This window comes from Nymphalis io, chromosome 15, assembly GCF_905147045.1.
Source record: "Nymphalis io chromosome 15, ilAglIoxx1.1, whole genome shotgun sequence".
Classification (NCBI taxonomy): domain Eukaryota; kingdom Metazoa; phylum Arthropoda; class Insecta; order Lepidoptera; family Nymphalidae; genus Nymphalis; species Nymphalis io.
This window is the reverse complement of record NC_065902.1, coordinates 5,721,701-5,865,879: the sequence shown is the minus strand read 5'-3', so window position 1 is coordinate 5,865,879 and position 144,179 is coordinate 5,721,701. Positions and strand designations below refer to the sequence as shown.

General features: G+C 31.9%; 1 protein-coding gene across 4 annotated transcripts; it reads right to left on the bottom strand.

The window, feature by feature from the left end:
• Positions 1 to 24,369: 24,369 nt before the first annotated feature.
• Positions 24,370 to 136,201, bottom strand: LOC126774005 (uncharacterized). 4 transcript variants are annotated; one of them, XR_007669782.1, is made up of 6 exons: positions 135,771 to 136,201; positions 58,381 to 58,414; positions 28,313 to 29,709; positions 27,748 to 27,868; positions 27,092 to 27,146; positions 24,370 to 26,959 (listed from the first exon to the last, which is right to left on the bottom strand). XR_007669782.1 is itself a non-coding variant. In XM_050495291.1 (4 exons), the coding sequence occupies exons 2-4, from the start codon at positions 29,679 to 29,681 to the stop codon at positions 26,908 to 26,910; spliced, it is 1,476 nt and encodes a 491-aa protein (XP_050351248.1). In that variant the 5' UTR covers positions 29,682 to 29,709; positions 36,489 to 36,666; the 3' UTR covers positions 24,370 to 26,907. The 4 variants fall into 4 exon arrangements, 2 of the variants coding, with proteins under 2 accessions (XP_050351248.1, XP_050351249.1); XR_007669781.1 differs by lacking the exons at positions 58,381 to 58,414; positions 135,771 to 136,201 and adding an exon at positions 36,489 to 36,666; XM_050495291.1 differs by lacking the exons at positions 27,748 to 27,868; positions 58,381 to 58,414; positions 135,771 to 136,201 and adding an exon at positions 36,489 to 36,666.
• Positions 136,202 to 144,179: the final 7,978 nt, after the last annotated feature.

The window sequence follows — 144,179 nt, the reverse complement described above, 5'->3', positions numbered from 1 at the left end:
CTTACCTGACAACTATCACAAATCACAACTATACGACAGGCGTGGGTATGACTTTTATTAATTAGTTGCTACGAATCTATTATTCAATTACAATCTGATCTTATTAAAATTTTACGAATTTTAATCGTAATAGAATCGATTCTATATATATAAAAGTTTTCTTATTACGTTCAGGATAGAAACACTTTTGGAAAAAAAATAAACTTTTGGCCCTTTTGTCTTACATTTCATCATATATATATATTTTTTAATTGGGGTTACAAATAATTTGGTGGTCATACTTGTTCAACTTTGTCTCGAAAATAATTTTATGACAAACAGAAAAAAATATAATACAAGTAATGAAAAATATTTCATACAAAAAATGACATCATAATTTTTTTTTCGCACTGTTCGTGAGATATTTGCAAAAAAGCCTTTTTTAAAAGATGGCGGCTAATGCTTGTTCGTCGAAGGACGAAAATTTAAATTAACGCTTGTTTTTGTCGAGCAGCTCTCAGTTGCTGCTATTTTTTAGATCTATACACTTCATATTCTATTTCATATCATAAAAGACTGACAGTCTAACCTAGATTTTTACAACCTAAGCCCCTTTAGCATTTTGTCGTCATTAAGGGCATTGTTTCATTATTCCTATTGTATTATTCAATAGTTATAGATAATGATACTCAAATCTATTTGTTTTTTACGGGCTCTTTTACTATTTTTAATCGCTAAATTACATTCTCATTAAACCATTGACAGTCTTTATTCAAACAAACAAAGCTTTTGTTTCGTTGGATAATATTTTTTAATAAAAATCAGAAAGCAATATACTTAAAGCAAAATATTTCTGCCTGTGGGTTTATATGGATATTTATTATTCAGAAGTTACAGTGGATTTTAATAAAAATAAACCAAATGATGATGATGATGATGCCCTCCTGACAGATGTCGGCCACGGCGGTCAATCTCAAGAGAGATTAGCCAACTACACAGGACATTCTATAGTGTATACTCACTCTCGTAATCCGATGGGACGGCAATCCTACACGATTGGAAAGAGCTTAGGCGAAGGATCATCAGCTTTACGTACTTTCCGAGGCACGGCAGTGTATCCACTTCCAACTCCCAGATGCCGTGTTGCTATTAAGAATTTTTGACAAAAAACCCAATAACTTTTTATTGGCCTGACCTCGGGTTGGACCTCGGGTTGGTGGCCTCATATCTAGCAACTAGACAAGCGAGCCAGTCTTATGTACCGTTTTATAAATTGTGTTGTGGGCTAAAAATTAAATACAGTTTTATATATAAACACAAGCATATTAAAGATTATTATAAAATTGCTTGATAGTATTTTCATTTTAAATCGATACATTTATAACCTTTATCATTTTTCTTTATTTAATAAAACTTGAAAAGATATAATTAAATGTAGGAAATTAATTTAACAAAATATATTCGTTTTACCTATATTTGAGAGTTGCGTAACACATTTTAACAGTCAGTTCGTAATTGACTTGAAATTTAATTAACTTGTATAAAGTTCGTTTGCGAACTGTTATTTTGATTATATTAAAAAAATAGCGCTTGGAAATTTCAGTGCTTTGTTCTACTTCGTTAAAAAGCAATATAAGGAAATTGTAATGTCTCTCGTTAGGGCAATCGCAATATTGATTTCCTTAACCATAATTAAATTTTATGAAAGAAAAAACACAAAACTTTATTGAACATTAAAATATTTTTTTTTAATTTAACTTCAATACCTGTGATGTTGAAATCATACAACATACGTGAATGTTACTCGATCCAGGCATTCAATTATTGGCTTTACGTTCTTTTTTATACTGTCAATTTTTTTTTAATTAAATTTTGAACACAAAATATTTCACTATTGTCGATTTTGTTGGTTAAGTCAGTCTTTACAAACCTTTATATAACTTCACCTCTTCATATTATTTCAAGCAGGTAAAATATTATTATTTTTATTTCAATCAGGTAAAAACATTAACATTTATATTTCATAGTTATTTTATGCAGTAATGTCCTTTAGAAAGATACCTGGCCCTTTGGGGGAAAACTGGGTTATGTGGAATTCTTACCTAGTGGTTTTACACTGCGATGGCACAGATCGGAGAGGCTGCGGGACCTATTGGATATAACGCACTCTTTGTGTAAGGCAGCGCGAAACCATCCTGGCTGCTACTCTTCTCAGGACCATCGGAAATAAGTCAGGTGAGGCTCCCACCTCACGGTCCCAACGTTACGCCCTGTCTTTGTAAGAAAGGGATCAGCACCATTTTCACACCGCTGTCTCCGACTACCCATGATCGTGGTCTCACATAAAGAGGTTACTAGCCTTTACGCTGATTCCGAACGGAGTATTGCGGAAACGATTGCTCGCAGGTGAGGTCCTGTCCAACCTCGTGGGCCAGAAACTGCGTCTTCACATTCCAAGCGGGGCACACTTTTAGCGTATGCTTGGCGGTATCCTAGTAGGCACCAGAGTGGTTACATATAGTCGTAATCAAAATCCGATCCGAACCGATCCTTGCGGAGACGGTCATGCCACGTTGCTAGAACTCACTAGTATTCCGCCGCTTCAACGAGCGGTCTGCTGATAGTACCTCGGGATCATATCCGATAGAACGTATAAAAACGAAAAGAGGACTAGGATTGTTGCCACCTCGTAGGATCTGGTAAAAGATAGTTTCAACCAGATTAAGAGGAAATCTCCATCCTTTTGGTGCTTGTGACAGTACAATTAACGACACTAGATCTATAAATACTATAATAATTATAATTTAATTCGTTTTAGTACGTGGATAATATAAAGGCTTCTATTTAAAAAGTTGTCTTAGTAGTTGTATCTGCGTTTTCTTATAAATTATAATTATAATAATATCCTGGGACATTTTTCACACACGGCCATCTGCTCCCAAATTAAGCTTGTACAGAACTTGTACTGTGGAAAACAGACAACTGATATACTACATATACTATTTTTCTTTTGTAAATACATACTATACTATAGATGATTACACCCAGACTCAGGACAAACAGACATGTTCATGCACACAAATATCTGCCCTGAGTGAGAATCGAACCCACAACCTTCGGCGTGAAAGGCAAGCATCCACCAACCACTCCAACCGGCTCGCCACAATTACGTCAAGGTTTCTTTTATTATATTGCACTGTATCGTGTATGTGTGTACGTTATCACTAACTAAGCTTCATTAGGTTATTACAATAATAAAGTGTTTACGAGAATGGTTTTGATTTATAATATGGACATAAGTATTTACGCAGCCAGTCTTAGAGAAAATTGCCTGTCTTAACGCGTTTGTGGTGAACGCTGATAAAACTATCACAAATATGTCAAAATTGTATATCAAAGTATTAGAGATGTGAAAATATACAAAGAAAAATAACATAAACCACATCAGTAGAATGGTTCATACTGTGGATTGGCATTGTATGATATAAGTTGGCAAATTGGCGTATCTTGATTTTAACTTATGAAACTATGCAAGTTGTAGAGCTTATATAACAAAAAATATATTCTTAAGATTCATGGAGGACTTAGCTTAGCGGTTAGGTTATGTCAATTTTAAACGAAAATTACTAGTCACTCAATTTTCATGTGCTTAATTTGTATTTATAATTTATCATACTCCGTTGTGAAGGAGAACATCATGATGAAAGCTTCACGTGCCTGACGAAAATCTGTCATAAGTGTACCCACAAACCCGCATTGAATCAGCATGGCGGAATAAGTTCAAACCTTCTCAAAAGTGGGACATTTGCAGGCTCTTCGTATATTTTTACTCTCAGTATCTATCGTACAAAATTTGCATTGAAATTAAATATTATATTTGTTTTACTAAAAAAATATTTTAGGATTAAAAGTAAACATAACTATGTACGCTTAAATTAAATGTGGTCTACATGACGCTTAGATGTACTATTTGGAATGATAAAAAAAATATTGATAAATTTTACAGACATAAATTAATTAATCAAGCTCTAATAATTATCTAGGTCGAATTGACGTCGCTTTGATCATTATTAGATTACAAGAAAGCTCAATAAATTCATTTCACGTGACAAAATATACTTATACCAAAATAAATAATGTCATTCGGCTTATTTATGGTAACCGTACGAAAAGTCCAATCAAATAAGTAAATTACGACTTTATTAGATAACATTTAGTTTTAATATCACGCAAATAGTTACGTTATCTAATAATACTTATAAAAAAACTTTTTCGTTTACAAGCGTACTTCATCGTTTCATTATTATTTGGCCTTGAGTCCTCCGTAACAATTGGATGAAAGAGGCATCTTGAGTGGAATGCCTTTCGGGCGTCCTTTGGATTTGGCTTTGAGAGCGCGACACTCAACAAATATCAAAGTGTGTTACATGGCTTGAATATTGAAAATCTTGGCAACTTTTCCATATGTAAGTATTAGAAGTACCTCATGTGAAATGGGTTTTTGATACCGCTGATCAAAACTGGCCTTTCAAAGGGGTGATCCCTTATTTGACTTTTTTCGTAATTAGAGTAAATAGAATCGTATGTAGCAGTGTTAGGGTTGTTTGAATTGAATATAATATTATATAATATAATAATTTCGTAGCCAAAGTTAGGCTAAGTGTCGGAAAATGAGGTGCGACATTTGGGACGAGAAGTGTCTGGCGATACAGGCCAACGCTTGACCTAATTTTTGGAGCCCACTCGGCCACTTTAATACTAAAGAACCTAATTTTACTGTAGTCACCAGGAAATATAAACTTTGTTATATAATAGAAAAAACACTTACCCTAATTTTATTTTACTGAATTTGTGCTACTATTTTTCTAGTAAAAAATAGTAACGGTAATAAATTCTAAGGAGTGGACATCATGTTTAATTGGATTTCTTACTTATATTCAGCAATTTAGACTGAATTTATAATATAATTATCATAAATAATGTGTGTATAATAATTCGATACTAAATTGAAATGACATATTTAAGTAAAAATAAAATAAGTACAGAAACACAACACTCTTATAGTTTCGTTTAGCTTTAAGTAAATCATTATATTGTTAATATCAAATATGAAGAACATTAATTTTCTTTTATCATTCATCATTATACCATTATTTTATACAAAGTAATATACAGAATACAAAACAAAGTACATTATTTAGTAAAAAAGATGATATTAAGAATATGAAGGTTATTTCATCTATCGTATAATTTATTGGAAACCACTTTCTTTGTGATTTTTCAACGAGTATTAGTATTCGTAGGTCCTAGAAAATGCTGCAAGATCCAATATCGGGAGAGGTGTGAAGTAAATACACATGCTTTCCTGATGTTATTCGTTCCGTTAGCGGAGTGCAGACATCAGATATTGAGATCTCTTGCACTTACTTTTAGATCTGGAAAGTGCATTGAAGTATTGAACGGATTTTTAAGGTGTTGTTGTTGGTTTGAATTGATTTATATTGTTGCTTAAATTATACTGTCAGATATCATAATAAATATACCTAAAATAATAATAATAAAACAATTCGTTTTTGAAGTTTAAGCAAGTGTTTTTGGATCTATATATAAATACTAAAAAAACATGATGAAAATTTTGAAATGAAAATTTAATTATTAATGAATAGAAATGATAAAAAGATTCTCGTCATCCTAAGATCATAAATATAACATCTGTTGCCTTTCTAAAAAAACACTAAAGACATTAAATCGAAAAAATAATAATTCAAGTTCCTATTTTGAAATTAAAAAGAAGTGTAGATTAGTAAATATTTTCATTCAATAATTTTATCAAAATAATATAATAAAATTTATATATATTTTAACACGTAAGGAAAAATTAACATTCTCTAGCTTTTACAAGCTGATTATTACTGTAGCGAAAGTTCCATTTATAATGGCCTGATGTACCTAACACGAAGTGAAATTCCTCCCAATTCAGTCGTCACGAAACAATTTTCATTAGGGTACATTACGTGACTGCATTATTAAAAAGGCGAATGACATCCCCGCTCCCTTCGAGGACGAAACTTTTGCATTATAACCTATAAGATTGCGTATTCATGCAGCTCCCTGTTGTAAACTTTTAAAATTATTATTTTCGAATTGTTCACTTTTACCGCATTATTAATGTTTTAATAATTCATGAATATCTCGAGTCAAAAGGCAGGCAAGAATGTGGATCAGCCAACGTAGTCACTGTTCACAGAGATTGATATTACAACTCTGTAATGATTCTGTTGACAACGATCTTTGGTCTTATTTTTACTAATTACTCCCTCGTTTAAGAAACTCAATGATACAAAGTACTGTTGTATGACGTCGACTAATAAGAAAGTGAGTAGTACCTCTCAAGATTCTTCTATACTTTTTCTAAAATACGATTTTATCGATTGACAGATTATTTTATGAAAACTAAACTAACTAAATGTAATAGATTATCTTAAATTGTGCACAGTTAATGATCGAACATGGACACAATATGGGAGCTACATAAATAAAGTACCGAAATTATTCACATTTAAAGATAAATTATATTTATAAGAAGTTAATTTTAATTACAAGAAGTAGTACTAACAGCCTGTGAATTGAGCTTATTCATTGCAGGTTGGTGTAAATACATGTGGCAAAATTTCAGTTAAATTAAACACATGCAAGTATCCTCACGATGTTTTCACCACCGAATACAAAAGATAGCTGGTTCTTCCTAACTGACTGATGTCAGTCCAGATACGGGCCTCGGGGTTGCCCCCTTTACTGGGGCTATTCCTCACCGACAGGTTATCCTGTCGTGTCTTTAATTTTTGGCCCGAGGGGTCAGGGTCTCAATGACGCAGTGGTTGTACTTACCGAACAAATACAAATTAAGCACATAAAAATTCGGTGGTGCTTGCCGGTGTTTGAGGCCGCTATCATCGCAATTCACGCGTTCTAAAACCAACCCATATCAGGTATGGTGGAATAAACATTACAGTTTCTCATCAAAGGCAGAGGAGGCCTTAGCCCAGATGTGGAACATTTACTTTACTTTTCCTTTATTTTCATACTAATATTTTATTGAAGTTTTGTTTATTCATGTTTCCAGATACCCTAAAAAATATTATCAATCTCATTTACTTTCATGTTTACATGAACATGGCTGTTTCGTGTATTTTAATTGATTACGTAGGTATTTTGTAAATTACGTCAAAATTCAACTGCAGTAGAAAATTTTACGAGAAGAGACAATTGTTATTTTACGCATCAAAGGTTTACCGCCGGTAAAATAATAACAAATGTAACACGACTATAATGGAATGAGGATTCATAGATGTACCAGTTTTGAAAGTTAGATACAATCAGTATAATATCCTTGTATTAAAAAACGTGAATTAGTTCTTGAAGTCATTAATAAATAGAAGTAGGTGTACATATTAAAATTATTAATTTATAATATCTACGAATGTAACCAAACCAACGTCAAAATAATATCTAAAACAAAAATATATAATATAGATATAAATGAAATTTTACTTAAAATAATTATATAATTTTTATAAATTTATTTATAATTGCTCAAATAGCAGTCTCTGAATTAATAATCACGTCTGCTTAACAAACATTGACATAATTGCGACTCTCCCGCGGGATAAATGTTAGATTACTTCACAATTCTCACATTTACCCTATCTTGTTTGCTTCGGAGGGTTTTCGAGCAGGTTATCAAAGTTCAACCCTTGTAAATGGCGTGATAGCATTCAACAAATTACTAAATGGTACACTCCCCAGAGATTGCAATTCTATATTTTCAAATTAACACTAAATTTAAATTTATTTTGGTTAAATTATTACAAATATTTGTTTATTATTATCGAATAAGTTATGTGTTTGTTTGTATTTTTCAATTAAATTAGCAAAAATAAAAGTACGTAAAATATTTATGTATATAATACATTAACATTTCATAATCATATGAAGTACAAATTCAAAAGTTAGTTTATAGGTAGTCAAAATATTTAATTTCCATAGTAAAATTTGGACTTTTTACTTTCCTTTATAAAGATGAATGAACATGAATTAATAAATAAAATAAATCGATACACATAAATTTTAAATTGATGTTAAATACGTAAATTATATTTACCTAAAAGAAAAAAATAATTGCTTCATTCAACTTGCTGATCGAAATAGAAATCGAATTGATTTTTTCAAGTCGCATTTATATTCGGTACATTAAATTTGTTTAGAGTGATAAGATGTTTCAAAGACATTTTATAATATTAATATTAGAGGACATACAATATTATTAATGTAATGTCCTCCAGACCGATTTCGGCCACGGCGGCTAATCTCAAGAGGGATAAGCCAACTCTACGCGGGAGATATTATAGTGCACAAGCGTGGGCGCAAACACAGGTGCACTCTGTAATCCTTAACTCTCATAATCCGATGGGATGGCAATCCGACACGACCGGAAAGAGTTCAGGCGCAGGACGGCAGTAACGTGCTTTCCACGGCACGGGAGTGAACACTTCCAACTTCCAGACTCCGGGCTGCTAGTGAGAATTTTCTGATAGAAAAATCTAATAACTTTTTATTGGCTTGACCTGGGAATTGAACCCACGACCTCCGGGTCTGCCACCTTACATCAAGCCACTAGACCAACGAGGCAGACATACAATATTAGAGTACATAAGAAGTGTTTACCACTGTTTGCAACGCCAATGCGCGTGATGACTTAATGTTTTGACTTTCTCTACTTTATGACTTTATCTTTAATTATACTAGTTGGGAGAGTACCCTTCATATCAGAACAAAATTTTTTTAATCGTTTTTTCGAATTCGAAGATAGTTTACCAAATGAGTCTTCCGATGATAAGTAATCAAATTCATTTAGGATGAAGTGTAAACAATCTTTGCATTGCAACATCAAAACGCTGTAAACCATGGAATTCGATATCTTCCTTATGGATGTAAGTAATATAGAAACAAGGGATATAATTTAGGGTTTATTTACCCTTAAAACGAAAATATAACAATACAAAGTGTCGTCATTAACCTGCTATGAATAGCCCTTTCGATAAAAATTGGTATAATATAATTATTGAACCTGCAATTTTAAGTGGAAATATTTTATTATTAATAAACGTTTCGAACTACCTCGAATTGGCACTGCAGTTGTTATCAAACTTTATCAACGGTACTTTAAAAAAGCTTACTCTCATCACGTATTCGTAGAGAAATGTAAAATTTAAGTGTCGCTTCCCATCGGTTCTACATCGGGTTGGTATTTGACTTGGCACAAAGCCAGCAATATCTCCAAGCGGACGAACTAGGCATCGAACTTTTACAGCCTAGATATTTTTCGTATACACATTTTGTATTATTTTTATACGAATGGTTTGCAACTCGATTGGTTGTGTATCTTTTACATATAACTTTTACTTATTATGTGAATGGGTGATCGTAATTTATTTTTTATAGTGATTTATTATTATATAATATTTATAAATGTAACGTACTAGCAGTAACATAAATATGAAATAAATTCAAGTTAGTATTTAAAATAATTAACCTATTAAAACAAATAAAATTTATCACACTAGATTATATTATCACTTCATCTGAAGCTCAATTGGTGGATTGGAATTATTAGTTTTAATTTCAGGTTCAAGTAAGCAGCCAAAAAATTGACAGTCGATAAATTTCACTATGAATATCGCAATGAAAAATTAGTTAAACTACTTAATTAGATGATTTTTTTAAATAGTATTTTGTAATTAAACGTTTTTTTTAATAAGTTATTTATATTAGTACAACAATACAATTAATATTTCTTTTTAATTTTTACTAAAGTCGCATCATATAACCCTTAGCACACTATATCTTATCCTAGCCTACTTATTTATTTTTGCATTCATTAGTCTTTATAAGAATTAGTTATTATTTGTGTAAACAATTCGGGCAAAACTAAATAAATGAAAATGTGTCTTGATTGTAGCTGAGCTTTCGCAGATACAGTTTAATTGATAAATTGGTTAACACATAATCGACAAGGTACTTGGTTTGATGTTTTAAGCATGGAAATTATATTAAAAGACATTTTATAATCATTGTTAAAATAGTATCTACTAAAAATATTTTCAATTTGAATGAATTGATAAGCTGAATATTTATAGAAAAAATATATTTTACTAGCACGCCAATACAAAACTATATAAAAGTATATTTATCTGAAATATACCTATTATAGTATTGAGAAATTTTCATTAGAGCTATTTGAACGGGTAAAAATCCTGCCCTAAATCATTTTCATAAAAAAATATTGATTTATATACCATGGAAGCTCTGACGAAGAAAATATATATGACCCAGCCAGCCATGAATCAATCCTCTTAAATATCTGTACATTAGTGAAAACAATGAAAATCCTTATAGTAGTTTCTGTGCTTTGCGTGACCAAACGTACACACATATATACGCGTACATTTTAATTTATAATGATAAATACTCATATTTACAAATGATTATATTTACTTATATAAACATAACTGTAAAAATTTAGTCTTTTTAAACATTTTTTTCTTTTTTATATTAGTTATCTCATTTTACAGTAGCTAGTGTGTTAATTGTAACAGTAGAAAAGTGAGGTATTTATTCAAATAAAAATTGAAGCGTAATATCAGTATTATTTAACATTGATGCGAATAATTCTCAAATATGTAAATATACACTAAACTATGTGAATTTTGAAATTTAATTGTGGTCATGTTCCAAATAGTCATGACCATGATCATTATTTCAGAACATTTAGTATTTAATTTCAAACCTTGTAAAACAATTATCAATGCAAATTGCAAATGTGAAAATTCATTGTTTCAAATATTGTTCATCTGTCTTATTATTTGGGCAGTTAGTATATTGTGTATAGCGGTTTGGTCGTGGATTGAGATGTAGTTGAAAATCTTTATTTCCATAGTGCCTTTACAAAGCACGTACAATGTAAATACATTAATGAAATATTTAATATTAATATGGGTTAAAATTAAATTAAACATATATTGGTTCATCATCATCATCAACCTGTTCTCGTCTGCTGGACATAAGTCTTTAATGTCACATCGCTTATCTCGATCTTCAGCTCTCAATTATTTCCATCAACTGCCAGCCACTTAGCATATATGATCACTCCCGTTATATACGTAGCTCGAGCCAGACGATGTTGGCATTCTACCGTACATATATATAATGTAATTGTTGATACATACATTTTAATTTGACTTTTACGTCATACGTCAATTATAATATTTTTTTATATGAAATTGAACAGATTAATAGTTTCGTATGAGTATTTAATTAACTATTTCAAATGATACTATTGCTGCAATTGTTCTTAAATTTCAAATAATTATTTACAATTAATTTCATTCATTTCAGTGGCTTAGAAGCTAATGCTAATCGCATTCACGAATAACATTTTTTTTAAATATTTTGATGGTCATATTATTTACAAAACGAAGTAATGAAAACTCCATAAAATTTTACAACAATCACTATTTACAATAAATGGTCGCTACTGTCTTATGAACGAATTATATATAAATATGTATATCTCATAACGAGTAGATATGTTGTTGGCTCTTGGAACTATTCGTATTGTAAAGTTACTTCGCAGTACAGTAAAGCCGTTATGTCGACAAAAAAGACGTATTTCATGTTTTTTATGCCAATTGTTAGTATATTTTAATAACTTTTCCTACTTTTATTTATATTTTCTAATCAACTTGGTCACCCACTCATTAAATATTTTACTAAATAGCAATATTTAGTATTGTTGTGTTCTGGTTTGAAGGTAGAGTAAGTCAGCTTAACTACAGGCAATGTCTGCATATTACATCTTAATTCCCAAGGTTGGTGGTGCAGATGTAAGAAATGTTTAATATTTTTAAAGCGCTAATGTATATGGGCGGTGGCGACCACTTAACATCAGATGGCCCATTTGCCCGTCCATCGACCTATAACATACAAAGCTGATACTATAATCAGATTTATTTGTTTTGTCAATATGAACATCGTCTGAGATTTACGAAACAAATTTATTCTTATAATGCGAGTATGTACTTTGATTAATCAAATTTTATTTGACTTCCATAACGTGTTTTTAATATTCTTACAACCATGTTGCAAATATTTAATATATTTGTACACAATGTATAATTAAGAGAGTATCAAGCCGCCTTTTTACTATATTGTGGATATATATATATATATATATATTATCTCTATATATATATATATATATATATATATATATATATATATATATAGAGATAATAAATTTAAGCGGGTATACGACGTCACTTATTAGAATAGCAACACCACCACCACCACCACCACACAACGTGATGTATGTCATGTAGGTTGGTCGGTTATCAGCGTCAAGTGTGAAAAATATAAGACGGGTGCCTATTTCATACGTAGCTGACTGATGGAAATATAAAATATAAAGTAGTATGTGTGTAGTAGCGCGTGTGATCATTTTATCGAGCGACCTCCTTGGTCTCTTGGTCTCTTGCTCTCTGGACAGCACCAGCGCCGGACGTGCGCACTGACTGATTTAATAAAATCAACATATTGGACGGCAATGGCAATGGCAATATATACATACATATATATAACGAAATATATATATACATATATATATATATATATATATATATATATATATATAACGAAAGTCTTCGTAAAACAGTGGGAATGATTTTGAACATGATGAGTATTTTTGGTGTGTTTAAGTGGGTTTGGATAGTTTAGATTGGACCTGGTATGTGACGCTGCGATCAAGGAAATAAAATCGCTTTTCACTCGTATAAAGTCGAAACTTGCAGCTATTTCATAATATACTTTTTTCTCTACTCACAAATCTAACACTAATAAAATCATTATCGTGTAAATACAAAACTTCAATCTTACATTCAAACATTTTGTATAAGCAGACATTCATTATTAAAACATCATATAATTGAATGTAACACTCAATTTCGCTTTGTTATTACAGTAAACATTCTCTTTGGCGCTATCTCATTACGTATACCTAATTAGAATAACTAATGTGGTACGGTTTTGGACATAATATATTTTGCGATAATTTAACGAATTCATTTGTTTTAAAATTCAATCGCATTTACGGTAAGCTGGTTTTACTTTATTTACAATTAAATCGCAATGAATTACTAAAATAGTTTGCAAGGAACAAAGTGTTTATATTTAGGTATGAGTATGTTAATTTAATATATTAATAAATTTATTCTGTATTATTGCCTCTTTGGTCTAGTGGATAGATATAAGGTCGCAGACCCCGAGGTTCTGGGTTCAAATCGCAGGTCGGTCAATAAAAAGTTATTGGATTTTTCTGTCGAAAATTGTCGTAACTGTGATTCTGTCGTAACTGTATTGCTTTTATAACTTACCTTGTTGAAATTAATAAAAGAATTCTTCTTCATGTATAAAATTAAATAATAAAAAGAAAATCGAGCCAAACACGTAGACAATAGAATAATGCGTCTGAAAATTCTAAGAAATATGTGATCATTTAATCAGAATGTTATATTAAAAAATATAATACTCAATCATATTTTATTAAATTTTCAGTCTTTTCTTACAAGGTTAGTTTCTTTTGATATAACCTGCGAAGACTTTTTCATAACACGTTGAGTCATATACGTTATTCACTTTTTTATATTTGACCTTTTTGTTTCAATATTTGACCAAATTAAAATAGTATATGTTTTTAAATTTATAAGCTGACGAGTAAGCTACTTCACATTTTTGTAAGATAAACTTTGTATTTTTAATTATCGAACAAACGAAATTGCATATGAGTTATTACGTGTTCAATTAAATTGAGTTCAACATTCTAATTAAAATTTAATGCCATAATTTAACCGGATAATATACTAAAATAATTATAATTGCACTAAAACTAAATAGCTAGCAATGAAAGGGACCAAATACTTTATTTACCGAAATACTAAACGGGAACTGTGGGTTGGCGACAACTTTGTTCTGCGGTACAATTAAATTTCACATGTACCCACGACAACGTATAAGCGGATGCATTTGTGACGCTTACTGTAATAATAATAAAGACCTTAATTGTATACACGAATAATTGGAATACCACACCGTATTTAGAAGGACTTTCAACATCACTGTAATAGTCGTTTCGTGAAAGCAATTGATGCAGAGTCACACACGAAATTATAAATTCAAATTAACCGTAAGCTTTAATTAGTATATATGTGAAGTGATTTGATAGTTAATGTAATTTTACATATTGTTTCGTAATTAAAATTAAATATTTGATAAAAAAATATATTAATTTCAAGCAAACTAAATTAATATGTATTGGCGTTTTCGTTTTGTGTAGTGTTTCAATATTATTATTATTATTTATTATGGACAGGTGAGTAGGGCACCTGATGGTGGTACATGATCATGTGAAGTGGAATTGGCATAAACCGTTAAAACTGAACCATAAAAATTGTTTAACGGTGTATTAGTGAAATACTTATTTCTCTCTGTGAATGTCCCACCGCTGGGCTAAGGCCTCTTCTCCCTTTTTGAGTAGAAGATTTTGGAGCTTTTTCCACCACGCTGCTCCAATGCGGGTTGGTGGAATATACATGTAGCAGAATTTCAGTGAAATTAGACACATGCAGGTTTCCTCACGATGTTTTCCTTCACCGTCAAGCCCTAGATGAATTATAATCACAAATTAAGCACATGAAAATTCAGTGGTGCTTGCCCGGGTTTGAACCCACGATCACCGGTAAAGATTCACGCGTTCTTACCACTGGGCCATCTCGGTTTTTTTGCTCTCTCTGTCGTCATTGAATTGACATTTAAGAGAAGAGAACAGCATTGTCTAACTAATCACCTTTGAAGCAAGATTAATAAGTGAAACCGTAAGTTATTTAGTTTCTTTCACAGATACCTACTTCCTCACCTTAATGCCGAAATAATACACTAAACACAAGCCGTAATTGCTTGCAGTAAGGATTTGTAACTTACGATTGTTTTAAAACTTCTTATTAATATAAGATAATTTTTTGTTTTATATGTTTTCATGTACTTTGTTCCAAGTCAAATCGTCATGAATCTAGACGTCAAGCAACAATTTTCATTAACGCACGTTACGTGACTGCACTATTAAGGGGAATCGTAAGGGCAGTCCTCCTTCGTAGAAGTAAAACCATGCAATGCGATAATTCTTACGTCTCTTTTTTGTAATATAAGTAAACATTGGCATTGTAAGAAATATTGACTATCGCTTATATACTGTTATGTCCCTTTTGCCTATATATACACTGGCTTACTCGCCCTTGAATAAGACAATATTGTTGTTATGTGGTAGAATATCTAACGAGCGAGTGGTAACTAACCCAGGGGGGCTTGCACAAAACCCTATCACCAAGTAAAATAAAATATTAAATATCTACAATAGCCATGTTATTTTACATATATTCCACAGTAAACGTAAATATTCAATGAACAAATGTAGTATGAGTTTAATAATAAAAGAAACAATCATATTTTATATCGATATTTGCTGCCGGTTCTGACTACGTATGTGAAATATTGTGTATAAATATTTTACCCGAAATATTTTTCAACCCAATGGGTTAATCACTCATGTGTTGTGAATTAAAAAGATATTAAATTTAAAATTGAGAGATTTCATAAATACTTTATTTTAAGGCTTAAAATTAAGGATATATTAAGGATTTTTTATTCATACGCGATGTCGACAGGTAACTATAGCTATGAACCAACCATCCATAAATACAATAAATAAAACTATAAAATTCGGTCAATCTGTTCTGGAATACAATCAGAAATTACAAAAACACACCAAAACTTTAAACACAAACATTACTTAATAAAAATTAACGGATTTTCCAGCCTTGTGAAATAGCACAAATAATGATGTTAAGAAAGAAAAATACGCTGCACTAGACTTGCTGCATAGCGCTTTGTTGGTGCTGAAAGGCGAGCCTAAAAGCCAGCCGTAGTTCGGGCGCAAAACTTTTCCATTATGTTCTACAAGATTGCGTATACATGCAGTTGCCTTTCGAACTACGCTTTTGGAAATATGATTTCGTATACCGTCATTTTCGTGTTCCAAATTCTTCAACGTTCGTACGAGGCCAAGTTGTTTTAGTATTTTATCGTTATCGTGGTTAAACGGACTAAGAATACTATTTACAAGCATGTGTCTTGTGTATTGATTAAGAGCATTCATTTGGAATAACATGACTTAGGTTATTTTTTCTTAACAAGACTTTGTATATCTATCTTCTATATTTAAATAGGCAAAGACAAGTTCAGTTCAGTAACTTCTTCTCGCCTGTTGTCAACCGATCATGATGATGATGAAACAAGACTTTTAATTATATTTGTGATGCGGAATGTTTATCTATTTTAAGTCACTTGAACATAAAAAATATGATTTAGGGAATTAAAATATTCATGAACGTACCTCACTCGTGTTATCTTTTTCATATTTAATGATAGCTTTCATCATTTCATTATCCAGCATACAAGATATCCTTTAAAAGGCAGAATATGTTTTGGAATAATCCTAGTTTATTTTCAATCTATTCCTACTTGTGACAATCTTTTAATCCTGAGATTAAAGATCGCCTAATCAGACAGTGGTACGATCTGTAGTAACAAAACTGCAGGTGTGGCTGTGTTACATGAACACAATAAAAAGGAATATATAACTTGTAAGGTATATATTATAAATCACTAAATTGTTATTGTTATTTAATGTCTTATGTAATATAATTAGAAACATTTTAAAAGTACTATACATATTTAGCAATCGCCATTTAATTAAATTATTTGTTTTAATTTGTATTGAAAATAATTAAACGAAATACGCTTTTATACTGCATTGATAAAGGTGTTTAGTATATTTCTTAATATTAATGGCTAATAAAGAAACGCAAATTAAATATACATAAAATATAACTTTTCAAATAAAAAGCTAAGTAAACAAAAAAGGTTTTTTTACTCATTAAGGACAAACAGCAAAAAATCCGAAAAGGTAATATATTATCAAAGACAAAATGTAATCAGTAAAAAAAACAGCGCTCATCTCATTTTAATCCGACCGGTAATAATTCTTATATTTTATTAGTAAAACCCGGGATAGCTCGTAGATAGTGAAAAAGATAACATTTTCTTTTATGAAAATCCATTACATGGTAGCATTTATAATTAGAAAGAGCTTGTTTTGGCTTGATTATGTAGATAGATTCGTTACGAGATCGCATAAGAGTAAACCTTGAATAGAATGGAGTTTCTCAACAAAAACAATCGCTCGGGGCGTTTATTGTTACAAGCCCATTCATTATACAGTTATCTTCATAATATTAATTTTGTTCTGTTCTTGGACAAGCTCGAAGCGGCTTATGTTAATGGCGACGGTATCGTTGTGTGTGAAATTAATAACATCATTTGGATATTTTCGTCATATTATTTTGAGATTATTCGTTGTTATTTAAATGGTATTCCTTTCGATGGATATTAAATTAACAATAACATTTTGCCTTAAAATTGGTAATTTATTTCAAAACATGTAATATATGTTTTTAAAAAAGGAGGTTTAATTTTTATGTTTATTGTTTACTTACATTTTAAATGTTATCTTATCAACTTATTTTTTTAAAATAAACTTTAAACATAAAGTTATATCAATACTTAGTTTAAGATTAAGTATGTTTTCTAAAAAATATAAATATAAGAAGGTATTTTCTATTTGTAATTGTATCTTAACTGACTATTGTGTCGATGTAAATTTTTGAGATATTTTTTTTCTTTCGCTTAGTTATTAAGAGTTTAAAGCAAGTTTGTTTTATTTTTACTTATTTATTTTTTCTCGATAAAAAACATCCCCATATGTCGCATTCTTTAAATTTATATGTATTTGTTACTTACATCAGTCGCTGCGCGCTGTTTACGCTCTTGAGACGACGGCACTAAGAAAAAGTGACAACGCTTTGTGTTATTTATCATATTATACTTTTTTTTTTTTTTCGCTGGAAAAACGTGTTTACGTATTTCCCCCACCTGAGGTGGGGGGGGGGTGTGGGACTCGCCGGCACTGAAGGCGCCGGAATACCCACTAAAAAACCGCTGGTACCCACTCCGTCTTGTCGAAGGGGCGTCACGGGATCTCTTGCGCATCCTACCGTGACGCACCGACGGTTGGCCCGCTCAAGCGGGCCTCCATTCTCGGGGTACGGAGTGCCCCCCTAACCCCAGCGGCACTTACGGTGGGGGAAGAAGGTGAGCATAGCGTCGGCGCCTCCTCCCGGGTCTTCTTCGGCGGAGCGAATCAGCGGCGGCTGACCTCGCCTCTCGCTCTCGCTCCGCGACCTCCTTCTGCAACATAACACTCTCGCAAAAAGAGATCATCTCCATCCAACACCTCTCGCTGCCAAGCATAGCGTTAATCACGCTCGGCAGTGAGATGTCTCCGCCAACAATCGCCGCTAGGGTATGCCTCTGGGGCCCTCACGCAGCACACTCCGTCAAAGTGTGATGTGCCGTGTCCAGTGGCGCACCACACTCATGGCAGGAGGGTGATATCTCCCGCCTCGCTATCCCGTGCAGGTACTTACCGAAGCAGCCGTGTCCGGTAAGCACCTGCGTCAGTCTAAACGTAAGTGTGCCGCTCCTTCTTGTTACCCAGCGATTCAAGTGGGGGCAGATCGCCTCCACTGTCGCCAGGTCTGCTGATGGGGATCCCAGATCCTCCTCCCATCTGCGAATGAGAGCTTGTTGGGCTACAGACCTGATTCACCCACCTCCGCTGATTCTAGACGGTCGCCATTCGCCCTGACTTCCACCCAAAACCGATGTACTTCCGCGAGTACCTCGGCCTGGAGTTCCCAGGGCGGATCACTTGCGAGAAGTGTCGACGCCGTCCACGACACCGTACGATAACCTCGTACCGCTCTCACCACTATAACTCTCTGCGGTCTCCTCAGAAGAGCTCTATTACGAGCGGTGAGAGCGTCTACCCATATGGATGCACCATATAGCGCCATGGAGCGCAGTACACCGGCGTATAATCGCCGGCATGGTGATTCCGGCCCTCCCACATTAGGTAGGAGGCGGCCTAAGGCGGTTGCGGCATTAATGAGTTTCGGGTTCAATTGGACAAAGTGCTGCCTGAAGCTCCATCTTCCGTCCAGGATCAGACCCAGATACCTCATCTGGGCCTTCACCTTTATCACTGTCCCTTGGACTGTGATACACGCTCCACGAAGGGGACTCCGACGTGGACCGTAGAATAAGAGGACCTCCGTTTTAGAGATAGAGACCTTCAAGCCTAACATTTCTATCCGGTGCATCGTGAATCATATTATACTTAAAAGGGTCTTATTCTTCAGAATATTTTATGAAAAAGAAAAAAATATGACATATACTGTCGGTTATAGATAGTAAAAGCATAAAAATGAAAGCACGTACCAAGAGGGTGTCAATGTAAGGTTTACTACACTGATTATTGTGAGATGGCTTTATGGGTTACAGTTTTGTTATAGAAGTATTCACCATCGTTACGTTGATATAAAATGAAAGAATTTGATGAAATAGTATTTTACTTGTTTTATTAATGCATCAAAACAAGTTAGTGTGAATGATTAAATTAATTTTATTTATTTTGAAGTGATAAAAATAGTACTACTAGGCGTTTTTTAGTGGCTTAAAAACATACGGTTTCACTTAAAATATTGTTCATTATATGTTTATTAATATACTTAATTTTCTCTGAATCTGTTATAATTGATTAATTGACATTCGACAGAAGTTAAAACACGTCAATGTTTAACTAATTACTCACTAAGTGATATTTATGTGGAACTGCTACATAACAGTAACTAACTTTTTAATATGCTGCATACTAAACACAATTAGACCACTTTATCCACGACCGTAACCTGAGTGCCAACAATCCCCCAAACTATCTATTAAGTTACTCTTTATATTGGGTTCGAATTACAAATAAGAAAGATCGCTAACAATATATATTAATTATAAGAAAAACAAGCGCCGATGAAGTGCCGATGAAGTGATTATGGCTGATACGAGGCGGCAGAATCAGTAACTATTATATTTCTACTATTTAAAACTATATGGGATATTTGACCACAAGACTTTAAATTTGATGACGCTTAAAAATTTTTTTTTTCTTTTTTGTTTATATTTGCCGGGAGGGCCAATGACTCTACTCCACCTGATGGTAAGTGGTAGTAGAGTCCAAACGCGACGACGGCCAGTACAGACGGAAAAAACGTTCTGCACTAGCCGCCTTCGCCTTGCCGGCCCGCAAGATGCCTCTTCACAAATATATATCAATAAGCTTTATTTATTTTAATAAGTCAATATAATTCTTCAAACCGGAACACAACGATAGTAAATATTGTTATTTGGCTATAGAATATCTGTAGATGGTACTCTACCCAGACGAGCTTACTTTGTGCAAGCAAGGGTAGTAGACCCTACCATCAAGTGACTTCTGTGAACCTCAGTTTCTTTTAGATTTTGATATATTAATTATTGTATTTAGTTTAGTTTTATTATATTAAGTTTCTTTTAGATTTTAATATATTATTAAAAAATGTTATTCATCGTTACTACTACAATTACTTTGTTACAAATTAATGATATCGCTTTACTGTTCTGTTTATTTTTATACGTAAAGAACAAATAGCTCTCTAGTCTTAAAATTCTGAATCCAGTTCAGCATTTATAAAGACCATGAAGGTATATGACAACATACATTATCTTATTGGACATAAGCGTTTTTAAGTCCATTTAAAAAAATGGAGGCAAGTATTCATGTTTGTTAATCCACTTCCAAGAGAATGAGGTCACCAATATAGAATAGATACAAATTTATAGAATACTAACCAGAAGTCATTGATTAGCTTAAATTCTACAGATGAAAAATGATTACACAAAAATACGAAATAAAGTTATATATTATAATTTGCGTAAATCAATCGCCGATATCGCAATCCTTAATATGCTTATAGGTAAACCATCATTTGTCACAAACATCAAAGCTTTGCCCGCTGGTCGCATGTTTTGCCGACGGATGAGGAATTTCAAATTATTCATAGATACAGGTAAAATCAGCGGCCATTGTTTTTGACGATTGATTCGCTATATCGTTGATTGTTGATTAGTGTTTGCGATTTACATTAAACACTCAACATAGTACATAATTCAGATTTGACAAATTTTAATTAACGCATGTCAATAAAATAAGAGAAGGGTAGTCTTTTTGTATGTAATAATAAGAATATCAAAACAAAATTATAATGAATCTTAACACTAAATTAAATAATTATTAAAAAAACGGGACCAACCGTTATCACAAACATTAATAAATTCATTATAATCTGCACTATTATTATTAGAAGATCGCAGTAGCAATGACTGAGAAAACTAGATCGTTGAAATCATTAATGGACATTTTAATTCGTATACAGTATAAATTAGTATTTGTAATTAATTGAAAAAAAAACAATTAATTTTAAAAATTAAAAAACCTGCATTGGTTAGGTAAAAATCGGTTTCATACAGCCCCGTAGTGTACAGAAACAACGTGGTGGAATAAAAAAGAAGAGAAACAATTTTGTTACAAGCACATTTCATTGCGATGTTTGCCTTTGTATCGAGGATGAAATTTATTATAAATACAAGCATATCAAAAGTTTGAAGCGGATTTGAACTCAGGCAAGATTCCCAGTTTTAAGGTAATTTAAAAAAAAATCTCGGTTCTCTTATCGTATAAAAGGAATGTTACAAATTACAATTCATGCATTGTAAATTGGTATTAATCAGGTTTAACGGAAACAGCCTGTCTTGGATACGAGTTCCAGATTAAACGATCCCTATTGAAGGAATTTCCTTTGTGAATGTGAGTGATAATAAGCTTTAGGCAACAGAAAATGATATATATTATATTTACATTAATCCTTGTTAAACTCTTATAATTGTCATTGTAATTTTAAATGTTTTCAATTGCATATAAGTTTGTACTTGGTTGTAGGGCTTTGTATAAGTACCACTTACTCATCACAATTTTCTACAAAGCAACATTACTTAATATTATTTATTGTCTTCCGCTTAAAGTTATATTCTCTATAAACTTTTCCTATAAATAAATTATCTAAATCTATCTATTTTTTTTATTAAGTGCTTAACTTCCACGCGTTCAACCTTTTTCATCCTTCCTACTTTTATAATACAAATATAGATTTCTTTAATTAATAAGTATCTATAAGTTACATGTCTAACTAGGTTAATAATTATTTTAATATAATAATATAATATATATGATACAAATAAAGGAAGCCAATTTGAGAGCTCAATATAAGATATGTACGAAAATATTCCTTTTTTTCTTGTTTGTATATAAGCAGCTGTTCACCGAAGTTGGGCCTGAATGAGATTTTTTTTATCGGCAATTAAACAATTAACCCATTTAGATGTACAAAGACCATTCTGAGCCTCCCTTCGCGAGGGAGAAATTTTATACTCATTCAAGGCATTGTGATATTTTTTGGAACGCTTTCAACCAAGGAGATGTAAGGTTGGTGATGAAATCAAAATTTTTGAAATTGAATAAATTTCAATCATATATATTTTTAATGTGTTAACTAATAAGTACACAAAATTAAATTTAAAAGCAATATTAACATGTCAACATATCAAGATCATTGATATATCAATCTGATTACTTTTAGTCAACTTCAAATGAAGGAGGTTTTCAATTTTGTTGTATTTTGACTTGTAGGTAGGTTAAGCGATTTATTTAGTCTTTATTAAAAAAAGCTCTCCGAAGGTGATTTTTATTTTGATATCAGGATGGTTGTTTCCTTTTAAAGACGCTGTTTTATATGAGTATACATTTAAATTTTTTATTACATTTAATATAAAAACTGTAATACATATTTACAACTTAATATAGTAAATAAAATACATTTTTACAGAAATAATACCAAGTTTTTTATGTTGACATCTAATTTTTTCGTAATAGTTATATTTTAAATATACTTTTAGTAAAGCTGAATTTGGTTATTTTATAGATTTTAAAGACAAAATTATGCGTTGCCTACGAATCGAAAAAGGCAAGTGACGGAATAGAGGGTGCACCTGTGATTGCTCACTGGTTATGTAAAATCAAAGAGAAAATAGGTTAGGAGAAAATCATAAAAGCGTAACTTTTACTTTTTTTTACTAAAAACAAATTTATATTAATGTTATACTTTTATGTATATCTCTAAAGAGAATTAGGTTGCTAGTTAATCCTTTTGCTGAAGAAGCCGCGAGCCTAACAAGTTTTCATTCATTTGTAGATTCCTTTATAAATAAAGCTTGTGAAAATACTGTTTACTTTTTAAGCAGTTTATTGTGATAATATGATAAGATGAGTTTTCCATTCTCCTTAAGACTTCATCTAAGGTTTCCATGAAACGTAGTAAGAGACGTTGACTAGCATCTGATAAAATATATGTCATAAAATGAGAGACTTGTTCGATAGATATAATTTGTGATAATATTGAATAATAGTTTTTATTAAGGATTACTTACCATTTTAAAGTATATTATAGATCATCCAACGGGCATTTGATAGCAGCTTCAACCTCCTTTAGATTGTACGTCACGAACACTCGGCTTCCGTTTTATTTGATAAATGAATATTCAACTTTGGTCCATCATAACCTACTTATTGAATGAGCTATTGTGTGAGATGGTTACATAAATTGTTGACTTTCTATTTTTTTATTAAAAACTAAATTTAGTTTACTATTAAGTATTATTCAATATAAATAATTATATGACTTTATTATAGAAATATTACCGTGTACAAATTAAAAGCTTTACTATCATATTTTATGTATAAGACGTTCTTTATAAAAGTATATACTTTATATACCGATACTTTAGACAACATTAAAAAAAGTTAAATACTGCTTCCTTATATTTTATCGAAAAAAAGAACTAAAGAGTGAATTGTAAATAATTGAACCAGTGATTAATATTTCAGATTATCAACATTAAATTATTATATAACGACGTGTGTTTAAGCTGCACGTGTCACGTTCTTCGTCCCTACTAGTTAGATAACTTACTAGCGGTTTAATCTACTTTAATTTGCCCGGAAATGTTTATATATTTCAATTTTAACTTTAAGGGAACTTTAGGGAGGGATTTTTTATGACTTACCCGTACGAAGTCGGGACGAGCAACTAGTTAAGTACAAGGCAGAATAATTAAACACAATGACATTTTAAAGTTTATTTAATAAAAATCTCTTTTGACTTGAACACGATCACTAAATTACAGACAGTTAAAGAAATAGTGTAACATTGATTATTTAAGATAAATCAGTCGAGTTGATTACGACAAACATATGAAATAATACCTCGCTGATTAAGAACAGTGTTTTAATACATAGTAATATTTACAGTAATTTAAAAGGTCCGTGACAAATTACAAATATTAAGATATTTGGACGCTGTATTTTATTTCATTTTATTTTATAATTTTATATATTTTATTTATACCAATCTTCAAGATAGACGATACTTTTGTATTATCACTTATTTCATAAAATGGCCTTTCACATTTATATATTTTTTATTGACATTTGCAAATTATATGCCAGTTGGATTAATAACGTCCTATCTCAAGACACTTCTCAAAAATATCTTATACAACAACGAGTACTTTCGAGTTTCAAGGATGGATTAAGAATCATTTATTTATCTCTTTTCAATAACAGTGCATTTTTACTTTCTGAGAAATTCTCTATTTCTTTAATGTACAAATAAAATTCCGTATATAATATTTTGAATGGATGTCAGTTTTAAATTCGTTTTGTAAGAATAAAGCGTCTAAAGATAAAATATCATTAATTTTAGTAAATGTAAAAAAGATAATCAATAAAGTTAGTTCATTTTAACTTGTCAGTGCTTCTTTTGATAAAAAAATTACAATTCGTTTTTTTTTTTAATTTTCTTTATTAAAACGAATAATTGCAAAATTGTTTTTTTTTCCTCCAAATTAGATTTATATTAATATTTATGACCGGGTTGGTTCGATATAGGCTTTTTGTAACACGGCGTTTACGTGAGTCGATTATCTAAATCGAAAGTGACTTGCTAACGGACCATAGGATTTTTAAAGTTGAATCAATAAATATTCAGTCGATAAAAAATTTACATTTTTAAACTTTCGTATATTGCAAAACCTATATTCATCTTAATGTAAAATTAAAAATTTAAAAAATATAATATTTTTTCGAGTTATGATTTTTTTGAAAAACAAATGTTTGTCATCAAAAATCGAATTAAGTGAACTCGTAATAAGACAAAATCCTTTTTTATGAGGATAGACTATGATTCCAAACGAAAATGAAACTTCTTTGGGATGGTATCCGTTTAGAATTACGCCGTACATGCAATATTAGTCTCATAATATTTTACATACTCGCTTAAGACTGAATATTATTAATATACCTAACGGTTAAATTGTTAAGAAGAAAACTTTGACATTGAACAGAATATAACATAGATTTAAACAAATAATTACACGTATGTAATATTCTTAAACAATAATTATTTATTCTTTTGAAAATTTCACTAAAAGTTTATCAACGATTATATAAAAATGTTGTCCGACAAGTTAGATAGTTTTATTTTGATTATAGTCACACCCATATAACTATTACAAGGCTGGCAGTTATTAATTTTTTCTTAATACGCATCTGTAACCTACATATTTCGCATATAAATATCTAACACAATTGCGACACATCGTATTTTACGTTTTATATACAAGTAAATATGATGTGATTGAGTGCACCATGTTTATTATTATTTACATATTTTACAATTACATTCTAACAATTATTAACAGTCATTACACGAAAATAACGGTCTCGATTAAGAAAACATTTTACAAAAAGAAATATTTATACAAAGAAAATATTGGACCTTGATTTACATACATATATTTATAATGACAACGACAAAACTAAAACTGTGTCTAAAATGAAATAAATTAAATATAAAACTGACACTAACAATTATTGTTTTTAAGAGCATTGATGAGTTGAAAAAAATGCTATTGGGTTATAATACATGTATAAAATCGGATTAAATCGTGTCAGCCTTTTGGTACCTAATATCTACTAAAAATTGATAAGTAACAACAACGTAGTATGTTTCTATGAAACTGTTATCTTAACAATACAAAATATTTATTAGGCTCATCTATCACTTTAACGTATACGCCTCTTTTTCTATTAGTCATTGATTGCTTTATTTACAACAATTTTACAGTACAAAAATTAAAGTGAAGCCGAAGCAGCGTGTCTTATAGACTCACTGGCAGATCGTGGTCCAAAGGTACCACTAATCGCAACATCATTTGGAATGTTGGTGTTGATATAAATATTCTCTTGGCAATGAACAACTCGTCAACCCGTCCGAAATTGAAACTTGTGGAGAGCAACCCATTTTATTTAAAGTTTTAAATGCAATTGATTTAACGAACGATAGAATTCTTGAAAAATAACGAGTGCTGATGCCATATGTGCTGGTGGAAGTTAAACAAGCTCATCATGACAACCTCAAACAACGAAGGTATAGAATCGTGAATTCTCACTTCGCCCGTAGTTAATTTAGAGTTATGTAATACTACATGTAATACTTGTATACTTCAAGTAACTTTCTTGTTCGCTTTCATTGTTGCTCTTTAGTACTTATAAGTCCTTCGCAGGAATTCGAGGCGGGAATTGCAAGGGGGTTCCGCCCCTCAGCTCTGTGCTAGGGAATCCAACGGCACCACCAGTTTTCCGTTGGAGTAACTGAAACAAAATAAGAATTGAATGACACGTTAGAATTGCATAAGTAGTGTATTCATAAAATGATTCAAATATTCGCATGCATTACTTTTTTTAATGAAATGTCAGCATTTTTTTTTAAATTAAATATATAACCTGTATGGTATAGTAGCCGTTCTGGATTTAGCTCTGCTTGGCCTACATGCTTCATCTGTAACCAACATATTTTAAATGAAACACTTAAATATCGATTGTATTCATTTTGTTATCGATCGATATAAACGATACGACAGAATTGTCATAAATGCTAATCTAATAAAGTTTCGTTTCTTCGTAGCATCGACAAGTTTAATTAAGTGGAAGCGCATGCTATTGTCTCGGTTCTTGCGGAACAATACTTATCTTAAGTCGAAGTTAGCAAAAGTAATATCTGCGATACCTTAATGAGAGAACTTTGTATCGACTTTATTAATCGTTTCTGACCAAGCCACATCGCTGCTCGTTACCGACTAACTTGGAGCTTTAGATGTATTTTTATAGATATTCAAACAAGAAAGTTTAAAAATTAGATGTCATAGAAAATGAGGTGCCATAACTTATGAGGAAGAAAAAAAAAGAAAATAAAACATAACAAAACAAAAAAAAAAAAAGAATGGACGCGCTTTTAATTATTGTTAATGTTTTCAAAATAAAAAATAAAAAAAAAATTCTCCTATTTTAATTCGGTATCTAAAATTTATTGTATGATAAGTCCAATACTCAAAATGATTTTGTACTAACGAATTATCTGACGTTACTGTTTTAGCCCTTACCATAATAGCGGCTAACATCGTTGTGAGAGGCACGCATCGCATTTGACGGGCTCGGCACGCCGCTTGCCCTGAGTACCTTGCGAGCCGGACTTACGTCGGAAAGTGTACCTAACGAGCAGACCTGCAATGAAATGCCGCACCGTTAACAAAACAAACAAACGAAAACAACAAACACCTAGCGCGTCCATTTAGAAAGTGCCTATGGCGGACGAAATGTAGACTCTATTATAAAATTTGACTTTCCTTTGCGTTTATACATGTATTTTTATAAAAAAAAATAACGCTTTCGTGATCATTTGTAAAATAATGAATATTTCCGAGTTGGTAAAATTATTTTTTCATTGTGTATTTTTGAGCTAAATTCAGATTTTTTTGCTTTCAATGAGTCCGCGATTGTGTTTTATTTATTTTCAAAATATGTAAATTAATGTAATAAAATGTAAAAAATAAAAAAAAAAAAAACAAAAGAAGGAACAAAAAAAGGCTGACTAAATTATAGTTCAAAATAAAAGGTACAATATAAATATGAGATGAAACTGGAGAAATTAAAAAAAAAATAGCTCACCTGTTAAGCCAGCTTTGTTTATACTATTGGAGCTCGAAAACCCAGATATTTTCCTCCAAGCTTTTTTATTCCAAAAGCCACTGGATTTTGCATCTCCACAACTAGAGCTTCTTGGCGACGGACCATCTCGAGGACAGCGCAAATTACATTCATCTGCACCTAAAATTCGCACACCAGCACCTCGCGTTCCATAAGCTACGGCAGGTAGATGTGGTACTGAACCTGTAGGTTTTCTTCTTAAGCTACCAACATAGCTTGCTCCACTACTGCTTCCACTAAAACCACTGTCCAAATCGGGAGGATTACAGCTAGCAGGAGATAATAACTCATCTGTGGGACCAACTCTTAATAATTCTTCTATATTATCACGGTCCTCAGCCACTTCAGAGTCAGGTGATTCACACTCTGGCATTAACATCGCTTCTACACTAAGATTCAATTCTCCCAAAATTCGTTTATGTCTTGACTCTACTCTACGCACTTCTTCTTCAACAACGCTCCTATCAAGTGAAACTAGAGATTGCCGAGGTCCATATCGATGTTTGGGGCATGTTCTAGAACCATCTGTTATTTCCTCGTAAATGTTTTCTTCAGTGCCATATCTCGTTACAAAATTGTGTCGAGCAGATCGGTCCCGCGGGACTCCACCTCGTCCGCGCAGACGGTTTGCTTTCCTTGACGAAGAAGGCATTGATAAATGATGGTCGTAATAAGCATAGGAGTAATCGACGGGTTCAAACCGCTCCATTGTAGCTGCAATATTACTTCGATTCCATGATTGTGGTGGCTGGTCCCTCGAGAGATTTACTGCAGCAAGCCTTGCAGGTAATATTTCATCAAGATCACGGGCACAACGTTCATCAAGTGATTGTGCCTCATCTCCATCCTCTCGTCTATGTTTTCGATGTGGGCGACGTGATGTTTGTGAACGAGAATGCCCTCTATCACAATCAGAATCATCGTGGTTGTAATCTGGAGTATGACTACAATTTAATTCAGATCTATGTTTACTGCAATCGATCGTGTGATGAAAGTTGTGCCTTAGACTGTAATTAGAATTTCCTTCGTAATCTGATCGATCGTAACACGGACTATCGTCGGCGTTGCTCGAATGTGGATGAGGGCAATCGGCAGCGATGCCTGACTCTGATGAGGGATAATCGTGTACCTCGGCTGTTGTAAGAACACGATCGTCTGGTCGTGCTGGCTCGGATGCTGCATGACGATGATGGGGTCGAGGTCGACCGGTCTCGCGACAGCTTGCAAAGGCCCTCTGTAGAGAAGGCTGGTGAGGGTATCGTCCACACCGTGAGTCGAACACCGCCTCCCCAGATTCGTCGGGGCTTGGCGGCGCACTTCGTGATTCCATGGCTCATCCTCTAATCGCCATATATTATCTGTAACAAAAAAAAAAATATAAAATATTTTATTTCAAACACATCGAATAATGTACTTTTAATAAAATATCTCAGCTCAGTAGACGGGTGCCGGAGGGCAATGAATCCGAAATTACATGGTATGTGATAAGGGTAGGGTAAGTGACGATCAACACAGACGCCGACGTCGATATATCATCATCAGTCGCCGCGTAATAAAATCGGGTCTCACACCGTTTGTATTGTTATGCAGGCATGTGATATAAATAAAAGAATTATAATTTTTAAATATCTCATTAACGAAGCAATATGTTTATGTAATAAGAAAACTAAAATAAAAATAACAAAATATGATATAAATATCAGTAATTGTTACTGCCACATAAAAATGGAACACGTATTCAAACGAGGCAAAAAGTAATAAATCCATTTTTATCATAACGAAATTCCACATCAGAATTTTATTGCGATTTCGCTTGAAGTTATTGCACGCATTCCAGACCAATTTATTACGATAACGATAATAAGTGTCCGTGAACTAGACAGTGTCGGGGGAGTTGGGGTCTGCCCTATATCGTTTCTATGGTTACGGGGCGGTTATTTCCCGCGGTATCAGCTCACATCCTCCGATAGTCCTTGCATCTAAATCATCATCAACGTTGGGAAACGCCTCGTAAAGGGCCCGTTGACCGTCCGGCAACAATAATTTGTTATGCTATTCCGTCCCCAAAGATTGCTATTCCCGATTGTGTATTAAGACCTCCTTTCAACACAATTCATGTTCTTTATAAGTATGGGGAAATCGTTAATGGTGGCGTCAGCTTAATACCTCCTGTTTGTTTTTCGTCCCCGCGCGGATCAAGCCGCAGCCAATTCCATTAATTTCTCTTTACAGTCTTTTTGTGTGACGCAAAGAAATGTTTGTACATAATTATTTTACATTCTTGGAATTGAAATAATTTCGTTACACGTTAAATGTATTTTATATACCTTTTTAAATAATACGAGTTTATATAAAATAATATTGCTAAATGAATCGCGTCTATTTAAAAGAGATCACTTTGTCATATATCGTTAACATTTACTAGTACAGTAGACTAGCAAGTATATAATATAATATAAGATAGACGAAAAATCATATTCATTAAAAACTATTCTTATACGTAAAATCATTTCTATTCCGATTTATAAAAACATTAAGTAAAATAATATAACATTTATACAACTCACTTTAATAGTCGGATGCTTAAAAATATTTACATTGAAAAGCTTCTTGCTCGCCCGAGACGTGCTTAAGATTCCCCTTTTAATAAAAATAATATGCAAAAATACCTTAGTAAAAAGCTTAGTAAAATTTATACTACACATTATTCGAATCGTGATATCAGCACATTTATTCCCCTCGGCACCCTCGCCTTACGTGTCAGCCAGGAGGGTAAAAAATCATGCAACACTGCCTTTGGTGGCATAATTGCAATCAATTCCGTGTTATTTAACGTTTATTACGAAAATTCTCAACATATTATTTAAGAACTTTTGCTACTATCTGAATGGGTAGGGGAGAAAATTAAGTTTATTTCTTATATAAGATTATAATGAGAGATATCTAAAAAACGTTATTAAAATATTGCTTCTCCACTACATTCTAATTAGGGGTTTACCTAAAACGATCAGCTTTAATTCGACTAATCTTCGAGTATTCTTTATAATTCGTATAATAATTAAATGTTTTTTCCCTGAAACTATAAAATAAAGTATTGTAAAAACTATTAAAAAGCAGTGACAGAATTAGACACATCTATTCAATGATAGTATTAAAGCACGTACAAATTATGCATGTGGGTTCAAAGTTGTTATTACAAGTAAACAATATTAAATGTTCTCATTTAAAAATGAATCCAAGATTCTTATATAAGAAGTAACGGACGTCCAGAAAGATTGAGAAAGAAGATTGTCCTGTGGCATTGTAGGTACAAACAATTTAGACGATGCAGCGACTTCGTAACATTGGTTTATTGGCACCTTGAACCCAATGGACTAACACACAGTTAGCGTCTAAAGTTTGAATTTTACTGTACATATATATATCACAAGAACATGTCCTTTTTCCTCTTTATTCTATAATAAATATATATATTTTAATTAGTGACTGGATTACCTTTTTCATTTGTAATTTTACATAACTTTTTTTACGTAAGAGGGGGCAAACGGACTCATATGATGGAAAGCGACTACCACCACCCATGGACACCTGCAACACCGGAGGGCTTACAGGTAAAAATAAAATGTTTACCATCAATTTTAGAACTAACTAGTTTATTTTAATTAAAGTAGCCACAGATATTAAACCGTAAATCAAAATTAAACAAACAAATTAAAAGGCACACAGTGATTCATTTTAATTAGAACAATATAATAACCGTTTTAATTTGTTACTCGTATTTTAGTACCACAAGTGATTCAAATATTCCGCTATTATTATAATATCATCATCCATCATAGCGATAAGATAATAAGTGTTTTTTCTATGCACTCCGCGTTTGCGTTCGTTAGGAATAATAGTTTTTGTGGTGCACATGTGCTCTACAAATATTTTTATGGAATTTAATATAAATGTTCGAGAATGCGAGATGGGACGTATAATTTTATTAGTGTAAGCTGCAAAGTTTTTATAGGAGAATATTATATGTCATGTCACTGAAATAAATACCTGTTTTAATGCAAATATATTGGGAATAAAAAAAAATAATCAATTTTAACTTTGAATGAATAAATTGATATCTAAAATAATCTATGGTATCTATTATGTAATGTTGAAAAAAATGAACTTTTCATGTCGGCCAAGTTGTTATCAGATCTTTGTAAGTACAATAAAAATTGATATATAAGTAATTAAGTCGAACAGAGTTGTATTATAAATAAAAAAATATATATTTATGAGAAACTTACAAAAGATACCTAGCGGTGATGTTGGCAAGTCGCGTGGAAAATGTCAATATAAGGTTTGTTTTTTCGTGACTGTTTCATGAATGATTTATGTAGTAAAAAATTAACAATGAACTATTCGATATAAACTGAGATGGCCCAGTGGTTAGAGCGCGTGAATATTAACCGATGAAGCGGGTTCGAATCCAAGTAAGCAGCACTGAATTTTCATGAAAGCACATGAAAATTTGTATTTATAATTCATATTGTGCTCGGCAATGAAGAAAAACTTCATGAGGAAACCTAAATGTGTCTAATTTCACTGAAATTCTGCTACATGTTTATCCACGCATTGATGCGTGGTGGAATATTTCACAAACTTTCATAGACTGTTACTTTTACTTATTCTATTGTATGATTAAATACTACTTGGCTACACAAACTGACGATATTTTAAATTATTAAGTGTAGTTCACTTACCAAACTAATAAACTATTATCGACAAACGTTACGAAGAAACAGTTAATTTAGCACTAAAATCTATTTTAGGGCTGCACACCAGAAAACCATTAAGCGGTCTTTGTGGAGATGATCGTGTTTTACTGCTGAGAGAATTGTTAATAAAATGTGCGAATATATACCAGAATCGCTTTCGTTGTATAATGTATAACTAGAACTTGTATCGATAATAATCGCTGTTCCTAACTTATATCAGAACAGCTAATATGTGTCCTGCTTGTGTATGTATGTATTTATCATATGATACACATATAATACTATGATTTTTAACAATAAGTTGTTTTCATACATAAGTCGAAAATATATTTATCTATACGAATATACTGAAAATATACAACTTTCAATAGACTAGTATGAATTTTTTGAAAATAATTTATGTATCTTTTATAACAGACCATTATTATCCATAAGTTCTTACTTTATACGAAATCTAATATAAATTTCGGAAGTAACTTAGAATAATTAATTTATATTAAATAATTTTTGTTTTAAATAAAAAAGGATTTCACGACGTATAGAAATATGAGTTATGGTTTATGCAATAAAATGTTGGCAATTCTATTGGTAATACTGGTTTCTCAGCTTCTGCTCAATTTTCTTTAGGATTTAGTTATAAGGCAAAGCAGGTACGATGGAAATTCGAGTGTTCAAGTAGCTGAGCATTTTGTACGGCTTAGTAATACTACAGATCGAACAAGAGGTTTGGAGAACTTTGGAGTGTACTGCTTTAGGAGTAAACTACAGAACTTTATATAAACCTTGTGTTTGAATATACACAATATACCGCTATGCTTAGAATGCTTGGTGCGCTTAGCAATGAGCATTAATGCCTTTATATGCTTTTATTTTTATAGTTTTAAGCCATAAGCAGAGTCCTTAGTTATAGTTAGTTAGTATTTTATAGTAATATTAGCTATATGAACAGTATTTGTTGATTTTTGTGCAGAATATAATTATAATAATTTCATTGCATGGAATATATCTGTAGACAGAAGCAAGTAACCACTGAACTGAACTTTTTTAGACAATAAATTGGGAATTGACGGTAACTTTAAATTTAATTTAATCTTGTAATATATATTAAATGATTTTTATGATTTTTATAAATCTACTATTATATGTAATGATAATATTTATGAGATTGTGAAGATAGTACTTTTTTTTATAGAATAATAAGGTGGACGAGCATATGGGCCACCTGATGGTAAGTGGTCACCAAACGTCCTTAGACATTGGCATTGTAAGAAATGTCAACCATCGCTTACATAGCCAATGCGCCACCAACCTTGGGAACTAAAATTTTATGTCCCTGTTGCCTGTAATTACACTGGCTCACTTATCCTTCTAACCGGAACATAACAATATCAAGTATTGCTGTTTTGCGGTAGAATATCTGATGAGTGGTACCTACCCAGACGAGCTTGCACAAAGCTCTACCACCAGTAAATAGTATATGAATAATTACTTTATAAATAGAAAATAAGATACAAATTCCATTTAATTAAATAGTTAATTTACAAACAAAATGTTTAACTCATAATTTTTGCCATATTTTTGGTGCGGTTCTGCGAAACAAAAACATTGTATTTATTTCCGTTAATAAAATGCACTATATAGTTTCTTTACACAGAAATCGTACTGTTATCAGTACGGTTACTTTTTTTTTAAATAATAATAATAATGTCCTGGGACATTATTCACACACGGCCATGTGATTCCAAACTAAGCAGAGCTTGTACTATAGAAACCAGACAACTGATATACTACATATCCTACTTTTATTTTGTATATACATACTTATATAGATAATTACACCCAAACTCAGGACAAACAGACATGTTCATGCACACGAATGTCTGTCCTGGATAGGAATCGAGCCCACTACCTTCGGCGTGAAAGGCAAGTATCTACCAACCACGCCAACCACGTAGTACTATATTAATGTATAAATTTACCAAGATATATGTTTAAAAGAATAAGCAACAAATAGGTGTACAAAATTGTGTAAATTTTTTGGTCATTCAACACGTACGTAGCGTAAAATTAAATTTTTAATATATTCATTGTGATGTATGTGTTATTTATATACGAAACATTTTAAAAAATCGTTTTAGAAAATAAATATGCTATGTGAAGGCTCTTATTTAAATGATAACATAAAACGAAAATGGCCAGACAGATAAGGGATATTATAAAATCATTCTTTCCTTTTACAGCTAAGGTCCTCCTCGTCTAGATTTCACGTCGGCACTAAACCCAACTTTAGCACAAATAGACATTATCATTTTATCAATGTGCCTTGTGAAAGATAAAATGTAGGTTTTCTCAATTTACGGCCGCTACAAAAATTTGTACGTTAATAATAAATGTAAAAGATAATAATGAATATTTGTAATGCCTGTTTTCAGATATACTATTTCAAAACTAATAAGAGTGAATATGATAATAGGCCAGAGAGAGCAGGATTACCTATAAATTCATTTCGAAACGAAAATTTCTTAAGTAACATATTCAAAAAAAAACCTTTATAGAATATTTTTAGCCTTTTTTTGTTTATTAAAATTCAAGGTAAATATGTCTGATAATTTGTTTGATTTGATTTTTTGAGATAAGTAACAAGTTCAGCTTTATTCAGCAACAAAGTAACATAAAATTTACTTAATTTTAAAATATAAACATATTTTTCGGAAATAATAGCAGCCGATGAGAACATAAGCATCTTGTTATTTCACCTAAATGTAACCAATAAAACGCTACTAAAATAGAGGGTATTTCTAAGTGAAAATTTGCCAAGGAAACGGCCCGGCGAATTGGCTACCAGCCTATAAAATGTAATGTCACATTCATTTGCAATTCAAGAGTCCTCAGCCTGTATTATGCCTAATAAAATTTACATATTTAAATTAAACAGCGAAATAACAAGAGACTGAAGCCATCGCGGGTTTAGATTACTCGGAGTACGCATTTCGTTTGTAAAGATCAAATATAAATTTTCAATCAAAAACCTATTAAAAAGTTAATACGTACGTTAAATATTATTTTATTACAAAATAATAAGATAATTTTTATTATACGCTTGAGCGATTCCGTTAAAGTACCTAATATATAAATTATGTTATCTAGTGTGTAACACACGAAGTTTTTATCATTTTGTTTAAATTAAATCCATATACATACATACGTTTAAAAAAATAAGCTGAAATTTAAGATAAAAATATATACAATTATATAAGCTTGCATGCATAGACGAACTTATCACTAATAGCATTCTTATACAGACAACTTACAAAGAAGACAAATATAATATTGTCGGCTATGATACCAATACGTATATTTAAGGTTTAGGTACGCCTTACCAGTTAAATAACGTCCGTGAAATCCCTTAGTTGCAGTTATCTCGTATATATCACAAATGGGTATGGATAGTCCTTAAGTGAAAATAAATTCATACGACTGAGCATATGAGCCGAATTAAAAGATGATTAAAATCAAATACGATATGTATGCTCATGATACGGACACGTTTAATGAGATATAAATCAGTAATACAGTAGTGCTTATAAGTATCAAAAGATAAATGTGAATATCGTCCGGGCTCAGTCGACCTTTAACATTAATCAATCCATTATATGATAATGCTTGATAATGCTGAGTGCCTATCATGCAATTGACATATTTAAATGAACTATCATTTGCGGTAAGCGATTAATTTGATTATATATTTTATTTCTTTAACTACTAGTTTCCGCCTTCGTGTGACGGGTTGGCTATGTGTTAGGTGAACAATATCCTTTTCTGACAACGTGAATACAAAATTTAACAATATTTAAAGCGTAACAAAGAAACAAATATACAAAATTATTTTCGCATTTATAATATCAGTTTGGCTAAAAGTAGAAGTTAATTGAATATAACGTTGATTTAGTGGTTTGTTTATAAGGCTTATAATAAATCTCGAGGTAGCTATCTCGAGGTAGTCGAGGTTTTATTCCCGAGCCGAAAAAAAAAATTAAGTGAAGTGTTCTGTCAAGTAATTATAAATAAGAAGGAAAAGAAAGTGAGCATCTTGTCTTATTTCGTTAACCATTTGTCCAAGACTGTTACTTCGGGCATAATTAAATACACAAAAAGTATTTAAGCAGAAATAGGTAAAATAAATGCCTGTAGTATATTAAGTAATAAATAACTCTGTTTATGAATTCATCGAAATGACCCAAAGGTTTGAACACGTATACCTTATCCTATAATTGCGGATATAAATCGAGCAAGCACCACAGAACTTTTACGTGCTTAATTTGTGTTTATAATTCATCTGGTACTCGGCGGCGCAGGAAAACATCACGAGAAAAATTGCATGTGTCGGATGAAAATCTGACACATATGTATCCACCAAGCTACATTAGAGCGGCGTGATGGAATTAATTCAGTACCTTATCCTCAAAAAGTAGCAAGCCTTAGTCCAGCAGTGGGACACTTATAGGTTGTTACTTTAATTTTTATTATTGTTTTATAGTGTAACATCAAGTATACATATAAAATTATTATTAATCATGTAATTATTATATATACATGAAAGATTTAAAGTTATATTTTCATTACTGCAGCAGAGTATAAGTGTTAATTATAAATTGTATTCATGCGTTAATTACAATACATATAGCGCTTTGTGTTTATTAATAACGAAAGTCGATATTTGATTTCATTTTATCAAATCAGGGCTTTTGAAAATAAGCTTATTATATTATATAAACCTTCAGTTTGAATTAATCAAAATAGGCAGCACAGCGCAGGACGTATTATAACACTCAAGTGTGTGCGCAAACTTGTATGCACTCTCTATTCCCTTACTTTCATAATCCGATAGGACGGCGATTCGACACGACCGGTAAGAGTTTTAACAATCAACGCCTTTACGTGTTTTCCGAGGCACGGAATACATACTTCCAAATCTAGACTCCAGGCAGCTGCTGACAAACGAAATAACTTTTCATCGCCCCACCTGGGGTTTAAACTCATGACTCGGGTTTCTGCGGATTTATATCTTGCCACGAGACTAACGAGGTAGTCTATTGTATTTATAGGATGGGGAATCTATAATATATAATAATCTGGGCAAGTAAAATGAACTAGGGACAGTGTTTTAACTTATACAATGCAGGAACACAGTTACTACCAATGTTCGCTCTCATTAAACTTCCGAATATATTGGTTTTGTAAATATATATAAGTTTATATTTCTTAACAATTTATAACAAAAAATATTTCGTTTTCAGTAGGCTAACTGTCTGTTTTCTCTAGTTTTATTTAAAAAATGTCTATTTTTATATTGTACACCTGTTGAAGGTGTATAATGTAAAATTAGACATTTTTTAAATAAAATAAATTATATAACATTGTGAAAATAATGATCTTTGAAACACAATGACTCATCTCATTTTTATTACATAAACCCTAACAAAAATAACGTTAAGTTGCAAAATTAAATATAACCTTCTTCCATTTAATGGTTTAATGTAAGCACGCTTTTCAAATTTAATCAGCTAATGCATCCGTGATCCTGTGGTTTACACTGGAGGTTTACGTACGATATCTTGACATCGGTACCGATTATCTGAAAATACTACATAGAAGGTATATGGGTATATCTTTAGAAAATGAGTTTCTTAATGTAATGTATCGCAATCTATTTACTTTAAAGACGATAAAATATTTTAAAATCGAAGAAATTAGAGACAATATGCTTGTTCAATGACTAGTAATTTATTGTTTTTATTTTTTAATTTACAACAAGAAGTAAGACAGCCAAATTAGCTCAATGATGATCACAGGTCATATATACGCCAAGAAATATCGGTGCTTTTATAAGAAAACATAACGATAGAATTAAGTAGTAATGTTTAGCGGTAGAATATATGATGAATGAGTCGTGTTACGTGATACAAGACAAGACCCGGTAATCATCCTGTCAGCGATATTATATAAAGTATTTCGTAGACGATAAGTTATCTTAGCAACCCGTTGTTGTTAAATAGGCTTCATTTCAATTGAATTAGAAAATATCGTAGGGTCTTTATTCCATGCGATAATCGAATCAGACAATCGTATGTATATTTCCTGACTCAAAGACTGTTAAGTGGGGTCGGCCATTATGCGGAATCGGGAGTGCTCGGTGACATACGATTTCACATTACATGGGTTTTACAAGTCACCTGTGTTAATGAATCCATTCGGTTGAATAGTTTTTTGTGAACAAAAATTCCCTTTACATTAAAGTTTGAAAATTCTATTTGTAACTATCAAATGTCTTATTATGCGTTAGTAATGCTTGTAATTCGAATTATTTTCTTAAGACGAAAAATCTTTTTTTTAAATGAAAATCACCAATTTTTATTTTGAGTCAATTTATAGAAAAGTATCATCACTGTGTGCTATAAGTATGCATCAAATATTAGCTATAAGATAATAATATTTAAATTACTTTGTTAGTATACTCAGAGTAATAAAGTTACTATAAAAACATTATTTTTGAAAATAAGTATGTTCATACCGCAGCTGTCCCTAAAATAGTAGCAATTCTAACAACGTAGGTTATATGTAATGAAATTATGGCTCCCGAAGGGCTTCCCTCCCCATGGGCTGCGAAGTTAAGGGAAAATCAGGTCAGCTTTGTCATTTATTGTAAAGGTATAAGAGACTTATGACGAATAGGAATTCGTAACATACCCTTCTCAGAAATTATGCAAGCGAAACCTTTATATTATACATATGATAATAAACTGAATCTACTTAAGATAATTTTCTAACTTTGAGGATATCAAGTTTATTGCTCTATTAAACGCTTTTATATAACATGAATATGTTAAGTAATATTGTATATCTATAAAAGAAAATATTATATACAAAGGCTAGAGTATTCGTTAAATGTGTAGCCTAAACAGCTGTGTGGTTTTATGTTGCTATTCAGTTAGAAGTAAAAACAATGCAATAAATGGTTAGGCTTTTATATATATACATCCAAATATATATAACTTTTTTTTAAATATTTTTAATACAATATATGCAGGATGAAATTACAATATATATGATATATATGATGAATAATATATATGATAAAAAACTGAAATTAGTATTCTATTCAATTCTAATTATTTATTTTTTTATATTTACTAGTTAATGTTATGTACATTGTTTTTATGCACAATGATTACATTTAACTGTAATGAATAAATTCATCTAATATGATATCTAAAACAGCATATTTTGAATTTCTTGGTGGTATAATATAAATTTCAAGTAAGCTAATATCAGTTCAGAAACTAATTCTTAAAGTGAAACTTTAAAAATGTCTAAAAACATTTTCTTCGAACAAATCGTTCTTTTTCAAAAACTTAACTCATATTGTTAAATGAATTGTCACTGCTTACAGTCACATTAAATGTTGAAATTAGTTAAAAATTCAAACCGTCAACAAATTTCATTGACTATTATAATTATGCTTGAATTACAAGCTGAATGGAGAAACTTAATTTAAACTTTTAACCAAGTTTTTGTAATGTTCGTAGTAAAACTGTTTGAATACCTGAGTGATTGACTAATTACGAAATTTGTTACTTCAAAATTCGGTGTATTTTAGTCACGTATATATTTGGTTGATCATACAAATGAGTTTAGTTTAGTTTTATTAAATACTAAATACCAGTCTCGATATCGCACGAGTAAGAGATCAATTTATATTAGGCATTAGCTTTAGGTAGCTCATGATAGTTTTTAAACTATGAGATATAAACGCTTGAACATGCGAAGAAAGGTATGTTGCAAAGGTGGAAGGTAGTCTTATATATACCTAAGCAAGGATGTTAGTAGGTATATATATTTAATATAAATAGACTGACACCGTTAGACCGTTTACCATGAAACTTGACAAATTTATGCAATCTCTTTTGGAGAAGGTGTTTTCATGCGTTTCTTCCACGTGTTTTTATTGGTCCGACCCCGGAGCTTAACAAATTATCACACAATATGCAACATTATTAACTACTAGAGCAACGAGCCTGTTAGTCTTTATAATAAAGATATGATTGAATTTTTATTCTGTTTACGTCATTATGAACATCACGTGACCACGATTGTTAGTAGCATGACTACCGAACAGTAGCCTTGTTTGATTAATAAAGTCCTTTTTATGTAAATACCCAACGTTCTATATTAAAATAACCTTTCATATGGATATAATAATAACATTTCACATAGATGTATAGTAATTTAAGTTTCTTATAATATCCTGGTACAGATTTATTTGAGATGAATATGATAATATACCAAGAAGGCAGTTAAGTACGGATGTGAATGACTTTAAGCCACGCCAGAAGAAAATATAAAAATACTGTATGAGGGGTGACATCTGGAAGAATGGAGTTACTGAGGCTAGAGACGAATAGAAAAGAGAAACAATGATGATGAAAAAACCTTTTTATATGTTATACTAAAGTTGATAATTTTAAGTCAATATTTTTAAAACATTTTTCCCTTGACCTCAATATTCATAACTTAATTAAGAAAAATACGTTATAAAAACTCGGTCCCATTACAGATTTAATTAAATATCAAGACTTAACCAAAAATCTATATAGTTAGCAATAATAATAATATTAAAAATATAAAATTAAACAAATCAAATAGACTCAGCAACACAAACAATAACGTATATGTAAACGTTAGTTTGAAATGTAAACCATGACTGAGCTGATCCATTACCGTAACACGCCACAAGCGAGCAAGTCACCAAACTAATGATCGTGGTTAGTTTTTCTTGAAATAAGTAGGTACGTTTATTCGCTTCTCCTCGTTAAGCAAGTACCGAAATGAATTTGCAGATTATTTCGTGAAAGACAAGCCTACAGTGACTATTATGTTTCCGAAAACAAAACAATCACTAACCCATATTATATTCTGACGAGGACTTTAAATAGATTTCATATAGATACGTTTTTACTTTGCTCTTAAAGTAGAATAAACAACAAGTTAAAATTATACGGAATAATTACGAATGTTAGTGTAATATATTCAACATTACAGCAGACAAAATATTTAAAATATCAGATCTGAGTCTGTAGCCGTCTGAGATATCGCTACGGAATTATGCATCGAATATTAACGCGCAACAGAGATTATTTTATTGTGTATTTGCATCTAAAAATTTTCAACTGTAATGCAACACAATTTCAAAGCGGCAAAGTTGAAATATTCATACTGTATCCATTAACTTTCATTTCATGTTAAGCTGGTACGCTATTGCATATAAACAAATCAAGACCCATATTATGCATCATATTTTGTTTAAAATTCTCTTATACTTTTGCACAGAACTAACGTTCTTTCAAAGTAGTTTAAAATACACTTCAATGACAACGAATATAAAAACTTCTTAGATTCTCAGCAATAAAATAAAACTTCGAAAACATTTGTTTAACATTAACTGTTGTTAGTGATTTTAAAGTAGAAGACAAATATGCTATGTAACACGCCATCGTTGAGTAAAATATTGTTTTTGTAGCTTGTAGGACAATCTTATTAAATTATTGCTTTAGTTGCGGTTATTACTAATGGGGTTTGGAAGTGGGTGCATCAATCATATTCTCCTCTACTTTATGTCAACATCAAATTTTGATACAGCGTGATTGATTGCCGCTTTACGCTTAACGTATTGAAACCCAGAGTAGTGTTACGACGAACTCAAACTGTCTTCGAGAAACCGTGACCGTTGAATAAAATTGATTAGATATATATACATTATTACCATATAAATCAACGTTCGTAAGTCGTAGACTTTGCTTTACGGTGTAAAAATAAAAAGGAACAGAGGTCTCCCGTCAGCATTCCCAGCGGCTAAGGCGACGACACAAAACGAAGAAATAAGATTTCCTCCACGAGTAGAAATACTTAAGACAGAACGGTTCAAGAATTGCACATTGTTAGCAGTTTGTATACATAATTGTTAAAACTTTTCCATGAATTTCAAAGAAGTGTAAGTATAGTTCAAAAATGCTTATTTCCTTTCTTTTATAAATTCGTTCTATTTTCATGGAAAACTCTTTTACACTCTTCATAATCAATATTAATATAGAACGTCTAATGTGTAAAAACAATTTCATTTAAAAATGAAAATGCAAGAATATTCTCAGTTAAAAAAATATCTAGGAAGTTTAACAATACAGTCAATTAGATGTATGACAACTTGCACGACCGACGCAGACCGCGCGCGTCGCGCTTGTCCGGAAAAATGTACCTCTCATGAAATTTAATGTGAAAATAACTTGAAACGACGCCAAAACCACGCCTGAATTATTTATGTGGCACTATTTTAATGGCGTACTCCTTCGTTCATTACAGTAAAAGTGTTTCTTAATTTTGTATGCTAACTCAGTATTCCAATCTACTGTCGTACGCTGCCATTAAAATGAAGTATGGAGCATGACTCAGGGATATTTTGCGGAGAAAAATTCGGAATGCGAAAATTTAAGAACCTTAACGATTTACTCGTATTTTAATATATTTTAAAAGTTATACTTCTTTTTTATGTTTGAAAACCTGATATATGTCTTCTAATTAAAAACTGCGATAATTTTCACTAAAATCAAGTTCTTTATATTAAATCATAACAATAACTCACAATATCCTTCAAGCTAACAAGTTTATTTTCGCTTCAATCATGATATACAGCAGTACAATAAGCTGATAATTCTGGTTGTAAGTAACAATAGATGTAAGAGTAGGCTGAGATAGTTCTAGCAGTCTGCGTAGGCAAATTTGCGCCATTGGCATAAATCAATCGCCTACGCCAGGGGTCTGCTCTTGCGCAGGCGACTGCTCCTATAAACTTACCATCGATTCCCAATATATGTAAATATTAAAAAAATATTACTATAATTTCGAGTCAGCTAAAATATTCAATAAATATATATAATAAAATATCATTAACGCACACTTACATTACATAATAAATCTGTACTTACTGCACTCATATTATAATATGTAATATATTCGTATGTGTGCGTTAATAATTTGGTAACATAACACAGGAAGTAACATGATAACAAGATAAATATTTATAAACGTAACTTGATTATTCCTATGAAAATAACTGTTATTTGTTATAGACCCATCAAAACAACATCGGCATTGTTCATTTCGCGAGAAACGGCAGCGATTCCTCATTCAAAATAAATACTTGCTTAATAAATTCAGTTCCTAGAGATATCGCCAAGTCAATGGCAAACAGTGGGACGAAAATGTTATGTAAACACCAGGAGTATCTGAGCTCCTGGCCTCGGGTCGTCCTACTGAATAAATAACGCCACAGCGAAAGCAAACTCAAACAAAAGTAAATTTATTCACCAAATACGACGATTAATACACGATCTCAGGACAGATTTATATTTCTCGAGGCTATACGCATTGTTAGGATCCATTGTTTGTGAACGATTTTCGTTTTGTCGAGACTCACAAGTTACTTCGAACGCAGATCGTGTCTATGCTATATACATCCATGTTAAATTAAATATGAATGTGAAACCAGTACTTTATATATAAAACAAACTATTTATTTTAAAGTAATGAATAAAATAAATAAATGTAATAAATAATAAGGATAATTAGTCTTTTATAAAAGTACACTTAGTATTATTATAAAAAATATTATCTTTATTATAATCTGTTTTAAGTAGTATAAAAAAGTGTTTTCCAAAAATATAAATATTTTTGAAAATGCATGTTGTGGACTTCTTGATGCGTCACTAGAGACTCATACAGTCGCACTTTATGTAAAGTTTATATGTGTTTTTATTATTAAATGTGTACGTGTAATGACGGCTGATGGTCCTTATTAAATAAATATATTATTTTTATCAAAATAAAATCATGTAAAATTTTCAGTATAACCGTTTTGGTAGAACTGGTTTATTTGGTTGCGAGATTTGGCCTACACATACTAATTGGTTAAATAAGCAAATTTAAAAAAAACTCATAAAAAAAGCCAAGGCTTAATTAAAAAGCTAAATTGAATCATAATTAACATTTTTACTACATTTTATCAATAAAAAGCTCAACTCGTTATTCAATATGACGAAAAAATCAATTACTGTTATTTTCATCAACGTTAGTTGTTAAATAAAATAATACTCCAAAAAAATTAAGAGTTATTGGAATTAGAAAACAATTACACAGTTCTTTCAACGAGATTGCAAAATAGATAATTACTATAAGACGAAATTGTAATGAAATATTAAAAAAGATGACTTAAAATGTATGAATATGATTCAAGCTAAAAATAAAATAATTTAATATTCTGTTCTGTAAGCGTGGGTGAGGTTTCATTGAAGCCCTTCAGAATAATATGGGTTCTTACGTCGATTAAAATCTATATTGAAAAAAATATTAATGAGAAATATAAAACATATTTTATTAATTTTGTAACCTTGTTTTATAATATATAACTAGTTGCCCGTACTAGCTTCGCACGAGTCTACATAATAAACATTTTAATTTAAAGGACACAATATTGAGCCTCGACCTTCGATGGCGTACGCAGAACACCTCACCTAAGTTTTATCACAATCGAATGAATAGTTTAGGATCACATAAGGAATAAACACACAAATATCAAGTTATATTTATTGAAATACGCTAAAGTATTCCGTTCTGTATTACAATTGTCTGTTTTGATTGATTTTATTTAACAGTAGAAGTGTATATTGTGATATATTTCATATCTCTTTTGTCAAATAACAATTGCTACGGGTTAATTTAATTTTTATAATTATGATTTTGATAAATTTATTATTTGTCATTTTGTCCTCTCCTTGTCCTTTTTAAACCTAATTTCTAATTAATTGGTAAGTTTATCCATTGCATCTGCACGAGGCGTATGTATTAATCACTTATTGGAAACATTTATTGGTAATTTGTTAATATTTACTATTTATGAAATTTATTATGTACTTTTTGTTTTCATAAAAATGTGAATAGCCGGTAAATCTCCGTAAAGGCTACAATCTCTTATTGGGAAGGTTTAAAGCATATTCAATTGCTCTAATTTAGGTCTTTTCACGATATTTTTTAACTACCAGAAACAATATGAATTATAGGCACAAATTAAAAATTACGCATTTGGAAACTCAATGATTCTCGCCTGTATTTAAATCCACGACCTTCAGCTAAGAAACACTTGTTGTATAAAAGGCCAAAAAATAAAATTTGTAATATATTCATTTTAAATCTTTTTTTTTTAAGTGAAAACACTGTGGTTACATAACTGCCATTCAAAAGTGGCTAAATATCGTCTCTTTTCCCGTTTCCCATTTCCTTTTGTTTTGATTTCAGCTTCAAAGGCCGACCGACGGGCACATTTCACGAATATGCATTCCCTTGTATTGATAATATGTCACACAAAGGGAATGTTTCTACTGTTTCCCACGATTTAAGGCCAAGTGATTAAGCTATATTTCATAGAATTTTGGCTTTAAATTTTGTTCGTGGATTTTAAACCCTATTATAATTACAACGGGTAATTTTAACATTTGTTTTTTAATTTATATCACACTAATATACGAGTGAATCTGCGTGCGGAAATAATTTTAATCAAATCTATTTAATATTCATTTGAAATAAGTTGAAACAACTCAAACAACTAATTTAATAAAACATTGAAAACAATTCATTATGATTCAGGCGCTTTTGAAAAAATAGACGCCGTGTTGCTGTCATAAAGGAAAATCAGCTTTCAACGGAAATTGAAGTTCCGAAGCCCGGGGCGCGGGCGCAGACCGGAAGTGCCCCCATTAACTTCGCTTCTAACGCTGCAATTATAGCAATTACGCGTAATGTCACGATTAGATATTTATGAATTGAATATAAATTCCGTTCACAAGGAATTGAAATTGTTTAACCTAAAAATAGCAATATTGTTTAAAGCAATATTCTAATCTAACTATAGTTATAAATGTAAAAGTAAGTTTTGTTTTTGTTTGTTTATTACGCTTTCACGTACTAATTACTTAACCTATCATTAAGAAATATTGCATACACGTTGTCAAAGGTACAGAAAAGGAAATATATCTACACTGTCCCTCTCCTACGCGGGCGAAATCTAGTCGTTATATAAAGAAACTTTTGCTTTCCTTAGTATATTTATTTAATCCACTGATTAAAATAAGTATATCGTAGTTATAAATTACTGACACAGCAAGTCAATAACACTATCAAACTATATAGTATATTGTTATTGAATATATATTTCTATTACGCTATATAAGTTAAAGAAATTGAACTTTAGTTGAAGGTATTTAGTTGAAGGTTTAGGTAAAGGGATGATGAAAAGTTATAAGCAAAGCTCATTGAACAAGGCCCAGTAGATAGAATGTGTTGATCTCAACTGATGATCGCGGGTTCAAGCGGAACCATTTGCTTGAATGTGCTTAATTCAGAAAATTATTGTAAGGTACAGGATGTACTAAATTTTGCCACATGTGCCAAATTTCCTTTAATATTTTCGTAGAATAGGTTTTTCACCAATGGAACTTTAACACAGTGTTGCTATGCTTGCTACTAATTAATATATTTCTGTTTTTTTAATAAAGTTTATTAAATTTCTTTCCGTTATTATTTTAAATGATTGTACTAGCTCAATTGTAAAAATATATAAACCTTTGTTTATCTTAATTTACCAAGCAGCTCCAAAACACAGTTTATGAAAAATATTGCCAGTTTGTACGCAAAGAGAACACGCGGTTGCCATTTAATTAAAAATCGACATCATGATATCTTATATAAACACGGCATGATTTGTGGCCTTGATGATACAAATACCCAAGATAAAAAATACTACCTATCTACATCCTATACTACACAAGCAAAGCTGATGATAAATGGGCATAAGCTCGTTCGTTATAAAACTTTAAAGTTCGTGATAAACGAAATTAAGTGTACAATACGCTTATAAGCTTGAAGTAGGTTAAGTATATTAAATAACACGGGCGAATGCGTTAGTAATAAGCGGATTAGAAACAGAAAACATTGCGTTAGAGACTAAAATAAATAGACTCATTCATTAGCTTCATATAAAAATTAGATAAATATTATTTCAGTACTAAATGTATATAATGTTAAAATATAATAATACAAGAATTGAATTTATAAAACTGCTAAAAAACTACTGCTTGATATTTAAACTGTGTGTCGTTGATAAAAATAAAATCAATAATTTTAACTACATAAAAATTAAAACGGCTACTTTTATTACTAATTTATCCTTAATTTAAAAATAGGACGTCTGAAACATCCTATTTTTAAATTAAGAATAATTCACATACAAATAGCTCTGTTATGCTATTATAATTCCTGAGCTTAATAGGTTTCTACCAAATAAAAAAAATACGATCAATTAGAATGTCCCAAAATTAGCGCACGAAAGGGGAGCGCGAGTGAGCACGTGACCGCATTCATTGGACATTCCTAAAGAAATGTCCTAAAAATTTTTTTTCTGATTGAATATATGCTGTTAGCTCTACTGGCCTTTACAGCGTCACCGGGTATTGTGGCGAGTACTAAACTCCGCCTTGAAATTTGAGCCGTCTCGGGCTCAGTATGACGTCCATCCTGAGGATGTCTCCTACGAGATCGCACCTCGGCTCAGGACGTAGTGGGTGGAGTGAATGAAGCTGATCTCGCTTGGCGTTTTATATAAGCGTATAGGATTTTTTTTTTATTATACATCTGTAAAAATCTGTCAGATAATCAAATGAACCACATTGATTAAGCCAGTACAAGTGGTAACTACCACCCTAATACATCAATATTATAAAACAATTATAACTATGTTATCTAAATTACTACTATTTCCCTTTCTTGTAACTATGCTGGTTGAGATAACCACTTATATGACTTGCCCTTCATAACCGAAAACGAAACAGAAACCTCCCTTTAGCAGAATATCTGCTAAGGATACCTACAAAGACAAGCTTGTATAAAAGCAGTAAATATTATGCCATATTTAAACCAGTAAATGTCACATTTTTCATGTATGTCTATCTTTTTATTTGCATAACGAATGTAAGTAATCATAAAATTATTAAATCACATTTCACAGTGTCTTTTTTAATTACTTCATATTTTAATCGGTCCTACTTAAATAACTGCGTCTATGTATTTATTTATTTGATTGTACACTCACTTAGACTATATATATATAAAAGCCGGCAAGAAACTTAGTAGTTACTTATTTATACTAATTATCTACAATGCATGAATTACTAGCTATCTATCTCAATATAGCTGGGATAAGAAGATAATTAAAATTAAGATACAGCTCTAGATATTTTAAAATTTATGAGATATAAACAAATGTCATCATAATATTATAATCGAATCAAGCTATAAGTCCGATGGTTATAAATATTTATATATCTTAGACTGATCTTATTCTTAATGCACTTATTCAAACATTTTAAGCTAAATTGCGAATTGAAATTAAAGGGTATTTTTTATTTACGGGTTTAGCTTAAAATTTATATGATAATTATTTTAATGAAGATTGATGTTGTGTGACAAATAAAATGAACTATAATTTTGTATCGCTCATTTTATATGTATTTATTATTATAATATTACATTTGTAGTTTTTTTTTTATAGAATGGAAAGGCGGACGAGCATATGGGCCACTTGATGGTAAGTGGTCAACAACGCCCATAGACATTGGCATTGTCAGAAATGTTACTGGCTTACTCACCCTTCAAGCTGGAACACAACAATACTAAGTACTGCTGTTTTACGGTAGAGTATCAATCGGATAAACGTCAATTAACAAATACTAATAACCGAGATGGTGAATCCTAACCGATGATCGTTCAAACCCGGGCAAGCACCATTGAATTTTCATGTGCTTAATTTGTGTTTATAATTCATCTCGTGCTTGACGGTGAAGGAAAAAATCGTAAGGAAACCTGCATTTGTCTAATTTCATTGAAATTCCGCCACATTCCTACCGACTGGAATAAACTCCAAACCTTCGCCTCAAAAGGGAGAGGAGGCCTTAGCCCAGCAGTGGGACATTAACAGGCTGTTACTGTTACAACAAATACACACAAATATTATATAAAGTTTTTGTGCATCTAATACAATGCATTTGCAGCGTTCATTTTGAATTTGGATTATTACGAATTAATACGAATATTAAAAGAATATTTAATCGACAGTTTTTATCCTTAAATAGTATTGATTAATATCGTCATAATTCGTTTTGTAAAAAAACAAAACAAAGACTAAGTCAAGAATAATCACTAGTTAAATTCTTCGAAAGTTAATTGATGATGTTATTCCACGTAAATACTATTTAGAATTACGCCCCTATTACAGCTGGGTTTATGTCCGTACGTTTATTTATTTATACAAACGCGGCTACTGAGCCGGTTTCAATGAAAAACGTATTTTAATCAGGCTTAACACAATAATAAACATTTTCACACAAAAACAATTATTACATCCTTTAAGGGAGAATGTTGATGTAAGAGTTGGAATAAATATATAGATAGCAGATGAGACAAATGGTATGGTTTTTCAATTCGATAGCGTTCCGAATTTTGAAAAAAAGCTACTAGCTCTCTAAATAATATAAACATATTTATAATAATCGCATTTATTACAAGCAAAAAAATTATTTTAAATTATCGCCTCAAGGCGAAACTACTACGCAACTCATTAAAAATAATAAATCTTTCAATGCTCAAAGTTGACGGTTAAAGAAAAAATCCTCGTCGACATTTTATAAAAATAGCATATTTTCTATGTTTAAATATTATGAAAAACACCCGTCAAGTTTGCTGTTGATTTCTTAGCTTCTGAATTATTCGAGTGAAGTCAAAATTAAATGCTAGTTAACATTTTCCGAGTCGACTTCACGCTTGGTTTATCAAAACAGATTTAGGCCGGAGTTGACGGGCTTCCTGAGACTTCCCGCAACACTAAACCGTTACCGCCGTACGTCCAATGTATTGACTTGAGAAACAGTATAAATTATTTTCAATATTTATTTTAAGAAAAGAGCGGCAAGATTGTAATCAGATATAAATATAGAGATTAATCATGCCTGTATGAAGCAGATATACGTTACGTTTGTTATATTATTATATGTATAATAGTTTTCCAACGTTTTATAAAAAATTTGCTAAGAATAGAATTCAGTGTCACAGTGAGTTTGCAATTTTATTACTTAAAAAAAGTAATTGACGGAACATTCGATTTTCCAGTAATTTAGCCTGTTTCTAAAGAAATTGAGTTGAGTTAGTTACAGAGCAAGAAGTCAGTTGGATCGATTTAAAGCGTTTTAAATCACAATAGATTCAGCAAATTGCTTTGTCAGCTCTAGGAAAATTGCAGACGAAGTTTAAAAGTTACAAGGTGTAGATAGAAATAATCTGTGTCACATTGTATAGGAAAAAAATTGTCTCATTACTCGCTCTCATTGTAAGATCAACAGAGAATCACAAAATCAAAAAAACACGACGAATTTGATAGACAAATGTAAAAAACGGTATCATGCGATTCTGATATATCTATATTAGATATTATATATACGGCCTTGTTGCGGTTAACTACACAAACCACCACACTATTTATTACACATAAACACGCCATGAGGTCGTGACGTGGCACGTCGCGATATCGCGTATCAATCAATCAATCAACAGCCAATCGTTGTCCACTGCTGAACATAGGCCTCTCCCAAGGTGCGCCAAAGCTCCCTGTCCTCCGCCTTCCGCATCCAGTTGGTGCCCGCCACCTTCTTAAGGTCGTCGGTCCACCTGGCTGGAGGGCGCCCTACGCTGCGCTTGCCGATTCGCGGTCTCCACTCTAGGACTCGTCTGCTCCAACGGCCATCGGTCCTACGACATACGTGACCAGCCCACTGCCACTTCAGCCTGCTAATTTTGCAAGCTATGTCGGTGACTCCGGTTCTTTTCCGGATAATCTCATTTCTGATCTTATCCTTCAAAGATACTCCGAGCATAGCTCGCTCCATAGCACGCTGAGCGACTTTGAATTTGTGGACTAGTCCCGCAGTTAGTGTCCACGTTTCGGCACCGAATGTCATGGCAGGTAAGACGCATTGGTTGAAGACTTTCGTCTTCAAACATTGCGGTATAGACGACTTGAGGACTTGACGAAGGTTGCCAAATGCTGCCCATCCCAAGCGAATTCTTCGATCGGCTTCCTTCTCGAAGTTGTTCCTACCGACTTGTATTATCTGTCCTAGGTAGGTATATTCACTAACAACTTCGAGAGGTTTCCCCTCGACGTATATCGGTCCCGGCACGACATGCCTATTGAACATGACCTTGGTCTTGTCCAAGTTCATACCGAGACCGACACACCGGGAAGACTCGCCTAGGCTACGCAGCATTTCGGTGAGTTGTTCCAGCGACTCTGCTATGATGACGATATCGTCGGCAAATCGAAGGTGTGAGATGTACTCGCCGTTTACATTGACTCCATACCTAGTCCAATCCAGCGTTTTGAAAACGTCTTCCAACGCGTTGGTGAACAGTTTCGGGGATATTACATCCCCCTGTCTCACCCCTCTGCACAGTTGGATCGCCTTCGTCTTACAGTCCTGGATGTGGACAGTCATTGTAGCGGCGTTGTACAGACATCTCAGTACCTCGATATATCTCCAATCGATATGACATCTCTGCAATGAGTCGAGCACTGCCCAGGTTTCGATGGAGTCGAAGGCTTTCTCGTAGTCCACAAATGCCATACACAGCGGCTGATTGTACTCTTCGGTCTTCTGCACAATCTGCCGAACAGTATGGATGTGGTCCACGGTGCTGTAGCCTGATCGAAAGCCGGCTTGCTCTGGGGGCTGGAACTCGTCAAGTCGTCTGGCGAGACGGTTCGTGACGACTCTTGAGAACAGCTTATACACGTGACTCAGGAGGGAGATTGGTCTGTAGTTTTTCAAGAGGGTTTTATCACCTTTCTTGAAAAACAGTACCACCTCACTCCCGCTCCACGTTTCCGGGGTCTTGCCATGTTGGATGACGGAATTAAAGAGGCTTGCTAGCTCTTTCAGGACCGGAGTCCCGCCTGCCTTAAGCAACTCTGTTGTGATTCCGTCATCTCCCGGAGCTTTGTTGTTTTTAAGCTGTTCTAGAGCCGCCCTAATCTCTCCTTGGTCAACGACCGGGAGCTCCTCGGAGTAATGGCGCATAAGAGGGGCGCGCTGGTCATCAATACTGATTCCCACGGGTTTATCCGATCTTGAAGAGAACAACTGCCCATAAAACCTCTCTACTTCTCCGATAATCTCAGGCCTAGAGGTAACGACCCCACCATTTTCAGTTTTAAGTTTTGTCAGACGCGGCCTCCCAAGCTTGCGAGCGAACACTTTCGATCCCCGATTTTGCTCAATCGCAGCCTTGATGGCACGGGTATTGGAGCGTCGGAGATCGCGTCGCGTCAGCGTTTTTATTGTTCGGTTTAAGGCCTTATCTGACAAAAACGATGGTAGTTCTCGTCGTTTTCTCATGAGCTCGAGTGTCTCAGCAGAGAGTTTTGGTGCGTTGTCTCTTCTCTGTGGCGGAAAACACTTGCGGGATGTGTTTTGCAGTATTTTGACCAGCGTGTCGGTTCTCTCATCAATGCTGCTTATGGTTTCCAACGCGGTGAATTGATTTTGAAGTTCCATTTGGAACTTTTCGGAGCCTTGAGCAGCTTGGAGCATGGTAGGTCGGAGAGTAGACCTCATCATTCTCGATCTTTCGGCTTTTAAGTTGATATTTAGAGTGCCTCGAACCAAGCGGTGATCACTTCCGGTATTAAACCTGTTGATAACTGAAACATCTCTAAATATGTGCCTTTTATTCGAAATGATAAAGTCTATCTCGTTCCTTGTCACGTTATCGGGGCTTCGCCAGGTCCACCTCCTCTGAGGCTTCTTTTGAAAGAAAGAATTCATCAAAAAAAGCCCCTGCGCTTCGAGAAAGTTTACCAGCATTTGCCCCCTGTGATTTCTGCAGCCCAAGCCGTAAGGTCCGACTTTCGATTCACCGCTATCTTGTACTCCCACTTTAGCATTAAAGTCTCCCATAACAACATTGTAGTGGGCCCTCGAGGTGTCGTTGAGGGCCTTTGCGATGTCCTCGTACATCGCTTCGACCACATCATCAGAGTATGTCGAAGTTGGCGCATATACCTGTACAACCTTCAGGGAGTACCTGTCGGAAAGTTTTAGGACAAGGTACGCTACCCGATTCGACACACTACTGATTTCCACAATGCTGCTAATGAGATCCTTTTTGACAAGAAAACCGACACCACCCTGGGAGAGGTTATCACCTTCGCAGAAGTAGAGTAAGTTACCAGACTCAAGAGTTATCGTGTCCTCCCCCTGTCTTCGGACTTCAGATAACCCCAGTATATGCCAGTTTATATGACTTAACTCTACTTCTAATTCGGCGAGGTGATGGTCCAGCCTCATCGAGCGTCCATTATACGTTGCCATTTTCAGTCGTTTTATACGGTAGCCAGCCGTGAACCGGTGATTCTTAGCACCCCCTGCCCTGCCGATACCGCGACCGCTACCTTGGTCGGGCCTAGCGGGCTTGCCGGTAACTGGGGGCCTTTTTTTTGGGCGCATCTGCCATTAAGGGAGGGGTTTGCCCATACTCGCCGCGCTGGGCAGGCGTGTTGGCGAGCGCAGTAGGGGGTAAGATGTTTATGGGAGGGGGGACGCTGCTGCCCATCCCCCCTTTTCCCCGTCCCTCAGTCGCCTCTTACGACACCCACGGGATGAGATTGGGGGAGTACTATTCTAAGCCGGTACTCCACGGAACGATATCGCGTAACGATGTGACATTGTGTCGTAGGAATTAACAATGAAAAAATTCACGTCACGACAACACAACGTGCTTCTATATGGAAGCTCCTATTCTATTGGCAAATATCAGTACTTTGTTTAATTGTGTTACAGTTATTTGGTAAGTGAGCTAGTGAACAGACAAAAGGATCTTAGATCCTGTAGTTGGCAGCGTAATGACGATGTAAGGAGTAGTTTTACTTTTTGCAGTGCCAGTGATCACTTACTCTATAATGATAATACTCTAGAATGATAGTTTTCTGTCTGTGTACACCCTTAAGTCGAAGTACGGAGTGATTTAGGTATAAAGAAAGAGGATTATTCAGTAATCTCGACTGGCGATGTTGAGACACGCGTCCGTGGCTCCGAGGCCACATTAAACCCACATTAGCTCGCCATCGATTGCCATTTGCGACATTTTTATCTAATCTAAGTTATCTTCTAGTTTTGTTGCGATGTTATTTTTAAGGGCATGTCAATTTGTTCGATGACGTTTTTAAATTTTGTCTAAATTTAAAAAGGATATTTTCCAATGAATGTTCGAAAATGACTTGTGTAATTTTAACGTTATTTTTCAATTTTATTTTTATTTTTCAAAACAACGCTCATATGTATCTATACTAATGAAGAAGGAAACGTTTTTTCTTGTAATACCTAAATGAGGAATCTACTAAATCAATATACACTGGCCGCCAAAAAAATCGACCCACCCGTATTTTTTTACTTACAAAGTTGTTATCTTAACTATGCGACGACCTAGGTGGATTGTTTTACTTATGGGACATACATTTAACATTTTATTACCCACTTGATATTGATTTGGAGGAGTTGTAAGTGTTATTGAGGATATTTGGAATATTTTTAAAGTATTGATAAGAAAACGTTACTTTGTGCACAAAGTGCATGGTTAGTTTATTTCCAGTTCTTAACGCGGAGTCATCTCGGTTCGATGTTTATTATTGATTAAGTGTATGAAACTTTGTTGAAACAATAATTTTAATAAGTTTAAACATAAAAAATGGATACTACTGAAGCAAAAGCTGCTCAAGTCGTAGCTCTTATTCATGAGGGGTTAAGTCAGCGAAATGTGGCTAGAACACTTAAATTAAGTCGTTCAGCGGTGCGAAGAGTGTACAAACTCTACTTGGAGACTGGGGAGTATCGCCGGAGACCAGGATCTGGCAGGGGGCGTGTCACGAACCCGACCGATGACCGTTTTATTGGTTTGACGTCTTTAAGAAACCGACATCTTTCGGCTGTTGACGTTCAAGGTAGACTCCGAGAAAGTCGTGGAGTGTCTGTGAGTGAAAATACTGTAAGAAGAAGACTTCGAGAGCAAAACTTAACCCCTCACAAGCCAGTAACAGGACCAAAACTCACAGCATCCCATCGACAAGCAAGACTACAATTTGCTAGGCAGCACGTCGATTGGACACTGGACCAATGGGAGACAGTATTGTTCAGTGATGAAAGCCGAATGTCTAGTAGGCTCTGATGGACGACGTAACGTCATGCGAAGGCCAGGAGAACGCTACTCTCAGTGTTGCATTCGAGAAACAGTCCGATTTGGTGGAGGCTCTACAATGTTTTGGGGAGGTATTTCTTTGACGGGACGCACAGAGCTGGTTTTTTTCCGTAATCGTGCTGTTAATGCTGAAACTTACATAACGGACATTCTGGAGCCTCATGTGATGCCTTAAGCTGGATATATTGGGGATAATTTCCAACTTATGCACGACAACGCACGACCTCACGTCGCTAGAATTGTTAAAGACTATCTCAGGGAAGTCGAAATTCCAGTTATGCAGTGGCCAGCCAATAGTCCGGACTTAAACCCGATAGAGCACCTCTGGGACCAGCTAAAACTTACGGTTCGAGCACGAAATCTAATTCCAGAAACCCTGAATCAACTGGAAGCTGCCCTAACTGAAGAATGGCAACGGACCCCACAGGAAGACATTAAAAAGCTAATCAGGTCACTTAATAGGCGTATGCAGGCAGTGATTAGGTCAAGAGGAGGAAACACTCCCTATTAAAGTAAGATTTAGGCACCCAAATTTAAAAACAAACGGCATAATCGTTTTGTACACAAAAAAATAAAATTGCGTAAAATTTTGTGTTTTCGTGTTTTGTCACATATTTACCTAAAAACCTATTTTTTGCGCACTATTTCTGTTTTTGTACAATCCTACAATTGCATTTTTTCATTATCAATCTTAAAAATATAAATATGTGGTAGTTTAAAACCATACGATAGCTTTTTTACAAAAAATGTAGGTGGGTCGATTTTTTTGGAGGCCAGTGTAATATTATAAAACTTTTAGAGGAAGATGCAGCTGGTTTCGGAAAAGGTTTTAGTATATAATATTACCATACAGGAATCTGCGCTTTGTAGTTTTACGCGCTTTAAATTTAGATTATTAATGTGACAAGCGTGAAATTTATGTTTTTGTATTCAAATTTAAAAAAAACAGCAATTATGAAAACAATACGTGCACGTGACGTGGATAAAATTGCGCATTAGCTGTATCCAATATTTAACACTATAACAGATTTGGGGCACACTTGACGGGCATCGAGCATAGTCTAAACACAAAGCTATGAAAGCGGCTTAGTAGTGAAAGCGGATTAGAGCATAATCTGCAACGGAGCGGTTGACATACGCCTCAGGCGAACTGCCTTCCTTGTTTCCCAGTAAACGTATAAATCGGACAAGATCCGACAGCCTAGACTAGACTAACCACTTCCGACTGTACCGAGTATTCCGTACTCGTTTCATACCATGAATTTATATGGGAGTGAAGATATCGTTCTATACAAGTTTTAATTCTAAGCTTAGTAATCTCGTGTATTCTAGAAAATAATAAAGGAGAAATGTACCCGGTACAATATTATGAGGATTGCGTTCTAAAAATATTTTATGAAATACATAATTAGAAAATAATGCTAGCAATCCATTATAATATTTACTTTAAAATAATGTTTATGTAATTTATAATAAAATTAATTTTCTTTAGGCTCTTATACTTTCAAACGTCATTTTTCAAAAACCCACTTAAAAAGTAGCTACTACTCAGTATAGGTAAGAAACTCGGTAGTTATATTTTTCCACCAATAAAACATAATATGTACGAGTTAGTAATTAAACTCATTAAGTTTTTATCATCCACGTAATTATTTATCAGTATTTTAAATATAAATTCAAAATACTATTTAAAATGTTCGATGTTAAACATAATCAATTAAAATATTATAAATAAAACATCTAAAAGAAGCAATTAATGTAATGACACAATACAAAACACTTAGCTTTATTAGGAAGTAAATAAATTCAACTTACCTTATGACATGTTTAATCCGTAGAATGGTGTCAACTGGAACAAGGAGAAATCGTTAATAGTAACTTGACCAGCGGTCACAGCAATTGATAATAGGACGGATAATAGAACGCACCCACATGCCCATATTGACTCACAATAAATGTCATATATTTCTTAATAGAGGAGTGTAACCGTCTCAATTGAAGTGACCGTTAAGACAGGTTTGTGTCAAACGAATCGAAGTGGTCATCACCTGCTGCGAACACACGATTGTTGGGGTCTTTATAAGCAATTTCCTGCAGCGCTGTTTGTAATATTACTGTAATAGAGATAGCACTGTATGTTCTTTATTATGAATAGATGCTGCTGCTATACGGTCGTATAATATTAGTAGTTAAAGCTACAATGTTTAAATGTGTTTGTTTTGTGTGTTGTTGTGATTTGCATTGATTTGAAATAATTTTGAAAACTTAAAAAAATCTTATATATAATATTAGTTGGATACGTTAACTTAAATTACGTTTTAATAATATCTAAATGAAAGTTATGCGAACGATTAGTTGGTTACTGTACTTAATATATATATATATATATATATATATATATATATATATATATATATATATATATATATATATATATATATATATTCAATGTACCGTATGTATGTATGTATTCAAAGAAATATTCAAATATTGACTGTGAATATTTATTTTTATTATTTATCGAAAAATAGTCGAATTGTTAGAAATTCAAGGTTTTTTTTATAGAATAGGAAGGCGGACTAGCATATGGGCCACATGTTGGTAATTGTTCACCGACGCCCATAGACATTGGCATTGTAAGAAATGTTAACTGTCGCTTACATCACCAATGCGCAAGGTTGGTGACCTTGGGAACTAAGATGTTATGGGCCTTGTGCCTATAAATACACTGGCTCACTCACCCTTCAAACCGGAACACAACAATAATAAGTACTGCTGTTGATAGTAGAATATCTGATGAGTAGGTGGTACCTACCTTACACAAAGCTCTACCACTAGTACAGTTACAAAACATTGAATGTTTTATAAAATTTAAAAGTATGAGATAAAGTATATAAATATATACTCGAGACGTACGAGTATATATTTATATATAGACAACACTGGACGCATATAAAAAAGGGAAACATCTAACGTAACCCATAATGAATTTTACATAATAACGGCATTTCCATTCCTCAGTTGAAATGTCATGACATTTTAATCATACTGGTTTCTTTAATATAAAAAGATCCATACAAAATGTCCGACAAACGAAGTGCTACTACAGTTTTTTATCATTTATCACAATCAGGATACATATTGTTTTTCTTATATATGATTTTCAATACTATATTGTGGCTTTATTGACAAATGCAGTTTTGAGGATGATAATGAAACAATTCTGTATCTCCTTCTTTCAAATATCAAATCAGTGATGACAGAAAGAGACAGTTCAATGTTTAACCAGACACCTGCTGATTAACGTTTATAAGTAGGCACTACAAGTACAAATGAGTTTTTATTTAAGCTTAATTTGCATCTATAAATGTATCGTTTTGGTAAAGGGATACATCGTGACCAAATCGGTTTATATTTGATAAAACTCAGCTATACAAAATGTATTCTTTTTAAAAGAGGATTAGGCATTTAGATATTAAGAAACTGTTACCGTAGTTTTTCTTTTCATAGTTTAATGTTCTCTTTGAATATATTGAAAACATAACTCTTATTTATTGTTGACTTACAATATGTAGAAGGCTTTTGATAATTGAACAAGTTACGTTTATTTAGTTACAATATTTTTACATTTAATTTTAATAAAAATTAATAGTTTTATTGTTATAAAGATAATTTGCCAAATGTTTTATTTATAAATCAAAATTTCAATAAACAGATCTCAGTACACATGTTGATTGATTTATTTCACGACCAAGGAAAACATGCTTAAATTTATTGTTCATTTGTTACGTCATTAACAACATGTAAATGTCCAAACAGCTGAACATTTTCACAGTTAAAGGGAATTCGGTTTTGAAATGAAAAAGAAGCTATGCCTGTTCAGATTTTAACATACAACCTTCATTATGAACTAAGTTTTACAGAGGTAAAAGTACAAGTAATAGTGAGTAAGGGCTGAGCCTACTCTTCTTTTGTTGAACACGTTTGGAGCTAATTCAATCACGCTGCTTCAATATGGGTTGATGAATACATATTGCAGAATATATTTTTTTCTTCACCGCCGAGCATGAGATGATTGTAAAAACAATTTTTAAGCCGTATATTTCGATTAGATATTTACATACTTTACTAGCCACTGTATCTTGAATAATTTCAAATAAATGTTTATTCTAAGAATTATTATTGATGATAAATTTACAACTAAAAAAACGTCATTATAATATTTCTTTAGAATTCAATTAAAATAAATAGCCGAGGTGGCCTAGTGGTTAGAACGCACGAATCTTAACCGATGATCGAGGGTTCAAACCTGGGCAAGCACCACTGAATTTTCATATGCTTAATTTGTGTTTATAATTCATCTCGTACTTGACGGTGAAGGAAAACATAGTGAGGAAACCTGCATGTGTCTAATTTCATTTAAATTCTGCCACATGTGTATTCTACCAACCCGTATTAAAGCAGCGTGCTGGAATAAGCTCCAAACCTTCTCTTCAAAAGGGAGAGGAGGCCTTAGCCCAGCAGTGGGTCATTAACAGGCTGTTACTGTACTGTACATTTAAAATAACGAATTCGTCTATTACACGTATTATTATTGTATAAATTAGAAAGTAGCTTCCGACACTTCAATATATTTTAGAGAGTACTTTCTTATACAAGTGTTATTTGCTTTGATTTCATATTTATGCAAGATATATTTATTCATTTACATACACTTTTATAAAACCAAATAATAGATCGAACAAAAGTGTGAACCGTAGATTATCACAGGTTTGTTTAAATCTATGTAAATTTGTTGCCAAGTATGTGTTCTATGTCTATTTACCATACCCCGAAAACCACGATACTGTTCTAATTTCTAAAAACATGGACTTATTGTTACAATTTTTATCTAAAATGCTATTAAAAATTGCATAATTAGTTTATTATCATTCGCTTTATGAAGTTGAAAGTTGGCATAATTATTTTTATTACATTTACATTTTTATTACTTTAAGCTAAGAAATATGGATGAAAGCACATTTATTTAAAAAAATCGAAACAAGGGCTTCATAATGAACTCGCAGATTCGCCTTAGTAATTTTTTTTGGTGAATACTATATAATTTTAATTTTACTGCGAAGCAAACCATTTCATGACACATATATATACATATAAATATGTGTCATGAAATGGTTTTTATACATCGCCAAAATTATATGCTACTTTTATTCAGGCTGTATCCATGTTTTGTTTTTTTTTTTCTCTTTGTGGTGGTACAATAAAGTATGAGTATAAAGTAAGTTTGTGTATCATGACGTTAACATATTATTATATAGCATTACAATTTTGTTTCATACATGCACGGAATCGATAGTAACATTATATTTTAATTATTTAATTCTATATTCAATCTTTTACTACACAACAATATATATATATATATATATATATATATATATATATATATATATATATATAAGAGCCAGTAAGTGTGATCTTATATTTTGTGGCTTATTGACATTTATAAGCGGAGGTGACCACTTAACACCAACCAACTATTTAATAATTCAATCGATTATAAATATAAATTATTTTCTATGTATTAATAGTATGTTTACAAAGATTACCTGCTTTAAGCGTTTCTTAAATTAAACTTGTTTAATGGTATTTCTTAAAGTTTATCGCGTGTTCAAGTTTGAACCTCTTCAAGTTGTAGTAAATTCATTAAGCAATTTAAAATGCTAATGGCCTGTCGTCTGTGAAGTAGGAAGCAGATGAATAATGAAGCATGTGATACGAATCAGGTATTTCATATCGATTCAACGGAGGTGTTACAGGGGTTTTCGAACAGCACTTCTACGCGTAGACTACTATAAATTAGTCGAAGTTCATATTCGAAATGTCATGACTTCAAGTGGTGTTAGTCGATGTTTAGTATTAAGCAGGATGCTGGGAGAAGTATATTCGTGCTAAATTATGACATCATTTTTTTTTATTATTACAGGCGAGAATTTTTACTATAACTGCTTACTTATGTTTTGTCACATAATGTTACCAAAGGATAAATTTATATTTATATATATTTTTAAGCATCACTATTAATACCTTTTACTGTTATTATATTTCATATTATTCGTATGGTTTTTTTTTTAATTTAATTATTGGGTATATTATGATGTCACCGTTTTTAAAAAATTAAATAAAAATGAAAACATACAATTTAGTCTGCTACAGTTGTAACAAAATTAAGTAGAACATAGCTTTTATTTCTTTTCAAGACGTAAAAAATTATCTGCTAACAGTAAATAGCTTAAAATGTATAAACATGACTGACTAAGACAGTCAGTTTTGATGTCATAATTCTTCCATCAACGTTGAGGTTGACCACAGATTAAAATATAATAATATAATCGATTGTGGTGGGCAGCTTAAAGCCTCAGCTCACGATACAAGCTATCAGACCAATGGATTACAATAGCGTCGGCACTAGATAAAGGCTCTTTTTTTCATTTAAGCCACTTGATAAGAGACCCTTTTATATTCAAAAAGGTTTATTCCTGACACAACTTTTTGCTTTTAAATTGTCAATTTCTAACTTCATCTTAAAATTTTAGTTTGAGTCTAGTTTTTAAATCAAATAAAATTCCAAAATCTATATCTATACATTTTCTAAGTAACATAGAAATAATTCAGAAAAGAATTGTTGTTGTTTCTCACGGAGACGCAAATACTCAGTCCTGCCGATACCAGCTACCTTAATTATCCCGGCTACACGCTTGAAGAATCCTTCAAAGCGAAAGCCGGAGTATGCTTGTTCGTCAGGACGGATGTTTGCTGTCACCGACTGCGCTGCTTGGAGGACCCCTCCTTCTCCATGTTGGTGGTACGTGTGGACCTGGTTCGTCAGAGTCGAGTCTACGTGTGCCTCTACAGATCCCACAATGGTGACTTGGAGACAAGCTGATTATTTGACCATCTTAGTCGGGTGGCAGATGCTGCGCAAGAGCAATTTCCTAACGCGGAATTGGTGTTTTTAGGGGATTTTAATGCTCACCACGAATCATGGTTGAAATCCCTCAAAACTGACCATGCTGGAAGGAATGCTCATGCTTTTGCTCTCATACATGACTTGACCCAACTGGTTGATCAGCCCACCAGGATCCCAGACATTGATGGGCAAGCACCTTCTCTACTGGACCTTCTGCTGACTTCTCACCCGGTGGAATATCAGGTTGTGGTTCAGGCTCCTCTTGGCTCTTCGGATCACAGCCTTATATCTACCAGAGTGCCACAGGCCAAGCTGCCGCCACTAGCGGTATGCAAACGTCGCGTTTGGCACTATAAGTCGGTGGATCGGGACGGTATGCGCGATTACTATGCGTCGGTCCCTTGGAAGGAACGTTGCTTCAGTGGGAATGACCCGACAGCTAGTGCCGCTGCTGTTGCTGACGAGATCATGTTGGGAATGGAATACTACATTCCTAGCTCAGATCTCGTCAGTAGGAGTACGCGTAACCGTTGGTTCACTTGTGAATGTGCCGATGCTGTATCATCTAAGCAGGTGGCATATCGCAAGTGGATCAACGGCTGCATTAGCGGGGCATCTAACATTGACTCACTGAAAGCAAACTATAATAAAAATTCCAAGTCCTGTAGAAAGGCATACACGAGAGCGGATGCACAGCGCATTGTACAGATTGGTCATGACCTTGTTTCGCATCCTAGGGGCTCCCGTAGCTTCTGGCGTCTGACCAAGTCTGTGCAAAACAATTTCTGCCAACCTTTGCTGCCACCGCTCAGAAATCCGGACGGATCGCTAGCTCACAGTCCGCAAGAGCAAGCTGATCTCCTGGCTAAACTCTTTGCCGACAATTCCGTCATCGATGATTGTAGTGCGCTGCCACCTACAATACCTTCATGTGGCCATACGATGCCTGACATTAAAATCAGGCAACGTGATGTGCGTGCGGAGCTGCAATCACTTGATGTACGGAAAGCTAGCGGTCCCGATGGAATACCAGCCATAGTGCTGAAGAAGTGCGCAGCGGAGCTGTCTCCTGTGTTAACGCGCCTGTTCCAACTTTCTCTCTCTTCGGGATGTGTGCCGGAGGCTTGGAAGAAGAAAGCTAGTTGTTGAAGAGCTAATGTGCAAGCGGTTCCCAAAAAAGGGGATCAGTCTGACCCGGCAAATTATCGGCCAATAGCTATCACCTCAGTACTTTGTAAGGTGATGGAACGGATTTTAAACAACCAACTGATCCATTACCTAGAAGATCACTGTTTAATTAATGATCGTCAGTACGGGTTTCGACCAAAACGGTCCACAGGTGATCTTCTAGCGTACGTAACACACCTCTGGGGTGAAGCTATCGACAAGCATGGAGAATTGTTGACTGTCAGCCTCGATATCTCCAAGGCTTTCGACAGGATCTGACACAGAAGCTTTCTCTCCAAGCTGCCGGCATATGGTCTGCCTGCTCAGCTATGAACCTGGATTGCCAGCTTCCTACACAAGCGTAGCCTTCGTGTTTTAGTTGATGGTTGCGCTTCACAATTCTATGTAGTGAATGCTGGGGTCCCCCAGGGATCTGTGCTATCTCCCACACTCTTTCTTTTGCATATCAATGATATGCTCTCTCTTGGGAACATACATTACTATGCAGACGATAGTACAGTGCATGGTGGATACCACGGACGCGCAGTGGCTGGGCGGGCGGAAATTGAGGAGAGGCGGAAGGATCTTGTCATTGAACTCGATAGGACGTTAGAGCTCATCGCAAAATGGGGCTCTGATCATCTTGTTGAGTTTAATGCCAAGAAAACACAGGTATGCGCTCTCACGGCGAAAAAGTCAACATTTTCCCCTCTTCCCTCCCTCTGTGGTACTCCGCTGGTGATGCAAAGCAAAATCGCCATGCTGGGGATTGACGTTCGCTGCGACCTTAGTCCAAGGGATTACATCGAGGCTGTTATAAAAACAGCTTCACGGAAACTCGGAGTTCTGAACAAGGTGCGGCGCTTTTTCACGCCACAACAACTGTGCCTGCTGTACAAAACACAGGTACGTACACGGTACCTTTGGGATGGCTCCGCTAAGTACCTACTTGAGGCCTTGGACCGGTTGCAGCGACGTGCCGTACGCATTATTGGCGACGTAAAGGTCACAAACACCCTTGAACCTTTACAATTGCATCGTGAGATAGCAGCACTGAGCGCTTTCTATCGACTGTATCACGGCGAGTGCTCTGAGGAATTATTCTCTCTAATTCCTGCTTCCCCCTTCCTTCTTAAGTCCACGCGAGCTGGTTCTCGATGTCACCGCCTAACTGTGACATCAATTCCATCGCGAACAAAGAAATTTGGCAACTCCTTTCTTTGTCGCACTTCCGAAAAATGGAATTCCTTACCAGCTCACGTGTTCCCCTCCTCTTACAACCCGGGTTCCTTCAAACGAGGCGTGAAGAGGCATCTTGCGGGCCGGCAAGGCGAAGGCGGCTAGTGCAGAAAGCTTTTTCCCGTCTGTACTGGCCGTCGTCGCGTTTGGACTCTACTACCACTTACCATCAGGTGGAGTAGAGTCATTTGCCCTCCCGGCGAATATATAAAAAAAAAATGCAGATACATTTCTGTGAGAGAACATACCATTATCGCTTTGCTAAAATTATCTGACATTTCATCTCTACGTACTCAACGCATCTGCATTGTCAGATCTATAAATCTTTGTTAGAAAAATATAGATTGGATTAAAAATCTTATACGTTAGAATTAACATTTTAGTCTTTACCATTTCAATATATATAAATCACACAATCCGTAATATAAAGTTAGTATAAAAATTATTATATTTTTTGTGTATCAATTGTTAAAAGGATAGATGCCTAATCGTAAGTTAAATCCTAAGTCCACCCACAATATACTAGATTTAAACACTAATAAATCGCTCTTGCGTAGGTAGATAGAATTAAGTAAATTTATTTTTATATTGTGATATTATCTTTGATTTAATAAGCCGTATATTTTTACGTTAATGCTTTGTGAATAAATACATGAAATATAAGGAGAACTTCACAGTAAAATCTGGGACAGTATAGAATAAACTTTTTGAAGATTAAGCTGCGCCCACGCTAGACGGACTTTAATCGCTCATTTCGATTACGTTTATATAGATGAATACGCGTAGTGTTATCATACCATTACTTCTAAATGGAATTAGCCATTGAGATTTACCATGTACCGTGTAGCTTTGCTAAGCGACTGTCATGTGTCAACTTGTTATTCGTGAGCTAAGTCGTAATCGATTACTGTGAGACCTTGTTACTATCGTTATATTTCATTTATGAGATCAAAGAAACGATCAAGGACAGATTGAAAATTGTTGACGGCCATGATAGATTTTTTCATAAAAAAATAACTTTGTGAATCTGAACGTCGTATAATTAAAAATGTCTGAAATAATGAAAGTGAAACATCTGACGTAGATAAGATGTTAAAATATTAATGATCACGATCAGAGTAATCATAGTTATTTATAACAACGAGATTGGTGTTCGGGTATGAGTAAGTAAGTTCATTTTAGATTGAATGTAATTGTACGTTCCCATTTATCTTAAACAGGGCAAACGTCAGTGCCAGCGGAGTACAAAGGGCTACATGTGAATGTAGCTCGAGGGCGCACACAATAGATCCTAACAATGTCTTCGAAAATTTGGCTTTTTTACTACAGTAATGGATGGTCTATTACTCTTTGAGTCAGTTCATTGTCAAATATTTCATCCATGTCAGACCAATTTATATAATATGTATTTTACGCCTAGAACTTACACAATATTTTATGCGCCAGCCTTTAGTATGACCACAAATTGTTAAATAAATGTCGTTTCGTTGCGGTTTTGTAGCGCAAACTTTAATAGATTGTATTGTATTTGTTCTATTTTTTTAAAGTAATATTAAGTATTTAAAAAGTATAACCTTGTGATAAGGTTATTTTATTTTCATAATTTAAAATATCTAAATAACCATAAAATAGTCTCCGACAAAATTGAATGAATACATAATAATATAGAAATTATTAATTTTACAATTAAAATCCATTATTTAATAAACAACAAACGACGTATCATTAAACCACTATCCAATACATATAAAAAAAAACACTATGAACAATTAGCCAGTTCTTATCGCACCGGACTTAAGTAGATTAGAGTAAAATAACATAAAAGGACGATAAATATCCGTTGAATGATTGCGGCCTTTTTATAATTTATCGCATTTAAAACTTACTTTGTAAATGATTGCACTTAAAAGTTATACATTCTTATTTATAATATCATATAAATTTCTAGTCTGCCGGAAATTAAGCATCGATGTATATATGTTTCTTCGACGAAAATCACATAAGAAATTATCACAAATCGAGTACTTTAAACTCATAATGCATGACCGGATTATAGCCCGGAAGTTTTGCTAAAGAGAGATGCTCTTTTAAATTTTACTAAAAAATAAGAATAACGAACGTTTAAAAGTTAAATTTGTTGAATTTCTTGCCGATTCTCTCGGTGGAATTTACATTCTGAATCGTTAGTTACCTTTAAAATAACCTTGTAAAATGTCGATTCAAAATGTATGCACCTAAACATATATAATTATTAGATAATAGTAATTATCACGTGATGTAATGTACGACGTGAACTTATAATTTATTTTATTTTTCTCGTGACTATGATAATGTTCTAAAGTATTACTTATCAAAACATTCAAACCCATCCTTTATATAAAACATCTCGAAATAACGCGAGTTAAAATTAAAAAATAACACATAACGAATTAAATATTCCCATCGAAGAGTGATCTGCATTAAAATTTGTTGCTCTTATCTTACATGCAAGACACGCAGCTGTCAATTAACGACACAATTTCCTCCAAGTGACTCCGCTTTAACAGAAACATTCACCTTTTTAATCCTTTCAAGCTTTATTAATATGCAATTGACCCGTAAGCCGTTAAAAAACTCACACACGGATTGCTTTATTGAATTAATGTCGATTTGATTTAGAGGTTAGTTACTTCCCGTAGCTATGGTCTCTTGTATTTTTCCGATATATTCTGGAACATTTATAAACACATTTTTTAGGAGTTATATAAAAAAATTAAGTATATTCGAAAGTATTGATTCAAATTGCAGTGTTAATAGCTAATATTGTCTAGTTGCTTTTTTATGTTATAGGTAGGCGGACGGGCAAATGGGACACCTGATGTTAAGTGGTTACCACTGCCATAGACATTGGCGATGCAAGAAATATTAATTCTTTACATCCCCAATGCGCCAACAATCTTGGGAACGAAGATGTTATGTCCTCTGTGCCTGTAGTTACACTTGCTCACTCACCCTTCACCAGAAAGCAACAATACTAGCTATTACTAGACAGTGACCTGCCCTCGGCCTTTTAAGGAGACCTTTATGTGAGAAAAAACTAAAACGTCTCCTTATAAGGCAGCTGTTCAAGGGGTTGGTGAATAAGTACACGGAGTATAAAAAACAAGCAAATGTTACATTACAATATTTTTATTTACGAAAGCATTAGATTAATGTCATTTATTCGGTATTGTATCCCCGATCGTCGGTTCAGTTTTACGTATTTTATTCACTGATCTCGCCTCTTCTTGAAAGCTATTATTTCCCAGTACCACTATATCAGGCGTTCGTGACTCACACCATAACGTCACCTGTTTTATTTCAATTAATTCCCAAGGTACGAATAGTGAATACTTTCGCATGTTCTTTGTTTTATTTTAATTTACCATTAGGTGTAAATTGATCTGATAAGTACGGTAAGTTCTCGGTTCTTTATTTAAACACAAATAAATATGTAGTAGAAAATACCGTTAAAAAATATATATATGTTTGGAAAGGTGTTATTTTAGTCTTAAAATAATTATAAACGTATTTTGCTTTTTTATTATATATATATATATATATATATATATATATATATATATATATATATATATATGTATAAATAATATAATATATAATAATAATAAAATAATATAATATATAATATAATAACTTTAAACGAACATTGAAAATGTTTACTAGTTTTGAATCTAAGATAACTAATCTATGAAAAGTTTTTGACAAGAGCGTGTATATAACAGCTGTTTGACCAAAGTAAAAATCAAAAAACTTATAAAATTATACTATTACTTATAATATTAATTATAAAAGCGTCCCAATTGTTCATTGATTATAAAATAAAACTACTACCGATTTGAAAATAAACACTCCAGACATGAGAAGAATCAGCAAAAGAAACACGCTTTTTTTACCGCTTTGCCGTATTCGAGAATGTTCTACGACTTTGACGTGTACATATATTATCAACTACTATTCCACAGTGGTATAAAATGTATATAAGTAGGCCATACGTGGATTCTATTACAATTCAACTGTCATTTAACTAAAAATGATATATTCTCACTTACACATAACCTTGTTTAAATAAATTAAATAATATTTAATATCACCAGTAAGTTATTTAAAAGCATTAAATATAATGATTACTTTAATCATATAATAATCGAGCCAAATTTTATTTCAATTCTAATTATTTACATTTACTTACATATTTAAATTAAATAGAACTTCTTACGTATAAAAATGATTAATAAATATATCATATTACGCATCACAAGGTTGCATAGATGATAAAAAGTGTGAAGTTAGTATTTGTAGATTTTCAGTCAGGATATATAAAAATCATTGTATTTTATTAATATACCTGTAATATATAATATACATATACCTGTTATTTTATTGCTGGAAAAGAGAGACTATTAAGTTTGTTGTCAGTTCTTCTAAGTAGAATCTACATTCTGTACCGGCAATTCCAAGCTTTACATTTAATATTATCTTGTAAAATTAAATATTTTTGAATAATGAATTTGGGATTGATATCATCAGTTTTATAGTTCAGTTCAGTTTTATAGTAGTATCGGATTATGAATGCGCGGAATAATACGGGTAAACATAAAATTTTAAGATAACCTTTATTTGGGTAAATTTTATGAAAATATCTGTAAATGAAAGGAACATGTTGAATGTTAAGTATGAATGTTGGACAAATTATTATTAATCAAACGAAATCCGTACAAAATCGTACTGGCCAAATATTTGATTTTGCAGTCTGTCTTAGGAAACTTAATTAATTAAAGAAAGTCTTTAAAATTAACGACTCTATAGAAACTTTTCATCGAGAAAACTCATTTGGTCTTCGGGAAAATTCTTCATTTCATTCCTTTTATAATTTCTTTTTCAATAAAATGCGAGCAAAAATGTATTTAAAAAGTAATAGGCCGCATTATATAGTAATTAAATTATAATACTAATCATATAACTCCAACAATACTATCCTTTAATACGATAAAAATAAATTCCAATTAATTCTTAACCTTAAATAAGAAGAAATGTGAAGAAAAGAAAATTGGTTACAATAGGAATAATATGAACAATTTCTGACTGAATTGCAACCATGGTTGTTCTCATAGTTCACTCTAGTTAATTGCATAGGAGATATTATAAAGCAAATACGTGGGCGCAATTGAGGGAACACTCTATTTCTTACTCTTAAAGTAGTGAGAGTATACATTTAGAAGAGGATATATTTCTTACACTTAAAGGGTGAGAGGACAAGAGAGGAGCCGGAGCTCTTAATTATTTCCGAGGCACGGGAGCATAACTCAGCTAAAAATAATAACTTAATAACCTTTACTGTGGCGACAAGGGTTTTGAACTCCAGATCTCTGAAAGCAGCCACAAAGGCTATCCACTAGACTTAAATGACGACATTCAACAATTGTTGTAATAAATCTCTTTACATATGTTCAACTTAAGCATGTATTCATATTTACACGAAACAAAGAAATATACGTAAATAAATTCGCGAAATATAAAGCGGTTTTAATCCGCGTAGCGTGACGCGAAAGCAAATGTCACTCGTTCTGTTTCAATTATATGAGCACGTTTGCAAAAAAAAAAAAATGAAAGTTGTATTCGAATGTTATTTCTTTTTTCGACTCGCCCTTATTTTCGTAACCAATATTATATGAGGACGCTGGGAATTGTTTTATAGATTTTTAAATTAATAATTTTGTATGAGATGTTTTAAATCTAAGCATTTAAGGTAAGATAAATGGATTTAATTATAAAGGTATAGTGGTATATTTTCTTTGACTTATCCATTTCATTTGTAAAGTTAAAATTCAGGCTGTCAAAAATCTAAGTAGTAAAAAACTCGCTTTCAAATATCTAAATTGATAAGGACAAAAAAGAACTCGAACGATTCCTTCTTTAAAATTACGCCAGGGCAGTATATATTTTGACGTATACAATTTGACAGTAATAATACTTATACAAGCTCGATTTATATAAAAATAATCTCCAATTCATAACATTCGTATAGCTCTTTTGTATTTATTTTCATTTAATAGATTTTTGAATTAGCACTCAAAGTCAAATCAACGATAGAGAAAAGCGAGCTTGATTCCTGCGTGTAAGTATTATGACCTAATTTCCAATACCCCACAGCGATATGAGGCCAATAATAAAGTCTGAGCCACTCCACCATGATGGTCCTTCAACCTTTCAACTGCTCCTGTGATGACGAAAAAGCGAATTATTCTTATTTCACACTACGCTAACCTTGCGTTCAAAGAAGCCCCTCGATTCTCTTTGTTCCACGTAAAACCAGCTTTATATTATATATAGGTATATCGGGGTTAATTATTGGGCTTTCAAGATCGGCACGCAATGTTAAACCGCAAATTGGAATACGAGACATGCTCGAATAATTTGGTTTTTTTTTGTAATACGTTTTATTCTTTGTCAGTTTTAACATGAAAGATAATTTAATATCGGTACATAACATCAATTAGGTTAATGATTAGAATTTATTATTGTTCGTGGTTGGATGTAAAAGTTACAAAAAGGTTGTACATTCCAACATAAAATTTAAAAAAGTGGGATGTACACTGGATTTTATTTCACTGGATTTAACATGTCTTTACACATAAGCTGTTTTTGCATATGTAAGCTATAATTTCTAAACGATTTGATAAATCGATCATATTAATCCAATATATTGGTTTTGTCCAAATGATGATTAATAGCTATGGATGATCCGATAGATGGTGCTAGTGTGTAGTAACGTACTCGTAACCCGTGGGTTATTATATTATAAATTCTATATTTATGGAATTACACTTATACTTATTCACAAAAAATAGTTTAATACAAAAATTGCAATAAAAAAATTAGAACCACTTTTTAACTAAAAGGAAGTCATAAAAAAATCTTATTTAAAATTTAACTGTTTACAGATGAAGATTATGTCTAAAAGTCGAATGGGAAGTTGACTGTGACGGACTAAATTGCACCTGTGTTTTTTTTTACGTCGTTAACAAAATGAAAAGCATAAGATGAGAAACTTATGTCTTGGATAATATTCTGCCACGTTTATCATATCCGTAACGGAGCAGCGTGATTAGAAGCAACCTAGAAGAAAGATTTACCCAGCAATAAAACGTTACATGCATATAATAGTGTTGATATGAAAACCTGATAACGTTTACAACTTTCTAAACGTAAAGTATTATTAGTCCTTACATAGTGTAATTAGACATTTGGACAAAATTAAGATCCAATGGTAGACAGCATATAGACAACAAAAAATACTAATATTCTTTTTACTTTAGCCTATGAGCTGAAGTGAACTATAACTAACTATAAATTTGAAGTGACTATTTATCCTCAGGTTAGGTTATGATCATACTTCATCCTACTAACAATCAAAAACATTTTTCCTCTCTAGTAATATTTATTATAAGAGAGATTAAGAGTTCCGTCACAAACACGGCTGGCTGTATTAAGTCGTTAAGATCATTAACATTTTCCGCGGACTGTCCTTGACATTAAACACAATTTGTATTCCGCAGCTTAGACTTGCAATAACACAAACGGTCAAAGCTCTTTTAAAACGGAAACAATAACTGCCTTACGCACAATCGTGGATTTTGTAATACACAAATCACTTATGCTCCGTCCTTTACTATCATTATATGCTTCTCTCTCTGGTTACTAACATTCCACTAAATGATGCATAATATTAGTAGTACGTTGTGAACAATTGCGGTCTGTACTTAATATTATAATGTAGGGTGCCGCCACACTAGGTGGTTACAAGCGATGAATAACGCGATATGAACAAAACACTTCCTGCCCGGGACTTGCTGCCCACGAAAATTATGATCTACTCCAAAGAGATTGAAGCGATAAAGCGTTATTTAAATAAACGTTTGAGTAAAATATGAACATTTTGAAACTAATCTCTTTCGGAAGAAACATGCAAATGTTCAATTATTAATAGCTTAAGAAAAATAAAATTATTATAACGCGTAACTTGTTTTCTTCCTAATCCTTTTAAATATAGAATGAATAATTAACAACTTAGTAGGTACGCTTAATACTTTAAAAGGAACAATTATTATCATTTTTAACGGAAAATATAAATAAATTGCGTTTTCAGCTTGATATGCGCCTAATACCAAAAACATATTATATAACCATATTTTTTTTCTTTATGACCTAAAATAAAAATAAAATTAATAGATATGATGATGTTGAACATTTGGAAAAAATGAATTTCAAAAAACCACGTCATTAAAATTTCGATGTCATCCTAATTTTGCGGCTGTATTTTTAGTAGTTTAAGCTGTGTATACATCAGGTCAGTAGTTAAGCCTCCGAATTCATTAAAGAAGTACGAAAAGTAAGATAATTGTGTCACCTATCATCATTTCTTGTTAATCTTAAATCATTAGGTAGTAAGTAAGTAAAAGTAACAGCCTGTGAATGTCCCACAGCTGGGCTAAGGACTTCTCTCCCTTTTTGAAGAGAAGGTATGGAGTTTATTCCACCACGCTGCTCCAATGCGGGTTAGTGGAATACACATGTGGCAGAATTTCAGTGAAATTAGACACATGCAGGTTTCCTCACGATGTTTTCCTTCACCGTATAGCACGAGATGAATTATAATCACAAATTAAGCACATGAAAATTCAGTGGGGCTTTCCCGGGTTTGAACCCACCCAAATCATTAGGTAATTGTTTTTAATTTAAAGGTTCGTTTTGAAATTAAAGGAACGAAGTAATTGATTTGAAAATAAATAGCCTAGCTAGGCAAATGACGTCTCCTCTTCTGTTTAGTAAATTGTTTTGGCACACTGTTTCAGTGAAATAGTAGTAGTGGTTAGAGGGATGAATTATTGTTATAGATTTTAAAGTAACATAAAAATAACCTGTAAATATTCCACAGCTGGAAAAAGACTTCTTCTCCTGTTAAGTGGAAGGTTTCGAGAATATTCCATCGCTGCTCTACTATATATTAGTGTATATGCATATGGCAGTAATTTCCACAAGGCAAAAATAATTATTATTATTATGAACAAAAGCATTATAACAAGCGTAACGTACACGCTTGTTATATAAGTGCGTTCCTTTGACGTTTGAGTCATTTCGTCCCTTTAAATAAGAAATACATTTAAACATTAATTTCATCCAGATGTTATTTTCAGTAAGATTTCGTTAACGTAAAAAAAACCTTGGCTTCTCAGCCGTCTTTCACTTAAACATACTCGTTTAGCCTCGGGCTTTAGGGGCGATGATTAATGAACCATTCCGTAGGTACCTAACACCGTCAGCCCCTGATTCGTGAATAAATAAACAAGATTTAAAATTATAACAGGATTATGGGTAATGAAGGTAAATTCTACTTTATGAAATATTGCTTGATTTCACATTTTTTATTGTTTTTCTTATCTGTGAATAAATTTTGTTAGAAGGCGATAAAATTCTAAGGAACGACTTATCTGATTGTAATTAGCTTTTAGCTTTCTGTATTTCACAATGAATTTATTAGGAATTAAAAAAGAGACGATATTTTTAAAATCGAGTCAGATGTTATAATTTGCATATTTTCTTTTTATTCAAATAAAAATAAGTAATAAAAGCAATGTTTTATAGACGAAACCTTTCATTCAATTTCTCCAAGTACCTATATAGGCCTGTCGTAGCACGTCTGGGTGGGTACCACCCACTCATTAGATATTCTGTCACTAAGCAGCAATTGTTGCGTTCCGGTTTAAAGGGTAAGTAAGTGTAACTACCGCCTCTAGGGACATAACATTTCAGTTCTTAACGTTGTTTTTTTTTATACAATAGGTAGGCGGACGAGTATATGGGCCACCTGATGGTAAGTGGTCACCAACGTCCATAGACATTGGCTTTATAAGAAATGTTAACCATCGCTTACATCGCCAATGCGCCACCAACCTTAGGAACCAAGAAGTTGTGTCCCTTGTCTCTGTAATTGAACTGGCTCATTCACCCTTCAAGCCGGAACACAACAATATCAAATACTGCTGTTTTGCGATAGAATATGTAATAAGTAGGTGGTACCTACCCAGATGAGCTTGCACAAAGCTCTACCACCAGTAAAGTTAGTGGCGCATTGGCGATGTTAGGAATGGTTATTGTTTCTTACCTCGCCAATGTCTATGGGCGGTGGGTACCAATTATCATTAGGTGGCTTATTTGCTCGTCGACTACCTCTAACATAAAAAAAAATATTTTTTTAAAATATGAACACGTAACAATACTAATTTATTAATGTCATTACGTAATTAATAATTATTTTGTAAGTTTTGTTTATATTTTCCTGTTTTATGTAAAAACGCTTGTTCCGACTGATATATCTTTCATATTATTATAGTGTATAGTTTCCGGTCAGTTATATGCTATATATTATATGTTACTATGTTGTATAATTTCAAGATATATCTTAATATGCCAACGTAGTCGGAGAGAAAATTGTCGGTCCAGGCGAGCTCGTAGCGAGCGCTGCCAAAACTATAACAGATACAAAACGGTAAATGTTTATGAATGTTTAATAAAAGCCTTATTTTATCCATACGAAGTCAGAGCGGGTAGCTAGTATAAATTCAATTTCTACAAAAATCGTTGGTCCTATACAAATATTACCCTAGAGCCGGATAGACAACAACTAGTTATATTAATAATAATTAGAAATAATAAATAAATGAAATTTTAAAATTGTAGAATTTCAGTTATTATACAGTACAAGGTTACTGCTCTAGCCGAAACTTTACAGAAGGGGTTTGCAACTTGTCTATTCTGCTAGCAATCATGTTCAGGATTGTATTGGAGTTGGCCCGCACGCTGTGACACAAGGATGGGCACAATTTCCTTAAGCTAATGCCTTGATCTTTATAGTCTTATACTTATAGATCGTTAATTTTTTGCACAATTTTATGTTGTTGTGCATTAAAGTATATAAACACGTAAATAAACGTTCAATAAAATTTTCTATGATTATTAAAGTTAAAGCTATAATTTCAAATCGTTATTTTTTGAATTGGGTGAGAATTGAGTTTCAATTCGTTCTTATCTACAAAGTTACTGTAACCAAGTTATAAACTTAGAGCTTTTTCGTCAAGTTTTCATAAGCGTATTAACCGTAAAAATACAACATCCATAAAAATAAACTTAATGAATAATGAAAGTCAGTGTTATTGTCTATATACACAGACAATAGCTAATAAATAATAATATAAATAAATAAATACTCTTTAAATAACTTTTGCCTATTTAGTCTAGTGGCTAGTTCAGAAGTCTGCGTCGAAACAAATTTTGAATTCAAAGTTAGACAAAGTTATTTATATTTTCTTATGAGAAATTATCAGTAGGTAGGCGGCCGGAATCAAGAACTTCTCTTTGTTACATTCCCGTGCTTGGAATTTCAGCCAAAAGGATTTCTATTAAAAATACACAAAATAAAAATTTAATATTATAAAAATTATGTTTTTTACAAACTGCTTGCTAGTTTGTCATTTTGACTAGTTGCGTATATACTCGTGGACATTTAAATAAAATTGACTATGGTGATTATCTAAAAATGTTCAAGAGGTTACACAAAAAACTGTTTAATAAAAATCACTGTCCACGCCGGTAGGCGTCGCTATCACAGATGTTTGTATTTGATGTTTGCTTAGCAATTGTTATATTTAATTGTATTTTTCGCTTACATTTGTATCTCCACATACGTGCTGTCCGTTGGTGGTTACACCTTTGGTGTATCTTATCCTTAATATATTTCAATGTTTTCTTCATGTGACTGCATGCTCATTACCAGGTAGCATCACTATCTATGTTTTAGGATTAAAAAATTGATCGAGATTAAATTATATGAGAGATTGCAATAATTGTAAGTGATTTAGTGTCTAGGAGAATATATTATATTTTTGTTTAAATGTTACTGGGCCATTTCAGCTCTAATTCATATATTATATTTAATAATAATAAGAGCCAAAACGGATCTACTGTTAAAACACCTTAACGAGAAATCTCAAGATCCAATTCAAGCGTCTGAGTTAAGTTGATTTTGAAGCGTTTAAGTGATTAAATTTTGTATAGCATTCAGCTCATTTTCGATAGTAAAAATTGGGAATCTTGCATGTCTGGCGATTGAGAAACCTGAGATGTAAAATGTATGATAATCTACTACCCTTCTCCTTAGAAATAGAGGAAGTTAAGAGCAATAGAATGTTACTTTTTTTCAAAATTTATTATTCCATTAATTTATTAAAAAAGTGGCTTTACCACGTGATTTTTTACGATAACAGCGTTATCATCGAGCATCGTATCTAATATTTGTGAACCATCCATTATTGCTTTCCTTTTATTGCACTAACTTTAACAAAGTTGAATTACAATTTATATTCGAATCGAATTCGATTCGATTTACTATATACACACAATATTTATTACAATATATATATACAAAATAGATAGATATAGATATTTTAAAAGTTATGCATTAAATAATTTTATTAAAAAATGTTGTAATGGTGCTCGCAAGAATAACCGGTCTTACTCTGATATCGAGGCAACTTCGTTGATTTCCTTTTATGGAAACCATGTTTTGCCTTGATCCTGCTGTGTTCAGGAATAGTGATGGTTAGTGTTATTTTATAAATTCACAGCGAGGGAAATAGTAATTATATTGGTAACTATATTCAAGATACAAAAGTAAACATTTATCTACCTGTATGGATACTATCATCCTTAGATAGGTATGTATGAAACACCTGAATTGATTTCTCAAAATAAACCATTTGAAAAAATCAAACAAAAACACATAATTCAGAAACGAACTCTGATGACGTCAAAACATGATTTATCAAAATGACAATTGTCAAACGCACGAATATCATTATTGCCATAATATTCAAAAAGAAATGTAATAATAACAAATTATATGTAATCGCATCATAAAACATATATTGTAAGTTATGAATTCGTATTTAATGCATAACATCTGTATGCAATGGCTATTTTCCAGTCGCGTATAAATTCTGAATCAGCGTGTGCTTTCGCGATTATAATAGAAGCTAAATTTACTTTGAAAACGTATGTATACTACCGTTCAAATATATCATTGGAAGTTTGCAAGATGATTGGTAAATTATAATCATTTCAAGTATTCTTAAAATCGTACGACATTTGTCGTACATACCTGTGCTAGTTTATAAAATTCGATTAAGCGAGCGTCATTTTTATTTTAAATATCCTAGCTCAACATATTAACATTAAATTCAGTAAGTTTTAAGCAGATCCTCATCTGATACTGATATTTTCAAACATTATTAAAATTTATTATAATAAGACTTTTCCCCACTAGGCACCTTTCTGTGCCATCATGCGGAGTAGCATCGAGTTACTACATCATACCAAAAATAGGGCTCTATTCATACGCGTAACCTAAAATAAAATTATAAATTTAAATTTCGATTTAACATTAGCATTATATAATATATACTAATCTTATAAAATAACTTAAAAAACCACACCAAACGATTAATATTAATATTCAAGTTATAAATAGCTTATATAAAAAAATAAATTGTATCGCGTGCATTCTAAGCATACTCGTAAGCATTTGTTACCCAAATGCTTTTACTCAGTGGCTGTCGGCTTGCAAATTGAATACAATTTATCATGCAATACATAAAAGAGTTGAACGGAGTGATATTTTTCGTGAAACATACACTAACAATATGGAAATTTTACTACATAAATACATCTGTCATATTTCGGTTTACGATGTAACAAATTATGATCTGTCTCTTTTTATAAAATGAAATGTTTAAACGCTTCAAAGGACATAAGTAATTATTATTGTTCAGTTTTTTGGAAAAACTAATAGTTCTATCATTAAAGTAAATAGAACATATAGAATTATTAATAATTCTGTCGTAATAACTTCACGCTAATATTTTATTTAGAAATAGAGATGTGAAAATTATATTCAGTTGAGACATGACACATATTTCAGAAAATATCGTAAGCGTTAGTATGTCAATAAGATCGTAAAACTACAAAATCGTTAATAAAAACCTAAAAGCTCGTAGATTTATTGTTGCTTTATCGTTTTACACAGGAACAGTAGTCGCATTCCAACCGCAGATATAATCATTGAGGAATGTGTTATAAAACCTTACCATCAGGTGGAGTAGAGTCATTTGACCTCCCGGCGAATATAAAAAAAAAAAAGATACATTTACAATATAGTATAGTTAATTCGATTTAAACATCCAACAACTATTTTAGACCATCGAGCATTTATACAATTTAAGCCTTAGCATTTAGTGGCTTGCTATAAAACTGTTTTGGAAAGTGTTTTTTAAAAGAAAACATATAACAGATAGACAATATGTAGTAGACACCTCTTCCCATATATATTGATGTTAAATGTATGTATATATATGAATATTGGATATATGTATATATATAATATGGACATACCTTAAGCCGGATAATATCATTACAGAATGATGTATGGTTGTTGAATAATTTAAAAATTTACATATTTATTTTTAAATTTAGAATATTATAAATTTGTTACTATTATAGAACTCAACAAATAAATACCCTCTGATAAAATAATAATCACTAGCTCTTCTCATGTTTGGGTGTTCTCTTTCTAAAAGACGGCTTTTACTTTCACTATCAACAAATATTACATTTATTTATTGAAATTTTTTTTTAATAAAAATATATATTATAAAAACACCTGATGTGTGTACACCACCTACTTTAATACATAAATTTTGTCCTTAATGGCTCTTTAAAATATAAACCTATTCAACAGTCATTGTTGTTATCAAAATTCGTTAAAGAAAAGAATATTTGAAGTTTAAGCTGTACTTTGAAAAATAATATTATTATAACGCGTTGTTGTGTAAATTTGACATATTTATCAAGCATTGAACCGCACCGGTATCAATTGTAAAATATATAATGTATAGGAACAAAAACTTCGAATATCGAATAAGTATAACACAGCCGTGTTTCCAGAGTGATTTAATCCAATAGATGCGTCTTTGGATTCGGCGCTGTTTTTTTCAAAACTTCGCTAAACAACTTCGAATTCTGATAACATTTAATGGATAAGATCAAATATCAATATATCGTTTATTGACTGGAAGTGTTTTATGAGACGAAGGGTTTCAAAATAAGAAGTCATTACACAATAGGGAGCTAGTTAATGGGCCATTAAACGAACCTATAAATTTAACTTAATCATGACTAATTGAAGTGGCATACAGGGAACGCATATATCAGTCTTAGTTTTAAAACGTCCGGGTGGTCCGCATTTTGTCGCTTTTAGTTTTATAATAGACAGAGGAAGGTAAAGTACAAGAATATAAAGATAGGATGGTATCGTTAATACTGGAAACGTAGGTTGAAAGACGTTCTAACCTCTTTATCGTGCGCTTTAAGACACCTCGTAACAATTTGAGATATGTAAATACTCATACTAAAACGCATACGTAAATAAGAAGAACGATTAAAAAATCTTGACTCATAATCATATTTTAAAATAAATTACCACACGACCTTAGACTAAATATGTATAGATATTTAAATTTTAATAAAATTTACATACTTGAATTAAACGCATTTCATAATCAAAGTCAGTCTTAATAGACCTACACAATTGATATAATCATATTTTATACTTTTGTAAGTATTATAACGGAGGTGCGGTGTAATAGAATCACCAATCAAGTTGATTCTACTAAAGGATCTCCATTTAAAACCCTTCATTAAACTTATCCGAGTCGGATCTAAGCCTGAATTCGTGTTACGTAATCGATTTAGAAACGAGAAGCCGCGAAGGACAAAGTGCGGTCACAAATTTACATATAAATTCGGGATTATTTTAATTTAAAATGCATTTTGAAAGTTTATTTGCATATATATGAGTGTCCATTAACGTTTCTTTGTAGCGGTTGGCTCATATAGCACTCGAGTGAGTTTACGTATTATTACGGAGGGGACAGGCAACCGCTGTCGTGAAACACTTTCACGCAACACAAACATGTCGGGAAGCTCATGTGAATGGCCACTTAATAAAATTAAGCAATTTGTCAACTGTGCACAACACCCATATTGACACTAGGGAACTATAGGGTCGTCCACATAACCCTCTGTAATAAAAATCTCATTAATTAATCCACTAATTATATTACTAAATTCCATCAATTAGTGAAAAGGCTGAAGCGTTCTTGTGAATTTACAACACATAAAATTAATAGTATGCACGTAAAGCGACACACACACATACATCAAACGACGGAGTTGATATATTAAGCGCAGTTAATCAGGGCAGACGGGATTTCGTAAATCAGTCATCCACTAAGAGATTTCTCTGATCCGATTTTAGGGGAAAAGAGAAATGCAAGCAGCGCCTAATATTTGTTCTTGTTGCGCTAATAGCTCGTAAATATTTCAGCGGGAACGGACACACATGCGCTTGAGACAAATGGCCGTTTATAAAATATATGTGCGCCGTCACTTTGAACCTTTCCCATTCGTTACGTTTCCGACGACTGAAATAACAATACCGACCCGTTACTGAGTCTCGAGTTTTTAAACTTCGAACGGAAATGCGAGCTATCCATCAATTTTGTAGTGTGATTTAGGAATAACACTCTTAACGATTGGTTCGTTGTGATACATATCTCAATGTACAAAATGTTAAGTGTTATTTTTGTTCCGCATCTCTAAATTAGAGTGAATAAACCCGTCAACCGCGTCAGAAGTTCAAGTTTAAATTTTCAGAATATTTCACACTTTTGAATACAAGAAGGCCTCAGATTTGAGTTTGAGAATTCTTAGGTATTAGTTAAATTATTTAGAAGTGTCTGTAACTTGAAACTTATTTTTGTTTAATTTAATCGCTTACAGCTTTAATCGTAAACGTTGTTTAACGAATGTTTAGTTAAACACTGACTTCTCTCTTTCTGTTATCATTCATTTGACATTCGAAAGAAGAAGACACAGCATTGCTAAACTAATCATCCTCTCAACAGAAGTGATAATTAATGGTAATAATTATTTCAATAAATAATAACAACAATTAGACATATTATAGTTATAATATTTGTAATATATAATATCATAAAAAAATATTAATGTTGAAACAGAATCCGTACGAATAATTCTTGTGACGTTATAATTTATCGTCTAAGTCCCTTTGCGACTTGCTTAATATCAAAAAGGTTAGTACTCATTTCCATCTACAAAGACCAAAATAATTGCAGTAATTAAAGGTATTTACAAAGTTAAATCTCATCATTTAAATAGGTCTAGAAATTAAAAGAAAACAGTTAATTAAAGGAAGCTATTTAATATAGAAATATAAATGTAACTTGTGAAAAGGCTAATCTTAGATCGACGAGTAGAAAAGATAATTCCGCGGCGTCCCTGCCATTCTTCATTCGCGAGGATTACCTCCGGCGGTTATATTCCGATCCACTTGTATACTATATAACGCCGACCTTCTGAGATAACTTGAATTTATATTTGATAATGTTGTATATATATTTATTATTTACACTTGCTTTCCTTTTAATTAAGTCTTAAATAATGTAATTCATTTAATTACAAATAAATTGATAGCTGGCTTACATTAAGATATTATTATAATATCATTTTAAATGTCACTTAGGACACATTTAAAACCAGCCAATGCCCGACGTGCATTGCAGTGCATTTTTAATTTTTGTAGGCAATTATCCTAAGCGACATCTATTGTACATATATAGTACTATATGATCTGAGAAAGTTTTGACATTATCAATATATGATAAACGATACTCGAAAGAGATACAAAAAATAAGCACTATTTTTAAATAAAGGCTTTAAATTTTAGCCCGTTTTATCCATCATAAAATGTAATACACATCATCATTATTGTTACGTATTATAACTCAGCTTTGATTTATTTAATTGATCATTGATTCAAATATCTCATCTCCTTCTTTATGCACTTATTTCTGAATTAACAAGTATCAAATATTGTTGGGCTTAGTACATAAAATTAGTGAACCAAGAAGTGTATGTACTAGGTATTCGCAATACACAATATATACAGTTGTACGCTAAACACGTCACGTTGCGTAGACTATGAGAAAAGTTACCGCCGGGCGAGGATTTATTTGTCAACTTAGCTCTGATAAAAGTTTGTTTGACATTTGATTGTGAGGTCATGCCTCCCCGATTCTAGATAAGTTTCAAGAATCGCCTCTTTTAACTTCAAATTAATTTCCCTCGATAATATCAGGTCAAAACATTCGAATAACCTGAAGTTTTAACAAACCTTTCTTAGAAATTCGGTTCATTTTTAAGCGATTCAATATCGCCTTAATATATAGGTCATGGTTAAAACGTATTCTTTTATTAATAGAAGAAACAATTATAAAATATGACTAGATTATTTAGGCAATATAAATCGTAAATGTTTTGTTTTCAAAATATATTAATTAATTCCAAATTTAAGCTATCAAATTCAATTCATTAACAAAACTAGAACAGCACGTAAACAGAAATTAAATGCATTTAATACCTTCGGTAATCGGAACTATATTTTAATTAGGAATGTATTTAATATATCTAACGGACCATTAAAAATTATATTCCACGAGACCACCCCGATTCACAACTTATTTTATTTTCTTAACGACGTATTTATAAAGGACGTGCTATCATCGGCAAAAGCTTTTAAAGGAAATAAGAACGTCTTCACACTGTAGCTGGGTAACAAAATTTATCAGAACACTATTTCGAGCCGAGATAGTCCAGTGGGTGTGTACGTGATCTTATGATTGTCTAACATGGCAAGTATGATCGAATGCGACTCGAATCGTGGGAAGTCCAGGTAAGCTTTCATGCACAACTTTTATGTGCTTAATTTGTAACGTGCTTGTGTATAGGAGAGCATCGTAAAATTAGATACATGGATAGTGTGTATATGCTCGAAGCATACTATGTATTCGACCGATACATTTATGGGGACGAAATACTAAATGAGGTTATTAACTTTGCTGCAATTCAGCAAATAAAATTAACAGTTATTTAACTATCTCAAGTATCATTTAAATATATTTATTTTTTTATTATTCTACTAATGATGCCGTCATAATATTTTTTTTCTTGTCTCAAAACATTTTTACACGGCATACTATTCTAATTTGTCATAAAACGAAAAAAAGTATTTGAATAATTAGTTAAAACGTTTTAGTGTAACATAATCAATTAATGTCACGACAGTCTTGTCGGTAGTGTGAAATGATCGTTAAACTGAGACATCATCGACAGTTCTCAAGGAATGCTATAAAGGCCGGCAGTTGACAAATACCGCGTTATTTCTGTACTAATTAGAGGCGAGTGTGGGCGTGTAGTGACAACCGATATGTTCAATGTAGATTTTTTTCTTACATAAATTCATTTGGTAAATATTTGATTTGGGCATACTAGCAATTTGTCTTTGCCTGTGTTAAAAAGCGAGATTTTTTCGTATTATAACTTAATTGCGTTTTATGTATTTCTGTGACAAATGTTTGCAGACGTTTATGCCGTAATTAATTCGTCGACATGAGAAGACTACCTTTAATATCTATTGGTTTATGTATATGAGTTTAGGTGTTGAACGTTTTATTGTTAGTGAAACATAAATTTAGTTTGACTTTAATTTCATACATATTTTTGTGCATAAAACCCAAACTATTGATAACTAAATGAATTAGTTATCAAGAGTGATTAATTACACCCGTAATTATAAAACATATTTTTAAGGTGATTTTTTTTGAGTCGAATCTTGAAAAATATCAGAAAAAGTATCCTCTCTAACATTAATATATGCGGAGTACACGACGAGTTGGTCTAGTGGCTAGATATGAGGCCGTAGACCCGGAGGTCCTGGGCTCAATTCCCAGAACCAACGGGTTAAAAAGTTATTGGGTTTTTCAGTCAGAAAATTCTCAGTAACAGCCAGGGGTCGGGAAGTTGGAAGTGTGTAAACTCCCGTGCCTCGGAAAGCACGTAAAGCTGTTGGTCCGGTCTTTTCGGTCTTGTCAGTTAACCATCCCATCCGATTATGAGAGTTAGGGAATAGAGAGTGCACCTGTGTTTGCGCATACACTTGTGCACTATAATATCTCCTGCGTAGTTGGCTAATCTCTCTTGAAATTGCCGCCGTGGTCGAAATCAGTCTGGAGGACATTAATTGTAAATGTATAATTATTAATCAGTTATTATTTTTGTTATTAATATAACCCTTTTATTAAAATTATACACTTGAATTTAATTCATACATTAGTATGAATTAAATTCAAACATTAGTAGAAATGCAACGTATTTGTCTGTTTGTTTTTAAGGACTAAACTTTTGTACTGATTGTAATAATTACGTGATACACAATACATACATTCATTTAGAGAGTCTAAGCTGAGCATTTATAATATCATTATATTATTAAAATTAAAAGTTGAATAAATTTATATTAATACAAGAATACAAAATTTTACTCTTGAACACAGCCAAATAGAATTGTTATATTGTAAAAAATCAGGTACCTCAATTACATATTTATATATATAAATTCAAAAAGTCTTTGGAAGAAAAATTCCAAACTGAATTTGAATTTAGGCTCAGGCATAAGCTATTCATTTTTTTTTTGTATGTGTAAATTACAAAGTTGCATGTGTATAGTCGCCCTTACTGAACAAATATTTGCTTTTGCTTACTGAAGCGATACCGGAAAGAATTTAACGTTTCAACTTTGACACATGACAGGTGCAAGAAGCTTATACAAATATAGCAAAGGACACATTTTTTATTTGTTTTAATTAAAATGTATATATTATATATATTATTATTTATAATTTGACTGTTATATAAGAAACAGCATTAAAATAATTTAGAACGCAGCTGGTAAAACTAGAATTAATACTATGGAGAATAACTTACTTTGAAATTGTTATTTCTAAACTAGTTCCAGCCATGATTTAAATCGGTTAAATTACCTGCAAAGAGAAATTTCACGTTAATATTATACAAATAATGATGTAAATAAAACTGACAAATTTTATATTTGATGTTTTTTATACTAGTTATTATAAGCACTTTAAGAAAAAAATAGCTTCTTATTAAAATGTTTTATCAACATTAATAGTAAGGACTTAAAGGCGAGAGCTGTCCTTAAAAGGCGCTTACGCTGAATCATATACTATTATCCCGTAATAAACTATAGTATTAAAGACGTAAGGTATAAATTGCAAAAGCAATTTAAGATAGATGTCGTGGCTTTTCTACTTCGTCCCATACATTGCCTTTAAAAGTCTGAAACGACAGATGTCTGTGAGTTTTGAGATAGTAGCAAGTAGCAACTCTAATGAGCGTTTCGCCTTGAAAGGTTGTATAAAACAAAATTGATATTCTTTTATTTGATTTTGAACGGGGATCTATTTCCAAGTTGAAAATAAAATATTGTATGTAAACTACACTATATTATCAAGAGTAGTAAGTTATGTAGATCAAAAATAAAAAAGAATAAAATGTACTCGATAGAAAAAAAATCACGAAATGTCCTGTAATGTTTATATTTCTTCTAATTAATCTTCTCGTAATACAAAATACAAAAACTGGGTAATTAATGATATTTACAAATAACCTACGGCTACCTTTAGAGATGTTCTAAAAACCCTTTCGTTTATATTTATAACGATAAAAAAATTGGCGCTTACTACCTTTTCTTTCCGAAAAGTCACATCTCTTGTCACCGATGCTTTAAACATAATAATATACTAGTTTCTTAAATCAGTTGCTGCGGCGCTGTTGAAACTAAAGGACTTTGTATAATATAGGATAATTAATTATATTATAGTTAAAAAAACAATACCATTATTCTACAGTTTTTTTAAACATGAAATAAAATTAAATAATATAATATTGTCGTTTATGGGACGCGAGAGTGAAGTCTGAATACGTTTGTCTCACGCACAGATCACAGATACTTCTGTAATTAAATATGTTTTGCGCAATTGGCGAATCTCTCTTAAAAGTGGCGCCGTTAATGAAAACATCTCCTTACTTAGTAACCCCTATTAGGATAGTACAAAAGAAGTTGATGGTGATAGAAGAAGAACAACAGATTTTTTTAAATGAAAATAAGTAAGCGTACAAAGGTAGGTATGGGACAGCAACACTTAAAACTCAAAGCTGCTACTAAGTCTTTCCTGATAGAAAATCACCCAATAACTTATGGACCTGACTTAGGATTCGAATCCAGCATAAACGCTCGATCTTGTCGAATGAGGTACTTCAAACGGGTTTGCAAATAAACTCTATTTTAAGGTTAGGTTTAAAGATCTTTATTTTCCATAAAATACTCAACGTCACTTACATGGAAACATTAAATTAAAGTAAAGCTAAGTGATCGTAAGATATAACAAGTTTTTACCCATTTAAAGTACTTTCTTTTAAAGTGGGTAGTTTTGAATAATATCTTCCGATAATTTATTAGTTTTAAATACATTAAATTAGCTCATATGTCTTATTTTAAGCACTTTTCTTGTATTTAATTAAAATGGGACACGCATCGTTAAAATCGTAACAAAACAAATATTTGCTCGATTATTTGGTAAGTGTCTAGTCTCGCTTAACAACACAACTCAATGTGTTCCATAACGATGTTGAAACAAATGTCCTTAGCAGAATTAATAGTTGAGCCGAGTAAAACTTTAGCTTAAAGTCATAATCTTTATTCAATATAAGAAGCATTACACTTGCTAATTAGCTGACAAAAATCTACCACCGGATCTGAATGCTATACAGACCTAAGAAGGACCGGTGAAAGAAACTTAAAAATAATAATTACGTTACACAATAAGATTAATACAATTAAATTTTGATGTGAAATGTCCGGAATATCACATTATTATACTGCAAGTATTTACATGGCCTAGTGGTTAGAACGCGTGAATCTTATCCGATGATTCAAAGGGTTCAAACCCGGGCAAGCATCACTGAATTTTCATGTGCTTAATTTGTGTTTATAATTCATCTTGTGCTTGACGGTGAAGGAAAACATCGTGAGGAAACCTGCATGTGTCTAATTTCATTGAAATTCTGCCACATGTGTATTCTACCAGCCCGTATTGGAGCAGCGTGGTGGAATAAGCTCCAAACCTTCTCCCCAAAAAGTTAAGTTCAGTGGGACATTAACAAAAGTATTTACATTAGACTAAATATATTCAAATAGAAGCCATTGATTATTTATTGCAACACCAACTTTAAATATAATCGTGGTTTGGATGATACTATAACCAAATAAACGAATATAAATAGCAGAAATGTATTTGAACTTTATATGTATTAACGTAAATTTATTCAGGCGTATTTACTTACCGTGTAGTCTGTTCGCATATTTAATCAAATACGGCGCAACCAAATGCATGTTGATATTAAAAACTAAATGTATTTTTGTCATTTATGAAAGAGTGCAAGCATGACATAAGTACATGAATAGTTAATGCTCGATAAAAGTATTGTTTGAATCTTAATAGAATATAAACATTTAATATATAAAAGGCAATGTATTGAGTAATTGAATGATAGTCCTGTCCATCCTCTATCTTCAATTTCATTCAATCGACTTTTTTAAGGTATTACTGATTCAGCATGAAAAAGTAGACAATGCCTAGCCTTGGGGACTAAGAATTTGTGTCCCTTGTGCCTGGCTCACTCAGCTTTCAAACCGTATCGATGAGTAGGTGGTACCTACCCAGACGGGCTTGCGCACTTATGGTTACTGATCTGCTCCACGTCTGGACTGCGACACGTGAATTTATATACCATACCACCTACCTCAATAACCAATAATTATTCACATATTCTCTACGGCTCGATTATACTTAAATCTCGAAATAAAATTCTAATACTATCGTTACAAAATCCGATCGTCTATCATGTTAAAAATAAAACGAATGAAAACATCTATATCGAATACTAAAACAAAATAAAACCTTCAATATTCATCGTCGATATCCATTTCAAACTAAATATACCTATAAAATTAAAGAGCGAATTTTTTAAAATACTTTATATATTTTTAACTGTTCGAAATACAAAACAAATAACACTAATACAAACGTTGTATAAATGGGATTAAATTTGAAATGTGAATTTGAATCCTTTGTTGGCAGCTATTAAAACAATAGGGAGCTTATTAGACAGCTATTAAACTTATTATTAAGGGAAAACCTAGACAATTATCTGGGGTAATAATTGCAAATCAACCTTGCTCTGGATTTATTGCAGAGCCTCGTGTTCCCTGAGGCAAAATATATTTTACCAATGAAAAAGCTATGATTAAATGTAATCGAACCTGTCTGTTTACGGTCTTCTCTGTGCTGAAATTAAAAGGGATCTATATTAATAATAATAAAATGAAACTAAATATTATTATGATTTTAATATGATCGAATGTGAAAAAATGATTAGTTCGACTAGGTTTCACTTATTCTGTCCTCTTGGCCGTCTCAATATCAAATATCATAACAGTTCTTTTATGAATATATTTCAAATATACATTAAAATGTATAATGTAAGTAAATTAACTGACTACATGACTACAGCGGTTAAGTACCGCTTTAGTCTTTTAAAATTATTATTTAAATATATATCATTTCTATTTGGAAAGTCATTGAAACCGTAACAGCCTGTGAATGTCCCACTGCTGGGCTAAAGGCCTCCTCTCCTCTTTTTTGAGGAGAAGGTTTGGAGCTTATTCCACCACGCTGCTCCAATGCGGGTTGGTAGAATTCACATGTGGCAGAATTTCAGTGAAATTAGACACATGCAGGTTTCCTCACGATGTTTTCCTTCACCGTAAAGCACGAGATGAATTATAATCACAAATTAAGCACATGAAAATTCAGTGGTGCTTGCCCGGGTTTGAACCCACGATCATCGGTTAAGATTCACGCGTTCTTACCACAGGGCCATCTCGGCTTTTTAAGTCATTGAAAGGAGTGCTAGAATACAAAAATTGATGTTATTACAAGCTTTTATTTTCTTCTCCCTTACTTTTTTTTATTAATGACTTGTCATCATTCGTTTCGACATAATTTTTTAATTTGTTTTTTTTTTTATACAATTCAAAATTTTTATAATTATCTTCATTATTATTATTATAACGCGTTTTCATATTGATAGCCGGCGGATACTGCAAAGCGAAGTAACCTTAATTAAGTCTATTGAGATTTTAAGTTCATTTTATTTGTATTAAAAGAAAATGGAAGTTCATAGTCCGCTTTCTAGTTAACAATAGTTGGGAATATATTTTTTATTAAATTAAAACCTCTTTGAAAAGAGAACGGTCGACTGATCATATTCGAGGCAACTCTAAGATGATATTACTGTCAATAATATATCTATGAACATACTTTATAATACAAGAACTTTTAGGGTGTAATTTATAAAGGCGTCACAGGTGTCACCCAATTGGGTGACTATAAAATATGTCTATAATTTTGTAAAATATTATTTATAATAAAAGCAAATAGTACTCATATTAAAAAAAAATCCTATTGCGTTAGATGGTGCTTTTACCGAGGGATGATGTAGGCTATATAACCTCACGCCCCCAAAAGGATAAAAATATAATGTAGTATGTAAGTACATAATTATTGTATTTATCTAGAAGTCCATTCTCTTTGAACATTTCCGAAGCTCACAATGTTACCTTCCCTTGCTTAATTGGTCGTGCCCAAGAGCCTGTCTTGAGGTCAAGTGCTTCTGAGTATTCTATAGACTCTGACCTTCTATTTATTAGCTTTCACATAATTTTATTATATATAAAGAACTTAATTATGTTATTAATTAATTCTTGACAATGGCAATTGTATGAAAGGTAATTTATTTACGACAAAATAATGTTCAATATGAACAAATATAGAATTATTAATTAATGAAAAAAGCCATTTATAAGGCAACAAAAATCCGAAATAATAAATACTACACCGTCCAATTTTTATACAAAATCTAACCTTTATTTTAGATGTCTGGTGACAAATTGGTTTGAAACAAAGTAATCTGACCACAAAACAATATTGAAACCGAATTTATAAATTGTACACTTGACCGTGAAAATAAATATATATTTTTTTAATTATAAGATAATCAAATAATACGTACGCATTTACTCAAAATATGATGATATACATTTTAGGTAATTAATTAAAGTAATAACAAAGTATTTTTAGATTTAAATAATGCTTATTTAAATCGAAAACTGTTTGTTTTGGCTTAGAAGGAGTAACGTTTGCAAAACAAGTTCTATAAATAATAATTATGACGTGTGAAAAATGTTGAAGAATTTCTCTTAAGAAAATAAGTTGAGAAATTAATATTAAGATTTTAATTGTAGCGCTTGTATAACTTCTCAAGATACAGCATAAACAACAAGGCAATATAAACTTATTAAGCCGCATAAGTTTTCGCAGCCTCTAGCTACGTCTTGAAAATGTCTTGAATAAGTTTACTGTTTATTATTTTACCGTCGTCGGTCTGACATCAAAAGAGAATTTTATTCATGCATTTAACTACCCTCTATGTGATGATGGTGTTTTCCTGACCGATTTCGGCTACGGTGGCTAATCTCAAGTTAGATTAGTCAACTACGCCGGACGTAGCGCTCAAGTGTTTGAAAAAATATTGATAACTATCCACCTTCCTATTCTATAAAAAAAAAAAAAAACTCTAATACACTTTCTATTCCCTCACTCTCTTAACGTGACGGGACGGCTATCCGTCATGACTGAAAAGAGTTCAGACGCAGGACGAACGGCTTCACGTGTTTTCTGTGACATGTGAGTATACACACTTCCAGAAAAACCTAATAATTTTTATTGACCAGACCCAGGACCTCGGATTCTCATGTCATATATCTTTTTTCTTCTCGCAGTGAAAACCTTCAAAAAGGTACCCAGGTCCCATGGGAGTGGATCCGGGTTATGTGGGATTCATACCCACTAAAACCACTGCGGTGGCCTCCTCAGCACGGATCGGAGAAGCTGCGGGATCGCGTTGACATAACGCATCCGCGGCCTCTCTCATGCTGTTCTCCGCTCGTGGTTTGGCGGATCTCTTCTCAGGAGGCGAAGGTAATCTTGCCCCACCCGCACTCCTCGCTAGTGCGTACGGCAGCGCGAGGCCATCTCGGCTGCCGTCCTCCTCGTGTCTTATATGTAGACCAACGTGGCAGTCACCCTGTATGCAATCAAAGCAAAGCATGGTTTAATCCATGCAAGACGATCAAATAAGTTTTTACGAAATCTTGACTTATGTTATTTTTATTATATGTTATTAAGTAGGCTCTTACGATCGATCATAAATATGTAATAATAATTATACAATTAATTTTATGTATATAATATCCTGTTTGAAAATCAAAGAATAAAAACTCCAACCTTTTATTCTCTTTAATAATTATAATCTCGGACAGACCAATAATTATATTTTAATATTTTTAATGTGAGCTTAACTTTATATATTGGTAAATTTAAATGTTTTAAAATTGTTTCACGATATTATTCATAAGTAAAGCCGAATGCATATATAATTATTTATAATCACCATTAAACAGGCACCTTTTATCATCAACTAGTTTTATTATGATCTTCAAAGATTTCTTCCAAAGGTATAATAGACATATATCGTTGTACGTAAAAGATGTGTCCGGTAAACTGTGGTATGGTTAATTAACGAAGTATGCTCGGTAGGAATTAGCTGCTCAATTAGAATCACATTACGTGGAACAATTTACCGCTAACCATTCGAGGGCGCCCGATGCGCTCGGAATAACAATATGGCCGGTCTTTCGAATATTTAAGATAAATAGAGATGACAGGCTTTTATTTTAATTAATAATTATATAAAAATATTAAATAATCTCAAAACAAACTTTTCAAATTTATACTTAAGTTTTATAATTAAATTGATGTCTAAATTTATTAAACAAATTCATTAAAGTTTTAAAGTTTAATTATAATAAAAGTTATTTCAAATAACCTACTCAAAAGATAATAATGATAATATAATGAAACAAAAACACCATATATAAACATAAATAGATAAAGACCAATCAAATTATGTTTTACATCGTAACAATAATAATATTTGAAGTAATCGATCTGTCGGTTCGTTAGCTCTGTGGCACAATCAGCGGAACGTATTGGTGAACACCGTTCTTAAATCGTGAGTAGACCACCCACCGGCGTTGTGAGAAGGCAAATAAAATAAAACAACGATAAATAACAGTGCTCACGCATAATTGATCACAAATTAAAACTCGCAGCCCGTCCGAAATGTTAAACTTCCACGTCGCCGAAAGCGAAATTGGTATTCGTGGATGGTATCACACACACATATTTGGTTTCGCACGCGACTGTGTAACTATCAAAGTTTTTATTTTATTTATTTATTTTTTGTTGAAATATTCAAACTTTTTTTCATTAACATAAATAACACTATTCGTCAAATTCGTATTATTGAAAGAAACGGTTCATCTGTTTTCTAGATTCACAAAAAAAAACTTCTAATGTAATTAAGATGGAACTTTTAATTGATACAATAATAAGTCATTAGATAATTGTACGATGAATGTAGGCTGTAGTGTATCAAATATTGCTTACTTTAATAACGTAGCGAAACAAAAAAATGTTGGTTCTGAAGTTAATTTCGTAACCAATACCAAAAAAAATTGTATTTTAAAAAAATAGTGAAAATATATTTTTCTATCTATTCTTTATCACGGGAACCATTTTTACATAAATATTTTTCATGACACACATATTGCTATTGAAAGAAATAACAGTAATTTGAAATATTTTTTATCATACATAAAAATTTGAGTAAAATTTTAACATTTTAGTAACAGATGTATTATAGTAAACACGACAAAGACAGGACGTGATGTGTATTAATTAGCAGCGGATGATAGACTGGCTTCGGACGGGTGGAGAAATCACTTGACGGTATACTAATTGTGTTATAATACTCAGAAATAATGCTTGTACTTATAAATAAGTCTAACATATATTCTGATAATTAAACTTCAAGTGTTTATTTTTTTGCCTAATTTCAGCATTTGAATGGTATCAGTAACAGCCAGCCCGGGCTTGAACCCACGATCATCGGTTAAGGTTAACGCGTTATTACCACTGGGCCATCTCGTTACCAAATGATATCATTTGCTTTTAATTCACCATGCGTCGTAGGTTGATCATATACTTCTTTTATGGAAAAATCTTTTAGGAGTTATTTTTTATTTGTTCGTGAATTTCAGTTGTTATTTAATTAATTTTGGTATAAGAAGGGTTTGATTTTATCAATATCTTTTTATTTGCTTCATTTTAAAATTTAGTTTAGTTTGCTTTATATATGTAATACTATGATCAATATTGTTTACACGTTTAAAGAGCGACCTACCGACTACTTCATATACCTGTGTTAGTTTGTTAATTTTAATTGTTTTTATGAGTTGCTTTAACTATAAAAATACATAAATAATACATCACACAATGTTTTGGGTTTATCGGAGTAGAACATGGCTAAGTTTGTGCTGCTACTGAAAGTGAGCAAAGTTATAAATATTTTAGTAAAATATTTTAGTATTGTAAACAATATCAATCGAGAACTGTTTGTAGCATGCAAGCATAATAGCAGAACGTTTAGCAAATCGATTGGAATATAAATATCTAAATTTATAAATAATCTTTTTTCGATTGAAATAAGCTATTTTATATAATTATTATTAAGCAAAACAACAACAACAGTTTAACAGTACGTTTCGAATATGCGTTAAAAGTTACCAAATAGATTAAGCTAAGCCCAACCCAACTATTCAAGCTTTTGTTACAATGGACCATTCAGAACAATATGTCACTAAAAACAAACGAGCTCGCCTGAGACATTTCTCTGCTTTGTGATAAAGGCTTGACTCATATAAGTGGCTAAATATTGTTTAACTATTTTATAAACGCTGCTCTTTTGGACAATGCCCTTTTGTTTACGTTAATGCGATTTAAAATTTTGTTTACTTTTTTATCGTCAACTTTGAGGTTTAGTTTATGTATTGTTTATAATAAAGTTTTTAAACACATATGGTGCATGTTATAGGAAAACTATAATATAATTGTAACGGGTATTATAAATTATCATATTTTATTATAGGGTTAAAAAAACCTCTCGAACGCGATGACAGACGCAAATTTGTGGCAGTTTGGCCATGAGAACTGGCATTCAGTTTAATGTTAAAAAAATGTTAATTTTTCCTGTAAGTGCTTTCAACTTTACGTATAAATTGTTTGCAATGATTAATTTATCGAGAACCATAATATAAATTCTGATATTGGTAGGATCATAATTTGTATCACAGATAACAACAAATACGGCTTCAATAGCAATTGAAACCAATCAGTTCCATTCACTAGACATTATTGTCGATGATCTTAGATGTCCGCATTAAAATTCATTGAAGACTTGTCTAATATGACAGGTCGTGACACGGTCACTCGCATTTCCCAAGAAAGGTGTCCAGATGTTTTCGAGCACCTTGGTCTTATAGCGATTTCTTGGTAAATTTTAAAACAGACGAAAAATTTAAGTAAACTTACAATATGTACGAGTATATGAAATATTGATGTTATAGTTGTCGTGAGATTCTTCTGTCGATGTAGATTTTTTGTAACGTAAAACCTATCCACAGCCTGCTTAAAATGCGGACGAAGCCGCGGGCGAAAAGTATTAAATACAAATATATAAATTAATTATACAAATTTAAAATGTTAATTCATTCATATCTCTACAGAAAAACATATCAAAAACTTCTATATAAATCTTGAGATATATCTCGTGTTAAGTGGGACATTTATTTTAATGTAATAAAAATCTACAAGAAAAACGACGAAATAACACTAATAACAAGCATTGTCTACTTATCGTAGCAAACTATATTGTATTTTTATTTTAAGTTTTAAAATTTACACGTGTCCTTGCCCCTGAGAACTCCCATCTCATGCCTATCACGAGAACAAATCAGAATTGTGGTACAATGAACAAAGGAATGTAAGCAATTATGACTCTTACCACATTTAACATAAAAACGCTAATTCAATGATATTATTTAATGTATGCAAGATACCGAGATAAGCTCTAAAAGGAACAAAAGCTCTTACTGGCTTGTACCGTATGATTGGTTTTCCGTATAACAGATAACAAGGTACAAGTTTGTTAGTATGTTTTCTATGCAATGGCTTTTATCGACCTTCAGAATGCATATGGTTTATTTACGAAAAGTATTGCATATAATAAATATTTTCAAATTACGTGACAAAACGGGCTCGTAATTTCCCAATATTGGAGTATATGTAATATCTTCCTTTGAGCTGGAGATTTCTAAGTTAATTGAAGATTTTCGGACAAGAAAGCAAATATTCCGAATTGTAAACTGAAAATTTAATTATAAATACAAATTAGGCACGTAAAAATTCGGAGTAGCTTGCGTGGATTTGAATTCGATATATTCGGTTAAGATTAACGTGTTCTAACCACTAAGCCATCTCGACTCTATAATCGGAATCGACATCTTCAACTTCCGGCAGAAGCAAATGAAGTATGCATATAATAAAGAAGGAAAACATCGAAAGGAAACCTGCTTGTGTCTAATTTAACTAAAATTCTGCCACATGTGTATTCGACCATTGGAGCAGCGTGGTGGAATAATCTCCAAACCTTCTCCTCAAAAAGGGAGAGGAGGCCTGAGCCCAGTAGTGGAACATTCAAAGGCTGTTACTGTACAACACATGTATTACTGTATAACACATGTATGTATATGTATATACATACATATCTATATTCTTTCTGTGGATGCATAATATGAAATTTATAAAATAAATTTAAGTAATGTTAAATTGTGTATGTAACCTATTATCCGATCTTATATAAAATGACATATAACTTTAATTAAAAAGCTTTAATATCTTAACATTTTTAATAAGCCATCTGTAACGATACAATATATGCTAGCTCACCAAACTATAGATTTTTTTTTAATACATTATGTTAATATACCTTATACATATTTATTTTGCGTATGTAATAGATATTAGTGAACATATTATACAGCAAGTAAAAAACGTGAAAGGTAAAGCTCGTGAGTGCTTGAATACAGCTGTGGTCAAACAAGTTATACACTTGTGAACCACATTTAGCCCCATTTAGCATTTAGGCCACCGCACACCCTGTATTCAACTAGACTTGACTGAATTATACATTTTTCTGAACACTTTAATACTAATTGATATAAATTCTGACGAAATTATTTGTGATTTAAATTTTTTCACTTATAATCTAATATTTCTAGTAAATTATAAAGAAAAACAAGTTATAACTACGGTTTAGTTTCGATAGTAGTGTTTTTTTTAAATATATATTTCTGTTTAACTACATTTAAGTAATGTCCAGCGATAATAATTATTTATAACGTAACTGTTTCCAATAGCTTGTTAAGATTTGAAAGTTAAAGTTGAAACGTTTCAACGCTTTTTATCAACATTTATCGTGACTTTATCTAAATTACATTTACGCGTACATAAATTTCGGATAGCGTTGTAATGCAATGTAAATTGTTGAAGATTGTTGACACGGCGACTGATGTACGTTCTCACATCACAAACTTCATTAAAACGGTCATTGTTCGCTCGTCACACTTTTAGTTTTTGCTGGGTCCATTACAAAAATGAAGGATTACAAAGGCGCGGAACATTCGTTAAGCCGAAACGATAAAACCGGCTATCCGATGCACGAATGGTATAAATGGAATATTGTCGCAACGGAATAGGAAACCTGTTACATATAACAGACTTTACAAGTGCTTATTTTTACATGTATGTATATTAAATAGTCCTATAAAGTTATATTATCCAGTAAGCTCATTAAATACGTATACTTTATTACGTACTATATTTGTAGCGCTTAAATAATTCAAAACTTGTATTTAAATCACAGCTATAATTCTACAATTATAGCTGTGATACAGTACAGTACAGTATAGTAACAGCCTGTTAATGTCCCACTATTGGGCTAAGGCCTCTTCTCCCTTTTTGAGGAGAAGGTTTAGAGGTTATTCCACCACGCTGCTTCAATGCGGGTTGGTAGAATACACATGTAACGTAATTTCAGTGAAATTAGACACATGCAGATTTCCTCACGATGTTTTCCTTCACCGTCAAGCATGAGATGAATTATAATCACAAATTAAGCACATGAAAATTACCACTAGGCTATCTCGGCTCAACAATAATAAGAATTATAACAAAATTCTAAAACCATAGTATTTACATTAAATAGGAAATTTAAATATTAACGTAATAACACTCAACGTCTTAGTAAGACAATACTGTTAACCTTTTGAACTCAAAGTAAACATCAACGGGGCTTCTAAACTCGACAGGTAACCTGCCTGAATTCACTGATTCATTATGTAAATAGAATCAGAATCGTAATGATTCAATGGATAAAAATGATGAGCGTGTAAAAATTAAATATGCCTCACTTCCCCTACTCTTAAAAAGTGCCTAAAACTTTTATTCAGGGTCGAATTGCGAATAATTTTAACGAGCTTATTTCTATAGGGGGAGATTTCGTAAAACTAATGAATGTCAAAGACTTTATTTACCCCCGTTTGAAGTAAACGTAATCTCAATCGAAAATACTATTATTTTGTAAAGTGGCCTAGCGTTGGTAGTTAATATTATATTATACATTTTATTAACTACACTACGCAAAGTTGTGACAAGAATGAATTCCGATAACTGCAAAGTTTGAATTCTATTTAACATTTATGAGATCCTTGATCTACCATAAGTAAGATAAAAGGAAAAACTATACGTACACTGTTCCATAAACATTATTTTGTTTTTCTTTTCGAGTCCAATGAATTGCGTTAACATTTTTAAGGGCGTATTTCGTAAAGGTCTCTCTTTCACATTTTCTTTTTGTATTGATTCGGAAGAACGGTCACGAGTTAACAGTAATAGCATTATTGCGTCAACCGAAACTGGTACCAAATTAAATTACAATCATGCACCCGTCAAGAGGTCAGTTTATAACGACTCTACATGAAATTATTCAAAATGTTGTGCGTTAAATGCGCGTGGGCATGCTTAGTCAAAAGCCTGGCCCTTCCCATTGCTACAGGCTCTAGTGTGTTCATGGACCAAACTATTCCTCTTGTGTAACCGGTTATAGTAGGGGCTGCTATAATGAGACGTACTCCATCGCATTTTGTTCTCTATTCTAATTATCAGAAGATTCTTTTTGATTTGTGTTTGTTTACCCATGAACAAACACCGCAACGAAACTAGTGAAGATATAACCGAATATGTTAATTTTTTACAGAAATTGAAATAAGTCATAGGTCGTGGAATGTTAACATAAATAGCAATTTACTTTAAATATCATACTATTGAAACGATCGTGTTTTGGTCACGCTACTAAATATGTTACTTTGTATGTTGGACAACGTATTTGTTAAAATCGAGTTTCCGACTTCCGATTGAGTGTGTCAACGAATATTTATTTACTGCATATTTATTTAGATTTTATTTATCTCTTGTTTGTATACTTCTCCCTGTTAATTGTTCTTACACCATAAATGGTAGTATCGTAGGCATTGCTTGAATTACAACCGCCGATATCGCATGCAATTAAAATACATTATTTTTTCTTTCCTTTACTTTTTATCTTTATTTTAATAATCCTTTAATGCACCATGTTAGGACGCCCTGCTGGTTTATATTTTTAATTTGTAGATTTGAAAACTAATTTATGTTATTTTGATACTATAATTAAGAAAACATTAAACTATTTGATACCGCGTTAAAAACTTTTAATTAGTCAATTATTATTACATATATCTCCATTACCAATATTATGAATTTAAATTTAATATTATTAATTTATAAAATATTTGTTAAGTTCTCTATTAAAATTATGAACCGTTTTATAGCTTAAATAAAACACATACAGTTTCTATGAAATACAAGTCACGCACATCTTTAAATACAATATATTTAACCTCGTATAAGTCGAAAGAACAACAGCGCTCAACGTCAAAAACACTCGTGTTTTTGTAATGCGTATACATTAATAATAAGCATGTGATATGGCATCCTAAAATGGCTGATCGTAAGGTGACAGTCGGAAGAGGCAACCGCTCCACTGTTTTTACTCGATGTTTTTTTACTAGTGCAGGTGAAGAGGCAACCCACACTTAGCCGGCGTTAACCTGTAATCTAAATTCATTTCTTGATCCGACCCACCGGGGCCGAATCTCTTTTTATTATAGCTCCAAGGCCCATTTGCAAGTTTTTTTATTTGTAACAAATTAGCTATTATTATTGTGACGGCCGGATCTATTATCCAACGAGCTTTTTATAGCTCTGACGAAGTTTTCGTGATTTCGAAGATCGAGTCTAAGCATTAAACGTTGATCAAAAATTTGTATATTTTGATATTCATTTTAATCAGATAATCGTGTTGCTTCAAAGAAAGTTGAATTGATTTTATTCCTTCTCGAAACCAGTGATTGTCTTTATTACCGGGCGGTAAAGGTTTATTAAATATGTATTAGACGCTGGCCTGTGTCGCCGTGAATAGACGATGGCAAGGTATGAATTATTAATATAGTACCAGTGAATATCAAATTTTTATAGAGTGTAAGTCATAGCAACATGCTTTATAATGTTTTTAAAACGTATTGAAAATGTATAATAAATAAATCAATTTAATCTATTGGCATTGTTTCCGTTCTCATTTTTCTTCATGACGGTATTAAACATTAAAATATTTATTTCTTAAGATGAAAGACAGCGTCTTGAATAGGCCTGTTAAGTTTTAATATTTTAATACAAGCTTTTGTTATGAATTATCATGGTTTCATCTTTAAAAAACTTGTTAAATACAAGCGTTTTATATATTAAATATATTTATATTTATTAATAATTTCATAAAAGACTATTAGATTAAGTCACAGAACTTAATATAATAAAATTTCGATAGAACTCTGTTTAAAATTAAAAAAAATTAAAACTAACACAACAAGATACAACCAATTCCCATATTTGCCTTTATTACATTGGCTCACTCACACACAACACAGTGTGACAACAGAACAATACAAAATATTAATTGTTAGCGATAGTAAATAAAGCGGTAATAAATGATGAATGGGTGGTGTCATCTGCGCTATAAGAAAACACTGGCAATAACATATGTTTCTATTTATTCCTTTCGGTAATCCTTACTAATATTATAAATGCAAGTGTTTTTTTTTTAATTTTACATATACGTTGTCAGGGGTACTGAGAAGGACATAGGGTAACTAACATCTGCCTCTCTCCACTCTTACACGCAAGTGAAGCCACGGGCGGAGACTAGTACACAATAATTATACGAAAGCCAATTAATGTGCTTTTAATCGACTAAACATGGTAATAAATGACGATAGATTAGAAATCTCATTGGTTGAGACAAAGTGATAAAACTACATATAAAGTTGCCATACGAGATTCGAGATTAATGTTCTCGTTTATTGTAGATATACATAATACATGTATACAGAAAATATGTTACAAAAACATCTAAGCTTTGTAAGTGACGAGATGCGTGGCGACACTCATTACGCTCCATTACCGAACGATTTCAAATCGTGAGAGCAACAATAGACCGTTCTAAATTAATGTACCGTTACTATTTATATAAATATTTTCGGTTAACCTAATTTGGGTAGCATTTTTTTAATAAGAAATGCCTAATTATATTAATAAATTTAACAGAATGACGGTTGTAAAGTTTACGAAATCATTATTAAGAAACTCGATATAAAAATAGGTAAACAGCTGAATGGCATCAAATGAAATCTGACATTGAGATAGATTATTATTATTTATTTAGCTTCTGCGAAAGATCAATACTGATAAGAAAATAAATATACACCAAGATAGATGCTAGCGGGTTACGGTTAGAATTCGTTTAAATATAATTTGAATGATTAAAAAGTACATTTAAAAAGAGCACACATAAACCATAAATTTACGAAATATATGTTTACCTCAAGGCGTTTTATCTTCAACCTAAGCCATTCAATAAAGATAAATAATGTGTAGCAAATTTAATTCACAAATTAATTGTTTTAAAAATATATAAAACTATAATAAAGATATTTCATCAAATACGTATAGGTAACTACTAAAATTTTATGCCACGATGTTAAGAACGAAGACGTTTTGGACTATGTCCAAAGTCCAGAAACATGACACAATTACTCGCGTTCCAAAGCGATTTTTTTTATATGTGATCACATTTTCATAAGAGCCTATTGTTAGATAATTTGAAGGCAGTTTTGTAACTTTTGTATTTAGTCTTTATACGCAGACAGATAAAAAATATATATATTGTTATTTATCTAGGTTTTCCAAACAGAATGTCACTTAGAATTGGTTGAATAGATAAAGTTAATAATGAAACACCCCTAGGTTAAAATATTCACAAAATAATTTCAAAATCTACATTTATTTGAAATATTTCTTCGCTTAATGTAGTTTTTTATGTCGGCGATCTACCGAAGATATCGAAATGATCAGATTATAAAAACGAAATAAAAAAGTTGTCGTCTTTATAAGTCTTAGTAACACACCAAAATACTCAGTAAGGATTTGTGCAAGCCCGTCTGGGTCGGTACCACCCACTCGTCACTCATTCTACCGCTAGCTAGGTATCCTTTAAATTTCAATACTAACAGATGTGCTTTGAGAGTCCGGTCACTCAGGATGTTTCGTTTCATACAATACAATGATGGATTATTAAAAATTAAAGCCATATTATAAAAAAATATTCTAACTCATTACTTTCAGTACTTATATATAACTATACATAATCGTATATATTATATATATTAAAGTACCATAACTCTTAATTATGAACTCTAAAACAAAAGCGTTACCTTTTCAACGAAGTTCAAAATGAACCAGACAAGGGTTTGTTTTAAATTTTACTTGTAGTTCAATTATATTAATTACTATTAAGACATTTAGCTTCTACTTTTCTGAGTGTACGACCGTTCCGGAACTTTCTCGAAGCAAACAAACTGTGGTCATTACAATCGGATTACTTGTTGCACTGCATGTAGTTCCCGATTCTGAATCAACTTTTAATCCTAGATTGCAAGTATTTGCTTTGCAAGTTATAATCAACTTGCTTCTTCGATATGGATTATTTACAAGCAATAATGTTTTATTAAACATTATTGCTTTTGTTATGTTATTATGTTATTACATTTAATACAGAAAAAATAACAACAATCCTAACTATATAATTTAAAAAAATTACATTACGATCACAATTTCTTTTTTCTTAGAAAAAAATTCTAATTTTTACATAGCATAAATATTTTCTTACGAGATAGCTCACAATATTTTAATTTATAATACAACTGTTCAAAGCTAAGGGACACTCAAAAACACAAAAAAATCGTCAAAATCGCTCCAGCCGTTTAGGAAGAGTTCGGTCCAACCCTTTAGTGACACACCACCTACAAAATAATGATATATATAAATATATTGTTGTATTCGCATTAGCAAAACGTTTTAATCTCTGTAGTTATTTTATAAGAACAAATTAACACACAACTTCAGAAAGTGATGTGCGACATTGACTTTAATTTGATAACATTTTAAAAGATACAAGCATCAAAATGGCGTATTATCGTAAGTCGAATGTTAACGCCGAATTAATATTGGCAATCAAATGGTAAATGAAACTTAGAAACCGCTTTTCACTTTTCATATAACTATAATTTATCACTTTACAATTGTTGTTCCACGTTATATATAGCCAGTGCGAATATCTAGCCAGCGCGATTCGGAAATCAGACATATTCTTTCGATACCGAATTGAACATACGTCATTATACATCGATCTTTAACATTTGGCGATTGAAATACGAAGCGAGTTCTTATAGAATACCACTTCTGATCGTTTCACTGTTCACGTTTTATAAGCAACGTAAAAACTCGTAAACGCTAATTTCAATGGTTATTTAAATAAAGCTTGTGCGGTAAAACAAAGAGAACGGCGCACCAATCAGATTCAGCAGCTAGTGTTGGGCGGAGCCACTTCTCTTACTGTAAGCAGAAACAAAACCCCATACAATTTGCGATGGAACGAAAAATAATTAACGCATTCAATTTTAAGCAGTAAATTCCCTTTTGTTTGAGCAAGCCTTTGACGATACATTCCGGTCTTTAAAATCCCTTTACGCGTTCCGATATTACATACTAGTAGATTAGTAGCTCGATACTGAATTGATTTCATCACCCGCTCGTGAAATGATTACAAATATAAAATATGTTGTTTAGAACAATATCTCTTAAATTAATAGTAGGAAACATTTTGAAAAAACAAACTTTTATGTTCTTTTTGTCTCTATTTAACGTTGAAGAGTTCATTCTTCTGTGATAATCTTGGGTGCAGAACCAGGTCATACTTACCATGAAAAATCACTAAAATCGGAACAAAACAAACAAACATGTAAAATTTCCACTTCTTATGATAATTAGAGGAAGTGTGTCTTAGTCAGCTTACAAGATTTGACCTTAACAAACAAACATCGCAAGCTAATTAAAAAGCTTGTAAAAATATGTGTTTTTGTGTGTGTGTGTTTACAAATTTCACTAATATTTTTAAGTTTTTATATTGTATGTTATCGTTGTTTTAATATTTTGTTTGTTTTACTTTGTATTATTTGTAACATAATTCTCTGTTCATAATGCTTAACTAGACGGGTATTCCTTTTGGCAGTATGACAAATTTTGCACTATTTGTCAAAATAAATAATTAATATACGGCTAGATAGCTCAGGTGATTAAAATGCAAATCGTCAGATGATTCATCTATTTGTGGCTATAATCGCTACTTGCCTTGTGATTACCACACCCATGCACTTTAAATTAATTTCCAAGAGCACTGAACCGACGGACAGTGTTATTATCTTCAGATATTACCGGCTGTTTATAATATTCGTAGGTAATGATGACAGCCGCTCTGCTAAGGCAACGTTTACATGTTTTTATGACGTAAATAAAAAATCTATAGATGCAACTGATTACTTCGATAATAACTTTCAATCATACTACCTCACGCATTGTATTAATAAAGTAATACAATCCATTATCGTGTTTTTTGTATTTATAATGGGTAGTTGGACCGCCTGATGGTACATAAGTGAAGAAATATTAACCATTCCTTATATCGCCATTTCGCCACCAATCTTGGGAGCCGAGAAGTTATGGCCTGTAATTACACTAAATAACCCTTCAAACCGGAATACAAAAACACTAAGTACTGTTTATTTAGCGCTACATGTGTTGAGTGTGTGGTGCCTACCCAAACATGCTTGCACAAAACCTATCTAACACAAAATGTTGCTGTTTGTACTAAAACTTGTAAAGACTTTATAACTTTTAATTACACTTTTAAAATCTAATCATCTCGATATCTGCGGTAGGTCGCTAACACAACTAACGACATTAAGCCAAGAAATATTTCCAATAAATGTATAAAAAGTTTGATCAAAACTACTTTTATGTTACTTTCTATACGTAATAGTGATTTATAAGAAAGCTTCCTAAACGGGTTCTTAAGTTATCAAATTAGATGCGTTGAAATTGATATTTATTATAATGTTACGATGATACTGAACATAAATAACCATTTAAGACATAAATGAAATCGAAATTGTCTTACCAGAGTTAAATGAAAAAATAACCGAATCTAAATAATCTAAAATATTAAAAGGAAAATAATTTATTATATGTATAACAAGCGCATTTCGAAATTATATAAGACATTTAGTGGCCTTTAAATACATAATTCTACGGCCTAAGTGTACGTGTATCATTTACAGCGTAATTTAAGGGCAATGAATTTTAATAGCTAGTGGTTGTTTTAGCCTGCATTGAAAGATTTTAGCAAAGTTGCTTTTAGCACGATTAAATTAAATAAAAAATACTACATGTAAAAATTTAAAAAATGCCACAACTAGATCAAAAATATAACGAAAAATATGTTAGATTCTGATCATTTAATAATTTATTATAAGAGTTATATTACTAGAATTTCTAGACTGTAATTCTATAAATTCGAAAGGAAATCCGTCTGTCTTGTCTGTGTTTTTAGTCACATCATTACGACTAAACCAATAAACTGATCGTAATGAAATTTGATATATAAGTCGTCTGGGACCTGGGTAAGAACAAGCATTATAAATTATGCATACATATATAGAAATTACTAATAAACACGGTAGTAATAAATTTGTTGCAGATAGCGTTGTGGAGGCACAACTAGTTATACATTATGAAAATTAGCCTTTCTTCTCTGAATGTTAACATATATACAAACAGGACCAAAGTAACGTTTGTAAAGTTGGATAAAATGGTCCGTGGATTGATAATAGCACTATAGCTGTGAACGTTGACTTCGTGTTCTCTTTGGCGTTGTTAATGCACTCCAGTGTAGCCGCGACGAGACTGAATGCTTTTTAATGGGCTGACTGCATATTAAATAAATTATAACTTGCATGCCTCATGCCACTCCGTAAATAGTTTGTTCGTTTGTACGTAGGCGGTTGACACTTGAAAAGATAATTAATTTACTTTGATAAATACAAAAGCTCAGCTTACTCTTCTCATTAATCTTACTCTAAGTGTTCAATGATAAATAAATAGGAAATCCCCGTGTATGTTTTATAGTTTTCTAGTCGTCATTACAAATATGTTATACAACAATATATTAGGTTTTATTTTCTATCATTAAGCGGGCATGGATACACAAAAAAAATATTTAATACACGTTTCAGGGGCGTCATATTAATATATAATTATCTAAGCCCGAGGCAACCTCTTTATCAATATTCTACAATTTATCCGTTATAAAGTAATAATTAAAGCGACAGCTTTACATTCCAATTAATAAAATATCTAAGTATAATTAATATCTGACAAAATAAAACGATTGTTCTATTTAAAGAAAAATGTAATCGAATACGATACATATGTATTTGTATGAACTATTCATACAAATACATAATTACTGTACGTATTTTGACAAATTAATGATATCCTTATATTTTTTTATAAACGTCATATGTAACATTAAATATTTGAAATGGGTTTTATATTCAAAAAATATTTTCAATTATGAGAAATACTTCATTTAAAGGTTTTTTTGCATAATACATTAACTTAAGATAGTAAGATTCATCTACCAGTAAGATTCGGGTAAGAACCGAAGAGGTCCGTATTAATATGGCGGAATCTTTATATAAAACATTAATATTTGTTTCGTTCGTTTTTAAGACTTTTATTAAATAAAATACAGTAGGTATATTGTTTTAAATATAATTTTCAAATAATCTTTACTCATAATTCTGTTGTGCAAACATTTGTAGTTAATACAAAATTATTTAAAAAATTTAAGTCCCATTAATACAATTTGTGTTTATTTATTGTTACCCTAAAATGCAATTTACAAAATGTTTTTATGAAATATATAGGTCGACGAACAAATGAGCCACCTGATGGTACTTGGTGATCACAACCCAATAACAGTGGCACTGTAAGAATAGTCTATATAAGTCTATATTTTCGATGATTCTATTCATACAAAAAATTATAATTTTTGGCATATGGCAATGACCATGTACAAAAATCTTTACGAAATACAAAGTCTAGATATAGCGGGTAGTAAACATAATGTGATCGTTATAACGTACGTCACTTCCTATTTGCTTAACAGTGCATTGTTATGATGTTATCGCAACGTTGTCATGTCAAAATGTAAAAAAGTTTTAGACACTAACAGTATGTTAATATGGGGTATAGCTGACGAAACATATGTTGTCGGTGCGGCCATTGTTAAAAAATATGTTGGTATTATACAAAACGGACATGTTGAATCGATTATCTGATAATATTTTGAATATTATATTAAGCTGACTCTATTCATGTGTTTCAAATTGAATGCTGGAATATCATTAGTAACGATCATAATTCCGCTGCATCCAAGTTTGGGGAATTAATACGTATAATGTCAGTAATTACTAATTAATATGTATAGCTTCGTTTCATTACATCATTAATTAAGATAGAAACTTAAAGTCGAATTTTATATCTAACTTTTAAACTATAAATTATAAGATTAGAAAATAAATAGGAATTAAATAGGGAAATGAGGTATTGGATTTAATATTATAACTGTAATAAATTAATAAACTTGGAGAGAAAATGTTAAATTAAGCTATGTTATGTATATATTTATTTTGTGCAAAGTTTCAAACGTAGCTCCACGAAGTCCATTCTCATCGTGTTAAATCTTATGTATTTTACAGAGTTTAAATAATGTAGCCACGAACTCGGAATATTGAAGCATGTTGTGTTAATTTTTTATTTGTAAAAGTTAAAATATTACTTCAAGTTAAATTAAAATATAATTAATAATATGAAAATAAGATTTACAATTTGTTATAAATATTAATTATTTTCTATATTGCTGATGATTATATGCTTTTATTTTTCTTAATCATTTTATTTATCTTTATACAACGATCTACTATAATATAGCTCTGGTTGGAAAGCAGTTAACCGTTAATAAATTATGCATATTAATAAAGTTAAGATCGTAAGCTGACGCTGGTTAATCTCATCAAACGACAACTCATTAACAGATTAAATAATTTACAAAATGATAAATACGTGTAACGAATATTTAACATTAACATTAAATTAACTGTCTTATCATGATTTTTCAATAAGTGAATTAATTATTTCAATCACCAAATTTCAATTCATCATCAAATTCAAAGAAGTTATTAGAAATTAGGAACACCTTATTTTACAATTAAAACATATTGTCAAATATGATTTTATGAAATAAAATACGAATTACTCATCCCTACTGCACTTTCAGCTCCATTTCTGTGGTATAAAGTTTCTCGGGTTTTCCAAAAAGCGAAACCGAATTGCAGAGAAAAGTTAGATCAGCATGTACGTTGCACTAAGCTCCACTTTTAACTAAATTGAAGTTGCCGGGCAAAGAGTACACCAGAACGTGACGCATCAGCCTGTCTGTTCGCTTGTGTCCGCGTTACGTGAGTGGATTGGAACTGGCTTTATGCGCTGTGTGTGAACTCGTGCTTTACAATCGGTATGCCAAGTAATGGTTAGTCATTGATTTCGTCATGTTTGCGGTTTTGTAAAGTTATGGCTAACAGCCAATCTTTTTTTAAAAGATTGAACGATAACATGATTCTTGGTAGCATATTTTTATTAAAGAAGTAGAAGGAAAATATATGTGGCATAAATTTGCTAAAATTTGCCGTCTTGAGACATTGCCCACTTCAACACCTTAGTTTTATCAGGCGGCGTAGCTGCCAAATATTTTACTGCAAACATGCAATTTTCCTGGCTTTATTGCGGAGACCGTATAACATTACTTCTAACTTATAGCCGTAGTATTTTTATGCAGTTTTATTCCTTCTAGTCACTGGTTTTCACCTTAGCATTAAAAGTGCATATTTTTACGAGCGCGTTATATGTGTAAGTGAGCGCAATAAGAGATGTTAGAACAGTTATAAAGTTGAAGAGTACTACAACCTGCGCTATAAATCGCGTTAGGATTAAGCCCCTCAACTCATGTAAGCGTCATAATCTGGGTGATAAAAACAAAATCACAATTTATATTCTACATTTTCACGACAATTGTGTTCCGTTTTAGTTTTAAACCGTAATGAAATGGTTTTACTGTCACAGCACGTAAATTAGTGCAAGCTTTTCCTGCTTAATTAGGTAATGTAATACATACAACGGAACCAGCGGGGAGTAACGTTACGACGTATTTAGGCAGCGGGCAACAGGTGGCTCGGCTCGCTGAGCAGCCGGCGAGAATATTAAGGAAATCGAGCAATTTCGTGATGAATCATCTCAAATTTCTAAAGACGAAACAAGGTTGCTTTTCGCATACATCGAATTTTATTTTATTTATAAAAAAAAATGATTAAAATATGAAAAGCATATCAGGATCCAAATACCAACCCGTAATGAGTGGGTAAGACACGCTATTTACATACGCGCATTACCCTAGATAATTAATAATACAAAACATAAAAAAAGAGTTTGTAAAATTTATATTTAATAATTAAGATTTTAAATATAACAGTGGTCCAGATAGAAAGTAAATTGCAACTAATACAATTAAAATTAAAAGTGGAAACAATTATGAAAACGCATAATAAAAACAAAAATATGTAAGTACAGACTAGTGAACATAAACAAGCTACGTTTTTAATAAAAATCTCAAGAATACCATATAAAATCATTATACTAAGTACTATTCTCGAGAATACTTACTATACATGGCAAACTACTTGAGATTTCTCAATCGGTAATTAATATTCATTAACGATAGTAAGTTCTTAAGATTCTGTTCCGGCGTCAATAATGTAATTTAAAAATTTCAAATGAAATATTGTTTTAGTTTAAATACCATATACAAAAAATGTTTAATCAAATTTAAAATTCGTTCTTAACAAACAGCAATAAGTACATAGTATTGTTGTGTTCCACTTTGAGGATGAGTAAGTCAATGTAACTAAAGGCACATACTATTTGAGTATAATGAAACGGGAAAGTAATAACAATATACAAAATAATAGAATGTATATTTATACCTTAATACTTTTCCAATTCACCACCGTTATTTTCCCATTGTCATGGAACCTTCATCTCATCCGTTATTTTGGTTGCCATAGCAACATTTTTGTACAAAAACGGATGACTTTCCGAAATGAGCCGATCGGGTATTAAGTTCTGTTGTCACTCGAATGTGACGCCAGTAATGGTTACAGGCGGGCATGGCATGGCATGGCATGGCATGGCATGGCATTGCTTGGCATGGCTTGGCTTGGCTTGGCTTGGCTTGACTTGACTTGGCTTGACTTGACTTGGCTTGTCTCGTCTCGGCATATGGAAGGCGACATATCGCCTTCCATATGAATGAAGACGAGATAGCGTGGCATGACGTTTCAATATAGTCTGTTCCGATTTTGATTTTGTAATGTAACGTAAATGTACAATTATCTTTACATTACTATATATAATTTTCAATTATCGATGTCAATATGTTATTTATAATAACATAACTAATTTAATAGTCATTAGCAATTAATTAATTTTTCATAGCATTATTAATCGTATCAATTAATCATTGATATAATTATAATTGTTTTAAATATGACTATATTGTTATGATTTCCGTTATAATCGGATACTATATTTGGTATAGTCACCTTAAATAGTCAATACGCCCCCAGCTATTGACTATTATTTATGTATTAATAATTGCAATGGCTACTAAGTGATGAGTGGGTGGTAGGTACAGGTGGTCTGCAAACACTATTACTGTACCACTAAACAAACTTCACATTCAAAGAACATCACTTCTTTTGGTATTTCACAATGAAAACCAATATTTCCAGACGAATGTTTTAATTTTCTTTAATAAGTAAAAAAAATGACTAATTTCTTCTTCTACATAATTCGAATTGTGTCAAAACTGTATAACCGTAACCGTAACAGCCTGTGAATGTCCCACTGCTGGGCTAAAGGCCTCCTCTCCTCTTTTTGAGGAGAAGGTTTGGAGCTTATTCCACCACGCTGCTCCAATGCGGGTTGGTGGAATACACATGTGGCAGAATTTCAGTGAAATTAGACACATGCAGGTTTCCTCACGATGTTTTCCTTCACCGTAAAGCACGAGATGAATTATAATCACAAATTAAGCACATGAAAATTCAGTGGTGCTTGCCCGGGTTTGAACCCACGAACATCGGTTAAGATTCATATGTTCTTACCACTGGGTCGTCTCGGCTCAAAACTGTATATTATTTTATATTTTGATATTTTCCAAAAACCTATTTTTATATACGAGAACTTTTTACTTAACACTTTAACAGCCACTGTTTTTTTTTTTGAAATCATCTCAGATTCGCGGACGTGTCTGTGATTTTGGTGTATATTTTCTGTTGTTTTGATTTCCATTATATTCAATAGGCTCACATAGTGTTAGGGCCTTATGCACGCTCGTCTGGGTACCACTCATCAGATATTCTACCGCCAAACAGCAATAAGTGTTTGTTCCGGTTTGAAGGGTGAGCCAGTGTAACTACACGTACAATGCAGAACCAAGAGTTCACATTTATTTTTAATTGATCAATATAGTACTAGCAGATAATTCGAGTATCTGAAATATTTATGAAAAAACACTTTGTTATTTACCCTTTTGAAATGCAGTATGTAGTATATTTATGTAATAGATAGCACAGCCTGTGTTGCCCGCCTCTAATTGACAGGTGCACGCTGGATACAATATATTCGAACACTCTCAAAAAAGATATCACACATGAACAAAATTAATTGCTTTTTTGCTTTTAATTTTTTTAATGTATCATTTTTATCGGGTGTAGCTTTTAAAACAATTGTGTTTTTAAAAACCCACCTCGTGCTCAGCGTTGAATGAAATTTTACTCATATTATATTTGCTACATGTGCGTCGTGGAATATGCTCGAAACCTCAAGAGAGCAGATTAGGTGTTTTCCCATTAGTACGACATTTAAAGGCTTTTAATTAATTCTTACTATAGCTATGAAATCGATATTGCAAACATTTAACTTTATTTATTTATTTTTACTTAATAAAATTTATTTTTAAATAAAAAACAATATACATTTTAAAAAAAAAAATTTATAAGTTTATTATAGGTCGCAAATAGATTAAACAAGTACAAATTTATAACAGTAGTGCACCAATTTGTATCTTAAGAAATTTTTAATTACAATTGTATCTTAAGACATTTTTAATTTCATTTCGTATGAATACTTAACTAGTCATTAAAGCAATATTGGTGAACACCCAGCTCAGGTCGTAACTTTATTGTATTGTTCCACCTTTAATTATTTAAATCACAAAATAAAAGTTTAAGCTAAAAACGTGACCATAGTTTTGTTCGAAATCAAACTTCTCTGCCTCAATTAACAGCATTTACTTAGTGGTTGGACTTTGTACAAAAACGTCTAGGTAGGTTCAAATATTTTACCACTAAACAGCAATACTTCAGCGCTGTCGTATTTTGGTTTGAAGGGTGAGCCAGTTTAACCACAGGCATGAGGGACATGACATCTTAGTTGCTAAGGTTGGTGACGCATTAGTGATGCAAAGAATGGTGAAAAATTCTTGGTGGCTCATATGTCCTCCCTGCCACCGATGTTACAAAAAAGAGACATTTTCTAATAACAAAAACTGAGTATTGCTCATTTCATTTAATAAAATGGTAACGATGATTTGTTATTATTAAAATGATTGAATATTTCTAATAAATCTCACTAATGATGCAATGCTATTTTAGGTGTGGCTATGACAGAAACAGATAGTGTACAACTTGTATTTTACGTCTGCGGTAGACATCCCTTACTAATTGACAGCTACGCGATACAACCCTCGCCTTTATAAAACTACGGAGTTTCTAAGCGTATTTTTACAAAAGAGTAGTAGTAATCAGTAAGAAAATACATAAGTTACTTACTTTACTTGGTGATTTTTTTTCTATGGCCGACAAGCAGGTTTTTATATAGCTGTGTTTCGGTTAACAGATTAATAAACTGAGTAACTACATTTTGAAGAGACATAACATCTTAGTACCCATGATTGGCGGCTATTGATTCTGTAAAGAATGGTTGTATTTAACATCGCCAGTGCCGATTGAAGGCGGTAGCCACATACCAGTTGTACCCTGGGACCATCTGCCTACAAATCTTAATTTTAAAATATTTTGTTCAATTATTAATTATGACTCCGCGAGATGGAATCAGTTACATGTACGTCGTACCATTTATATAAGTAGGCCTTAACTTTCAAAAATAATTATTTTTTTATTTTCTGACAAAAACCCTTTCTACGGTTCGGTTTGATAAGATATAATATCGTAAATAAAATTTAAGGGACCTTTGAAAAAGGATATCTATGTCAACATGGATTTGAAAATTTGATAAGATAGAATTCGCTATCAATGAATATTGAAAAGGCTCTTTAATCGGACATTTTTGATTTACCTTTTAAGTTTTGTAAGAATAAGAATTGAATTTAGATTCTATTACATTATAATAGCAAACCTTTTATTCGTTTCAGCTAAATCACTATGAGACAAATACACAATAATAAACATAAATAAAGCCAGAAAAATATTAACTGTTTATTACCACGGAACGTATATAAGTATGTTCACATGTTCCCGCATAACTTCTAAACTACTATATATATAACAAACTCTTGCGCACTGCTTTGCTTGAATTAACTCAAGTCACGCACTATAATTGGGAGTAGGTAGTCGGGTTTTAGTTTTAAAAGATTATTTAAATAAAAGTATACGACCTGTAATTAATCTTATGTACATTTGAAGATAGAATGTAATTTATATTAGCTCTTAGGTGTGTCTTATTTCCTTTAACTTCCTACATGTGATACATAGAACTCCACATACAGGTTGTTAAACAATCTGCATCAACGAACGTGCATCTAACACTAAATTAAATATTTATAAGAGTACGCTAAACATTCATTTATTTAAATGCGCGTATAAAATACATGCGACTTATACTTGCTTCTAGTTGGTTTTCCATCTGAATTTATAATCAATTTTACGGCGGCATATATAATGCATAAAACGTTATTTTCAGCTCGGACCGCTTTAATAAAACATATGTGATGCAATTGAAATATGGACTCTGAATATGTTTTATTTGTTCTCATAAAATGTTAATAATAATTTGTCATAATAAAAATGACAGTCGGCTCTGATTCATTTAACAATACACACATGGAAACAAACTTTCCGCACATATTATGTGCGTGTTTCTGTACAACATTCGTGACGCAGGTCTCTTATCGGGCTCGACCCAACCGCCTGACCTGCATTTATCATTTCAAAGGCAAGCTGAACTTAACAGAATTATAGCGTAGCGTGAGTCACTCACTTTGTTAGCATAGTCAATAATAATAATCAACATTTATCAAATTACTCGATGAATCGGTTCAGTGCGTTATGGCAATGGAGAAGCGAAATTGATAAAGCAAGGAATAGGCTTTCAAGGCTGGCTTGCGTGTTGCGATGTGTTTGCATCAGTAATTTGTTTGTTGGCGGCAGCACAGGACTGCCTTCATTAATGGATCTCCGCCGTGCACGCAACGGGACATACCATTTAATGCCTAAAAACGATTGAAGCGTGGTTCTTTTAAATACTAAACATCCTGAATTAAACATAACTTAGTCTAGACGGATCTGATTAATTTAACAGTCTACTACGTAAGAAAGAGTATTTCAGATCTCGTTTGTGCTATTTTTCTCATCCGCTATCTCGCGTTTGAAGACTCAAAGATTTTCTTTAGCGTAATTTATGGTCCACTGACTGAGCTGTACCAGTTTGAAGATTCATTATAATAAATGAGTATTTTTTTTTTATTTACAATGTCCGATACTTGCTTAGAATTCTGAAAAGATGTTGGCAAAACGTGATATATAACAAGGCAAATATACAATCCCTTTGAGAAGTTTGGTTCATAGCGGAACGGTAATTGTAAAACGAATTATGAATTGAAGGCACAGTAGCGTCTTTGCTGATTTAAATAAAAATAGAAAAGTATAAAACTAACAACTAAATTGAAAATATACATCTATAGTAAATGAAATTATCTTTATCTTAATATACAACAATAATGATCAATACAATTAGAATAATAAAGCTAAGTAAATAGTTTTCTATGTATATGTAATAATAATAACAATAAAATACAACTGCCCTGCAGAAATGAATGAATTTATATAGGTATATTTAGGTATATATATATATATATATCTAAATCTATTCATCATCATCAAATTAAAAGTAATGGTGGTATAAAGAAAATTACCTGTATGTATGTGATTTTCAACATTAACTGAAAACATTACACTCATTTTGGGCAGTATAGACACATTTAATTTACGCAATTGCAACACTCACGAAAAAGTACATTGCAATCATAACATTTAGAATTTTGCACGTCACTCAAGCGGAAGTTTCCAGAATTATTCGTCCCAGTCTAGCGTTCAGACACTATCGACTACCTGATCTAACCGGCGTCAGAGTTTAACCAACCGCAACGTGAATAGTTTCGACTCATTGAAAGCTTTGTAGCTGTTACTATATAATACGAGAACGCGTAACAATATTTATTTTTAAAAAATATATATTTACAAAATGTTGTTTAGAGTTTTATTGATTAAACAATGTCGTGTCTTCTGTGTTTGAATGTTGAATCAACGATGGCAGAAAAAGAGCAATCAGAGTTTAAAAAACGTTACTAAGTAAGGCCGTTTATGCTAAAATATTTTATAAATGTCTTTTATTTCCAGGCAATAAAACAACATCGATGTTTTTGTTTGTACAATAGAACTAAAATAAATTTTGCGTTATTGCCAAGTTTTCGTAATATCTTTTGTTAGTCCGATAAGTCATGAATGTACAGAATGAAAGACAATTAAAAATTTCCTAACTAATATAACTTTCGAGTACAAAACTTGCGAACATATTCACAAATTGCTTGTTATTTGCACAAAAGGACTTCGAGTGTGGAAAAGAGCCCAGACAGCATATACTCCCCAGCTCTCAACCACCAGAACATAATAAACCGCAAAGAATACTCCTGATCCCAACTATTAAGATATTATATTTATATGAATAATTTTTAATACGTAGATATAAATTTTTGATACTCGTATTTTTTTTTTTATTGTGTACAGTAACAGTAACAGCCTGTTAATGTCCCACTGCTGGGCTAAGGCCTCCTCTCCCTTTTGAGGAGAAGGTTTGGAGCTTATTCCACCACGCTGCTCCAATGCGGGTTGGTAGAATGCACATGTGACAGAATTTCAATGAAATTAGACACATGCAGGTTTCCTCACGATGTTTTCCTTCACCGTTAAGCACGAGATGAATTATAAACACAAATTAAGCACATGAAAATTCAGTGGTGCTTGCCCGGGTTTGAACCCACGATCATCGGTTAAGATTCACGCGTTCTTACCACTAGGCCATCTCGGCTTTTTATTTGTATTATTTTTTTATTGTTTTTTTATTGTGTATTAAAACTTATTTAATTATAAAGACATTGATTGGGCAAGACATTTAAACGCACGAAAAAAAAAGAATTTCGACCAGGATAGACTCGACCTCTATACTACTGAAGATTAACAATTTTACTAAAATATGAATATTGTCATTCCTTACATCACCAATGCGCCACCAACCTTAGGAACTAAGATATCATGTTCCTTGTGCCTGTAGTTACACTGATTTACTCACCCTTCTAACCGAAACTTAACAATAGTAAGTAAGCTCTATTTGTTGGCAGAATGTGTGATGAGTAGGTGGTACCTACCCAGACGGACTTGTACGAAATCTACCGCCGTATTCTCTGAAGAATCGAAATATTTTGTAGGTTTTATTTCTTAGTCTAATAGTAGGTAGGTAGAGAAATAGACAGAAATCAACTACACACGACACTAATAATATTACACAAAAGGAAAAAAAACAACGTATTGAGTTTTTATTACTTGAAAAAATAATCAAAAGAATTTAGAATTGTAAGATGTAAATTTTAGTTTTTTGATACTTTTAAATTAAAATTTTAATACAATAATAAATTACCATTGTATTTTTTTTTATTAAATTGGAAAATAGATTTTATGTTTTTCATATTAATGATATATTAAACAAGTCAACAGATAAAACGAGTTTGTTCGATTTTTATTTGAAAATAATGAAATATCATAATGGTTCGTTTCAAAGCATAAATCTATATCATTTAGCAAAATGTTTTTTTTACAACAGGTAAGCTCGGTTAATTGGCAGTGCATAGCGTGTGCAGATAAACACGCGATATACAGTAGGCTACGAACCTGACACTTTGATAAAGAAATATAGCCCTTATACGATGATATTAAGAGTCAAAAACGAATATAGTTTTTCATCTTCGAATAAATCACAATATAAGCAATTCATGAGTGAGGTTTGTAATGGCTTACGGGTCAATTGCATACTAATAAAGCTTGACAGGATTAAAAAGGTGAATGTTTGTGTAAAGACGGAGTCACTTGGAGGAAATGGTGTCGTTAATTGACAGGAGCAAGTCTTGCATGTAAGATAGGAACAACAAATTTTAATGTACATGATCACTCTCTGACGAGGATTGTGAAATCGTGACGATTTATGTGAATTAAAAATTAGATCCTCAGTTATCGATGAAAGTAATAAACAAATTATGTTACATAAATATATTTCAATGAAATTCTACACGTGTAACATAATTTAATTATAATGGGGTGTATTTTTGTTTGTTGATGGTAAGTGGTACCGCCCATACCGACATAGGCCACTTAAGGAATATTAACTATTTTGCATCGCCATTGAACTACCTACCTTGGGGACTAACTGTTGTGTCCCTTGTATCTGAAGTTTTACTGGCTCTCTCACCCTTCCAACTGGAACACAGCAATACTAAGCATTGCTATTTGGCGGTTGAATATATGACGTAGTAAAAACTGTCAATGTTATAACAGATATTATATGAAAACTTTGTATGACAGATTTGTACGCCTACAAAATGTCGAGGACAGCATAATATATTGTTTACCTTTCAAAGTAGAAGCGACCACCAGGAGGAGTAACAATTTTCATATTTATTAATTGAGAGAAGTTCAAGATAATTTTAGTTAAATTTATTTGTAATGCAGTATTTTTTCACGATTATTTTTTATTGTAAAAAATAATAAAACAAATACAACCTTTAATTACGATAAATAAATTACTTAATTGTACTATTTATTTTAAATTATGTATAAGTATACATCTTTATCATAATAACGTGAAGTTTAGAGATACTTGTATAAAACGCTTGAGATTTTTTTTTATATATCTATTGTTTATATATCTCATATTTAAAAACATAGCATGGGGTTGAATATATTTATGCTCTTGGAATAATATTTTAAGCATTAAATAAGTAATAATGATTCATTAAATTTTGGTTATGTAAATTTAATGTTTATTTTAGCTTTACAATGAAAAATATAAAATTATTTATTTTTAAAATTTATAATCATAATAATATTTTGTAAATAAAAGGCAAACTAACAATTTAATTGGCAACACTGAACGTTGGCGTGTTGCAGAGATAAGCCGTAAGTGCATACCCAGCTTTGCGTTTGTCTGCATTTTATTTACTCAATTTACTGGCTATTTTTAAAGCAAAGGAATTTTTAATATTCATTGTTATGGAATAAGAATTTCTTTTCACCTTACCTTTTTAAACGTATTAAATCACAGCCATGCATTTAGCTGAATAAGAGAAAAAAAAATACCTTTGTCAATCTTAGGTCCGTATTTATTTATGTGAATGTATTATGTGTGCTAAACTTTCTATATGGACTGAACATCTATTTGACTCTTTTTTATTTAAATAAACGATATACATTTCTTACTTTAATTACAATAATAAATGGATTCTTTTATTTTGCTAACATTACTAAAATAAAACGTCTAAACCTTTACTAAGCTAAATGTTCTGATTTGTATTCATTCACCTTTAACATATAACCTAATTTATAATATTATGCTATAAGCATTTTCATGTATAGTTTAAATATTAAACTATTACAATTTCCAATGGACAGTTAGTCATAGTTTTTATTTTTGTAATTCCAAATTTTGACTGACGTAAGATTGAAATTTAATATCCCGTTTCGTATTTAACTTATGTTTATAGAAATAAATTGGATTGGACGAAACGAAGGATGTTTGCGAACGAGTGCGTGTGTGGGTGTGTAATGTATTAAATTATTACGTAATAAACATAATGGTATGAATTATATGCATTAATGTGCGTGATCGAATTATTACCTATATTGTTAAGAGCCTTTAATTATTAAACTATCAAGAATTTATCAATTATCATTCGCATGTGATTCCTGAAATTCCAGAGAACTGAATATGAGACAGCAATCGATGAACTTATGCCCCACTTCGCCTTCGTTATTATTCACGATCGTACGTACGTACTTTAATTGAGAATTACCAATAATCTCATAGTTGTAAGAGCAAAAGTTATCTAAGCGTACATTTAATTCAATCAATTAAACTGATGCCATTTAATATTTTTCATAGAGGTATTAGATTGTCGGCTACTTATTTGTTAAAAATTTTAGCGAAGAAATTTGTTATGTTAATTACATATTAAGAAGTTACTTTTTTAAAATTGTAATTCATATCTACTTTTAAAGATTTATCGGAATTAGTACGTACCTAGTATAATATGTAATATATAGTTTAATATTTATCAATTAACAATACCTACATCCTACATCGCATCTTAAACATTTTAATTTTACTTTTTGTTTATAGAATTGGCAGATTTCGTAGCGTTTGGATTATATTACATAATTTAGTCGTTTGAGTAAATGTTAGTTAAAAGTAAAATGTTAATCTTTTACAGCTTGAAACAATAAAAAAGTCGAATACATAAAGTTACACGTTGAGAGCACGTAACAATCAAAGTTTTATCCTTCAAATTCAAATCAAATTACTTTAATCCTATGAATACGTTTAATTCCTATTAACATGTCTCTACATTATGAAACGAAATACTTTGATGTATATTTAAAAGATCACCTCATTTACAACTAATTTTTATTCTGTGATATCCAGTCTGGTATTAATTCAACTACAACATTCTCCATCAACTGTCTTTGTATCTTTAAGATTGAGCTCTGCGATAATCATCATTTAGATTATGGAGTAAAAAGTTGATTGCATATAAAACTTCTACATTACAATACATATTTGTGCCAACTTTCAGGGTGATCAGTCAAACCATGTCAAAGTACACTAATTTCAAATGGAAACATCAACATCCATAATTATAAACTTATATTTTTTTATAAATTCCAGTAATATAAAAACAAAAACCATTTCTCTCTCTGTTTTCAATACATAATGATTCATTTCGTCTTATATAGAAGCGAGTATATAAAAACCTCAGCTCTTATATTCTTGCGATATAACTTTGACCTCAGCGTCTCCAGTCAGAAATAAAAGGAAATTTAAAACTTTCATTTTATCCCAGTTCCCAAGTTTTAAGTCTCAACACTGGTTAGAGAATTTCAAGTTGGACAGACTATCTGAAGCTACGATAGGATATCCTGAGGAACCTATTCACATGTCTCGTGGAAATAATATATGGAGCAGTAAGGCGAAATCTTTTTCCCTCCCTAAATGTCCCATTGTAGTGGAACTCGGAACGCATACATAAATAAGAGAAAATAACTCGAGCGTCGATTACTCAGCGCGGTGTAAAGTTGTATGGACAATGTCACTAGATTTACGTCATTGTACAATATTGTGACTATTCAGACATTTTATATATTATAACGTTTGTAAAAGATAAAGATTTAGAGTGGTTTTGTGTTATTCATACTATATTACTAATATAAAAAAACGGAAGATTTTGTTTTTTTATTTGAAAGCGTTAATGTTAACTACCATCCCGATTTGAAATTGTTTTGCGTTGGATTGCCCAGTTAATGAGAATTACTCCTAGCCACACAAGATACCTTGAACATATTTGATTGAGAATTTCGAATATGATGTACGATATTCTACACCAGTTTCAAACATGTTACTTATTTAAAAGTTAGTTAAAAATCGATTAAAAAGTTTGTCCTTAACAAACAATCAAACCAACAAAATGACAAAAACGTTTGTTAGTAAACCGTGGTTAAACGGGAAAATTTAATTAAATAGCTTATACATTTTTCAAATGTAGAATTAAACGCACTTAGTGTGATAAAATATGTTTTACTTTTAACTTCTCGTTTTAAATACTCCATTGTGTGTCGGGGACGGTAAATCTTCAAAGTTAAATACGGCAATTATTCAGGGAAGGCACAAGTTACATTGTACGTGCCCGACAGTATGGCCGCTCCACAAACGCTTAGTAAATATGAAGATTCATGCTATGTCATCTAACCCAAATATTTTAATATATATACAATATCGTAGCTGCGTTTGAGATGATATCTTGACGTTATACGTTTGAATAAACTTGACAAGTGATTTACTCTTTTTTGATTACTAGTTTCCGCCCGCGGCTTCATCCATTTATTAGGTTACGTTTAGTTTAGTTACGCTATGTCTTTCTATGTAACCATGGGAACGTATATGCAAAATTTCATGATGATCGGTTGAGTAGTTAAGACGTGTCATAACATACATAAAACTCACTTTTGCATTTATAATAAATAGTAAGCATTATTTATTATTCTATTTCGAATGTAGCAGCAGCATCAAAAGTTTTCTGCATTGTAAAAAATATAGTATAAGTTTTTACATTTAATATTTTATTAAATTACTAGTTTTAAAGTACTTTTAAGGGCATACTTGGATGACGTATATTTTGATTTTATTTTTAAATTCTTAAGTTTATTTGATTAGTTTAGTCTGCATTAATCTGAAATAGTGACAAAGTTATTTTACTATTACTTGGCTTAACATTTTCTGGGATGAAGGTATTCTTTAATATATTATCTGTATTTTACTACCTTTAACTAAGTTTTACTTAATGGACGCTTAAATATATAAAATTGACATTTTAACATTTTTTGAAAAATATTTTATTTACAAGCAAAATCTATTGCAATTAAATTAAATGTATAGATTAACCAAACATAACCAGGAAGGAAATATATACTATAATACTTTCAGACCTCATTTCTGTATTTGCAAAATAACAATTCAACGCAAAATAATCTCGATATAAATTCGTCAGTAGTAATTGATGAAAATCGATATCAAACCGCAGTTGCCTCCCTCACAATATTATGCGGTGTAATTCGAAAAGATTTCTCAACAGAATTGGATAGTTCCTTTGATCGGTTGACGAGATAAAAACTCCGTAACCAGAGACATTACAGAGTCTATTAAAGGCGAACGAGTACTTTTCAAAATTGCCTTATAAAAGCCGCACTTTTTTATTCGTTTATTCTTATTACTTTCGATAACATAATTGACATTACTTTTATATCTTTATTGAATACTGCAGTATTGAATTTCAACATAGGTATTTATATTTATAATATTTTTTATAATTGTTAAATCATATACATAACCTTTCATAATATGGAATCGAGATTTATAACTGTTATTTTTTATCACATTATTTCATTAATTAAATATAAAAATATAATTAATCTATAAAAATATATTTTTTAAATTTATTTCGTGTGAAATTCATATTATCAAAGTCAGTCACATTGTTAGATGTTCCTAAACTATCTCTATGCCAATATTGGTCTCGGATAATTCAAAAAAGCTCTGATCCCACCTAAGAGATGTTTATCGCATTAATATAATACGGCATTAAGATTACAATGGTGCGGTTCAAGAGAGGTCCAATATAAGGCGCTCAGAGGCAAGCTTGCTTTGTTGTGAAAATAACTTTATTCTGAGACCATGGTACATGGGATTCAATAAGCCATTGGCCCTTACAGACTTTATACTTTTGTCATTCATATCCTTTGTCCAAATAATGCAATTCTATACGTTTTCGAGTATAAGATTTTGTTTGCTATCCATTGTTGGAAAGCCTATTGTATTTCATATGAGAGTAACTATTGCATTACATTGATAAAGATAATTACTTCAAAGTGGAGATTGTATGTATCAATTGAAATAAAAAATTGTTTGTAGATGGTGTCTATCCTTTACACGAACTACCTGTCCTACTAAGCCTTAAATAAATAGCGCAAACCTAATACATTTAAATTAATAATTTAATTTATATAATATATATATATATATATATATATATATATATATATATATATATAGTGATATATATATATATTATACTCATAAATGATATGAGTAATTATGTATATATATATATATATATATATATATATATATATACATTTATGTATACCTATATTATAATAATTAAACACGACTGTACTGTGTATGTAGTATTAATTGTATCAATCAGTTTATTTTAGCAGTATGTGTATAAATAGATTCAAATTTAAAATCTTGAATCAAAATGAGATCTGGATTTATTTTTTAATTTAACTAAAAATATTGCATCAAATTTAAAGAATAAGCAACTATAGAGACGCGGTTGCCCAGTGGATAGAAGACGTGGAATTTAATTGAAGATTCGGAACATACATGAATGTATCGGGTGGAATTCTGTCACATTCATCCACCAACGCTAAAGCAGTATTTTTATAACTCCTAATTGTAAGACTTAAGCTATGAGCAACACGTTACAGTAGCTTCAAACACGAACATCTAAGAAATCCTAATAATTTGATTTATAGCTTCATTTTCTTCCTTTATTTTTTTAATATTATCTATATTTAGAAAGAGAATACACTACGCTTAAAAATAAAGAAAAGTTTTAAAGTTCTTTGAAGGTTCTAGGATCTACGTTTTACCTTGAAATGCAAATGATATGAGTAATTATTAAAGTAACTTTTATGAAATACTGCCGTGAATAAGTACTTCTTACAACGGAACTTTGATGCACTTTTTTATGTAGGCAGTCAATCACATTTGATTAATTGCTTACTTACCGTCCATGCTTCATTTCCATCGCTTATAAACATTCGCACTGCAATATAAACCACCCTCTTTACAATGCGCCGTCTACTGATGATGAACCTCAAATATTATATCCCTTCTGTCTAATTAATTTATAAGTATGTGTTGCCTAACCAGACGACCCTGGATAACAGCTTGTCCTGGCTTATATACCCGACCAGAGGATCGTATTAATATATACACGTTTCATTGATAACATACCTCAGTTTATTATTTAACCTGATGTTTTTAAAGATAATAAACACAAGCATTATAGTAGAAATAAAAATAATAAAATAATTCTAAAACTCTCAACCAAGCGGTTAAAATTCGAACATAATGTATGAAATTGTTAAGTCTTAACTAATCATTTCCTAATAATCAAACAATGTTATTTGAGTACAATAATATAATTAATAATAATAGTCCTCCAGACCGATTTTGGCCAATCTTAAGAGAGATTAGCCAACTGCGCAGGAGATATTATAGTGCACAAGTGTGTGCGCAAACACAGGTGCACTCTCTATTCCCTAATTCTCATAATACGATGGAATGGCAATCTGACGTGACCAGAAAGAGTTCAGGCGCAGGTCCAAAGGTGCTTTCCGAGGCACGTTAGTGTACACGCTACCAACTTCTAGACTCCGGGCTGCTATTTAGAAATTTCGACAGAAAAACTCAATAACTTTTTATTGGCCCGACCTAGGATTTAAACCTCCTAGTCTAGGACCTCCGAATCTGCGGCGCATATAACCACTAGACCAACGAGGCAGTAAATAATACAATTAGAGGATTTGGAAATCAGCATCTATACCACCAAGGCAATGCAAAACAAATTTAATTAACCTACTCAATTATTAAAATAGATTCTTAAATAGAAATATACATAAACAATATTACATACACAGCGATCCAATCAATGTCATTTGAAAAGGATCTAATATTACAAATAAGCTATTTGTAAATGCTTATTGTTCTTGCATTGGACATATATGGCACAATGGTACAAACAAAACTACATTGCCTTAGATTGCAGATAAGGTATAGTTTAAAGTTCTCTTTAATTTATTCGATACTACACGATATTTACTGTATATTTAATATAGGAAAGCAGAAGGGCAATTGGTTCACCTGATGACAATTGGTGGCCTTTCCTTATATCATCGAAGAACCAACTACTCTCCAGCCCGTAATGCCTACCCAGACGGGTTGGCACAGAAAACCCTACTACGAAGTAATAATTCATTAGTATATTGAAGTATGCACTACCGAAGAGTGTGTTGGGCAAAATATTTTCTCTTGAGGAGCAATCCGCCAAGTCATGAGCATAGCACGACATGAGAGGAGGTAGGTGGTGGCTCCTCCGATTGGATTGGACCTTCACAGAGATTTTAATAGATAAAAAATATCACATAACACTCCTCCCAGGGCTCGGATCTCAAAAAAATAAAATAAAAGGATTGTTGGCCTCGTTTCTACTTCTGCCCGCGGCTGCAACTGCGTGTGATGGGGCAGGCATTAGGTACTCTATGTTTTTTGCTTAACCATGACAACATACATATATGCAAAATTTCATGATGATTGATTAAGTAGTTAGGTCGTGAAATCGTAACAAACAAACTCATTCACATTTATAATATTAGATAGGATTCCAATGTCTTTTAAATTTAAAAATCTAATATTTTAATTTAATTTATATTGTCCAAAAACTATACTAAAATATTATAAATTTTAACTACTGAAATACCAATAGATGGAATTGCTGCTTAAAATTAAAACACGTAAAATGGTATCACGCTAGGTATGAATCGAATTTATTACTTCATAAGTCATGAGGGTTAAGTAATAATCGTTGACAATGGGCAATAAAGGCTTTATAGGCCGTAAACTTCGATCTTGTGGTACGTCGTAATCCCGGAGTCAACTGCACACCTTAGAATATTAAGAAAATTGTTTAATCTATAAATACATATATGTATTTGTATTATGGGTTAAAGTACCTTGTCTAGTATGTCTGTATGTATGTGCAAATAAACTGGACAAGAAACTGCTATCTAGATTTTGATTCTGTTTTAAGCAGTTGCATAAAATTAATGAATATCTTGCTCAAAACAATTAATGTCATTAATATTTGACAAGTAAAAAAAAAATACACCTGAGAGTTTCCATGGCGTACGCTGTCTAAATTGAAAAGTATACATGTAAATAAATAATGTATATATGTGGAAATTATTCCGCACACAAGGTTTTAAAGAAAGTTCATTACGCTATGTCTATTTACTTCAACTTTAAGGTTATCCGTGCAAAGCCAAGGCTAGTTGTTAGTAATGTATGTATTTATTGAATATTATATATTTATGATATATTGTATAGGTTGCATTTTTTAAGGTTTTATGTAAATTGTTATTTTTTTAATTTATTTTAAGCGATTACTTAATATAACGATTATTATATTATACAGTATCAAACTTTAAAAATAAAAATAATTACTAGGTATTTTATCATTATTTAGAAAATTCTAAAACAAAGATTTAAACGTAACGAAACTTCTATATATCACAATATTTCAGACAGATAATTAATTATATAACTTTATAGTCCCACAGATAATAAAGACATAAAGCAAATAATTTAACGGCTTGTGCCGTTAGTTTTAGTATGCGTTAAAATCAGCCCGACACTTATAAGGAAATTCACTTTCCAATATTGCAGTCATAAACTTCATGGAATTGATTATTATGATATGCAAATATATTTAAAACTGCTTTTACTATAATTATGTTGTACAGCGTTATTCAAAGTAAAGCGTTTCATTTATATCTTTGAAATATAATATAATAATCAAATTCACAAAAGCTATCGCAAGCATTATCTCACAAAAAAAAACAAATAGATATGAAGTAAAAATTAAAAAAAAACGTATAATTTTGTAGATAAAATAAATATTACAGTTATCTTATTATTATAATAATTTACATATAATATCAACGAAGTATTATAATAAATAGTACTGCGCTACGCACATAAGCGATTAGAGAGCAGCGACGGAAAGAGAGTAAGTATGTCGATTGTCGGCATAAGTGAGCGTCATGCTGTTTGCCGTCACGGCGTACGAGTTGGTCTTACCCCCGAGGTGCGCCAATAAATCTTTCACATCAAAACAACGAAGCTAAAAATAAAAAATAAACATGCGCTAATGATGCGCACAAGCTTTACACTTAACACAATACGTATGTAAATACGTATTTACATCAATAAAAGTTCGTAAATTAGGCAAATTATTAAAAAAAAACCGCTTATCGTTAACTTAATCTAATTACTTTTTGTCAATAACAACTTACTTTATAAATTACTTTGTATTAAATATCATAAATTAAATATATCCCTAAAGTCCACATTTAAAGTAATTATGACATTCATATGAAACAGATAAAAAAAAGCGAATCTTAACACTTTTATATATATTAAATATGACATGTATGATGAGTCGAACGACTACAAAATCGTACAAAAGCAATATTTTTTTTTTTTAAATATTTAAAAAAAAATTCAAGCGAGTGTTTTAAATAGCTGAGTTAATTTTATTAATACTTAAAACGATAGATTTTATAAATACATAATACATAAACAATAATGATAGGCTATAAAAATCTAGAATTTTTGAAAAGCCGGTCTCTTTTCGGTTTGATCAATTATATTAACATGTTATTTGAATATATTTATTGGTAACGCTATAACTAATAGTAGTTTATGGTTGAAGAGTTTTTTATTAATTAACTATTCAGATTCATATTTTTCGTCACCGCGGCCATCTTTTATGTACATGGAATATGTTAGAATGAGAATATATGTATTGGAATGTAGTATGACAGGTTGTAAGTATATAAAGTTATATAATAACAATAAATTAAAAAATTGCGCATCTTCCCGATTCTTATATTTTATTTTTGGCTTCGTTATCATAATGTGTAACATCAAATCTATTGGCGTAAAACCGACTCGTATGCCGTGACGGCCAACAGCATGACGCTTTATTAATTATTATTACAATCTTAGAACTATTTCCTCTTATACTACGGAGTGGAAATTTTATTACATTACATTTTCATGGTAGAAATGACTCCAGACGAAGGAACTCTTTAACGGTTAATAGCATTGACAAGAAATTTTGTATATAAAAAATTTGTATTTTTTTAACATTTTTCTTTAAATTGGACGATTTTTTTATAACAATAATTATGCGATTACAAGCTGCAAACTTCTGTACTAGTGTGTGATTCTGGTTACCCCTTTCATCCACCAATACAAACAAAAGTTACTAATAATATATATTAAAATACATTTTATAAATATCTTAAATTACCTGTCATTTAAGGATTCCTATGTGTATACGTGTCTGCGTGTGTGTACAATATATAACAATCATTTTACTTTTAAGTGAGTTACGTGGTTGAAATTAAGAACCTAAAGATCAATTTGTCCTTAGTTAAACAAAGCTATCCAAATATGTAAAATAGATCTGTTTATAGAAATTTATATAAACAGTTTGTTTAGGACGGGATCGTTGAACAACAGCAATGAAGTACATACAGCTAGAGGCATTCACAGTACGAAAGGAAAGGGAGTCGTTTATCTTAAGTTTGATCCATAAAACCGGGCATATATTACGATACGACACACGCATAGACGATATATATAACGTTTCTAAATATAAAGAATTAGGTAGGAAATTTAGTAGTCAAAGTACTCGGAGTACATTCTTGTTATTATATATTATGTTTCATAAAACTGTATACTTACAAAAATAAATTGATTCCAATATATATTTTACATCAAAGGATTATAACCAATTGTAAAACAAATAGCACAATAAAAAAAACAATAGTACAACGGACATATCACATAACATCTTAATCCCCAAGGTTGGTGGCGCATTGGCGATGTAAGGGATGGTTATTGTTCTTTATAATACCAATGTATTTTTGTTTTGGCCCAATTGTGATTCTGTCTACGTATTTTTAAAATATATATATATATATATCGATGTTCAATGATAACTTAAATAGCCTTTTAAAAGCGAGATTGAAACGATATCGTTTATAAGTTGTACGTTTTTATATTTCATCAGTAACGCTGTCACACCTGCCTTCAACGAGCTGCCACACTCGGCGTGTTTATTCTAAACAGCGGTGGGACGTTCTCCTATCAAAACATTATTGTTTTGACTGCGACCACTCTGGACGTTAGCTGGGTTATTATGTAAACTTTAATATACGCTAGCCTGAACAGGATTCCATAACAAAGAGTAATTATACGCCTGGGGAAGTAAGCTTACATAAACTTCTCTAATGTATACATAATTTTACTGTTTATCTTTATCACATTAATTTATTTTAAATATTTCGTGCTAATATACCTCAACTTCTTTAACATAAGTAATATAATGAAAAAAAAAAAACGAAAAACATTACAAGAAAATTTTAACTGTTTATACTGATTTTTGATATATAAACGTGGTAAATTTTCGTGTATTGAAAAGAAATATAAGATTTTTTTTCACATGACTGGAATTATTACCACTTAAATATTAATATGCATTTAACCTACGTCACAATTTATAACGTAATGATAATTTTAAAGACATTTTGGACCGTTTCTATTATTATAACTATAAAGTGTAAATCATCAACATTTACACACTAAATATCACACCATTTAAGATACTTCAAGGCGTGACACTTTCCCAAGCCCCCATTGATATTGGTCCCTTATTGACCGATGGCTGGAATGTTACCTAGTCGGTTTCACTCGAAGGTTACAATGACTTGAGATTAAATATTTACATCGATTTTTATGGAGTGTTAGATTCTGTCGGTAAACTATTACATGTAGCGGCTTCATCGCACCGTATATTAAAAATCTACATATATGTTTAAGATGTGTTTAATATTGAAGTATTATTATGTACTCTCTTATTTATCATATCCTTATATCATTCTAATAAATGGATTCATTATTAGAATCGGCTACTTATATCACATTTTAAAAACCGTACATTTTGTTAGGTTATTCAAACAGTCACTTTGAATTAGGGCCGACTTTTTTTATCTGTATAACTAATTTGAAAAGTTTCATTATACTGATAAATAATAATAGAGGGGCGATTGAAAACTCGGTGTACATTTATTTTATTTTTAAACATTAAACGTTATTTTTTTTAACAATTTTATTAATATTGTTTGTACGAAATTCGTAATCATTTTTAACAAATACAACGAATGAAACTATCATAAAGTTAAGACAAACATTTGTTTGTATTTTGGAAATGGCATTCTAATGTAAAAATTTTAATAAAATAATAGACAATTTGTCCAATAATGAAAGAGAGAAAACAGTTTTTATTTTTTATTAAAAATGAAAAATAAACTGAGTTACGGTTGACCCCAGATATTGTATCGAGTTTATCATCTCTTCCATTGTAATAAGATGTAAAATTCTCCAGCATCCAGTACATATATCATTCTCCAAGGATCGTAAAGATTCGCTTACCTGCTTGTTTGTTGTGCGTCGAGAAGGGGCCGAGGCAACCATTTTTTCCATTCAATTTTATGTGTGGGAATTTTAATATGGACCCAAATCGGCACGTTCTTCTATTCACAGATGTGCCACGTTTGGTGCCGATTTGCAAAACACATGTTGTTCAGTTGGAAGGCATTGGTATTTTTATGAGATATTTTCTATGATTACCACTCTCAAATACTTAGTCGATGCTTATGTAAGTAGAAATGCGTATCTTTGTATTTTAAAATATTTAATAATGTTATAGTTTCAACATTAATGTTCTCACAGAGTGCCATCATTAGTTATTAAACTTAATTTAAAATGCAGCTGTATGTTTTCAATTACGTCTGTATGATTGATGCATCTAGTTCCTTTCCACATACGGACAAATTTATCGCTGCCATCAATAGCTGGACAACTATTAATTTTATCAGAGAGCGTAGGCCCGCCGCGTCAATATAATAATGCGAAGTCATTGGATCTGCTCATATGGCCCCCGGCGGTTACCCCTCAGCAACTTTGATCGTTTAAATAAATATCGTTTCTTAGAAATCTTTCTTGCGGTAGCTGATTGATTTTTTTTCGATACCACGTAACTATGTTTAGAGATATTACTGTCACTGGGTGATTTACTTAGTTTTTTGTTAATTTGAAAATATTTTTTTCATGTATACCTTAAGGCGGTTTCAAAACATTGGGACATTAAATTTAATTTCCATTCATAATAGACTAATAAGAAGTAACTAATGTTTGAATCAGCTGGAGATCCAGCAAGAAATCCAACGGGCGGCGCTCAGCGGGGCGCCTCAACAATAGCAACCAAATTAAAAGGAACCGTAAGCGTTTCGACTTGAGCCTCGCTAAATTTATTACTTCAAGTTTTTATTCTTTGTTTCCTTCGCTAATGAGATTCGAATGCTGCCACTGTTATTCGAGATGTTGGAAAAAGATTAAAAATCGTATCGAAACATTATTGGACTTTTGTAATTTAACTGCGTATTTCGCTTCGTATTCTTTTAAAACAAAATCAAAGATTATCCAACGTAGAGTATTTTGCAGCATATAATTCAGACGAACACATTTTTTAAAATGATTTGTGCCGGTGAGATGATTATACAGGATTGCAAGCAAATAGGCGCTTCATTTATCTTGTAAAAACTATATGAAATTCTATCGCTTTGAAATAAAGTTCGTATTAAATTGTAGGTATAAGGCTTCGCGGGTGGTCTAAGACGAGCTAACTGTTGAAGTAAAACAGGAACAAGAATGCAAATTTTACTTGTATTTTGAAACGAAGTATGCTGCAAAAACCATTAATTAGTTCGCATAAAAAATTATATAGCCTCCAATACAATTTAATTTGATTTATTTTGTTATAACAGATACTTTAATTAAAGCAAAGGACAATTATTTTATAAATTAAAGTATATAATTATGGGACATGATAATGTTAGGGTTGAGATTTTGTACACGAAAATCTGATTGTGAACTTTTATTGTTTTAACGAATAATAGTTGATTTATTTTGATTTATCATTAGTGCATTGTGCATGACAAAGCGGCAACTGTACAAACTATTGATGAAAAGAAAAAAAAAGAAAATGGTGTGGAACGAATGATGCAATACGAATTAAGTGCGACAAACTAGATCCATTGAATAAAGCGCCGCTCTTTTGAGAGCCTGACGAAGCTAAGTAGGAACAAAGGGGACAATAGTGAAAGAGCGGAGTATCGAAGCGTGGCGATCCAGTGCCGGCTTCCGTTAACGTGGGAACGCCTTTTTATTACCGATAATATTTTCCATGATATCTTAGCACCCTCACTACTTATTACACCCTATTTACACCCTAAAAGTATTAATTACATCTACTCTTTATAACGTTAACTTAATCTCAATTTAGAAAACAATAAATAATGTGTTATATAAGACCCGAACGAAACTACAAATGTCTCTCAATATCTAGGAAAGGTATGAAGTTTGATTGGTTTCGATGGGAAATAAACTTAACCCTTTCTAACCCAATTTGTTTAATCGAATTTAAACTACAATTATGTTCTGAGTACAGGAAACGTCTCCCAAACTTTCAAACAGAACACATTTAATCAAACCCTTGTAAAGCCGACTAGATTCCCCAAATTCGATAGATCCAATATCAATAAGACTTGTGAGAGAACACCGCTACATCTCCGCATTTCTAAACAATAGTTCATCAACTACCTCGGGTCCGACACGTCATTTCACGGCCCATCGGCTTCTGGTCTATTTAGCACTTCAATTTTCTTGACGGAACGCCAACATACTAGAAAGTGATATTCAATTTTCAATCAACGGCTCTGATATTTTATATCTTTTGTATTCTATAAGAACTTTATTAAAAGCATTCAATGAATTTATACACAAGCTATTGTTGTGTATTTTTGTAAGAAATTGAACAAAAAACACATTTATCATGACAATCTAATTTAAAATATGTTTCAAAGCAACTCGAGGGTTTTTTCGTCATTGATTACAGTTACGTTACATTAGATAAAAGTATCTGACAGAACTAACACGTAAGGAGATCTCTTGCCAAATACTTACCAACCCCAAGGCGGAAGCTCCAGTAGAACGGGGAAAGCATGATTTATTGGACAAACTTGTGCCATTACTCATCTCACCATTCGTTACTCCAATAAAAAGAACGTCTTCCGATAATTTATTAGAAGCAGTATGGAATTTTATTACGGCTGTCTATTTTAGAGTGCTCGCCGCCGTCGTTATTAAATCATAAATAACTAAAATTATTTAAGACAGGCATCAAAATGTAGTTACCTTTTTACAACTCATGAGCAAATCTTTCAAATTTTTCAACGGTTTCGCTCTTGAAATAGACATAGCTATATAATACTTTATTATAACATATTCTTTTAATTCGGATTTACAACACATTTTTCTGAAGCAATAACAAAACATATAGCAAAGTTCGATTCCAAAGATAATTCGTCTTTGTTTAAAAATTATAAATTAAACAGAGACATTCAGCGATAAAAAACATTAAAATTCTTAGTTCCTCGACTACAGTTGAAAGTTAAAACATAAACAGATAATAAAACAAGTGAAAGAGAAGACGTATGTGATAATAAACAGCAATAAAAAGAAACCATAAACAAATCTAATTTATAACGTAACGTAACGAAAGACCCAAATAAAGGGATTCAAGGAAATGATGTCAAGATTTTCAACAATTGAAACAAAAAATAACTACTTAAACTACTTATAAGTATAAATTAGTTACTTTTACATACCTCTGTATTTTTGACCTCCAGCTGATAGTTCTGACGTGAGAATTTGCGCAAATAGGCAAAAACTTTTAAAGTTTAACTTTATCTTGCTAAACTTCTATAAAGAAGCGTTATCAAATCCAATTGGTTCAACGCGGCACATAAATCACGGTAATTCCCTTTGATAAGACAGTTTACGTCACTTACGCTGATACGACCACCAAAAAAAACTTTTTAAAACTTACACTTCACCCGAAAGTACAATAACTTAACGCACGCACTAAAAAAAAGTTTTAAAATCGAATGAAACACTACATTCACGTTAAAATCCTTTAAAAGTTAATATAAAACACTGCACAAGAATATTATTAGCGGGATAGCGTGTAACACATGTATCAGGGAGACCGGTTCGTACGAGTAACTGAGAGCGCAGACCGTCACGATTCGACGTTTGTCCTCCACAGTCGCGCGAGGCGCTCTGCCTGCATCGGAGAAACCCGTGGCGGGCGAGGGGGTACGGATAGACGAAAATGGCTTCACAAGTTAATTTTTTTCTCTTTCCTCCTTTAATATTCCGCATATGCCGTGCGCGGCCGACGGTGCACGCGCATGCGCCCCAACCCCAACAACCATGTAGGGGTTGTAGTAACGCGATGCACTCGCACTTTACATAACTTATTGGGCCGTTTATTGAAGCCACTGTTTAATACCCTTTCCATGTCGGCTTTGTGCATAGCTTCCTCCGCGTTCATACAAAGCGAGTTAGAATATTAATCAGTGTTATAAATACTTTAATCTACCTAAAACGGGATACGTTCCATTAATCTCAATGTCTGTTCACTTGGGCTAACATACATGGAAACCACTAGTATTAACTTTATCTATTAAAACTTTACCAAAGTTTTTAATCAATTTAACAATAACTTTTAAAAAGAAGGTTTTAAATAAATAATTTTAAAAAAATGTAATAGTATATTTAAGAGACCTAAAGACTTTTTTTATAATCTTATAAAATAATTTAGTTTTTCATTGAATGAAATATTTAGTGGATGGTAGCCCCACATGTTCTTTTATCGAGATAATTAAATGTAATAAAATAACTTAAAAAAGGGTAAAAGTACAAAAATTATGACAGCCTGTGAAATACCTATTGTTCAGTTAAGATCTCCTGTTCTCTTAGAATAAAACTCTTACAGCTTATTTTACCACGCTGCTCCTGGTGATTCCTGTGCAAGATTTCATGCTAATTTCTTTACGATGTTTTTCTTTACTGTCGGAAAAAATAATGAATGAAATATGCAAAATTAAGCAGATAAAAATTCAATTGTGCCCGTGTTTGAACCCGCTATCTTCGGCTTGGAGTCGATGTGCTATACAACTGCTCCATCTCGGATATAATAACTTTTCAAAGGTTAGCTTACAGTTTAATAGGCATGATGACAGTATTAAAGAATTAAAAAATAAATGATTTTAGAGAAGAAATTATTTTAAAAGGATTCTAAAAAATGATTCCATTTTAATATACTAATTGAGATTAATAAGATTTTTAATAAAATAAAAGTATAAAATTCTGCAATCGGCCACTTTATTTGAAACACCAATCAGAGCAAATGACGTCACGGCTCTGTATCTATAACAGTTTCTTTTAAACAGTTGTCGTTTCGAAATTATTTTCCATCATTTAATAAAGTCATTGATTATTCGCGTTTTTGTGAAGAAAATAAAACACCCAAGATCTATCAATGATGGAACAAGGTTTTGTTAAGTTTCTTTCATCAAATAAAGACTTTTGCTCATCTGAATTTCGAAATGTGAAAACTTCCTTAACTTACAAGGACACACTTTTATTTATCTTTAGTGCTATCATAGGTTTTTTCTGTTAGCTATAAAGTATTACTCGCATATGAACAGCCCTAATATTTTTACCGGTAAGAACTTTTAAGACAAGCATTTAGCTCCTTTTTTTCATTTAGCTCCACTATTACTGAATTTGTGAATTTACATATTTATTAATACTTCTATAAATCTAAATATATCATAAATATATAATAAATCTTTATGAATCTCTGCCTCAATTTGCAATTTCTTCAAAATTTTCTGTAACCATACTTTCTTTTAATTGTTTTTCACATTCTTAAAGAACTATCATCTTTCGCTGCTTACTTATATATGGTCGTTCTGCTTCTGTAGATTGTTCTTCAATCTGGTTGGCATTCGAATGTATTATTACACAGAAGTACCGCACACCACTTGTAAACTTTGGAATTCATTATTAACCTTAGGAAATACGCAATATTTTCTGCCTTTCTTCGTTGAGTATAGACATAATACAACATTTACTGTCGTTTATTGAGGCGTGACGTCACGTGCACCGCCGTGACACTTGCGGGTTTTTTCGAGCGAAATTCAAAATAGACAAATGAAAATGCAATTATTTGCGTAAACAGTTAATTTATTACTGAAATAAAACTATTTTCAGTAATATAAAATAGTAGACGTGTACCTACATTAGAGAAGGTTATTTCAAAATCAGTCATCATGCCTATTGAATAAATGTTTTTTTATATTATTTCCTATCTCAATGTTATTACATTTATTTTATTACAAGATTTCCTTTTGAATTTTTTTTTTTTTGCATTTTCAGTAAATTGTTCCACTGTTGCTCGATAGGAAGTCGCTCTCAATTTGCATTTACCTAGTTCCCATGTGAGCTGTCAATCGTTCGAACTCACCATTCCGCTTTGCTTGATTTTTTTTTCCGCCAATATTTCAATTCTTTTTGATTTTACTTCGTTTATGAAATAAATTCATCGATACTTTTATTACAAGGCAACACTTTGTTTTGCGTCTCTATTATTATTTATATATAATACAACATAATATAATAACAACATTATTGCACTTTGTTTCGTTTTTTTTTAAAGGACGTTCCTGTTAAGAGTGGGTATGCAAAATGCCTTTTGATTTGAGATTTTGCAGAGATAAAACCAGTTAAAAGTTAAAAATAAAATATCATATTTATAACTACATTAAAATTTAAGGGTTGTGTTTGATCAAAAACGTAACAGAATAAAACCTTCTCGATAAAAAAAAACATAATCGACGAAATATCGTCTAATTATCATTATTTTATGCTCGTAATGCAAGTTATTGATACTTTAAGTGACATTAATTTAACTGTCATTAAGGATTTTTGAAAAACCCTTTTGTTTTACTTTATTTTATAACGATAAAAGTATTAGCGCTTACTCCATTTTCGTTTTGCAAAAAATCACATCTGTCGCAGTCGCTGAAGCACTGTAGCGACGTACGGTACTTGTCCGGATTTGCACCTGAGATCTTTGTTGAAGTCTATATCTTCTATCCACTAAGCCATCGCGGCTGACTCACTTAATATTTATTTATTTATAATAGCACACTTATAACATACATATAAATCATTGAAAAGATTAATTTATAAAACAATAATAGTATATCTAATATGCATGTCAATTACAAGTGTACAATAGCACTTCCATTATTATTCAAATTGAACATTTTAACTAAATATAGAAATGCTGACTTATATGTATTTTTTAAGCATTTTATTCTATTATTATAATCTAAAAGTAAAACTTAAATTGTAATATATTTTGAGACAATTTATATTTTTAGTTTTATCGCCGATTTTCTCAGATTTAATTGGTTTTAAATGCAGCGAGATTTTTGACATCGACTTTGAATTGAATTGTAAAATGTTACTTTTAATTTGTACGATAATAAATATAAATACACATTTTTACCACAATAAAATAAAAACTTACATAAAAATATGACTAATATACATTTATTTTTCATTCGAATACATTTAGCTAGAAACCAAGGAAGTTATGTTTCGAAGTATTAAAACAGTTTGATGTGCATTCATCGCTGGCGGCCGTGATTGTCGGATTGCGTGTGCGGACTTGATAACGAAGCTAAAAGTAAAACACATAGTGAAATATGGACATGCCTGACCTGTCACATTCGTTATTCGACTGCTTTTAGGTGGATGAATTGTTGTTGGTTCAATGTTGTTGCATGTCGTTACTTAGTCGCTTGAACTGGGATACAATATTATAGTATTCTATACGTTTCTCTTTCGTATTAAGGAATAGCCATAATGATATTATAAATAATAAACTCTAAAAACAAAACATTTGTAAATCATTATGGTTGATAATAATTCTTAAATATTTCGTCGAAGCATAAACATAAATGATAACAAAATAATTAATTATACGAGAAAAATAGTACAAAGTTAGACGCATACTTTTTTTAATTTTATTTCTATCTGATTATGCATCAAACTGGTGTCATCATTGATTGGACATATTAATAAACGTAAAGCTTTTTAATAAGATTATTAAATAAAATAAAGAGCAATGAGAATTATATAGAGTAGCAGTATATAATATATGCGCCACGCACAAGTGCGTGGCAAAAGAGAGCGTTATGTCGTTGCCGTAACTCGATCTTACCCAATGACAAGCGCCAATAGATGGTTAACATAAAAATTGTCCAGAAATTGCATTTCTATAATTAGTATCCTCGTAAACAAATTCGTATTAAATAATAACTCTTATATTTTATTTATTTATATGAAATGTAGATTCAAATTCAATATTTCATCCCTTAACAGTAAATAAAGTGCTACATATATCAACGGTTAGTCAGTCTATACTGACGCAGACCCGGAGGTCCTGGATTCAATTCCCAGGTCGGTCCAATAAAGAGTTATTGGGTTTTTCTGTCAGAAAACTTTCAGCAGCAGCCCCGAGACTGGAACTTTTAAGTGTGTACACTCGGAAAGCACGTATAGACGTTGGTCCTGAACTATTTCCAGTCGTGTCTGATTGCCGTCCCATCAATCCGATGAGAGCTAAGGAATAGAGTGCACCTGTGTTTATGCACTGTGAGTGCACTTGTTGACTAATCCCTCTTGAGATTGGACGCAGTGGCCGAAATCGGTCTGAGGAACATTATTACTATTATTATTATTATTTAGACATAGATCTAATTTCAATTATTGTATAATGTAAACAATATATAAAAAAAATATACAGTGAAATAGCAGTACGGAGTAATATAGCAACGAAAATTAAAACTCAAAAAAGGCACTAATGCAAAATTATGAAGACGTAATATATAATAAATACATATTAAAAAAACTGCAACCCTAGTTAAGATTACATTTTGGAATTCAACACTTCTTACATAACAGTTCCCTGGACATTTTGTGTAATTTAAAATATTATATTCTTCGAATCAAATTAAGTCTCAAAGAAAACTATGTACTTCTTATTATATTCCTTTGACCAAAATCTGAAACCCAATTAGAGTTGGTTTCGTTTGCTATTTCAATTTAATAATTTCTTGCAATTAATTATGTTATAATTACATAATAGTATTTATTCTTTATCACTTTGACGCTGATATTTTCAAAGACTGACTTAATTAAAAGCTGACTAACTTAATTTCAAGAAGTAAAATATTTTCATATCCAAGTTTTGATTCTGAATAATTAGTCAAATATCTTATATTTATAAATTAATGCTTGTTTTGTTCGTTTTCTCAAAGTTCAAGCTTTGATTTCCTTTAATTCGATTTTTTTTAATATTTTTAGCACTTGCCTAAAGGTTTCTAGCAGAGTAACATCTATGGTGCCACTAAAATGATCTGGAAAAAAATACAGTTTCGAGAATAATATACATATTTGCAACGCATGTTGAACATTAGCTAATGTTTAACACATTAACTCGCTTACTTATTAATTTTAATCAATTATTTCTTATGTATGTAAGTCGCCTTTTTTATTATTTATTTTCTCGCTGGATGTATGTAAGTCGCCTGTGTATCTTATATGTATGTTAATATTTACGAAACTTTCCTTTCAGCGTTAAACAATCTATGAGTTTCAATAACTTAATGAGGATTAATTGAATACTTACACAAAATAAAACAAAATCATACTTAAATCAGTGACACATTTTTTCTAGTATTAAGATAATTATATTATACATTACATGAACTATTTAATTCGCGACTTTGTTCTTGATAATGGAATAAAAGTCTGTATCACGTTCTCGGTGTACACGATAAAGTATCGGAAAGAACAGCTCGTCGTAAATGATTTCCCGTATTCCTTTATCCATATTCCATACTACGTTTACGTCTAATATATTTTGTTTACGCATTTTTACTAATAAAAAGATTATCTCGCATATTCTTTCATAAAATTTTCAAAGATTTCAATCCCGACATATAAAGTTCTACATAAATACGAAATGCCATTAACAGCTGAATGAGCCCAGCCTTCATCGAATTACTTTATTCAATTCAACAAATTAATTTTCATATTAATAAAATATTTCTTATTACTCTTATGTAAATCTTGTCCTGTCTATATCATATACATACTTAAATCAATCTTTAATAGATAACTATATTATTATAAGTTACTAGCGATTTATCCACGGCTTCGCTCTCGTCATAATTCAGAATTACAAACACAAAAGCCACCGACCGATCAAGAGTACTAAATATAAAAAAATCTGGTCTTGTAATTTATTTTATAGGAATCATTTTGTACCTTACTTCTGAAATATGGAAAACTGTATATATACATTTCACTTTCTGACATTTCACGATCGTGTTTTTCGGTGAGTTTCGAGTTTGTCCTTTGGGTTATTTTGTATAACTTCATATCCAGAATTTGCGGTATTATTTTTGAAACTAAACAAATACTATCGATTTGTATTCGGAACTTACTATATCACTAAATATCGGTTCCTGGCATGGACCATCATTTAAAATAATGTCTTACCTTAATCGACAAAACGTTTAAATTACACTATTACAAACAATCGATTCGCTAACGGTTATAGTATCAATAGTATAAAGATCTTGAATTGACTCAAGAATATACCAGGGATAATAATGTCTACGTCGTCTTCTTTCGCATGTCAAGTCAGTAATGACAGAAAAGGTGTAGTCAGTGTTTAACTAAACAGCCGCTTAGCAACATTTATAAGCAAGACCAAAATATCATAGATAGATTAGAATAAAGTTAAAAAGTAATAAGTACACAACTCAGTACAACAGTAATAAGTACAAAACTCGATTGATCATGATCTTTTAACACTATAAAAACAATTGAACAGCCTCAATTTGATATAAAATATTATTTTACTTTACTTTAAAGCTACTGAACAATTTCTTAATACCTTTATGTATATAGTTATAATCTCAATGTCCATGTAGATTAGAAATATGAGGGGCATTATGTATGCCGCACCTAAACTGTCTATTCGCTGTCAACCATGGGATAGGTCTCATAAAAACGGAGGAGTTGTATTACCCATAAAATGGGCTTAAATAGTGGCTGCCACACCCATCATATTAAAACAGAATATTAACCATTGTTTAATAAAACAATTTCAAGCGGATTGCGTAACTCTACTTATAAATGTGAAAGGGTGTTCGTTTGTTGTTGTTTGTTTATCCTTCTTTTACACAATAAAACATTGGATTGACTTATTTTATTGCTTATAGATAGTTTATGCTCAACCTGAATGTGAACTATTAAAATCAAATTCAAATACTTCTCAGTAAGGCAGTATGAGTATGTATGAAAAAACAACTAAGTTCACAATTACCAGAGTACCAGGAATTCAAACATTATTTTCAAGTACCATCAAGCTAGTTATGTATCGAAGGCACTTACAGTATCTTGAGGTATCACAGGCTTGGAATATTTAATATAAGTGGATTCTGGGTATTAGATAGATTCAAAAACTCTTTTGAAGTTTGCGTATTTCTTAAGTTTAATAAACTTAGATAAAATTACTTGATTTTATTAATATTAATATTTTAGTACCAAAACTAAATGTAATGTTCATACAAGCATTTATTTTTTATTTATTTATAGGATGGGTAGGCCAATGGGCTACCCATCCTACCTATACTACTGTTAAACAGCACTACTTAATATTATTGTGTTCCGATTCAAAAGGTGATTGGGTCCAGAAACCCCAGGTTGTTGGCACATTGGCGATGAGAGGAACGGTTAATATTACTTATTACCAATGTGTATAAGTGATGATGACCACTCATCATTAAATATCATTTTTACAGCTGAATAATGTTTAAACTACTTCTTACATTGTCAATGCGCCCGCGACTCATCTATTTATAACTTTGTGGCTATATTTTTATTACTTAAAATTACTTAAACCCTAACCACTACCATCGGACTAGGATTGATTTTGTTTTGATATTGCCGCCCCTTAATTTTAAATTTCATTTGACGCCTAAAAAGGACATTCCACTATTGCTTATTTACTAAACTGCTTAATCTTAAAATAAAATATTTTTTATTCAATTACGCGTCGAAAGATATTTGTTTAAACTTAA

Coding starts and splice junctions, on each gene's coding strand:
- LOC126774005 (XM_050495291.1), bottom strand. CDS start 29,681: ATGGAATCACGAAGTGCGCCGCCAAGCCCCGACGAATCTGGGGAGGCG. Junction 27,147..28,312: donor AAACAAAGCTGGCTTAACAG/GTGAGCTATTTT, acceptor TGTTGGTTACAG/ATGAAGCATGTAGGCCAAGC. Junction 26,960..27,091: donor ACGGCTACTATACCATACAG/GTTATATATTTA, acceptor ATTTTGTTTCAG/TTACTCCAACGGAAAACTGG.